At 43.5% G+C, this 144,179-nt stretch overlaps 4 protein-coding genes across 7 annotated transcripts in view; 1 reads left to right on the plus strand and 3 right to left on the minus strand.

The window, feature by feature from the left end:
- Nucleotides 1-20,273: 20,273 nt before the first annotated feature.
- On the minus strand, nucleotides 20,274-42,069 carry LOC132387287 (gastrula zinc finger protein XlCGF49.1-like). Of its 4 annotated transcripts, none has more exons than XR_009509846.1 (3): nucleotides 41,835-41,975; nucleotides 37,671-37,838; nucleotides 20,274-20,682 (listed from the first exon to the last, which is right to left on the minus strand). XR_009509846.1 is itself a non-coding variant. In XM_059959644.1 (3 exons), exon 3 carries the CDS (start codon nucleotides 31,504-31,506, stop codon nucleotides 30,871-30,873), a length of 636 nt encoding a protein of 211 aa, XP_059815627.1. In that variant the 5' UTR covers nucleotides 31,507-31,913; nucleotides 37,671-37,838; nucleotides 41,939-42,069; the 3' UTR covers nucleotides 30,404-30,870. The 4 variants fall into 4 exon arrangements, 3 of the variants coding, with proteins under 3 accessions (XP_059815627.1, XP_059815626.1, XP_059815631.1); XM_059959644.1 differs by lacking the exon at nucleotides 20,274-20,682 and adding an exon at nucleotides 30,404-31,913 and having other exon boundaries at nucleotides 41,939-42,069; XM_059959643.1 differs by lacking the exon at nucleotides 20,274-20,682 and adding an exon at nucleotides 30,404-31,913.
- Nucleotides 42,070-50,164: 8,095 nt separating this feature from the next.
- Nucleotides 50,165-57,439, minus strand: LOC132387286 (gastrula zinc finger protein XlCGF26.1-like). The gene is made up of 2 exons (XM_059959642.1): nucleotides 57,371-57,439; nucleotides 50,165-52,173 (listed from the first exon to the last, which is right to left on the minus strand). Exon 2 carries the CDS (start codon nucleotides 51,763-51,765, stop codon nucleotides 50,659-50,661), a length of 1,107 nt encoding a protein of 368 aa, XP_059815625.1. The 5' UTR covers nucleotides 51,766-52,173; nucleotides 57,371-57,439; the 3' UTR covers nucleotides 50,165-50,658.
- Nucleotides 57,440-68,395: 10,956 nt separating this feature from the next.
- LOC132387290 (zinc finger protein 271-like) lies at nucleotides 68,396-86,596 on the minus strand. The gene is made up of 2 exons (XM_059959651.1): nucleotides 86,534-86,596; nucleotides 68,396-70,986 (listed from the first exon to the last, which is right to left on the minus strand). The coding sequence occupies exon 2, from the start codon at nucleotides 70,579-70,581 to the stop codon at nucleotides 69,274-69,276; it is 1,308 nt and encodes a 435-aa protein (XP_059815634.1). The 5' UTR covers nucleotides 70,582-70,986; nucleotides 86,534-86,596; the 3' UTR covers nucleotides 68,396-69,273.
- Nucleotides 86,597-98,344: 11,748 nt separating this feature from the next.
- Nucleotides 98,345-144,179, plus strand: part of LOC132387289 (uncharacterized) — a 71,004-nt gene continuing 25,169 nt past the window's right edge. Inside the window, exons 1-8 of the mRNA XM_059959650.1 lie at nucleotides 98,345-99,735; nucleotides 101,343-101,511; nucleotides 110,764-110,856; nucleotides 111,876-111,959; nucleotides 122,572-122,664; nucleotides 123,684-123,767; nucleotides 134,380-134,472; nucleotides 135,492-135,575. Coding sequence (XP_059815633.1) covers nucleotides 110,796-110,856; nucleotides 111,876-111,959; nucleotides 122,572-122,664; nucleotides 123,684-123,767; nucleotides 134,380-134,472; nucleotides 135,492-135,575 — 499 coding nt within the window. The 5' untranslated portion in view covers nucleotides 98,345-99,735; nucleotides 101,343-101,511; nucleotides 110,764-110,795. The remainder of the gene's footprint in view (nucleotides 99,736-101,342; nucleotides 101,512-110,763; nucleotides 110,857-111,875; nucleotides 111,960-122,571; nucleotides 122,665-123,683; nucleotides 123,768-134,379; nucleotides 134,473-135,491; nucleotides 135,576-144,179) is intronic.

The raw sequence follows: 144,179 nt of genomic DNA on the forward strand, positions 1-144,179 counted from the left end.
TAGTTCAATATTAAATGGGCATTCATGGCTAAATGACATTTAGCTCCATTGGACCATTACGCAGCACCATTACAGATCGTGCTCTGCGCATTATACGGGTTGATCACAGAAGGAGTATTATAAAAGGAGCAGCGGGAGAGTCAGCAGCTTCCAGAAGCCACAGCAATATACGTGTGAGATACGTCTTTGTCCGTCAGAGACGGATTCTCACGTTAGGGTCCAAATACGGAAATTCAAATGTCTGAATTTGAAGGCAATCATCAAACAGTGATTGCACCCAGAAGCAGATACGAGTTCCGGATTGCTAAACTGATTTTACGCCAAACACACCCTGTCTAAAACATTTCGTTCAGAAAAGGCTAATGTGAAACAAAGTGGTGCAACCTTTGCAACAATTTCGGGACGGTTGTGATATTTATACAGATGGAAACTATTCGTTAATAAATTAATGTTTTAAAGTGCTGTAGCGATTCTGGATTGTACGGTACGATTCCAGACATCCTGATTTAGACCATTTGAATCGATATGTTCTCCATCAAGCAGCCAGCTCAATAGGACATGGGAGACTGATGTGTTCTCAAATTACAGCGATATTGGGCCGAAGCAAAAGCATATCTCATTCAGAGTGTGGGTTCCGATTTGTGCTGAAACTAGAGGGGTCTATTCAGACAGAAAAAAAGGCAGAAAAAAGTCTGCTAGTAAAATGCTGCCTATAGTAAGCAAACTGTAACATTAGGTAAAGGGAAATACCAAGCAATACAGAAAGGGATTGGATGTCGGGATTGGCAGCCACGGCCAGTCCATTCCAAAGGTTCAGCTAATGAACGCTTCGAGAATGGATCGATGCGTTTTCAACATTGGATACTCGGGTGAGATAACGTGCAAGGTAAAATACATTTTACAGAAGGACAGTAAACAAGCAACTGACAGTTATATAACACCCTGGTCAGACCCCACTTGGAGTTCTGTGCTCAGTTCTGTCCCCCTCACTACGGGATGAATGTGGAAACCATGGAAAGGGTGCAGAGATTTACAAGGATATTGCCTGGATTGGGGAGCATGCCTTATGAGAGTAGTTTGAGTGAACTCGGCCTTTTCTCCTGGGACCCGACAGAGGATGAGAGGTGTACAAGTTAATGGCAGGCATTGATAGTCATAGTCAGAGGCTTTTGCCCAGTGTAGAAATGGCTAACACAAAAGGACACAGGTATAAGGTGCTTGGAAGTAGGTACAGAAGAGATTCTAGTCGTAGTTTTTACGTGGTGGCCAGTGCGTGGAATGGGCTTTCGGCGACAGTGTTGGAGGTAGATACGACAGGGTCTTTTAAGAAACCCCGGCATGGCTATATGAAGCCTAGAAAAATTTAGGGCTTTTGGTATCCTGAGGTAATTTCTCAGTAAGTACATGTTCGGCACAGCATTGTGGGTCAAAGGGCTTGTATTGTGCTGTCGGTTTTCTATGTTTCTATGTAAATTATAGCAGGAAATGAGAGTATTTTACTGAAGAAAAGGGAAAGCTGAACTGTTGGGAGCAAAGGTATTGTTTGAGAACAGGAACGTTTTCAGAGAGCCCAATTTATTCATGGCTGATGTGGGTTTATTTTGCACGACACCTGCCGGTGACAATAAACCTGATTCTGATTCCGAAACGGGGAAGTTATCTGATGCTTTCTCCTGCGCGGTATCGACTTCCAAAAATCTTCAAAACTAAATTAGCGGGGGAGAGCAGAAGAGCTTTCATCTGCTCTCTGAATCTGGTCTGGGTCACTCCGTAGATAAATGTATTCGTGCAGCTGCTGAAATTCTGAATCACAGAACCCCAAAACTGTGCCTTAAAAAGCCGGACTGACGTTTCCAGGTCTGTGTAGAGGCATCGCATGAGAATGAAGGCCAGAGTGGTTGTCGCCCAACAGAGAAGGAAACTCACCGACAGGCTGAAGAGCAGAATGATGGATTGTCTCCGACTCTGCATCTCCGGATCTCGCTGTTTCCCGCAATTTCCCCGTCCCTTCAGTCCCCTGCGTACTCTGCTCGCCGCCAGTATCTGTCTGACGGTCAGAGCATTGAGGGTCAAAATGAGGAAGAAAGGAAGTAGCGGATTCAACAGACGGTCCACCCAATAAAATCCCTCAAACGATCCCGAAATAAGAAATACAATCCTATCGAAACAGACCCAGTTATCACTCGTCAACCATACTGTTCCTCCCATATATATGAAGTAAAATGGGATGTTTTTTAAACAGAAACCGATAGATATTGCGCCGATCACCAAACTCGCAATTTTGGAGATGCAGTATTTCGTTTTAAATTTAGCGGAGCAAATGGCCACAAAGCGATCGAAAGTGAAAGCGACAGTAAACCAAGCGGAACAGTCAACGGCCACGTGACACAGGGCGTAGTGGACAAGGCAGGACGGAGCGTTGTCCAGGATTCCGAAATGAAATCCGTATGCTCGACTCATCTGGTAAAACAGGACTTCGATAATCACCACCATTAGATCCGCCGCAGCCATCGCCACCAGGTACCGCGTGACGCATTTGGAGAGACCGCAGTTTCCTCGGCTGAGAATGATGATTGCAACAAGGTTAACTGCAGTGAAGCAAAGATGACCAACAATAAGAATAAACAAAATCAAACGTACTTTTTGGCAGAAACACAGCCGTCAATTGTTCTCTTGAAATTAAATCTCTGCTGGACATTATCAATGGAAGTAAAAAGATACTTTACTTGTTTGAACACGTGACCGCAGCATAAAGCGTTTTACAGTTGCGCATGCTCACATTAATCTCTTCACGTTCACCGATGCAGCAGCGATGAGCAAAGTCAAAGAATGATAGAACACAGAAACGGGTCCTTCGGCCCAATATCTCCATGCCGACCGACGTGGCCATCTGATACAGTTGTTCGTGATTGGATCTGATTCGTCAAACTGTCCACGTGCACTTTAAATATTGTTAACGACTCTGTTTCTCCCATTTCCTTTGTCAGGCTGTTCAATACACAGAGCAACTTCTATGTGAGGAAACGTCGCTGGGAATCCAGCTACATTTCTGCCCTCTGAAAAATCTACCGCCTTTTGTTCACGATTCCCCTACCCCACGGAGTTGAATGGTTTAATTCACCTCGTCCGCCAGTCACCTGCCTTTTGCAATAAAATGCCACTCGGCCGAACTTCTCCCTGCAACTCGATCCCAAGATTCCCTGCAGCAACTCTGTGAATACTGTCTGCACCATTTTTAGCGGACTTCTGCCTTTCCTATAACAGGGCGACCAAAACTGTTCACAGAACTCCAAGCGGGGTATCTCCAAGGAGAGGGGTAGTGCTATTGAAGTGCGCACCTACGCTTCTTTCCGAAAGTCTGAGTTTGATTCGATTGCAAGGTCAGATTCTGAAAACAAGATCTTGCACCGCAGCAACCTTCCCTCTCATTTATTTTACTGCTTCGGGGACAAACCATTGCTCTGAGCAGAACATCGTTACCCGGTCTTAAAAGTGCTCGGCACTTGTAATATTGTTTAAATCTGTAATATGCAATTCAATCGATGACAAAACATAACACACAAGACACGTAAACACTGTCAGACAGTCACAATTGACAGGGAGGATGCAACAGTGAAATGTTCTGACGGGACGGCGATGGTGGTTTCTGAACAGTGAGCGACCGACTTCCATTCTGTCTTCATGTTGACCATTTGTGACAGTGTTGTAACTTGAAACAATGACAATGCACGTTCGCTGAAGCTAAAATGTTTCACTGTAAATGTGGTACGTTTAGTGTTTAGCACATTTATGGATTATATTCATTAATACAGTTAAATTCATCGTTATATTACCAAAGTTTTCGAAAGATTTTCGCAAAATTTCAAAATGATGTTAGCATCGTGTAAAAGAAATTCCAGCTGCTTGTCCACAAATGCCATGTTCGCGGGGGAGTTTCAATTATGACGAGGCTGCGCACCCCCGCATTTTAGAGGGAACTGTGCTGACACCAAGGAACATAGCTCAGAATTTGGTGACGGGAAAAAAAAAAGGAATTGTCAAAGAATAGAAAACAGATTGGCCGTTAATTGAACAGTGCCCGGAGAAAGAGAAGGGGGAAATATGAGTTTACTTTTCAGAAGGAGGGAAGAGAATTTGTTTTTGGGGGGTGGGATTGGTGAAGCAGTCCAGTGACAAGTCTGCACGACCCAGGTTAAAACGACAACAGGGCAGGAGGTTGAGAAGAACGGAACAGCATTTTAGGGATTTTTAATAATCACCTATTAAATCACCGCCGAGAGCGGCGTGAGGTCTCTGCTTTCGTATAAATATTCGAAAGGTACTTACCCGGGATACCGACAATTACAGTGACTGTGTAACAAATAGCCCTCTCTAGAAACATTGTTGATCCAAGGCTGTTCCGTTTGGAATGTTCCCAATTTCTAATTGTCATAGAAATTGTAAATAGCCAGTAAATGAACTCAAACAGTTATAAAAAAGCCCGGAGAGCACATTTCCTTTGCGGCTACTGGGTAAAACTCTTCACGGATCACACGTTGTTGAGAGTCCACCGCGTCTGGATGTTTCCGTCCTCAATGTAGCTGAAGCACAAAATGACGTACTTATATAGAAAAATCGGTCACCAAAAATGAAAACAACTTGTACAGTGACTGGTGCTAATTAACGCTAGATAGCAAAAATATCTCTGCTCTAACGAACCGTAATGCCAGTGGGGAAATAACATGCCTTATTTCATTCAACTGAACTCAACACCTGTCATGAAGCCTCAAGAGACGGCCGATGCTGGGCTCGCAACACCAAATGTGATGTTGTCAAACTACTCCGTGTAATGACAGGACATTATCTGCGCATCGCTGGGGACGACAGTAGTCTGTAATCCTGTGGGTGAGTCCACCTCATCAGCGCTGATTCCACACTCACATTGCGAGTGGAGTCTTTGTCTCGTTAATTCCCCGTGATGACGCACCTTTCATGTGATTCACTGTCACTTTGCTTGCGGGGATTGAATTTTAATGGACATTAACATGAATGATTTCTGGCGCAAACCCTCACTGTTTGCACTGTTACCGGAGTCAGTCGCAAACACAGATGTTGGCGAGTATGCGGCGCGAAATGCAAACCAGTGAACCCAGCATTACAGACATTGTCCGCTGCTGTACCAGACAGAGTAAAACAGAAAATATTGTGTCAACACCGGTCTTAATGCAAACAAGTAGCACTGACGATATTAAATATGTTACAGAGTTACTAGATGATATTCGAAGTTGAATTTCAGAAAGAAATTGATTCAGGAAAAAAGTGTGTATTAAACTGCTAAACAGAGATGAACTGCGTAATGGGGCATAAATACAGAGACACAGTAAAGCATCGGGATAATTAAACACAGCTATTCCTGAAGCACGCTGTTCTCGTGTTTAGATAGAGAAACATGGAGAAGCAGTGGGCCGGGGGCTCTTTGGCATTTCATAAAACATGACATACAACGGGCCAATTGCGTCACTTCCGCTACAGCACATCAGGAACAGAGAGACGGTCAATGGAGAGACGCATTGGAAAGAACGCCGCATTAAGAACCAGCATCAGTAACTGAGCTTCCGGGCGTGCACTGGCTTCAGATTAGAGCCGTGCAAATATCTGAGTGCCGGGGAAAGCGGATTGATGGTAAATCAGGGAGGATCCTGGCACTAATTTTCGAACCCCTTTCTATGTGCATGAGAATAAAATGGTTAATTGTGCGCAGAGATCCCCTCCTCGGAGATCTGTATAGCATGGATTCTATGAAGAGTCAAGACAAAGTGTCTCGTCCCGAAAAGGCAACTGTCCTGCTTGTATTTACGCTATCTATACACTTCATAAATTGCAACATCTGTTAAAATCCTTCTCTCTTACCCCAACGCTTGGAGGAATAAAAAACCTATTCCTAACCTACTCAATCTTTCCCTCCAACTCCCCTCCTCATGTCCCGGCATCATCCTAATTTTTCTATCTACACCGTCAAGATTATTGATATCGTTCATGCAATGTGGTGACCAGAACACATACAATACCCGATATTAGGCATTACCAACGTCTTATATAGCTTTAGCATAGCATCACAGCCCCTGTACTCGTCGCTTCGATGTCTGAAGGCCGATGTACCTGTAGTTCTCTTTACAATCCTATCTGACTGCGACGCCACCTTCAAGGGATAATGGATCAGTCTTCCCAGGTCCCTCTGTTATACCGCAGTACTCAATGCCCTCCCTTTTACAGTGTAAATCGTGTCATGGCTAGTCCTCCCAAAGTGATACACCACACACTAACCTGTATTCAAGACCATCAGCCTCTCTCGCTGTTTACCACTCATCCAATATTGGTGTCATTCGCAAATCTGTTGAGTGAATTTATCAGACTGTCTGTCAGATTGTTGATCTATAAAACTCACAGCAATGAACCCAGAGCAGCACCTGCGTTACACTAGTAACTGCAGGCCTCCAGTTAGAGAGGCCAATACCTACTACCACCCACTGAATTCTGCCCCTAGGACAGGGTTTCCAATATGTTTATTGCATGGAGCCCTACGATTAACCGAGGGGTCCGTGGATACAAAGAGGGGAACCCCTGCCGTAAGCCAATGTTGCATCCAATTTACTACCGCATCCTCAGTGCCAGAAGACGGAACAGCCGGACCAACCTCTCAGGCCCGATATTGACAAAGGCTTTTCTAAAGTCCAGGCAGGCATGAGCCACTGCGATTCCTTCATCAGCTTTCCTGGTAACCTCCGCGAAAAACTTTTTTAAGATTGGTGAGGCACGACCGAACACGCACAGACCTAAGAAGGCCCAGTCTACCCAAATGTTTACATAGACGATCCCGTAGAATATCTGCTAATAATGTACCCACTTCTGACGTCGTGTTCAAGGAATTAGCCCCAGAATCTATCTTAAGTAACCGAATACATTTGCAACCATCCAGTTCTCAGGCAACTGATCCGTGACAGACCTCGGGAGACCCAAATGCGGTGGAACTAACACGCCAGCAGAATGTGAAAATGAAAGTATGTTGAAATTTGATTTTGAGTTTTACAATAATGAACCGTCAGACGAGGGAACGAGTTCAGATGTAGAGAGAGCGAACAGCTTTAAGCTTCTGGGTGTCAAGATCTCTGAGGATCTAACCTTGTCCCAGTATATTGATGTAGTCATTAAAAGGGCAAGACAGCGGCTGTACTTTATTAGGAGTTTGCAGCGATTTGGCATGTCAGCAAATACGCTCAAAAACTTCTATCGTTGAACCGTGGAGAGCATTCTGACAAGCTGCGTCACTGTCTGAGTGTGGAGGGGCTTCTGCACAGGTCCGTAAGAAGCTGCAGAAGGTTGTAAATCTAGTCAGCTCCATCTTGTGTACTAGCCTACAAAGTATCCAGGACATCTTTAGGGAGCGGTGTCTCATAAAAACAGCGTCCATTATTAAAGACCTCCAGCACCCAGGGCATGCCCATTTCTCACTGTTACCTTCGGGGAGGAGATACAGAAGCCTGAAGGCACACACTCAGCGATTCAGGAACAGCTTCTTCCCCTCTGCCATCAGGGAGGAGGTACAGGAGCCTGAAGACACACACTCAGCGATTCAGGAACAGCTTCTTCCCCTCCGCCATCAGGGAGGAGATACAGAAGCCTGAAGGCACACACTCAGCGATTCAGGAACAGCTTCTTCCGCTCCGCCATCCGATTCCTAAATGGACTTTGAAAGCTTTGGACACTACCTCACCTTTTAATATACAGCATTTCTGTTCTGTTTTTAACAAATTTTTGATGATCCTTTCACTTGTGTATTTATTATGTTTTAATTTATTTATTATTTTTATTATTAACTCTGCTAGATTATGTATTGCATTGAACTGCTGTTCTTAAGTTAACAGATTTCACGTCACATGCCGGTGGTAATAAACCTGATTCTGATTTTGGTTTGCTAATCTGGGCTCGGACTGCGCTATAAATCTCCGAACGGAGTGCAGTATTGATCCGGGTGCATGGCGGCCCGGTAAGGGAACACCAATGCCGCAGAACGGAAACACCTGCACAAGGTAGTGGATGCATCCCATCCCATCACAGGAAAAGTCCCACACACCCGACAGGTGAAAACACAGGAAAGTAGCGACACATCTACAACGTGTGACGTCACAAGGAAGCAGAAGGCACAAGCAAGAGCGACCACCTTCCAGTTGATTCTCTTTTATCCCGGCTGCCCTCGGAAAGAGACACAAGACCAGGTTCAGGAACAGTTCCTCACTCCTACCATCAGGCACCTGAAACAATGCGGATTACTGCACTCAGCGCAAAACTGAACAGATTCCCCAACCCTGGACACACTTTCAATGGCTCTGAAAGTCATGTTCTCGTAATATTGATGTGATGTATTCATCTATCAAGTTATCTACCTCCCTGTCTATCTGACTTCTATCTACCTATATTTATCTAACTATCTACCTATCTATCTATCTATCTATCTATCTATCTATCTATCTATCTATCTATCTATCTATCTATCTATCTATCTATCTATCTATCTATCTATCTATCTATCTATCTATCTATCTATCTATCTATCTCCGAATCTACCTATCTGTCTACGTATATATGTATGTATTTATTCATTCATTCATTCATTCATTCATTCATTCATTCATTCATTCATTCATTCATTTATTTATTTACTGTTTTGCATTATTATGACTCTCTCCATTGGCCAGTGTGGACCGTGGATGATGCGACCGAGTTGTCTCCTTGATACACAAGACAATATGAAAGCCGTTACAACAGAATACACAGAGCACGCTTTTGCCGTGGAGCTGTTGCTCCGGACTTTTCCTCGTAGTTTGCTACCGAGGCTTTCCCACGGACTGGATTTTGTCGTAGGTTTGAGAATAGAATTTTCCATCGCATGATGAGTGCCAACCCCGGCTGACAAGCCCCATCCGTCCGAAGCCATGGTGAGCCGCCTTTGCTCCTCATCCTGTCAATAGAAATGGTTCCGCCGGGCTTAGTAGTTAAACCTCATGTGAAGGTCAGGAGCTGGGCTTGTTCAGACAGTGTAGACAACTCACCATTGAGAGATATTTTGTGTTGTGGGAGTTAATCAGCATTACCAACCCCGTCTATCACACGCCTAATGAAGCTTTTCATTCTGATTACTATTTAAGTTTTTTTGTTCTCTCAGCTCAAGCTGGGGAGTTTTCGGAGCATTCCGGAGCTGTTTACTGTTGTGGCTCTCTGGAGGCTGACATAAACATTCCGGAGCTGTTTACTGTTGTGGCTCTCTGGAGGCTGACATAAACATTCCGGAGCTGTTTCCTGTTGTGGCTCTCTGGAGGCTGACATAAACATTCCGGAGCAGTTTACTGTTGTGGCTCTCTGGAGGCTGACATAAACATTCTGGAGCAGTTTATTGTTGCGGCTCTCTGGAGGCTGACATAAACATTCTGGAGCAGTTTATTATTGTGGCTCTCTGGAGGCTGACATAAACATTCTGGAGCAGTTTATTGTTGCGGCTCTCTGGAGGCTGACATAAACATTCTGGAGCAGTTTATTATTGTGGCTCTCTGGAGGCTGACATAAACATTCTGGAGCAGTTTATTGTTGCGGCTCTCTGGAGGCTGACATAAACATTCTGGAGCTGTTTATTGTTGTGGCTCTCTGGAGACTTACATAAATATTCTGGAGCAGTTTATTGTTGTGGCTCTCCGGAGGCTGACATAAACATTCTGGAGCAGTTTATTATTGTGGCTCTCTGGAGGCTGACATAAACATTGCTGTGAAGGCCTAACTGTTTAAAAATACTGTATAGTGTGTTTGGGATGAGACCAGTTGTGAATATTACTACTGTGACAATGTATGCTAGAGCTGTTCGGGAGGGTTTAAACTAATTTGGCGGGGGTGGGAACCGGAGTATTCCTGCTGACGATGAGGTACGAGGGGTGATTTACGGACGGGCGTTATACATTGGCCCTATATGTGATAATGGACCAGCCTTAATGTAATTGTAGGATTCCGAATCTAAACCTGGATCAGGATTCCATTGATAGCTACATTTTATGAGTTAGCATTTTAAAACAAGAACTTGGTGAATGACGCTTACCACCTGATTTCACCTGTATCAGTAATCAAACTGAGTTAATCTGCTGCAGGATCCTGTGCGCGTTCGATTGTTTCTGCTTTCTCATGACATTGTCGGCTTGAATTTGTTGTTCTTCTGTATTTTATATTGGTTCAGAGTTCACCACCTTGAGTTGCACCGTTCCTGGGAAAAGGACTCCAACTCTGAGCCAAACCTTCGACGTTTCCTTGTCGACATCGACTCTGTTCAGATCGTGGGGATGTTCTCCGTGGAAGGTCATGTTATTCCATCGGATAACTTTCTGGTCTGAAGTGACAATTTTATTATTTTTCCTATATTGTACTTTCATTTAAGGTATTTATCTTCCGCCTCTGTCCGAGGTACCTGCTCGCAAGTGCATGAAGAAAATTGCTCTCAAGTGCATGATCTCAAGTAGAACATTTTCTAAAATTTTCATTTCAGTTGTTATTTTTCTTTATCAGTTTTCCAGATAGGCTTTGACAAACAAATATAATGCATTTGCAGCAAACCTGTGTGTTGCCTTTGTAATATTTTCACTATTGAGCTCTTTCTGGTGCATTTTCTTGAGTCCTGAAGTGGTTTATTTCTATTTATCACGTCATGATCTAGTTTGCTTGCATTTTGATATCCCAGGTGTTTATCTGTTTCATTTCCATCCATCGGGAGTATCGGACCTTGCTGCTCTACTCGCTCTATTGCACCTTTCATTATCAGAATCAGAATCAGATTCAGAATCAGACTTTAATCGCCAAGTACCTGTACACATACAAGGAATTTACTTCCGGCAGATGTTGTCTCTCCGCTCATAACAGATGATAAATAGAAATGAAAATATAGATTATACAAACATGTTTAATGTTCTGCGGTTGTCCAGTCCAAATGACATGTTTCTCTAGTGTGGGGCAGAATTGAATGATTTTTGTAGTCAACATAACAACATGAAAGCTTTCACATATTCATTCGGGCTTGATTTAGAATTACAGAATCTATTATCAGTTATCTTTACATATTTTTACACCCTCACGGCATACTTTCTGCTCTTCTGTAATTATATTGTGATTATCTAAGTGAGTGTCGAATAGCTGTGGGATGCATGATGCTACAATTTTATATCCTGTTTTTAAACAGGTAAATTATTATCAATGGTATTATTTTTCCTTTTGCTCTCAGCTCCGGCTGCTAAACCCTGAGGCACGAGTAAACCTCACACACCTACTTCTCAATCCGTGTGAACTTTCCAGCCACTCTATTCGTGTAAACTATCATGGCGTTCTGGAGACTGACATCAGTATTGTGTAGGCCTCATTGTTTAATGCTGCTATGTCCTGACTTTCGGATGATGTCAGATGTATCTGTGACGATTGAGAGAATGTGTTACAAGGATTACCCATCAGCAATAATGATCAGTTAGGTACAGAAGGAGTTTGTATTTATTGATAAGTGCTTTTATTGTCTGTGCTAAATCAGCACGTGAACGTACACAACGACTACATTTCCATAAACCTGGGAAAAGTGTCAAATAATCGAAAAGATGGTTGCCGGTGAAGAGTGAGGTTCCACAGGGATCCATGTTGGAACCGATTCTTCTTACATTTTATGCCAATGATTTCAATGATGGAATCATCACCAGCAAATTGTATTTGCAATGTTTGCAGACGATATGAAGAGAGGTGGATGGGCAGGGAGCTTTGTGTAAGTAGAGAGGCTACAGAAGCATCTACATAGATTAGGAAAATGGGTAAGGAAATGGCAGATGGAAGGCAGTACCGTCTCTGGTCATGAACATTGGTAGGGGAAATGAAAGCATTGACTCTTTTCTAAACGGAGGGGAAATACAAACAGAAACTCAGGGGGAAAGGGACCTGGGAACTCCTGTGTGACAGTTCATAAAGGGGAAATTTGCAGGTTGAGTCTCCGGTGAAGAATGGGTGCAATGTCAGCGTGGATTTCCAGAGAACCAAAATATAAAAGCAAGAAGATAATGCGGACACTTTATAAAGAACTGGTGGGGCCTCACCTGGAGTGTTATGAGCAGTTCTCGGCCCCTTACCTTAAATGTGTTTGACTGGAGATGGTTCAAATTAGTTTCACGGAAGTGATTCCAGGATTGGATGGCGAGCCACCTGAAACATGTTTGACCACTTGGTGTCTGTATTCACTGGAATTCGGAAAAACTAAGAGTGGCCTCATTGAAAACTATCAAATAGTGAAAGGTCTTGATAGAGTGGGTGTGGAGAGGATTTTACGGAAGGCAATCCTTTTAAATCGGAACTGAGGAAGAATTCCTTCAGCCAGAGAGTGGTGAATCAGTGGAATTCTTTACCACAGTCATCTGCGGAGTCCAAGTGTTTCTGTATATTTAATGCACAGTGTGATAGATTCTTGATTGTTCAGGACATATGTAGGTGTGGGTGGAAGACAGAAGACTGGAGCTGAAAGGAAAATTGGATCAGCCATGATGAAATGGTGAAGCACACTCGATGTAACAAATGGTTTAATTCTGCTCCTACATATGCTGGTCTCATGGTCTTATGCCATTGAATATTAACTGGTTAAACAGCCTCATGAGCGGCACCTTCTCAAAGGCCTTCTGAAAATCCAAGTACACAACATCCAACGATTCTCCTGAATCTAACCTACGTGTAACTTCTTCTGGAAATTTTTGAAGATCTGCCCGGCAGGATTCTCCATTAAAAACCAGAAGACTGAATGAGTAAAGAAACTCTTGGGAGATCCACTGGTGCCGGCCGTCTCCCCTGATGATCAGGTCTAGTTGGAAAGTGGATATACTAGATATGTGATTCCTTTTATCAGTGACTTGTGTGGTTGGACGAATCGGAGAAACAAACAACAAGCGAAGTCAGAATTAGATCCTGGTTTTCACTGTTGAAAAATTATGATTTTTTATTATTATTATTTATTTTTTAATATATTTAAAGAAATAAAAAAATAAACCTAAACTAACATGGGCAGCAATAATAGTTTATATGTATATGATAGTGTCAAAAACTCCGGAACTCCATACCAGAACAAGAATAAAAAGAGTAAAGGTCTGGAAGAGGCCAAATTAATTCATATGAAAGTGTCGAATGAACGGTCCCCAAGTTTGTTCAAATTTAATTGATGAATCAAAAATAGTATTTCTAATTTTTTTCTAAACTTAAACAAGAAATAGTTTGAGAGAACCACTGAAATGTGGTAGGAGGATTTACTTCTTTCCAATTTTGTAATATAGATCTCCTGGCCATTAATGTTACAAAGGCAATCATTCGTCTAATTGAAAGGGAGAATCGACTATCATCTTCATATGGTATACCAAAAATTGCAGTGATAAAATGAGGTTGTAAATCAATATTCCAAATTGAGGAAATGGTAGCAAATATGTCCTTCCAATAATTATGTAAAGTAGGACATGACCAAATCATGTGGGTCAATGAAGCCACATCTAAATGACATCTGTCACATTGAGGATTAACATGAGAATAAAACCGAGCAAGCTTATCTTTAGACATATGAGCTCTATGTACAATCTTATATTGTATTAGAGCATGTTTAGCACATATAGAAGAAGAATTAACCATTTGTAAATTTTTTTCCCATTTTTCCGTTGAAATATTGAATTGAAGTTCTTTTTCCCATTCCTGTTTAATTCCACCCGATACCTCTGGTTGTATCTTCATAATCATATTATAAATAAGAGCCACTAATCCCTTCTGACAGGGATTTAAATTAAAAATCATATCTGAAAAATCTATCAAAGTTGAATTAGGAAAGGATGATAAAACTTTATACAAAAAAATTCTAATTTGTAAATATCTAAAAAAATTAGATTTAGGTAACTTAAATTTGTTAGAAAGTTGATCAAAAGACATCAAACTACCTTCAGAAAAAAAGATCGCGAAAACATATTATACCTTTCCTTTTCTATATGCTAAAAGCTTGATCTGTTAAAGAAGGTTTAAAGAAAAAATTAAGTAAGATAGGGCTATCAAGAACGAAGTTTTTTAGAGTAAAAAATTGACGAAATTGAAACCAAATTCGTAATGTATGTTTGACAATAGGGTTAGATATCTGTTTATTAAGTTTAACTAAATCAACAGGGAGAGAGGAACCAAGAACTGAAAATAAAGAATATCCTTGTGCATCATTACATTCTAAATTTACCCACTGTGGGCACAATGGTAAATCTAAATCTAGTTTCCAGTATATTAAAATTCGAATATTATTCGCCCAATAGTAAAATCTAAAATTAGGTAAAGCTAAACCACCATCTATTTTAGATTTCTGTAACTGTTTTTTACTTAATCTGGGGTTTTTATTTTGCCACACAAATGAGGAAATTTTTGAATCAATGCTATCAAAAAAAGACTTAGGAATAAAAATTGGTAAGGCTTGAAATAAATATAAAAATTTCGGTAAAATCATCATTTTAACAGCATTGATCCGACCAACCAATGATAAGGATAAAGGAGACCATCTAGTAGTAAGTTGTTGAATTTGATGAAGCATAGGTAAAAAATTCAATCTGAATAAATCTTTATATTTCTTGGTAATTTTTATACCTAAATAAATAAAATTGTCAGTAACAATTTTAAATGGTGTCCTGTCATTCAGTAAAGTGTGTGCAAATTATGATTGACACAACCGAGGTAATCCGGACGTGGAGCCCGTCCGAAGCTCGGGCTATGGGACAAATTTGTGAAAGATAGATGGAGGCGTTGATAGTGCTGAGGAAGCAATGTGATTGCAGAAGGACACAGGCAAATTTGAAGAATGAGCAAAAATGTGGCAGATGGAATACAATATTGGGAAATGTACGATAGTGCTTCTTAGCAAAAGGAACAATAGTGAACTATTATCTGATTGGGAAGAAGGTTAAAACAACAGAAGTACAGAAGGAAATATGAATCATGGCGCAAGCCTCGCAGAAGGTTAATCTACAGGACGAGCCTGTGTAAAGAAAGCAAATGCAATGCTGGCATTTATTTAGAGTAAAGTGGAAGATATAAGCAAGGAGATAATGCTGGTTGTTTATAATACCATATTAGGCCGCAATTAGAGCATTTGTAACCCATATCTCTGAAAACGTATGCTGACGTTGGAGAGAGTCCAGAGGATATTCAAGAAGATGATTCCGGGAATGAAGGGGTTAAGATATGAGGAGCGTTTGCCAGCCTTGGGCCTGTAATCCTGCACTGACCTAAGTTTAATGAATGCGGGTGGCGGGGTGGCAAATCTCACTGAAACCCAACGAATGTGCGAAAAGTCCAGAAAGGGTGGCTGAGGACTGGACTTTTCGTATGGTGGGGGTTGCGATAACAGAGGACACAGCCTCAACACTGAGGAGCGACCTTTCAGTTTCGTTAAAAAGAATCTTATTCAGTCAGAGAGCAGTGAATCTGTGGAATTCCCTGACACAGACGGCGGTGAGGAACACGTCTGTGGGTACATTTAAGGCAGAATCCAGAAGCTTGCTGATCAGTCAGGGCATTACAGGATATTCCGAGGAGACAGGTGCATGGGGTTGAGTGAGAACCGGGATCATCCATGATAGAACGGCAGAACAGACTTGACGGGCTGAATGACCTAATTCTGCTCCTATATCTTATAGTCTTATACAGTGAAGAATGACACAAAATACTTGTTACGTTCGGCCGCTATTTCTTTGCTCGATCGGCAGCGTCATCTTCCAGCAGTACAATATCAACTCGCCCTCTTTTACTATTTATATGTATGAACAGCACTTGATAACTGATATTATTGGCTCACTTACTTTAATTTTTCATCTTCTCCCTCCTGTGTGTCTTCTTTTCGTTGTCTCCTGTTGGTTATGTAAAAGCTTTCCAATCCTCTAACTTCCCACTGTTTTCTTGCTATATTACGTGATCCCGCTTTTGTTTTATCAAAAACAGGAGAAAATCTGTGGATGCTGGAAATCCAAGCAACACAAACACAAAATGCTGGAGGAACCTCGGAGGCCAGGCAGCGTATATGGGAAATGGTAAACAGTCGACGTTTCGGGCCGAGACCCTTCATCAGGACTGGGGGGGGGGGAATGAGACATCAGAGGAAGAAGTGTGGGGGTGAGAGGGATGGAAGAAGTGGTAGATGGCAGGTGAAACTGGGAGAATGGGAGTAATTAAGGAAGAATCTTCTCAGGATATAATTTCCTTAACGATTCTCAAAAGTTCATTACTAATACCGCCACATCTCCTGAGCCACCTCTTTCAGATCTCTGGAGTGTACACCAACCTGTCCAGGTGAACTATTTAACTTCAGACCTTTGCGTTTCCCAAAAACCTTCCCCTGAGTAACGTTACTTTACACATTCTGACCACTGACATCTGGGACTTCCGTGTTCCTGGCAGAGTAATGAGTGATGTACAATACTTATTCAGTTCATCTGCCATTCCCATGCACCCCCACCACATTACTACCTCTCCAGCATCATTTTTCAGTGGTCTGATATCCACTTCAGCCTCTCTTTAACACTATATATACATGAAGAAAAATATGGCATCCTCTTGAACATTACTGGCTAGCTCACCTATGTATTCCATCATTTCCTTCTGAATTATTTTAGTTGCATTCTGTTGGTTTTTAAAAGCTTCCCAATCATCTAACTTCCGAGTAATTTTTGCTCTATGCCCTCTCTTTGGTTTTCATGTTTTCTTTGATTTCTCTTATCAGCCACGGTTTTGTCACCTTACCTTTGGAATTCCACTTCCTCCTTCTGATGTATATATCCTGTGCCTTCCGAATTGCTTCCAGAAATTCCAGCCGTTGCTGCTCTGTTTTCACCCTGGAAGTGTTCTTTTCAAATCAATTTTGACCAATTTTTCTCTGATGCCGCTCCAATTCTCTATATTCCACATCTGACTTTAGCTTCTCCTTCTCTAATGTCGGGGTGAATTTGATCATATTAAGATCACTTGTCCAGAAGGGTTCCTTGAACTTAAGTGACCTAATTAATTCCGGTTTGTTACATCACCCAATCCAGAACAGCTGATCACCAAGTGGGCTCAACCACGAGCTGCTCTAAAAAAAAAGACATCTTGAAGGCATTCTAGGAATTCCTCCTCTTGAGCCAAACACCATCCTAATTTTCCTAATCACCTGCATGACAATCCTCCATGACCATTGTAACATTGCCCTTTTGGCACGCATTTTCTATCTCCCAATGTAATTTGTGGACCACATACTTACTGTTGTTTGGAGGTCTCTATACAATTCCCATCAGGGATTTTATTTACATTTGCTGCTCGGTAATTCTACCCAAGGAGCTTCTACACCTTCCAACCCCATGCAACCTCTTTCCAATGATTTTATTTAATATTTTACCAACAGAGCCACACAACCCAAATAGCAGCTTGTTCTTGGCTTATTCTTTCAAGAAATATATAAGTATCTGAGAAACAAGAGGACCTGCAAATGCTAGAGAACTACACACAAAGTGCTGGAGGAGCTCAGCATGTCAGGTAGCATCTATGGATGGGAATCAACATTTCGGGCCAAGACCCTTCATCAGGACTCTTGATTCCCACGTATCTGGAAAAACCTTTGACAAAATTTAGTTCAAGGCTTAAAAAAACCCTGTCAAACAGAGCTAAATAGTTAACAAATACAACAAATGCAATAAACACCTTCATCAATACCAACATTGATTTTTCTTTAATAAAAATATCTTGGTCCTATTTCAATTAGCAACTTTACAAAGATAAATAGCAACTTTAGAAAGGACTATTTACACTCAAACCCACTTAGACTTTGGACAGGAGGGAGGGAAATCATACACTTGAAAAAAAATCACAGAACAGTCAGATGAAACTTCTAAGTATTTTTTTTCAACAAACATGAACTGGATTCAGCACTTCATGTGTGGATATGCAATCGTAATAAGAAATACAGACCAGAAAACTTAAATGAGAGGCCAACTCAGAAAAATGAGTCTTCACTCTGGAAGAAAACATTAACCAGTTGAATGAGTATGACCATCCATGGGAGACATCCCAACGATCTGAGCAGACTAGACGGTGACAGGGAAGCATCGAGAACCTGACTGAGAGTTGGAGACCTCTTCCCAGAAACAGAGGGGTTCCTTGCATAAATACAGGACGAGGTGGTTAACAAAATGTAAAAAAAAATCAAAAATACATCAGATACAAACAAACAAGGCAGTAAGTGCACAAAATGCCAAGTGAAACCAGACACAATCCAACACAATCCAGGATCCTGCAGCAGTTTAACTCAATCGAATTACTTACAAAAGTACAATCAAGTGGCAAATATCGTTCACCAACATATTGCTTTAAAATACAAACTGATGAATGACCTCCATCACTTCAAAAAGCCACCATAAATTCAAGCGTGATCCAGTTTTAGAGTCAAAATCTTACAAATTACATGATAATCAATGCATTATTTCAGACAGGACAACTCATAATAACCATCCAGATATAACATTACAGGATAAACAAGCAGGAACAACTCCCCCCAATAGATAAAACCGTTCCCAACACACACGTTCCTCGACACGTGGAGCACCTCACCACAGGTATTGTTTGTGTCATCAGTCAACCAAATTATTTTCTCTGTCAATCAGCTTCCAAATCTTGCTACTCCGTCATTCGTTGCCACGCTCCGCTGCTGATTCCCTTCTCCTCATCATACGTTTTTACCCTGATCATCGCCGAGCCCCAAACTCTGCCCTGTGCCGATTTGCCTCTGGTTTCTGACCCTGCTCCGTTGAACATCCGACAGATGGTTCCCCATTCCGCTTTCAGTCTTTAGGGGACAGAGTGCTTTCATAACCCTTCAGAAGCAGGGAAAATGACCCATAATGTGGAAATGAGCCATGAATAAGGAGGTTAACTACCAATGTCATTCTTCCTCAGCCCAGAGATTTGAGGGGCGAAGAACATCTCAGGCAGGACTGCAGTCAGCTCGACTTCTTCAGTCTGCAGGAAATTCAAGGGACAACTCTTCACCCACAGGATAGTGACTGCTTGGAACCCATCACCACTGGCAGAGCGAGGTGAACAACAGGGGAGGATTTAAAAGGATTGACCTGGAACAGTATAACTGGCAGGGTCCAGCTGGCCTGAGTTGACCCTCTACTATACACTAGCAGTGTTATAAATTCAACAGATTCCGAAGACAGAGTTCAAAATAGAACTGATTTATTTGTCTCAGAGCCAGAATATTAAACTCCAGTCCCATTAAAGGTGAATATGCAGTAGAAGAAACTCCACCCATGCCTGGTGACCAGGGTGCAGAACTGGGTGTGGTGAGCAGCAGCAATAATTGCAGAGTTCAGCACCGACAGTCACTCTCGAAATTGCATTCAGCAATGGGGATGGACAAATATCCAGTATGCAGCTTACTGAAACTTTCTCCCTATTGTGAACCACAAGGTTAATTACTGAGAGAATCCCTTCCACACTCACAGCAGGTGAACAGTCACTCCCCAGTGTGAACTGAGTGATGCACATTTGGTGGAGATGACTGAGATAATCTCTTCCCAATGTCTGAGCAGGTGATCGGCCTCTAACCAGTGTGAAATTGCTGGTGTTTCAGTAGATGAGATGACGAAAATGCCTTCCCACATTCACAGCAAGTGAACGGCTTCTCCCCAGTGTGAACTCTCTGATGACTCTGTAGATTGGATGATTGAATGAATTCCTTCCCACAGTCTGAGCAGGTGAATGGCTTTTCCCCAGTGTGAACTCGCTGATGACTCTATAGTTTGGATGACTGAGTGAATCCCTTACCACAGTCTGAGCAGGTGAATGGTCTCTCTCCAGTGTGAACTCGGTGGTATGTCAGTAGATTAGATGATGAAGTGAATCCCTTTCCACAGCCTGACCAGGTAAACGGCTTCTTCCTGGTATGAACTCACTGGTGCTTCTGTAGATTGGATGACTCAGTGAATCTCTTCCCACATTCTTAGCAGGTGAACGGCTTCTCTCCAGTGTGAACTCTCTGATGTACCAGTAGGGTGGATGACTCAGTGAATCTCTTCCCACATTCTGAGCAGGTAAACGGCTTTTCCCCAGTGTGAACTCGCTGGTGTCTCCATAGGGTGGAAGAGTGAGTGAATCTCTTCTCACAGTCCGAGCAGGTGAACTGCCGGTCCCCACTTTGAACTTGCTGGTGAGCCATTACGTTAGATGACCGAATAAATCCTTCTCCACAAGTTCAGCAGATGACCAACCTCTGTCAGTGTAACTAACTGGTGTGTCCACAGGTGGGAAGACAGCCTGAATCCCTTCCCACACGCAGTACCGGTGAATGGCCTTGCCCAGTGTGAACTCGCTGATGTACCTTCAGATGAGATGACTGAGTGAATTCATTCCTGTTGTCTGAGCAGTTTAATGGCCTCTCCTCTATGTAAAATGATGTGTGTGCCAGTCAGTCAGATGACCCAGTGAATCTCTCCCCACAGTCTGACCAGGAAGGATGGTTGATTGGATCCCTTGCTCCACTTCTTAAATATCCAGACAGAGACAGCACAACTGGTTTGTTGTGTTTTAATTCCCACAGAAGAATTCCTTGTCAAATTTAACCTGTAAAAAGATATACAAAATCCATCAGTGGGTGAAGGACAACATTTCAGATGAGATCACTTGAGAGTCAGAGAAGATCTATCAAATGTATATTTCAATAAAAGTGCAAAGAAAGGAATATGCACTGTCAAAATCATGTAGAGTATAATATTGAGCTAATATAAAAAAGGAACCACAACTCCTCTTAACTACTCATAGAAAAAAAAGACTCAAAACTTCTATTATTGAGAAAGAAAAAATCACCACTTTCCAGTATTTCCTGCTTTCGGCAAAAATCTCAGGAGCAAAATCTTCCACTATACTAATTTCAGTTGAATTGTAGATTAGTTGTCCTCTTTTTCTAGCCTCTCGGAGTATAGCTTTTTTGCTTGTATAACAATGCAAGAAAAGGATGAGTGGTCGTGGACGTAATTCAGATAAATGCCAAAATCTCGGAATTCTATGTGCGCTGTCCAGTAAAGGGTTCGCTTCAAGGATCTCACTAAAAAGTGAATGTAGCATATCTCAGAAGAATTTTAACAGGTCACCAGTTTCAGTATTTTCAGGCAAACCCGAAAATTCCTCCGGCGTGCTCTGCTGTCTAAATCAATCATTTTTTTTTCTCGTTGTTCTTGATAATTCCAATGTGACATCATTAACTTTCTTTTCCATAGATGACATCTTCAATTCTTGTTCGTTAACTGTTTGCCTGAATAGTTACTGTGCCCTCTCAATTCGATGGGTAGTCTGTTTGAGCATCTGAAATTGAAAGTCCAAATTCTTCAGAGATTCTTGAACAGTCGAGATAGATTTGTCAAGCTTTCTGTTGGCATCCGTCATCTGTAAGCGAACCAAATTCAAGTTTCATATCATGTATTTTTGCGAAAGTAACAGATTTCTCCGATTTCTTTATTTGTTCCGTTTGTTCCATTTCAGGAAAGGTCTTGCCGCTTCTCAATTCAATACCAGATCGACTTCATGCCATCATGATTAAATCATAAATCCTTTAACAAAAATAATGAATCTCCATTTTCATTTTCAGAAACTTTTTATTGATGCATAATCTACAGCTATAAAATGATACAAAACTTCAACAAGTTGATATATATTGATATATACAATTAATAAAGCTGAAGAAAAAAAAGCTTATCAAAATATATGAAAATGAATATATATATATAAGGAAAAGAAGGGAAAAAGGAGAACCCCAACTAACTAAAAAGAAGAAACCCCACTACAAACCCTAACTACAAAAAAAGGGAAAAGAGAAAAAAAACATTAGGAATCAACTCTCAGAGCAATACATCTTACCATTATTTATCTCCCTCTCTCTCCCTCTCCCTCCCTCTCCCTCCCTCTATATATATATATATATATATATATATATATATATATATATATATATATATATATAAAGAAAAAGAATCATTAACTGCCAATTCATCCTTATATAAAATAAAATTGGAAGGAAACCATATAAAATAGTTCAAATTAAATAATTTGGCAAAACAGCCCCATGTTCTCTCAAAATCGAATCAAGGATCAAAAGTTCTACTTCCATTTTTCTTTTCCAAACCCAGATATAACATTACTTGAGAAAACCATTGAATTAATGTAAGGACAGAGGTATCCTTCCACTTTAATGAAATAGCCCTTCTTGCCAACAATGTAACAAATGCAATTATATGTTTCTGTGAAGATGCAATACCCTGAATATGATGTGGAACTATTCCAATTAAAACAGTCAATGTATTAGGTTGTAAATTAATTTTCAGAGCTTTAGAAATTGTAGAAAACAAAGATTTCCAAAAAGATTTTAATGAAGAACATGACCAGAATATATGTGACAAAGTGGCTATTTCAGTTTTACACCTATCACAGTTATTGTCTATGTTATGAAATATTTTGGATATCTTACCTTTGTTAAATAATAACGGTGAACAATTTTAAATTGAATTAAACCGTGATTGGCACATATCGAAGAAGAATTTACTATTTTCAGAACTCGCAACCAATCTTCATTAACAAAGGTCATATGAAGTTCTCTCTCACAATCTTTTTTAATCTTTAGTGAGAGGATACCTTTTTATAGTAAACATAAATTATAAATTCTACCAATGGAACCTCTTACTACGGGATTCAAATTCAAAATTGTATCCAACAAATCAGGTTCTTGCATATATAGAAACTTAGATAAGTATTCTTGTAAAAAAAATGTCTAACCTGAAAATATTGCAGTGTATATGAGAGAGAGAATATTTGCTAATTAACTCTTCAAAAGTCATCAATCAGCCATCACAAAATAAATCTGCAAAAGAACGGATCCCGTGATTTCTCCACAGGAGAAAAATGGGATCAGTTATTGAAGGTTTAAATAAAAAAATTCGATATAAAGAACCAGACAATTTAAGTTGTTTAAAATTTTAAAAATTGTGAAACTGAAACAAAATCCGTAAGGACTGTTTAATGACTGCGTAGAGATTTAAATTTGGAATTTTAGAGAGCAGTAAAGGTAGTGGAGCTCCTAATAATGAGATTAAATGAAATTGTTTGACAGCTTTTAATTCCAAATCAATCCAAGCTGGTTTTGGGCTCTTATCAAGCCAATATAGCCAAAATCATAATTGTCGAATATTAACAGCCCCATAATAGTCTTAAATTAGGAAGTGCATGACCACCATTTTTTTTAGATTATTGTAAATGATACTTATTAATTTTTGGTCCCTTATTGTTCCAAATAAAGGACGAGATAAGTGAGTCAGTTTGATCAAACTTTTTTTTTGAAAATATATAAAAATCTTTTTATGTAAAATAAAATTGGAAGGGAACCATTGAAAATAATTCAAATTAAGGAAATAGAAGATTCATGAAAAGAAAATTTTCTGAAAAATATATAAAAATCTAGGTAAAATCATCATTTTCATGGCATGGGTACGACCCATTAAAGAAAGAGTAAGTGAATACCATCCAGAAAATAGTTGTTTCATGGAGTCCATTGAAAGAACTACATTAGCTTTATAAAGATCTTTATATTTTTTAGTAATTATAATACCTAAATATTTAAAAGAATGAACAATTTTAAATGGAATATCATTATATATAAACACAGGGGCATTTAATTGAAACAATTCCCTTTTACTGAAGTTTATATCCTGAAAATTTACCAAAATCTTTGTGTTTCCAAAAGATTAGGAATTGATTCCACAGGGTTTGAAATAAAAACCAAAAGATCACCTGTGTAAAGAGAAATCTTATGTATGGTTCAATTTATAGAAATACCATGATTATTTTTAGCTTCACAGAGTTTTATGGCCAAAGGCTCCAGTACAAGATTAAATAATGAAGGGCATAATGGAAAACCCTGTCTTGTGCCCGTGAACGTGAAAAAAGGGGACCTGAAATTATTAGTAATAACTGTGGCAATAGGATTCTTATAAATCATTTGAATCCACCTATTGAAATTATTACCAAAGCCAATTTTTTTTCTAAAACTTTAAACAAATATGACCAATCAACTCTTTCAAATGCCTTTTCTGCATCGAAAGAGATAACACATTGGGGTTCCTTAGATAGAGATGAATATATAATGTTCATCAATCTCTGAACATTGGAGAAACAGTAACGGCCTTTAATAAAGCCTGTTTGATCCATCGAGGTAATCTTAGTTAAAATATTTTCCAAGTGGTTAGACATTATCTTAGAGAGAAATTTTGAATCCAAATTTAATAACGAAATAGGTCTATATGATGAACATTCAGTAGGATTTTTATCTTTCTTAAGGATTAAGGAAATAGAAGCTAAGGAAATAGAGAAGGTAAACTACCTTTCTCAAAGGATTCATGAAATATTTCCAAAAGGTATGGAGAAAGTAACCTTTCAATTTTTATGTAAAATCCTACCAAATACTCATCAAGTCCAGGAGCTTTACCTGACTGCATTAACAACATAGCTTTCTGAATTCCATGCTCAATAATTGGAGCATCAGGCATCTGTTGATCTTCAACAGTAATGTGAGTAAATTTAATCTTATGTAAAAATAAAGCCTTCATTTTGGAGGAATCTGCAGAAAGTTGAGATCTATAAAGATCAGAATAAAAATCCTGAAAAGTATTATTGATGTCTTCATCGTTACTTGATATATCTCCATTATTTTTACGAATCTTTAAACATTGTCTTTCAGCTCCAGCTGCCATTAATTGGGAAGCTAAGTGCTTATTATTTTTATCCCAAAAAATATAAAACGGACTTTTCAATTTAACTAAATATCCTTCCATAGGATATGTTAGTAATAAATTATACCGTGATTGTAATTCCACTCCTGTTTTAAACAAAGCAACACTTGGAGAGATAGCATTGATTTTATCTAATTCTTTAATTTGTTTTGAGATTTTATCTAATTCCATTCTGTTTCTTCAGTTTAGCTATATATGAAATAAACTGACCACCTAAAGTCTTTTAATGTATCCAAAATTACTAACTTTGAGACATTTCCTGTGTTATTAAAGAGAAAAAGAAATTTTTTATCTGAGTTTCAATAAACTCAACAAATTCAGAGCTTTGTTGACAAATGTTCTGGAAAACACCTAAGTGGTCTGGTAGAAGCAACATCTTTCAGTTCAAATATTAGGCTTAAAGGAGTATGATCACAGATAACAATTGCATCATATTCACATTTCTGAACATTAAATAGAAATTGAGGGTCGACTATAAAATAGTCAATTTTCGAATATTTATTATGAACATGTGAGAAAGAAAAGAGTATTCTCTATCACTAGGATGCATATCCCTCCAAATTTCAATTATGCCATAATCAATTAAAAAGGAATTAATAAGTGATGCAGAATGATTAGGGAGTTGATGTTCGGATGATAGAAACATAGAACATAGGTGCAGTAGTAGGCCATTCGGCCCTTCGAGCCCACACTACTATTCAGTATGATCATGGCTAATCATCCAACTCAGAACCCTGTACCTGCTTTCTCTCCGTACCCACGGTCCCTTTAGCCAGAATGGCCATATCTAACTCCTTCTTAAATATAGCCAATGAACTGGCCTCAACTGTTTCCTGTGGCAGAGAACTCCACAGATTCACCACTCTCTGTGCGAAGAAGTTTTTCCTCATCTCGGTCCCAAAATGCTTCCCCTTTATCTGTGACCCCTCTGTGACCCCTCATTCTGGACTTCTCCAACATCGGGAACAATCTTCCTGCATCTAGCCTGTCCAATCCCTTTAGAATTTTACACGTTTCAGTTAGATCCCCCCTCAATCTTCTAAATTCCAGCGAGTATAAGCCTAGTCTTTCCTCATATGAAAGTCCTGCCATCCCAGGAATCAATCTGATGAACCTTCTTTGTACTCCCTCTATGGCAAGAATGTCTTTCCTCAGATTAGGGGACCAAAACTGCACAAAATACTCCAGGTGTGTTCTCACGAAGGCCTTGTACAACTGCAGTAGAACCTCCCTGCTCCTGTACTTGAATCCTCGTGCTATGAATGCCAACATACCATTTGCCTTTTTCACCGCCTGCTGTACCTGCATGCCCACTTCCAATAACTGGTGTACAATGACACCCAGGTCTTGTTGCACCTCCCCTTTTGCTAATTGGCCACCATTCAGATAATAATCTGTTTTCCTGCTCTTGCCACCAAAGTGAAGAACCTCACATTTATCCACATTAAATTGCATCTGCCATGAATCTGCCCACTCAACTAACCTATCCAAGTCACCCAGCATCCTCCTCACAGCTAACACTGCCACTCAGCTTCATGTCATCTGCAAACTTGGAGATGCTGCATTTAATTCCCTTGTCTAAATCATTGATAAATATTATAAACAACTGGGGTCCCAGCACTGAGCCTTGCAGTAACCCACTAGTCACTGCCTGCCATTCTGAAATGGTCCCATTTATTCCCACTCTTTGCTTCCTGTCTGCCAATTTTCTATCCACTTCAATACCATACCCCCAACACCATGTGTTTTAAGTTTGCACACTAATCTCCTGTATGAGACCTTGTCAAAAGCCTTTTGAAAATCCAAATATACCACTTCCACTGCTTGTCCCCTATCCACTCTACTAGATACATCCTCAAAAAATTCTATAAGATTTGTCAGACATGATTTTCCTTTCACAAATCCATGCTGACTTTGTCCGATGATTTCACTGCTTTCCAAATGTGCTGTTAACACATCCTTGATAACTCACTAGCATTTTCCCCACCACCAATGTCAGGCTAACCAGTCTATAATTCCCCGGTTTCTCTCTCCCTCCTTTTTTAAAAAGTGGGGTGACATTAGCCACCCTTCAATCCTCAGGAATTAATCCAGAATCTAAAGAGTTTTGAAAAATTATTACTGATGCATCAACCTTTTCTTGGGCTACTTCCTTAAGCACTCTGGGATGCAGACCATCTGGCCCTGGGGAGCTAACTGCCTTTTATCCCTTCAATTTACCTAACACCACTTCCCTACTAACATGTATTTCCCTCAGTTCCTCCATCTCACTAGACCCTCGGTCCCTTAATATTTCCAGAAGATTATTTATGTCCTCCTTAGAGAAAACAGAACCCAAGTTGTTATACAATTGGTCTGCCATATTCCCCATGATCAATTCACCTGTTTCTGACTGTAAGGGACCTGCATTTGTCTTAACCAATCATTTTCTTTAAAAGGCTATAAAAGCTTTTACAGTCAGTTTTTATGTTCCCTGCCAGCTTTCTCTCATAATCTTTTTTCCCTTTCCTAATTAATCCCATTGTCCTCCTCTGCTGGACTCTGAATTTCTCCCAGTCCTCAGGTGTGCCACCTTTTCTGGCTAATTTGTATGATTCTTCTTTGGAATTGATACTATCCCTAATTTTCCTTGTTAGCCATGGGTGCACTACCTTCCCAGGTTTATTCTTTTGCCAACAGGGATGAACACTTGTTGTAGTTCATCCATGTGATCTTTAAATGCTTGCGATTGCATATCCACCATCAACCCTTTAATTATCATTTGCCAGTCTATCTTAGCAAATTCCTGTCTCATACCTTCAAAGTTACCCTTCTTTAAGTTCAGAACCTTTGTTTCTGAATTAACTATGTCACTCTCAATCTTAATGAAGAATTCCACCGGATTATGGTCACTTAACCAAGGGGCCTTGCACGACAAGATTGCTAACTAACCCTTCCTCATCGCTCAATAATACTCAGTCTAGAATGGCTTGCTCTCTAGCTGGTTCCTCGACATTTTGGTTCCGAAAACTATCTCACATACATTCCAAGAAATCCTCTTCCTCAGCACCCTTACCATTTTGGTTCACTCAATCTATATGTAGATTGAACTCACCCATTATAACTGCTATTCCTTTATGGCACGCATTTCTAATTTCCTGTTTAATGCCATCCCAAACCTCACTACTACTGTTAGGTGGCATGAACACAACTCCCACCAGAGTTTTCTACCCCTTAGTGTTACGCCGCTCTACCCATATTGATTCCACATCCTCCAGGCTAATGTCTTCTTTTCTATTGCATTAATCCCCTCTCTAACCAGCAACGCTACCCCACCTCCTTTTCTTCCCTGTCTATCCCTCCTGAATATTGAATATCCCTGGATGTTGAACTCCCATCCTGGGTTACCTGGGAGCCATGTCTCTTTGATCCCAACTATATCATATTCATTAATAACTATTTGCACATTCAATTCATTCACCTTGTTACAAATGCTTCATGCAGTGACACACAAAGCCTTCAGCCTTGTTTTTAAACACTCTTAGCCCTTATACAATTATGTTGAAAACTGGCCCTTTTTGATTTTTGCCCTGGATTTGCCTGCCTGCCACTTTTACTTTTCACCTTACTACTTTTTGCTTCTACTCTCAGAAGTGTGAGGTGGTACATTTTGGAAGGTGAAATCTCCAAGGCAGAGTACAAAGTAAATGGCAGGATACTTGGTGGTGTGGAAGAGCAGAGGGGTCTGGGGTACATGTCCACAGATCTCTGAAAGTTGCCTCACAGGTAGATAGGGTAGTTAAGAAAGCTTATGGGGTGTTAGCTTTCATATGTCGAGGGATAGAGTTTAAGAGTTGCAAGTTAATGATGCAGCTCTATAAAACTCTAGTTAGGCCACACTTGGAGTACAGTGTCCAGTTCTGGTCGCCTCACTATAGGAAGGATGTGGAAGCATTGGAAAGGGTACAGAGGAGATTTACCAGGATGCTGCCTGGTTTAGTCAGTATGCGTTATGATCAGAGATTAAGGGAGCTAGGACTTTACTCTCTGGAGTGGTGGAGGATGAAAGGAGACATGATAGAGGTATACAAGATATTAAGAGGCATAGATAGAGTGGACAGCCAGCACCTCTTCCCCAGGGCACCACTGCTCAATACAAGAGGACGTAGGTTTAAGGCAAGGGGTGGAAAGTTCAAGGGGGATATTAGAGGAAGGTTTTTTTTACTCAGAGAGTGGTTGGTGTGTGGAATGCACTGCCTGAGTCTGTGGTGGAAGCAGATATAGTGAAATTCAAAAGGCTACTAGACAGGAATATGGAGAAATTTAAGGTGTTGGGGGGATATATGGGATGCACGGTTTAAGGGTTGGCACAACATTGTGGGCCGATGGGCCTGTACTGTGCTGTACTATTCTGTGTTCTATAATCAGCTGCTTCATCAACTGCCAAAGCAGAATCGGCTTGCTAAGCGTTCCCCTGAATTGCACTTTGTAAGAGAATATGCCAACCCTCTCTTGGCCACTTTAAACTCTGAGCAAACTTCTCAAAATGCCAGAAGTATTTATCAACCTCTACCTCGTCAAATGGTGGTACCAATTTAACTTCTTGACTGGCCTCAACTTATCACTAGAGTCTAATGCTAGACCCCTTTGCTGCAATCTCTCTATCTTTTCCAGCTCAAACAGCCCGTCTTACTGCTTCCTCCCTCTGTTTTTCTGCCTGTCTAGTTTCAAGCTGCCTCTGCCTTTCCGCAGCTTCCATCTTTAATTTTTTCTCGCTTGTCCTGGAGCTCAAGCTCACGATGTTTACTTTCAGGAAACACCTCCAACTCCTCCACTTTATACACACCCTCAGATACATAATGTTCAGCTATTACCCTCTGCATCTGATCCCTCCACATTGTCGGTTTCCCCTTAGCAAGTTTGAACCTTCTAGCAGTATTCAACAACTCAATCCTTCTGGTAACTTCTAATGCCTCAGATGTTGGTGCTTCCAGACATCTATCAACATCCGTTGCTGCAGATTTTCCACACACAAATAAATCAAAAGCAAATTTCCCCAATGAAATCGATAACTAATCAATACACCCCCAAATCTGTTCATATTCTGGTTGCAGGCCCCAATTTTATTCTGAATTGTTACGCTTTAGAAATGAACCAGCAGCAATGGACTACACCTGGAGTCTGTTTTTGATGTTAAAACAATCTTTAATACAATCCACTTATAATATAGTAACTTAAGAAAGATAAACAAAAGTTAAGTGTCATGTGTATATATGTGTGTAAATATAACTCCCAAACTATTCTCGGGGGAAACAAGGCTTGGAGTCTTGAGATGGTAAAGTATGAAAGTTCAGTTCAACCATGGAATAGGTGATGAGAGAGATATTTGTAATTCAGGGTAAATGTCGAGAGAAGGCAATTATGTTGAATTCCACAGGTTCCATGGTGGTAAAATGAGAGAACAGTCGCTGTAGATTTTATCTGTCATCGTTCCAAATCCACATACGAACTAGCACCGAAAGTGACTTGGCACAAGAGGTATCGTCAAGTGAATTACCACACCACATCTAGGCAAGGGTTAACACATCAGTGGTCTTCACAGAATACCCCAAAACAGATCCACTCCTATGGATCAAACAAGGTAACAACCACACATTCGACGTTTCCTGAATCGATAAGTAACCCACCCTTGTGGGCATAGGAAAATTCCAAACAGAGACCCTTGCCCACTGGTTCCCTGGTTTCGATCCTTCCATTTTTCCTCCTTCATCCCCATCTGACTCTGAGTGTCTGTGTCCTTGGTTAAAACTAAACAAGCTGCGAGCGATGTAAAAAGGCTGCAAGTCAAACTGATTCACCTTCTTCATTTCTCTCTCTCTCACTCTCTTAAAGTGATAGTCCACAGCAAACAAAACCTAGAGATTCATAACAAAGGCCACTCCCCATTGTGAACTGACTGGTGTGCCAGTAGTTGGGGACTGAATCCCTTCCCACATTCTCAGCAGATGAATGGCCTCTCCCCAGTGTGAACTTGCCGATGTCTCTGTAAGCTGGAACAGTGAGTGAATCTCTTCCCACAGACTGAGCAGGTGAATGGCCTCTCTCCAGTGTGAACTCGCTGATGACTCTGTAGGGTGGATGACTGAGTGAATCTCTTCCCACAGACTGAGCAGGTGAATGGTTTCTCTCCAGTGTGAACTCGCTGATGACTCTGTAGGGTGGATGACTGAGTGAATCTCTTCCCACATTCTGAGCAGGTGAATGGCTTCTCCCCAGTGTGAACTCCCTGATGTCTCAGTAGAGTGGATGACTGAGTGAATCTCCTCCCACATTCTGAGCAGGTGAATGGCTTCTCCCCAGTGTGAACTCGCTGATGTCTCTGTAGGCTGGATAACTCAGTGAATCCTTTCCCACATTCTGAGCAGGTGAATGGCCTCTCCCCCGTGTGAACTCGCTGATGACTCTGTAGGTGGGTTAACTGAGTGAATCTCTTCCCGCAGTCCGAGCAGGTGAACGGCTTCTCTCCAGTGTGAACTCGCTGATGTACCAGTAGGGTGGATGACTGAATGAATCTCTTCCCACAGTCCGAGCAGGTGAAAGGCCTCTCCCCGTAGTGAACTAGCTGGTGAGCCATTAGATCAGATGACCGAGTGAATCCTTCTCCACAAATTCTTCAGATGACCAGCCTCTGCCCAGTGTGAACTGACTGGTGTGTCCACAGATGGGAAGACAGACTGAACCCCTTCTCACACACAGAACAGGTAAATGGCCTTGCCCAGTGTGAACTTGCGGATGTACCTTCAATTGTGATAACCAAGTGAATCCATTCCCACTATCTGAGCAGGTGAATGGCCTTTCTCCTGTGTAAAATGACGGGCGTGCCAGTTGGTCAGATGACCGAATAAATCCCTCCCCACAGTCTGAGCAGGAAGGATGGTCGATTGAATCCCTTGCTCCACTTCTTAAATATCTGGACAGAGACAGCAAAACTGGTGTGCCAAGTTTGAGATTCCTGGAGACAAATTCCTTCTCATTTTTAACCTGTAAAAAGATTTTCAAAATCCATCAATGTGTGTAGGACAACATTTCAGATGAGATCACTTGAGTTGCCAAGGTTTGATTTGGTATCACACGGTTACAGTGAGGTTCAAAACAAGCTGGACAGAGAAATCATCTCCTGACTGGGCAGAGTGCTGGTATCTGGAATGACCAGCAACTCCCCGATGCTCTTCCTGTCTCTATAAGAATGGGGTATTTCTGCCGTCTCCAATCTGTGCCTTGGCTCAGTTTGACTCTCTCCATTGGTATTATTCCCTCTTCCTCCTGAGCTGCATGGGTCCTGGCCCCACAGGAACTGGAACAGTCTCATGCAAATAGTCATCCTTGATGTGCAGCTGGGATTTTCTTTTATGTATTATTAACATAAAGTGCCACAGTTTTAACGCCATATAAAAAATTCGTGCTGAGGTGAATGGTTGGTCCGCACAGCTGTTAAAAGGGCTTAGAGTGAATTGTTGTAATATTTCAGGTTCTTCTAGAAATGTACAACACAGAAACAGACTAAAATAATAGACAGGGATGGGGGTAAGGGCGTGGGGCAGGAGTTTCAATGGAGGGCAGAGAATTGGATGTTCATGCCGGCAGGTAGGAGGCTACCTAGGCGGGAGATAAGGTATTGCTCCATCGACCTGCGTTTGGCCTCATCTTGACGGTAGAGGAGGCCATGGACAGACATGTTGGAGTGGGAGTGGTCTGTGGAATTGAAGTGTGTGGCCACAGGGAGATCCCGCCACTGCTGGAGGACAGAGCGCCTGTGTTCGGCGAAACGGTCTCCCAGTCTGCGGTGGGTCTCCCCAATGTATAAATGGCCACATCAGGAACACCGGATACAGTATATCATCCCAGTTGACTTGCAAGTGAAGTGGTGCCTCACCTGAAAGGACTGTCTGGGGCCTGGGACTTCATTAACTTCGCCTCCAACTTTCACCCCACCCTCAAATTCACCTGGTCTATTTCCGACACCTTCCTCCCCTTTCTATATCTTTCTGTTTCGATCTCTGGAGACACCCTGTCCACCAAAGTCTACTACAAAGCAAATAACTCCCACAGCTACCTAGACAATTCCTCCTCCCACCCTGTCTCCTGCAAAAATGCTATCCCTTTATCTCAATTCCTCCGCCTCCGCCGCATCTGCTCTCAGGATGAAGCCTTTCATTCCAGGACAAAGGAGATGTCTTCCTTTTTTAAAGAAAGGGGCTTCCCTTCGTCCACTACCAACTCTGCCCTCCATCGCGTCTCCCGTATTTCACGCACCTCTGCCCTCACCCCATCCCCCCGCCAGCCCACCAGGGATAGAGTCCCCGGTCCTCACCTATCACCCTACCAGCCTACAGATCCAACGAATAATCCTCCACAACTTCCGCCACCTCCTACGTGATCCCACCACCAACCACATCTTCACCTTCCCCCCTCTCTCGGCTTTCCGCAGGGATCGCTCCCTACGCGACTCCCTTGTCCATTCATCTCCCCCATCCCTTCCCATGGACCTCCCTCCGGGCACTCATCCCTGCAAACGGAAGAAGTGCTACACCTGCCCCCACACTTCTTCCCTCACCACCATCCCAGGCCCCAGACTGTTTGAGGAGTCAGGGTATTTATAAAGCTTTGCAATTTGCATAACCTGTCCTAACGATGACTGTGAACAAGCCATTGTCCTAACAAGCTAATTCAGGTCTGAGACCTTGGTAAAATTTAACTGAGATCTCAAATCTCTTGGGGTGCCCAAACTTTTCCATGGTGCTCCTTTCCTTTTTTTTTCCCACTCTAAAATTGTACAAAAACAGAAATAATGCACTAAACTCCTGATGAAGGGTTTCAGTCTGAAACGTTGTCACTACCTCCTCCCATAGATGCTGTCAGGCCTGCTGAGTTCTGCCAGCATTTTTTGTTTTTAATAATACACTAATCTTGCTTAAAATGTTGAAAAGAATGTTTTGTCTTTAATTTTATGACTTTTGGAGACCAGTTCACCCTCTACTCACTTAACTATTCACAGTAACAGGAAGTTTGACCACTGGTGCCCAGCCATTTGCATACCACTATATGGGATGGGGTGGAGAGTGCGGGGTGTGACGGGAGAAAGGGGGAGGAGAAGGAGGACTGACAGGGAGCGAAGAGGGAGAACGCGTGGGGTGAGTGGTAGATTTAGAGGGTGAGAAAGAGGGGAAGACAGTGTGGGATACGGGAGCCAGCAGGGAGAGTGTTTGAGAGAGGGGGGAGGGTGGGATGTAGGGAGAGAGATAGAGAGGTTGAGAGCCGGTAATGGAGGCGGTTACAGAGTGGCGGAGGTGAGTGAGTGAGAGACAAGTTTGATTGAGGTGCGTGAGAGAGGAGGAGATGGAGAGGGGAAGACAGAGGGTGACTGATATTGAGAGTGGGCTGGCGGGTGATAGGGGTAGGGACGGATTGTGGAATGGGAGAGAGAATGGAAGAGTAAGAGAAAGATGGAGAGATGCAGAGGGAGAGAGTGAGAGAGAAATGAAAAGAGGCATGACAGAGTGAGGAGATGAAGAGAAACAAGAGCGAGGAGTACGATTTATTACTAGAGGGGTAGAGAGAGTGGCAAAAAAGGAGAGCGCAAGGAAAGGGGTGAAAGAGAGTGGGAGACTGGTCAAGTAGCAGTGTAACTGAGAGGGATAGGGAAGAGGGATGATTGAGAGGGGCGATGATAAGGAAGGGGTGAGGGAGAGTTGAGACAGTGAGGGAGAGAGGGAGCAAGAAGGGAGGGTTGGAGTAGAGGGCCCTATGAGGAAGAGGAACTGTGAGGAGGGTGTGGTGAGGGAAATGGGGTAAGTAGCTAGGGGTGAGGGAGAAAGGCGAGGAGACTGTGTGTCTGATTACAATTATTAGACTATTTATGCAGTCCCCAGTTGCAGGGACATTAATCACGTCTGTTCACAACTCACCGAACAAATCCACCGTGGGATTACGGTTCCATGCTGGGAATTATGAGTGTGAGGGCAGCTTGCTGTTCTCGGTGTCGGATGTGGGAGGTCCCGGAGTCTCCTAGCTTCCCGGACGTGCACATCTGCACCAGGTGCGCTGAGCTGCAGTTCCTAAGGGACTGTGCCAGGGAACTGGAGCTGCAGCTCGATGACCTTCGTCTGGTCAGGGAGAGTGAGGAGGTGATAGAGAGGAGTTACAGGCAGGTGGTCACACCGGGGCCACGGGAGGCAGACAGGTGGGTCATAGTTAGGATGGGGAAGGGGAAGAGTCAGGTACTAGAGAGTATCCCTGTGGCTGTACCCCTTGACAATAAGTACTCCTGTTTGAGTACTGTTGGTTGGGGGGGTGGGTGGAAACAGCCTACCTGGGGGAAGCAACAGCGGCCGTGGCTCCGGCACAGAGTCCGGCCCTGTAACTCAGAAGGGTAGGGAAAGGAAGAGGAAGACAGTAGCAATAGGGGACTCAATAGTTTGTGGGTCAGATAGGCGATTCTGTGTAAGCAGTCAGGAGACCCGGATGGTAGTTTGCCTCCCTGGTGCCAGGGTCTGGGATGTTTCTGATCACATCCAACATATCCTGAAGTGGGAGGGTGAGGAGCCAGAGGTCGTGGTACATATAGGTACCAATGACATAGGTAGGAAAAGGGAAGAGGTCCTGAAAGGAGAATATAGGGAGCTAGGAAGGGAGTTGAGAAGAAGGTCTGCAAAGGTAGAAATGTCGGGATTACTGCCTGTGCCACGTGACAGTGACAGTAGTAATGGAATGAGGTGGAGGATAAATGCGTGGCTGAGGGATTGGAACAGGGGGCAGGGATTCAAGATTCTGGATCATTGGGACCTCTTTTGGGGCAGGAGTGACCTGTACAAAAAGGACGGATTGCAATTGAAACCTAGGGGTCCAATATCCTGGTGGGGAGATCTGTGAAGGCTACTGGGGAGACTTTAAACTAGAATGGTTGGGTGGTGGGAATCAAATTGAAGAGTCTAGGAGAGAGGAGGTTAGTTCACAAATAGAGAAAGCTTGTAGACAGTGTGAGGAAATCTAGGACTAATGGTGCATATTTCCCTGAAGGAGGAAGCTCATGTGGTGGTGAAGAAAGCTTTTGGTATGCTGACCTTTATAAATCAGAGCACTGAGTATAGGAGTTGGGATGTAATGTTAAAATTGTACAAAGCATTGGTGAGGCCAGATTTGGAGCACTATATACAGTTCTGGTCACCAAATTATACGTAAGATGTCAAGAGAGAACAGAGATTTACTAGAATGTTACCTGGGTTTCAGCACCTAAGTTACAGAGAAAGGTTGAACAAGTTAGGTCTTTATTCTTTGGAGCATAGAAGGTCGAGGGGGGACTTGATAGAAGTATTTAAAATTATGCGGGGATTGATAGAGTTGATGTGGATAGGCTTTTTCCAGTGAGTGTAGGGGAGATTCAAACAAGAGGACATGAGTTGAGAGTTAAGGGGCAAAAGGTTAGGGGTAACATGAGGGGTAACTTCTTTACTCAGAGAGTGGTAACTGTGTGGAACGAGCCTCTAGTGGAAGTGGTAGAGGTAGGTTCGATTTTTTCATTAAAAAAAAATTTGTATAGGTATATGGACAGGAAAGGAATGGAGGATTATGGGCTGAGTGCAGGTCAGTGGGACTAGGTGAGAGTAAGCGTTCGGCACGCACTAGGAATGCCGAGATGGCCTTTTTCCGTGCTGTAATTGTTATGTGGTTTTACCGCGTACGATTCTGGTCTCCATATCCGACAGCGGGGAGCTTTAACTCATATGGGGACCAACTGCAGCTCAACCCCAGCTGATGCGGGTGTTTCTCCTGTTCAGGTGGCGGTGAGGAAGGGGTTAATCTCGGGTTTGTGTAAATCGAGGGCTGATTGCTGTGGGAAAGGGGTGGGACCGAGCCGGACAGCTGGAGGCTCCGGGCTCTCCAGTCTTGCATCCCTGGTTTTAGTTTTGCACCGTGTCGGGATCGCGGGATCAGTTTGTTGTGGTTCCCCAAGCTGGGAGGGTGGACGTGGGTGAAGGGGGCCTGTCTATGTGTCGGTGTGGGGTGAATGGTCAGAAGGGTGTGGGGCCACTGGCGGAACGGAGGGTGGTTGGGGTACTGTGGGTTATCGGAAGTAACATGACCTGGGTGGATGGGCAAGGGGTAAATTACGTTGTCATCGAGGGTGGAACTGGTCCAGTGAATCAGACAGCTCAGCTCGCGTGTCCTTTCAGGAGGCCACAATTCTCTCATCATCTTAATCACTGATTAATCTTCCTGTTAACATTGAGTTTGTTACAGAGCCCCAGAGTCTGGGAATGGCTGGGTGGTAGGAGGCAGAGGGTGATGGTGAGAGGCTGTTTCTTGGACTCGAGTTCCATGCTTAGTGACGTTCCCTGGGGTGACACCCATTGCTACTTGTCATCTATGTCAATAATTTGGTTGAGAAAGTACTGGGTATGGGTAGTGAGTTTGCAGCAAGTTCAAACAAATACTGTTTTTGAAAGACAGTCAGTAAAAACACTCCCCTCTCTTTCCCTCTCCCCACTCAGATCTGACCAAAAGCGACTTCAGAGGATGCAAGATCTTTTACTGAGTAACCACTGTGAGGGAATGGGAGTGGTTTCAAAGGGCTGGGCTGCTGGAAGCACATTACCAGACCTGGAGAGATTGCAACTGGGTCTGACAGAGGCATAACTGGTTCTGCTGGGCACATTCAGTCTCACTCCCAACTATTTCCTCCCTTCCTTTGTACAGGTATGTAATGTCTAAAGGACCAGTGTTTGAGTAAATGAGACTCACCAAACTTTCTCCTGACTGAATCACCGGAATCTCCGAGTCAGATGGGTTCTCTCCAGTCGGTGCTCTCAGTCCTCGGGCTGGTTCATTTGTTGCTGTTCCCACGTCTTCAGTCGTGGTTTGCCTCCAGTTGGGGTTTTTCTTCAAATAAATCTCTCACCACAGGTCGAACTTTAAACAGAGAGACAATGAAGCACATTAATAATGAAAAGGAGAACCGAACATTTCTGTGTAATGTTACTAAGAACAAAACTCACTGAAATTTAAACACTGAAGGCAGATGTAATGATCTCAGTGAAGAATCTTTTATTGTCCCTCACATGTCACAGACGATATGGGATAAGAAGGAGCCATCATTCAGTCATGGTAAGACATAAGACACAGGAACAGAATTAGGTGATTCGATACATCTGGTCTGCTCCACCATTCAACCAGGGCTGATTTTCATTCCAACACCACATTCCTGCCTTCCTCCTGTAACCCTGAGCTGCTCAGCAATCATCAATATGTTAATCTCTGTCATATGTACACCCAAATGGCAGCTTCAACCAACCTCTGTGGCAACAAATTCCACAGATCAGACATCTTCTGGCCATAAAATGTTTCTCATCTGAGTTTTAAGGGGAAGCATCTTTATTCTGAGACTGCACTGTCAGATCACAGTCTAATGGAAACATCCTCTCCATGTCCATTGTATCCAGGCTTTTCAGCATTCGGTAGGTTTATTAACCATACATCCCCCACCACCCCCACCGTCCTGATGAACTCCATCGAGCACAGGTCCAGAACCATCAAATGCTCCTCATTCATAACACCGATCGTTCCTGAGATTATTCATGTAAACCTTGTTAGGAACACTGTACTGAACACATTTCCAGGAAAAACAGAAAAATCGGTTCCAGGATAATTGACAGGGAAAAGTTGTGCTTTCTTTACTGTTCTACTATCACATGTGCTGGCGCGTGGCCAAGTGGTTAAGGCGTTGGTCTAGTGATCTGAAGGTTGCTAGTTCGAGCCTTGGCAGAGGCTGCCTGTGTGTCCTTGAGCGACGACACCGGTGCCAAGCTGTGTGTGTCCTAATGCCCTTCCCTTGCACAACATCGTTGGCGTGGAGAGGGGAGACCTGCAGAGACTCTAACGGAGGCCTACAAACTATCACAGCCATTTTCATTTCCAGGTTAAAACAGGTCCATTTCATGAAATATAAACCAAGAAATAAAAAGAAACTGGAATTACCAGAAAGACTCTGCAGGTAAGGAACAGCTTACAATACAATTCAATTAATAACATTTCATTAGATTGAGTTCAAACATTTTCAGTTATTAGTGCAGATCTCCAGCACAGCTGCCTGATTTCCACTGTCTGACAGTGGGGGGGGGGGGGGGGGGGGGAAGATTTCCAAACACAGTTTGAACACCAGACTCAGGGTCTATTTCTACTGTTGTAAACACGGAACAGCCCAGTTACTCACAGCCTCTCCCTGTGAGGATGGAATGGGAACTCATCCTCTCCTCAGACTGGCAGTCATTGCTTCCAAAGGAACTCCAGAAACAAACATCTGATCCCAGGCCAGAAATACTCGATCAACACCTCACAAGCCCAAACAGCTCGATCCCGGGGTCCACTTTAGCTGGATCAAAAACTATGATATCCCAGGACCCAACCTCACAGACTCACACAGCTTAATCTGCCACTCACCAACCCTGAGAGTCTCACACATCGTCCCCACATCTCACACTGGGTCGTGCAATCCGGGATTTCCCCACAACCAATGTCCAGCTGCTCGAAATTTCTGCTTCATTGCAGGACGAGCGTCCGGCCCCATCTGTAGAAGCTCAAACCAAAGTCAAAGCCAAAACACCAATAGTTCCATTTGCCTGGAAAGCCGATCACAGGATTAGAGCCCAAGCACCAACTCTCCCAGTACTCTTTGCTGCCAGCAAAATGCTGCAGTGTGTCAGCCCGTCACTGTTCATAAACTAGCACCTCCACACCAATGCACAACAGAACTGGGACCTGATGACCCTCCGGCATTCCAGCTAACAATAACCGATTCTGGAAATGACTCAGCGAGGCCAAAGGTACAAAAGAACACTTCACAATGAAGACAGAGGTTGGAAGAAAGTTTGCTGATATATAACATTGAGGAGGTGGGATACAGGGTGGACCGAAGATGACCCAGATGGGAGATGTAAATCACTGAAGCAGGAAGATGGGTTTAGGAGACTGCACAGAGGTTGAACAAGATGAGCAGAGATAAGCAGATGGAACCAGGTGGGAGAAGGGATCATACATTCAGAGGTGCAGTGCTACCAGAGCTCACCGGACAACTGCTCCGATACCTCTGTAAAAAAGTCAAAATAAACAAGCGGGTAATTTAACAGCAGCCACATATTAAATAGAGGGAATTCTACGGAAGCAGGGGGTTGGGAAGTGGGGGTGTTGGCTGGTGGGGAAAAGTACCAGTAATAACATTAGGATATTTGATCGTTTTTGGTTTAATCCTGGAGCTGTGACTGTTTTTTATTTAGGTATTTGTGAAATTCCTTCTCGCTCGACCCATTGTCCAAGGAAGCTGGGAAATACCTGCACAGAAGTGCAAGCATTTTCCTGCTCTTTCCAACGGGTACCATTGGTTTCCAGGAAGGAGCTATATTAAGCAAGGAATGAACATAGAAACCCAAGTTTAGAAGTTTAAAACAATGAAAGAAAAATTCACTGCTCGCTCATCTTCTTCCTGATTTTGATCAAATACACAAGCTAATCATCCAAAATCCTCTTCTATACCTGGATAAATTTAGTTTTGTTTTACAAGCTAAATGGAAAAAAAAACATTTCTGGGCTATAAGGTAGTTTTATGTCATTTCAACTACCATTAATAGCGGATCAACCCCTTGGCCTCGCTCCACCAACTGTAGCTGATGGGAAAGAGGCTCTTTTTCTCTTTGTGTTGATAGGAAAAAGAGTAATTTAGTGAGGCAATGAATGAGATGAAATGCATTTCCAAAACTCCCAAATGGTTGCTGTCCTCCCGTTAACATTTGTCACTTCCAAACAACGATATTTTCTATTTGTATAAATGCGATAATAATTTATGTAAAGATTCAAACTTCTTTAACTTTTTATATATTTAAAGACTAAACAGGATCTGTAAAGGTCGAACTATGTAACACCCGACGTGTGAGGAGATTGTATCGACACTCACAGATACACTTCCCGTCCAACCATTTCTGCGAGAGAAATGGTACGAGGCAGATTTGCCAACCTACCACTTTTGAGAATAACATTCAGCAATATTTGTGGCTTTTGCAATAGTTCATCAGAGTTTATTTTTTCATACTTGATTACTTGGTTCCAATTTAGGTGGCTAAAATCGTAAAAAATGAATTGCTTTATTTCTGTTATTTTTATACCTCTGAGGAACACTGCTAAGCGCTGCGGGCCCTGCCGTCTGCTCTGACTCAGTCGTATTAGTAAGGCTACATCTATGGTGGTCCGTGGATTACTCGCAAATCCTAAAGTAAATTTTTCTCAGTAACAACCCTTTGGCTTCTAAGCAAACAAAGTTATTTTACTTGCTTGATAATTATATTTTATGATAATCGGTTAAGTGCAACAATGCAATATTTTGTCATATTATTAAATTAAGTATTATATGTTTAATTTTACCAGTTATACACTGAAATGTAATGATAGGCTGTCATCTTGTTAATGTCTTAGCTGTGGAGCTCTGGAATTCATATATTTATTTCACCTTGGTTTACTGCTTGCCATTATAGGAAGCCCTATATATGTCACATCCAATTTGTGCACCTGCTCATTGCACGTATGGGGCAAGGCAGTTGCCCAGTAAATGAAATGAGCATGTACACAAATTGGATATCACAAACTGGAAGTGATTGATAAGTTCATGGCCTAAGGTGGAAGGAGTCAATTTTACAAAACCGATCAATTTTACAAAACCTAGCCATTTTCAATTATGTCAAACAGAAATACCACAAAAGTTATTAACTTCAAACTTTCTGCATAATCACTCAAAGAGTTGAACGACACGTGCAGGCACCGAGCGCTGTATAACTTCAGGCCTTCCAACTTAGGCCACGAACTTATCAATCAAACCACCACCCACCGCCCCCCCCCCCACAGCTCCGGCAGCTAAAAAATTACCACTTCAGCCCTGCTCCTCAGCCGTCCGGCAGAGCTCGGGCCCGGCCCTTTCCCAATGCAACCGGCCCCCGAGTTACACAACACCGGGATCATTCCCGACTCACCCCTGCTCGAATCGGAGAACCGCCAACAACAGCGGCACTCGGCACCGCGCATGCGTTCAGCAGGCGTTTCTCCGCAGCGCCACCGATGGCCGGAGGTCTGCACATCGTCGCCGAAGGCCGGAGATCTGCACAGCGCCACCAGTGGCTGGAGATCTATACAGCGCCACCCGTGGTCGGGGGCCGGAAGGACAACGGAGAGTTAAATCACAAACACGACAAAGTCTGCAGATTCTGGAAATCCAAAGCAACACAAACAAAACGCTGGCCGAACACAGCAGGCCGGGTAGCAGCAGGAATGGAAATCAGAATGAAAATGTTTGGACACCGGGAACTCCCGCACGGAGCGGATAGTTCAAAGGTTAGTTTATTATTAGAGCAGCTATCCATAAATAACACTGAGTTTCTGTTTCTCCATAGAACCACGAAACAAAGAAAGAGCATGAAAGTCGCTCAGGGAGAAAAATCAAACTCCCACCCCACCCCCCGGATCAAGAAGAACGGGATCCCAATCATCAAACCCCAAAACCCACCCCTCCGCACAAAAGGGAACAATAACATCGAGCCCCCCACAAAAAAAATCACCCCTACCCCGCACAACTGCGGTGGAGCCGGTGTCACCAGTGTAGAGGCGGCCGCATCGGGAGCAGCGGACACAACGGGCGACCCCGGAAGATTCACAGGTGAAGTGTCGCCTCACCTGGAAGGATGTTTGGACAACGGAGAGAGTTCGGCCATCCGGCCCTTTCATTGTGACACCCCGAACTCCACGTCAAATCCGTCCAAACGAATCTGGGTGAATTTTAATGACCAATATATATCGATCAGCTGTTTGAATGATTCCCTGACTCTGAGAGGAAGGGGTATCTATGGTCCACACTGTCAGGGTGTTGAGTTTACCAGGAGACAAAGACTGCAGGGACGAAAGGTTTTCTGTTGACTAATACACTGTGTGTGGACCCCGCTGGCAATTCTGGTGTTGTGACCCGAATCGAGACAAACACCACGCTGCCCACTCCACCAACAACACGGCACAGCCGGACACATAACAAGGGACTTTACATCCCACAACCCTGGATTCAGTGATGAAACCCGTGATTAATGTTGTTGTCCCACTGCTTTTAAATGCCTGCGCTCTCCCACAGGTGACGTCACACAGCTCCTACCCCCCACGCGCCTGACGTCACACATGGGCTCCCCACACCGGGATCTGCCCTCACGTGCGCGGTGTCTTACGTCACCCACGAGCTTCATCGGTACAACGGCTGGGCTAATAATCACGTGACCAGCCCATTCCCCCATCGCTGTCAACAGAGGAGTCAGGAGCTACGTTATTCCCATTGGTGCGAAGCGATGTCAATCACTGGTTACAACCAGTCACGGAGGCGGACAAGCCGAGTGGGCGTTACCCCGCTGAGTACGTCTCCCGCTCAAGCGCCAACCGCCTCCTCAGAGCGGAGAAAACCTCAAAGTAAATGTCCGCTTTCTGATTTATTTCCATTTCCCTCCGAGGGAAGTTGGGGCGTTTGTGAAGCGTCTCCCGCGGCCGGAGTCTGATGTATCGCTGAGAGGTAGGAGGAGACCGCTCGGCCCGTCGGTTTGATGCCGGTTCCCCGGGGAGGGAGGGATTGTATTGAAAGGATGAAGATGCTGAGAGAGGGGGCGGACAGGATGTTTGTCCCGGTGGGGACAGGAGGGGCTCATCTGTGGAAATGTCTGAGCCCACGGTGGTGTCGAGCAGAGGGATTCACCACATTGGGGGCAAACACCGGCAGACTGTTGCCCTGCAAGCGGGGCCAATGGTCCGGGTAAAGTGATAATTATCTGTGCTTTGTTGAGATTGAACCTGGAATATGATGTAAAATCCCGCTCCCCATACTAACACGGGTTGAACAGACCAAAGAACAAACTGCTGGAGGTACTCAGTGGGTCGGGCAGCATCTGTGGAGGGAAATGGACCGTCAACATTTCGGGCCGAGACCCTCCGTCTGGACTGAGAGTGGACGGGAAATAGTCAGAGAAAGGAGGTGAGGGGTGGGGATGGGGCAAGAGCCGGGGAGTGAGAGGTGGATCCAGGTGAGGGGGGAGGTGGGAAGGTGGAAATAGTGACGGGTGGGAGGTGAGTGATCGGGGCAACACGGGGCTGCAGAAGATGGTAATTAATTCTATAGAGGATTAACAAAGAGGTTAGAGAGTATTTGTTAGAGAGAGTGCAATGAAGATACACCAGACTGATCCCTGGGGTGGTGGGGTCATCATATGGAGAAAGATCAAATGTGATAACCCTTTCTTTTAGAGAATCGATGACTGAGAGGTGAACACACTGAAATGCACAACATCATTACCGGTTGAACCAGGGATCTCAGTCTCTGAAACAGGGATAGACTGTGCGGGACTGAAATGAGGGGAAATGTCTCCATTCCGAGGGTGGTGAATGTTTATAAATCCCCACCACAGAGTGCGGTGAAGACTCAGTGATTGTCCGCACGTAAAACAGATGTGTGGAGACCGAAGGGATCGAGGAAATGAGGATCGGGCAGAAACACATGGCTGAGATGGGTGAGCAGCCGCCATCTTGCTGATGGTTAGAGGGGCTGAATTGCCTCCTGCTGTTTCTCACTTGATGTTTCAGTGTTCCTGTCCAGCAAGGCTCTGGAGGAATGTGAATAGAAATTAGTGTTTAGAAACACAAAACTGATTTAAATGAAACGTGAACATTTCCTTTTTGCGTCTGAATTATGTTTTGGACCTGGATGGGAATTGAGCCGGTGACTCTGTGACCTGGACGTGGAGGGAAAAGGATCGGGGAAGATATGGTGTGGAAAAATAATCATGTATCTGGGGTAAATATGGAATAATGTGGGGAATGCGGTGGATGGGTCGGGCAGCATGTGAGGGGCGAGGAGCAGAGTCAACAGTTCAGGAGGGAGACCCTCCACCCGTCACCTGATCCCGGTTCCTGTTCACATATTTCTGCAGATCTGCAGCATCTGCGGGTCACTGTTCTATGTGTCCGTGTAGCTTCATCTTTCCCCGTTCAGACAAGGCAGTGAGATCCGGATCTGTCACGTCCTCTCGTTGTGGGTGGACAATGTCTTTTTTCTCTGCAATAGTTTCTGCATGTTTCATTCACTGTTTTGAGGTGCTGAAGTGCTGCCGATGTTTCTGGGTGTCTGACCCGTTTATGTGAGAATTTAGCCATTTGTATTTCTCTGAGCTTCTCATAAATGTGTAAAGTTTAGTTCAGCTTCACTTCAGAATTTCCAAAGCAACACCCAGTCAGTCAAATTGCTCCACACAATTAAAATAGCTTATTACTTTTTTCTCTATTTTTGTACTATATATATGTATATTCTTATTTTAAATCACAATTTTTCAAAACTATTGTTATCAATTAGGTTCTGCTGCTACCGCAGGGACAACAAATTTCATGACACATGCCGGTGCTATTAAACCTGATTCTGATATTGATATGGGAGACCAACCACCGGTTACCTGATCCCAGTTACCGCAGATCGTAATGTGAGATTGAAGTATTTTCCATATATTTGCTTTCCACAGAAATGACAACAGTTCAGTTTCCTTCTGTGGTTCCAGAGCAGAAGCTCAGTCTGTCTAATATTTCCACACAATTAAAATGGGAAATTTGTTTATTATCATCATGTACTGAGCTACAGTGAAAATCTTGCCTGATGTACCATCCAGACAGATGGATACATTTCAACAGTACATTGAGCTGATATACATCAAAAAAATCACTGTAACAAAGCATTATGGCTGCAGAGAAAGTGCGGTGCAGATAGACATATGGTGCAGGGTCACGTCCAGTTACATTGTGAGGTTGAGTCCATTTTATCATTCATTTGGCTTATAACTGCAGACAGGAAGCCGTCCTTCAGCCTGGTGTTACGCACTTTAAGGCTTTTGTATCTCTTCCCAATGGGATAGCAGGTTTGCAGCAAGAATGTCTGTGGTTGTGAGGATCTTTGAGTCCGTGGCCTGTTTTTCCGAGGCAGGGGAAGTATAGGAAGAGTCCATGGAGGGGAGGCTTGTTTCTCTGATGTTCTCTGCAGTTCCTTGCAGTCATGGGCAGAGCAGTAGCTAGACAAAGGCGTGAAGTGTCGACAAGGAGCTCAGAGACCTCGGCCTTCACCCTGCCTTGTGTAGCTGGATCCTGGACTTCCTGTCAGATTACCGGCAGGTGGTAAGAGTAGGCTCCATCTCCTCTGTCTCTCTGACCCTCAGCACACATACCCCACAGGGCTGTCTCTTTGGCGCCCTCCTTTACTCTCTGTGCACCCATGACTTGTGTTGCCACCCACAGCTCCAATCTGATAATTAAATTTGCTGACAGCACTACATTGATTGGCCTAATCTGAAATACTGATAACAATCAATCAAATGCCTTCTGACAAGGGTCGGTCCAAACAAACTTTTCACCCTTCTTCAGGAGATTGGTCAGAGGAAGAGCGATAGCAGCAGAGTTCTTACGATAATATTCATCCATTCCCAGAAACCTTCTAACAGCCTTCTTAGCAGTCAGAATAGGAACTTGAGAAATTGCCTGGACTTTTGCCCGAACAGGAGCCAACTTCCTTTGACCTACAACATAGCCAAGACAGGTCACACTGGCATGGCCAAATTCACTCTTAGCCAAGTTAACTGTAAGGTTGTCCTGGGAAAGCCTGTCAAACAGCTTTTCTACTGCAGAGATATGCTCTTCCCAAGTGCCACTCCCTGTAACTAAGTCATCAATATAGGTATCTGTGTGTTCTCACCCTCGAATTACAAAATCAATCATTCTCTGGGATGCTCCTGGAGCATTTTTCCTTCCAAAAGGCAAAACATTGTATTCATACAACCCAGATGCTGTCACAAACACAGAAATGTCTCTACCTCTGTCCGTCAATGGAACACACCAATACCCTTTCAACAGATCAATCTTTGTAAGATATTAGCCATTCCAACCTTATCGATGCAATCATCCACCCTAGGGATAGGATAGGCATCAGTTTTTGTTACTGCATTTACCTTTCTACAATCAGTGCAAAATCTAACACTACCATCATGTTTGGGCACAATAATGCAGAGTGACTCCAATCTCATTTTGAAGGCCTAATAATACCATTCTCCAGCATATACTCAATTCCCTGGTCAGCCAATTTACACTTTTCGACGTTCATGCGAAGTGGGTGTTGTTTAATCGGTTTGGCTTGACCAACATCTACATCATGTACTGCGACCGTGGTTTGCTTGGGAACATCGGGAAATAAATCTTTGTACTTCAGAATTAATTCCTTCAGCTGTTGTTGTTGCTTTGGCTGCAGATGAGCCAACTCGTTATCAATGTTTTCTAGAACAACCGAGTTCATTAGCCTAACTGGGACCATGTTTGGCTTGTGAAAAGTCTCAGACGAGTCAATTGTTTCATTCTCAGGGTTACCAGATTCATTTGTTTTGACAACAATACTCACAGATGGTGCCTGCTTGTCAAAAAAGGCTTTATCATATTTATGTGCACCACCTGTGTTAGTTTACGTCAGTCGGGTGTTTTAATAACAGAATTCACATTATTAATTTGAGAGACTATCTCATACGGTCTATTGAATTTCGCCTGAAGTGGATTCGTCAACATAAGGCAAGCACCTTATCTCCCACCTGGTATTTTCTTTCGCGAGCCCTGTTATCAAACCAACACTTCATTTTGTTTTGAGAAATCTTTAAGTTTTGTCTCGCTAGACTACAGGCTTGGTGTAGTTTATTTTTGAACTTCAAAACATAGTCTAACGAGTTAACATGTACATCCCCATCAATCCACGGTTCCTTTTAACAAGGTCAAAGGTCACTCTGCGACCAAATACAAGTTCAAATGGAGTAAAGCCCAGTGATTCCTGTACTGACTCTCTTTCTGTGGACAAAATCAAATGTATTCCTTCATCTGGACAAAAGCAAAAGTATCCCTTCATCCCAGTCTTTTCCATTTTCAACACAATATGTCTTAATCATTGTTTTGAGGGTAGAATGAAATCTTTCTAAAGCCCCTTCTGGTTCCGGATGGTATGCAAATGATGCAATCTGTTTTGCTCCCAATTCATAAACTACCTGCTTGAATAATGCAGATATACAAATACATCCTTGATCAGACTGTATTTCTTTAGACAAATCGAATAAAGTGAAAATCTTGGTAAGAGCCTTCACCACAGTTTTAGCTTTAATATTTCTGAGAGGCATTGCCTCTGGGAATCTGGATGTAGTACACATAATAGTTAGCAGATACTGATGGCCAGCTTTAGACTTTGGCAATGGGCCAACACAATCCACTATAACTTTGGAAAAGGGTTCACCGAATGCAGGTACAGGCCACTGGGGTGAGCTCATTAGGTTTACCCACAACTTGACAAGTGCCTTTTGGAAACTCTTATTCAGGGTAAACATAACTTCATGAATTAAAGCAAACTGATCTGCTAATCCAGCAGATTCCTGCGGAGTGGCAGCATCATTTCCATCTAAATACGTCTTTATGTCATCAGGGACGCACCTTTGGAATTCTTCAATTAAAACCAAATCTCTCAAGCTGTTAAAATCATCATTTACATGTTCAGATGTGCACCAGTGGTCAATAGACACAAATTTCTCATAAGCAAATTCCGTATATCTGGTTCACAGATTTCTTCAAATTTCTAAACTTTTGCCTGTCTGCTTCTGGGACCAACTCGTAAGCTTTGAGCACAGCCTGTTTCACTACGTCATAATATGTGGTCATAATGCGTGGCCATGTGGTTAAGGTGTTGAACTAGCGATCTGAAGGTCATGAGTTCGAGCCTCAGCCGAGGCAGCTTGTGTGTCCTTGAGCAAAACACTGAACCACACACAGCTCCTGCACATTTATAGCCCAGTGGCGATGATTGGGGCAGCATAAATAAGTAAATAATAAGCTGCTTCAGCAACTGTCAAAGCAGAATAGGGTTGCTAAGCCTTCCCCTTAAGTACACTTTGTAAGAGAATTTTCTGTCTGCTTTTCTGCCTCTTTAGCCTGAAACTGCATCTGCCTTTCCGGAGCCTCCATCTTTAATATTTCTAACTTCTATTGGAGCTCAAGCTCACGAGGTTTACATTCAGGAAACACCTCCAACTCCTTCACTTTAAACACATCCTCAGATTCATAATGCTCAGCTATTATCTTCTGCATCTGTGCCCTCCTCATTGTCAATTTCACCTTAGCAAGTATTAACGTTCTAGCAATACTCAACAACTCAATCTTTCTGGTGTCCTCTAATGCCTGAGAGGTTCACACTTCCAGATATCTATCAACATCCATTGCTGCTGGTTTTCCACACACAAGTAAATCAAAAGGGATTTCTCCAATGAAATTGATAATTAATCAATCCTTAAATTTGTCATATCCCAGACACAGCCCCATTTTGTTACAAACCATAATGCTTTAGAAATGAACCAACAGCAAAAGACTACTCCCAGTGGCCACACATTTTAATTCCACATCCCATTCCCATGCTGATATGTCTATCCATGGCCTCCTCTATTGTCAAAATGAATCCAAACTCAGGTTGGAGGAACAACACCTTATATACCGGCCGAGTAGCCTCCAACATGATGGCATGAACACTGACTTCTCTAACTTCTGTTAATGCCCGTCCTCCCCTTCTTACCCCATCCCTGACATATTTAGTTGTTTACCTGTTCTCCCCCTCACTCTGGTACTTACACCCCCACCCTTTTCTTTCTCCCAAGGCCTCCCTTCCCATGATCCTTTCCCTTCACCAGCTCTGTATCACTTTCGCCAATCACCTTTCCAGCTCTCAGCTTCACCCCCACCCCCTCAGGTCTTCTCCTATCATTTGCATTTCACCCTCCCCTCATTACTTTCAAATCTCTTACTATATTTCAGTTAGTACTGTCGAAGGGTCTCGGCCCACAACGTCGACAGTGCTTCTCCCTTCTCCCTGCCTGGCCTGCTGTGTTCTATCAGCATTTTTTTTGTGTTTGTATTTCCAGCATCTGCAGATTTCCTCATGAGTGTTATGTGTATGTATGTGTGTAAATATAACTCCCAAACTTCTGAGCTCAGGGGAAACAAGGCTTGGAGTCTGGAGATGTTAAAGTATTAAAGTTCAATTCATTCACAGAATAGGTGATGTGAGAGAGATATTTTTGTAATCCAGGGTAAATGTTGAGAGAAGGCAATTATGTTGTATTCCACAGCTTCCATGGTGGTAAAAAGAGAGAACAGTCGCTCTAGATTTTATCCATCATCTTTACAAATGTACATACGAATTATCACCTAAAGTGAATTGTCATAAGTGGTATCATCAAATGAATGACCACGCCACAGCCAGGCAAGGCTTAACACATAAGTCGTCTCCACAGGATATCGCAAATCAGATCCACTCCTGTGGATCAAATGAGGTGACAACCACACATTCGATGTACGGTGAATCGATAATTAGCCCACCCTTGTGAGTGAAGGAAAGTTCCAAACAGTGATCCTTGGCTACTAGTTCCCTGGTTTTGATCCTTCCATTTTTCCTCCTTTGTCTCCGTCTGACTCTGAGTGTCTGTGTCCTCAGTTAAAACTAAACAAGCTGCGAGCGATGTAAACAAGCTGCAAGTCAGACTGATTCACTTTCTTAATTTCTCTCTCTCTCTCTCTTAAAATGACAGTCTACAGCAAACAAAACCAAAGGATTCATAACAATGGCCTCTCCTTACTGTGAACTGACTGGTGTGCCAAGAGGTGGGATGACTGAGTGAATCCTTTCCCACATTCTGAGCCTCTCTCTAGTGTGAACTCGCTGATGACTCTGTAGGGTGGATGACTGAGTGAATCTCTTCCGACAGAATAAGCAGGTGAACGGCTTCTCCCCAGTGTGAAGTCGCTGGTGTCTCTGCAGGGTGGAAGAGTCAGTGAATCCTTTCCCACACACTGAGCAGGTGAACGGCATCTCCCCACTGTGAACTCGCTGGTGTCTCTGTAGGTCGGATGACCGAGTGAATCGCTTCCCACATTCTGAGCAGGTGAACGGCTTCTCCCCAGTGTGAACTCGCTGGTGTCTCCGTAGGGTGGAAGAGTCAGTGAATCTCTTCCCACAGTCTGAGCAGGTGAACAGCTTCTCCCCAGTGTGAATTCGCTGATGTACCAGTAGGATGGATGACACAGTGAATCCTTTTCCACAGACTGAGCAGGTGAATGGCTTCTCCCCAGTGTGAACTCGCTGGTGTCTCTGTAGGTTGGATGACTGAGTGAATCCTTTCCCACAGACTGAGCAGGTGAATGGCTTCACCTCAGTGTGAACTCGCTGGTGTCTCTGTAGGTTGGATGACAGAGTGAATCCTTTCCCACAGACTGAGCAGGTGAAAGGCTTCTCCCCAGTGTGAACTCGCTGGTGACTCTGTAGGGTGGATGACAGAGTGAATCCTTTCCCACAGACTGAGCAGGTGAATGGCTTCACCTCAGTGTGAACTCGCTGGTGTCTCTGTAGGGTGGATGACAGAGTGAATCCTTTCCCACAGACTGAGCAGGTGAATGGCTTCTCCCCAGTGTGAACTCGCTGGTGACTCTGTAGGTTGGATAACTGAGTAAATCTCTTCTCACAGACTGAGCAGGTGAACGGCTTCTCCTCAGTGTGAATTTGCTGATGTACCAGTAGGCGGGATGACAGTGTGAATCCCTTTCCACAGTCTGAGCAGGTGAACAGCTTCTCCCCAGTGTGAATTCGCTGATGTACCAGTAGGGTGGATGACAGAGTGAATCCTTTCCCACAGACTGAGCAGGTGAACGGCCGCTCCCCAGTGTGAACTCGCTGGTGAGCCATTAGTTCAGATGACAGAGTGAATCCTTACCCAGAAGTTCAGCAGAAGACCAGCCTCTGCCCGGTGTGAACTGATTGGTGTGTCCACAGGTGGGATGACCGACTGAACCCCTTCTCACACACAGAACAGGTGAATGGCCTTGTCCAGTGTGAACTTGCTGATGTACCTTTAGTTGAGATAACCGAGTGAATCCATTCCCACTGTCTGGGCAGGTGAATGTCCTTTTTCCTGTGTAAAATGATGGGCGTGCCAGTTGGTCAAAATCACCGAGTGAATTCCTCCCCACAGTCTGAGCAGGAAGGGTGGACAATTGGATCCCTTGCTCCAGTTCTTAAGTATCTAGGCAGAGACAACAAAACTGGCGTGTCGTGTTTGAGCTTCCTGGAGATGAATTCCTTCTCATTTTTAACCTGTAAAAAAATTTACAAAATCCATCAATGGGTTTAGGACAACATTTCAGATGAGATTACTTGAGTTGCCAAGGTTTGATCTGGTATCACACGGTTACAGTGAGGTTCACCCTAAGTTGGACAGAGAAATCATCTCCTGACTGGGTAGAGTGCTGGAACCTGGAATGACCATCAATTCCCTGATACTCTTCCTGTCTCAATAACAATGGAGCATTTCTGTCGTCTCCAATCTGTGACCTGGCTCATTTTGACTCCCTCCATTGGTATTATTCCTGGCTCCTGCTGAGCGGCACGTGTTCCTTGTCCCACAGTGACTGAAACACTCTCATGCAAATTGTCTTTCTTGACATGCAGCTGGGATCTTCTCTTGTGTATTATTAACAAAATGCCACAATTTTAACGCCATTTAAAAAATTCCTGCTGAAATGACTGGTTGGCCGCACATCTGTTAAAAGGACTTAGAGTGAATTTTTGTATTATTTCAGGTTCTTGTCGCAATCATAGAAAATTTCAACACAGAAACAGGCCCTTTGGGCCATCTAGTTTGTGCTGAACTATTTAAACAGCCCACTCCCACACCCCTACCATCCAGGTATCTACACAAACCTCTTAAACGTTAAAATCGAGCTCGCATGCACCACTTGTGCTGGCTGCTCATTCCACAGCCGGATGACCCTCTATGTGAAGAAGTTCCTCTCATGCTCCCCTTAACATTTCACCTTTCACCCATAACCCATGGCCTCTGGTTGTAGTCCCACCCAATCTCAGTGGAGAAAGCCAGCTTGCATTAACACTATGTGTGCCTCTCTATCACAATCAAATCTCCCCTCAATCTTCTACATTCCCAAGAATAATGCCCTGATTTGTTCAATCTTTCCTTATAATCCAAGTCCTCCAGACATGGCAACATCCTTGTGTATTTTCTCTGAAATCTCTGAACTTCTTTTACATCTTTCCTGTAGGTAGGTGACCAAAACTGCACATAATACTCCAAATAAGGCCTCACCAATGTCTTCTACAAGTCAACATAACATCCATCTATTGTTGTCACTACTGTGGTTCATGAAGGGCAATGGGCTAAAATATTTCCTTCCATCCCTATCTAACTGTGATACCACTTTCAGTGAATTAAGGACTTGTATTCCCAGGTCCCTTTCTTCTACAACACTCCTCCGTGCCCGACCAGTCACTGTGAAAGACCTCCCTTGGTAGGTCAGACCAAAGTGCCACGACTCACACTGGTCTGCATTAAATTCCATTTTCCATTTCTCAAACCATTTTCCCACCTGGCCCAGATCACACTGCAAGCCATGAAAGTCTTCTTGCAGCTGCTAAACCCCCAGTCTTGTTGTCATCCACAAATTTTCTGATTCAGTTAACCACACTATCATCCAGATTACAGATATAGATGACAAACAACAACAGATCCAGCACTGATCCCTTTGGCACACAACTAATCACAGGATTACAGTTATAGAGGCAACCATCTGCTACTACACTGTGGCTTCTCCCAAAGACAGTGTCTCATCCAATCTACTGTCTCATCTAGAATGCTGAGTGACTGAACCTTCTTGACCAACCTCCCATATGAGACTTTATCAAGTGCCTTGCTAAAGTCCTTGTAGACAACATCTACTGCCTTGCCTTCATCCACTTCCCTGATAACTTCCTCGAGAGACTCTGAAAGATTGGCTAGAGCCATACTGTCTATCCTTTATCAGTCCACATCTATCCAAATACTTACAGTATATACTTGGTTCCTGCACCCACATTCCAATAACTTTCCCAGTTCTGATGTCAAGCTCACCAATGGATAACTTCCTAGTTTATTTTACAGCCTTTCTTGAACAGCAGAACAACATTGTCTGTCCTCCAATCCTCCAGTACCTCACCTGTCACTAAGGATGATTTAAATATCTGTGCTTGGACCCCAATAATTTCTGCACTTGTCTTCCGCAGGGTCCAAGTGAACAACTTGTCAGGCCCTGGGGATTGATCCACACTAATTTGCCTCAAGACAGCAAACCCCTCCACCTCTGTAATCTGTACAGCGTCCATGAAGTTAATGCGGCTTTGCCTCACTTCTCTAGACTCTGTGTCCATCTCTTGAGTAAATACGGATGCAAAAAAAATCTCCCCAAGTCTAGGCTATCCTTCATGTGGATTACCATTTTGATCTTCCAGAGGATTAATTTTTTTTCCCTTGCAATCTTTTTTGCTCTTAACATATCTGCAGAATCCCTGAGGATTCTCCTTCACCTTGTCTGCTGGGGCAACCTCATGCCTTCTTTTATTTCTTTCATAAGTGTTCACTTGAATTTCCTGTATTTCATAAGTACCCCATTTGCTCCTATCTGCCTGTACCTGGTATGCACCTCCTTTTTATTGATCTGGGAGAGGAAAGCCAAAGAGGTGATAGATCTGCATGGAGGGAGGTGGGGGTAAGGAGTGTTAAACTAAAGTTGCAGGGGGAATGGGAGCCTGAATAACAGAACAGATGGTGGTGGGGTTGTGGAGAAAGATGTTGTTCAGGCCTCAGACAAATTTCAGGAATGAAAAAGTTGAGCATGGTGCAGTGAATATGCTGAGCCCTGTATATTTCAATACAGGGAGCAGTGCAGGAAAGGTGGATGAGTTCAGTGCATGGATCAACACCTAGAATCAACACTAGGACCTGGCAACTGTGGATTGGGACAGGCTGCTTTATGGCAAAGGTGTGCTTGGTAAATGGGAGGCTTCAAAGCAAAATTTTGAAAGTAGTAAGCGGGTATGTCAGAATAAAAGGTAAAGATAGAAACTGTAGGGAAACTTGGATTGCACGAGATATTGAGACCCTGGTAAAGCACAAAATGGAATTGCATAACAGGGATAGGCAGTCAGTTTCTTATGGAGTATAAGAAATGCAAGAGAACACATAAGAAATCAATCAGGATGGCTAAAAGATGGCATGAGGTTGCTGACACAGAAAAGGTGAAGGATAATCCTCAGGGATTCTAGTGATAGATTAAGAGCAAAAGGATTGCAAGGCACAAAGTTGGTCCTCTGGAAGACCGGAATGGCAATCCACGTGTGGAACCAAAGCAGATGGGGGAGATCTTAAATATTTTTCCATCTCTCTTAACTCAGGAGATGGACAAAGGGTCTTTGGAGTGTGGAAACTCGGCATTAACCATTTCAACCCTGGGGGAAAAAACACTCCTCTGGCCACTCACATGCTCAATACCCCTCATCATTTTATACACCAAAAAATGTCTCTAAATATAAACAAGGAAATTATACATTGCACAATCTACTTTCCACGATTCAGTACATTTACACAGACAGGTGTGTAAAAAGGGCCCAACGAATATCAGCAACAAAAAGGCCCAATTCACCAGAACCACAAACTGTTCCTGCTGCTATCATCCAGGACACGGTACCACAGCAAAAGGGCCAACAGGCTTCGGGACATCATCTTCTACCAGGCCATCAGACTGATTAATTCATGCTGATACAATTGCATTTCGATGTTATATTGACTGTCCTATGTACAAACTATCTATTATAAATTACTATAAATTACACATTGCACATTTAGATGATGTAAGGTAAATATTTCTACTCCTCATGTTTATGAAATATGTATCTAATAAAGTCAATTCAATTCACCCTCTCCACTATCTGTTCTGTCATTCTGGCTCCCATTCCCCCTACAACTTATTTTAACCACATCACCCCCTCCCCTGCTCACTACCACTAGCAAGTCTTACCACTAGGATATTCGTCCCCTCTTGTTCTGTTCCTCTAACTAACGAATCCCCTATCAGTCTTTTGACTTTCCTCTGCCAGGTAATTCCCCCCACAGCTTCTGAAGTGGTCCACCTGTTGTTGGGTGAAATGGCCACAAGAGTACTCTGCGATGCCTATTTAACCTCATTCCCCTTCCTGACTCTCACCCAGTTTCCTGTGTCCTGCACCTTGGGAGTAGCTCACCTCCCTTCATGTCATATCTATCACCCCCTCCAACTGCTGGATGATATGGAATTCACCCATTTCAAGCAGCTCATTGAAGTGCAGGGTTACAAGTTGCAGCTGGATGCACATCTTGTAGGGGAGGGCATCAGGGACACTGCAGGTCTCCCCTCCTTCCCTCGAATACCCCTCTACTTTGTAATAACCAGTGTGCAGATAAATCTTGTACTGTGTATTTTTTATCCAGTGACAAGATGTGCACAGTGAATTTTATATAGAGAGGTATTCATTTTCACGGCTAGCAAATCACTGTCAATAGGAACTTTGATCTCCTCTGGGTTTGATCGAGTTCATCTGCACTCTCACACAACCTATGTAGCAGGCCTGTAACAGGAAATGCAGGAGTTTCTCACCAAAGCTTTTACACATTGTCCATATGTGGTTTGCTTGCTAAATTACACTTTAAGAAGTCAGATTTCCAAATATCACTCCACTTCTTCCCACTTGCAAATTCTCCAGCAACTTTTGCATCACCAAAATGCAAACAGGCATCACTAGTTTCTGTGTTCTACATAAATATTCCCCCTGAACCCGTCCCCAATGACTGACGGTGGTGAACTCAGTGAATGAAATCCCAATGAATACGAAGGGAAGGGCAGTAGTCTTTCTGTCTCACTGGAGTCTGGCACATTTGTGAAGTGAAAGCTACTTGTTGTCCAGGGCAAAGGTGTTTGATATCATAATGTACCCAGAGAGAATGGGACAAAACATGTTCTCACCGGTAGAAAAGTGCAGAACTAGAGGAGGTAGAGGAAGCAACACACACAAAATACTGGAGGAACTCAGCAGGCCAGGCAGCATCTACGGAAAAGAGTACTAATGCTGAGTTCCTCCGGCATTTTGTGTGTGTTGCTTGGAATTCCAGCATCTGCAGATTTTCTCTTGTTTGTGTTGGAGGGAGAACAAAGGTGATTTTCTCAACTGCTGATGTAAAAGATTTTGCTCCCTTTCTCCGAGTTCCTAATCCTTGGATTTAGATAGCTGGAGCTCAGCTCTGTCTGAGAGATCCATCGGTTCCCATTCCCTCATCAGCCGGAAGCTCCCCGGGGCCCGTGTACGGATCGTGGAGCTGAGAGAGAGGGAAGAGGGCAGGACTGTCCCGGGATTGCTGCCCACGGTGTCCGAAATTCAGAGGAATTATCCTGAAGTCGGTATTTAAGATAAAAACACAATTAATCGCTCTTACCTGCAACCGACATTTTCAAAGCCTTCTGTGCACTGCGCGCATGCGTGAAACTCAGGGACGTCCTCAGCCTGACGCCTGCGCATTTCATCGGCGCTTCAGCGAATTGCCCTATGGGTAATCACGGTGCCATTAAACATTTCTGCAAGCACCGGTTCAATGTCCATACCTCATTTTTTTTATCTTGGGTATAGAAAAAATCTGCAGCTGTTTTAATGCAGAAAGCGGCTCCCATAAGCAATATACTCAATATCAACGTGTATCTAATGCCAAAGTAAAATGCAGATATAAAACATAGGAGATTCTGCAGTTGCTGGAAATACTGAGAAAACATTTTCTAAGTATTCCTCTCCAAAATTTCTGCCTTATCTGTTGATTTCCACCTGTGTTTTGCAGAAATTAACCACCTTTTTTTTTCGATCAACCAGTTTCCAAATGCTTCTAATCTTTCACTTTTAACCACATCGTGCTGGTCTTATTCGTCCTCCTCCTCTGGACACCATCTCTCTCTGGAGCCCCTGAATCAAGCTGGCAACTCTTTTGTGTTGATCTGATCATCGACACGCAGTGCAGAACGGATGTGTGACTGTCACTTCGTATCATCCATATGTGTGGATTTGCTGGAGTATCCTGTGGTATCACTTTTGTTGGCCCTTACCTGGAATCGGGGTGTTCTGTGGTAATCACTTGAAGACGATATTCCTGTGACTGTCACCTGGTGATATTTCTAAGTGGATTTCGGAGCTAATCGACGGATAAGATCTTCGGCGACTGTTATTTCGTTTACCCAGCGTGGAATGTGTGTGGAATTCTTCGTAATTGCCTTCTCTCTACATTCCCTTTATTAGTAACTACGCTATACAACAATATAAATGCAGATATATCAAACAGGTTAGCAATGATTGTGTGTGTGTGTGTGTGTGTGTGTGTGTGTGTGTGTGTGTGTGTGTGTAAATAGGAAAGCCAAGCTTCTTCACGCCTCGGGGTGAATGGATACCGTCTTCCGGTGATGAGTGAAGTTCGGTTCAGTTCGTGGGATTGAGTCGGGGAGTGATGGAGAGAGAGAGAGGGAGAGTTTTGAGTCTTCAGGTAAGCTGACGCCGTCGATAGTCCCTTCGTCCTCCGAAATCCTTTGGAAGTCACCGACTGTGACCACTATAAATGGGACCGTTCTTCAGTGGTGGAGTTATTAACCCAGGCGAGGGATGGACACACGAATAACTCCCCACCGGTCACAGCCTTTTCACACTGCGAGAGCCACTGATTGATGCTCCGGATCGATCTTCCAAAGCCCAACTTTTTCTGTGGACACAACAAAGCTCATTCAGTGTCCAAAACCATGTGTCTGGAGGTCTATCAGCGGACCTCCTACTTATCTCATCGTGCTGAGCCCCAGCTGTCCATCAAACAGTTCCTCCCTTCTCTCTCTGTAAGAACACAGAAGCTGACAGTGTCCTTGTAAAAGTGTCAACAAGCTTGCAGAGAAACCATAACATCGTCTCCGAGCAGTCTTCCTCTCTAACTCTCTCTCTCTCTCTCTCTCTCACTCTCTGTCCACCTTCCCTCCCTCCCTCTCTCTGTGTCCGGTGTTGAACATCTCCCTCTCTCTTTTCAAAAATACAGTTCATAAGGGTAATTCAGGACCCCGTCACTATAATAATGAAGAGAGTGGTTTTAACATCGAAACCAGACTCCGTTAGTGATCTATTGCTGCTGGCACGTAACAATTGCAACAACCCAGCTGTCTGAGGCACAATCCTTTAAAATTGGTGAAAATGACCCAAAACGTTGAAAAGAGCGGGTAAGAAGGAGTTTAACCAACTTCGTCCGGAGCCCTGAACAACGTCACAACCACAGTGAGCTCATCGTCTTGTTCAGCCCGGAGACAATCATGCAGGAAATTCATGCAGGTGTATAAGATGATGAGAGGCATTGGTCGTGTGGATAGTCAGAGGCTTTTTCCCAGGGCAGAAACGGCTAACACGAGGGTGAATAGGTTTAAGCTGCTTGGAAGTAGGTATAGAGGACATGTCAGAGCTAAGTTTTTTAAACAAAGAGTGGCGTGTGTGTGGAATGCACCGCCAGCGACGGTAGTAGAGCCGGATACAAAAAGGTCTGTTAAGATAGGTACATGGAGCTTAGGAAAATAGATGGCTATGCGGTAGGGTAATTCTAAGCAATTTCTAGAGTAAGTTACATGGTCGGTACAACATTGTGGGACAAAGTATCGATAATATGTTGTAGATTTCTGTGATTCTATGACATTCAAGGGAAATCTCCTATCCCACGGAGTGGTGACTAGATGCAACCTGTCATCTCAGGGAGAGTGAGAGGGAAACGGCGGGGGTAGATTTTCATATACTGATATGGAACAGAAACATGGGCAGGGACCAGCTGGGCTGAGTGGCCTCTCAAGCGAGACACGGGATTTGATACAGGATTTATCTTTCACGGGATTTATCTTTCACAGATCCACAATATTAAACACCAGTCTAGTTTAAGTCTAACATCAGCAGAACAGACTCCTCCAATGCTCAGTGACCAGGGTTCAGTCCTGGGTGCGATGAGCAGCCGCAAGAACTGCAGAATCTGACAGTAACAGTCCCTCATGAACCTGCAGCTGCCTTCAGTCACCGTGATGGTTAAACATTTAACACGGAGCTGATTTGAACTTCCTCCCTGATGTGAAGTTTCTGGTGTTGCAGCAGCTGGGATGATTGAGTAAAACTCTTTGCTCACTCCAGACAGAAATGTGGCCTCTATTTATTGCGAACTCACCGGAGCATCACAAGGTGGGTTAACTGAATGTGTCTCTTCACATACACGGAGCAGGTGAACGGCCGCTTCCCAGTGCGAAGCTGTTTGTGTATCTGCGATGGCCGACTGAATCCCTTCCAAAATGAGAGCCAGTGAATGACGTCACAGTGCTATAACGTCATGGCGATGTATCCAATCAGATCACGGACATGGACACGTGATCGGGCTCTCCTTGTAGCGAGTGGGGCGCTGTCTTCTCCAACATCTCCGCCTCCACATTCAAGGACCGGAGGCATTCAAGCGATGGTGACCTGACAGATACAGCAGTCTAACGTGTTTGTGAGTCCCATAGACAATTCCTTTGCCTTTTCTACACTGTTAAAAGCTTGGAGGGTGAAGGACAACATTTCAACTCAGATAATTTTACTCTCCATGGTGCCTTCTGAAAAAAACTGTCACAGCTCAGAACAAGTTGGAGGAACAAGACTTCATCTTCTAACAGGCTACAGTTCCGGCATCAGGAACAATATCAAACTCTCCGCTTCCCTCGCTGTATCAAAATGGATCATTCCTCCCCTTCATCACTCTGTGACTTGGCTCAGTTTGTCTGTCTCCTTCGCATTCTGAGCATGCGCCACACACCCACTGAGATCACATTTTACTTACACGGCTGTGACTAGAGACTTTCTGATTATTATGTCCCTCCTGGTATTTGACGGTTGTAAACTCCGAGTCAGCAATGGTATTGACCCTCAGGAGTAGGTGATTAGGCTTTTTCGTTGGAGATCGATAAACTGCCGGTAGTGTGTGTCTGGATGAGTGGGTCGTTTTCAGACTGGAAGGAGGTAGCGTTTGGAGTACCCCAGAGAGCAGTCCCTGACCACAGTTGTTCACAATTTAATGTCCTGGCGGAGGCAGCGAGATGTGAGATGCCCCAGTCTGCTGGTGACGCAGAAAGAGTGGAGTTGAGGGAGGGGAGGCTATTCACATGCAATTTCGTAGCTTTGCAATCAGTACATAGTGCACTGTGGGGCTGCAGTGGCGGGTTCCAATCTGCTAATTAGATTTGCTGACCACGGTACATTGATCCGCCGGATCCCAAATAATAACGAGGCAGCGTATAGAGAAGAAGTCATCACCCCGACACAGTCATGTCAAGAAAACGACCTCTCCCTCATTGTAACGAAAACAAAGGAGCTGGTTGTGGATTACAGGAGGAATGGAGACAGGGAACAAATTCAACATTTCCAAGTCTGTTATTGACACACATGCACATTTTAGTATTGATCATGACACAATGTATTTTAAATATTGTTAATGACATAAAACATATTTACAGATTGTTACTGACAGAGAACCGTATAACTTCTGTTCCGCGTATTATCTGAATGTACTTGCCTGTGATGCTGCCACAAGTCAGTGTTTCTCTGTTCCTGTACCTTCCCGTACTTGAGCACTTGGCAATAAATTCAACAGGACCTGAGAAATCTCAGTGAGATTTGATTAGTGATGATCATCTTGGCAGCTCGGTAGGTCGAATGTATGAGACAGTACACTGTTAAATGCAAAACCCTGAGCATTGTCGATGATCAGAGGGATCTTAGACTCCAAGTTCATCGCTCCCTGAAAGAGACTGCACAGATTGATCCGGTGGTTAAGAAGGCAAATGACATGGTTGTCCTTATTAGTTGAAGCATTGAGTTCAAAAGTCGGGAAGTTGTGTTGCGGCTGTTACGAGCCTGCGGTCGTACTGTGACTGTTTCTTTAAGAGCGCCGGCGTGAGGAGGCGGGACTATGACGTCAGTCACAGGCTGACAGCGCTGACTGTGGACTGAACCGTAAGAGAGAGAGAGAGCGATCTGCAGACAGGCAGTCGGCCAGTCTAAAAAAGAGAGAGAGAGAGAGAGAGTGAGAGAGAAAGAGAAAAAAGCTGATCGCTTCAGTTAGTCGCAGCTGAGGCTTGGAACTCTCCTATGCCCACAAGAGTGGGTTGATCATCGGTACACGGAAACACAACGAACGTCTGTGGCTGTCACTTCGTATAATCCATAGGAGTGGGTTTTGGAATATCTTGTGTTAACCCTTACCTGGGTATGTTGTGTGGTAACCCCTGGAAGACGGTAACTCGTCTGTGGACGGATTCAGCGGATAAGAACTTCGACGGCGGTTGGTTGAAGTAACGGCCGTTTCTCTACGTTTCACCCTGGATTACAAATATCTCTCTCCCATCATTTATTCCGTGGATTACTGAACTTTCCTACTTTACCATCTCAGGACTCTAAGCTTTGTTCCCTCAGGCTCGATAATCTGTGGGTTATATTTACACACATATACACATAACACTGTTAATTTCCCTTCATTTCGTTAAGTTACTATATTATAAGTCGATACTACTAAAGATAATGGTTTTAACATCAAAACCAGACTCCACTGTGAACTCTAGTGCTGCTGGTTCGTTTCTAAAACGCCACAGTTTGGAACACAGTTTTATAGAACTAGTTAGACCACATCTGGATTGTTTCATACTGTTCTGGTCGCCCCGATTCTCGGAAGGATGTCGGGTCTTTGGAGAGGGCACAGAAGAGGTTTACCAGGACACTGCCTGGATTAGAGGACATGAGCTATAACGAGAGTTTGGACAAACTTGTGTTGTTTTCTCCAGAGCGGCGTAGGCTGGGGTGAGACTGGATGGACGTTTATAAGATTACGAGAGGAATAGATAGAGTGGATAGACGATATATTTTTCCTGGGGGTTGAAATGTCTAATACATTTAAGGTGAGTGGAGATGTGAGCGGCGTTTGCTTCTTTCCACAGAGTAGTGGGTAAACGGACATCTGTCTGGGGGTGAGAGACCAAAGCGGCCACGTGATCCCGTTTCCTGTTCACGTTTCTCTGCAGATCTGCAGCATCTGCGGGTCACTGCTCTACCTATACGTGGAGCTTTATCTTTCCCCGTTCAGACAAGGCAGTGAGATCCGGATCTGTCACGTCCTCTCGTTGTGGTGGACAGTATGCTTTTTTCTGCAATATTTTCAGCATGTTTCATTCCACTGTTTTTACCTGCTGAAGTGCTGCCGATGTTTCTGGGTGTCTGACCCACTTATGTGAGAATTTAGCTTTTTATAATTATCTGAGCTTCTCATAAATGTGTGCAGTTCAGTTAAGCTTCACTCCACTACTTCCAAAGCAACAACCCAGTCAGTCAAATAGTTCCACACAATTAAAATAGTTTATTACATCTTTTTTTCATTTTGTACTATTTATATAATTTAACAATGTGATAGTTATATTCTTATATTAAATCACAATTGTTAAAATCTATGGTCAAAAATTAGGTTCTACTTCTGAACGAATTTCATGACATATGCCGGTGCTTTTAAACTTGATTCTGATATTGATATGGGAGACCCACCACCAGTCACCTGATCCCACTTACCGCAGATCGTAATGAGAGATTAAAGCCTTTTCTATTTATTTGCGTTCCTCAGAAAGACAACAGTTCAGTTTCCTTCTGTGGTTCCAGAGCAGAAGCTCAGTCTGTCTAATATTTGCACACAATTAAAATGGGGAATTTGTTTATTATCATCATGTACTGAACGACAGTGAAAATCTTCCCTGACGTACCATCCACACAGATCGATACATTACAACGGTACATCGAGCTGATATACGATAAAACAATAACTGTAACAAACATTATGGCTGCAGAGAAAGTGCAGTGCAGATAGACATATGGTGCAGGGTCACTTCCAGTTACATTGTGAGGTCGAGTCCATTTTATCATTCATTTGGCTTATAACTGCAGACAGGAAGCCGTCCTTGAGCCGGGTGGTTCGCTTTAAGGCTTTTGTATCTCTTCCCCGATGGGGGAGCGGGTTTGCAGGAAGAATGTCCAGGTTATGAGGTTCTTTGTGTACAAGGCCTGCTTTTCTGAGGGAGAGGAAGTGTACGGAGAGTCCATGGAGGGGAAGCTTGTTTCTCTGATGTTCTCTGCTCTCCAAAGTTCTCTGCAGTTCCTTGCAGTCATGGGCAGAGCAGTAGCCATACAAAGGCGTGAAGTATCGACAAGAAGCTCAGAGACCTAGGCCTTCACCCTGCCTTGTGTAGCTGGATCGTGGACTTCCTGTCAGATCGCCGGCAGGTGGTAAGAGTGGGCTCCATCTCCTGTCTCTCTGACCCTCAGGACACATAACCCACAGGGCTGTCTCTTTGGCGCCCTCCTTTACTCTCTGTGCACCCATGACTTGTGTTGCCACCCACACCTTCAACCTGCTAATGAAATTGGCTGACAGCACTACATTGATTGGCCTAACCTCAAATAATAACTTTCAATCGATCAAATGCCTCCCGACAAGGTTCGGTCCAAACATACTTTTCACGCTTCTTCAGGAGATTGGTCAGAGAAAGAGCGATAGCAGCAAAGTTCTTACGAAAATATCCATCCATTCCCAGAAACCTTCTAAGAGCCTTCTTATCAGTCAGAATAGGAACTTGAGAAATTGCCTGGACTTTTGCCCGAACAGGAGCCAACTTGCTTTGACCAACAACATAGCCAAGACAGGTCACAGTGGCATGGCCAAATTCACTCTTAGCTAACTGTAAGGTCGTCCTGAGAAAGCCTGTCAAACGGCTTCTCTGCTGCAGAGATATGCTCTTCCCAAGTGTCACTCCCTGTGGCTAAGTCATCAATAAAGGCATCTGTGTGTTCTAACCCTGGAATTACAGAATCAATCATTCTCTGGAATGATCCTGGACCATTTTTTCTTCCAAAAGAGAAAACATTGTGTTCATACAACCCAGAAGGTGTCACAAATGCAGAAATTTCTCTACCTCTGTCCGTCAATGGATCACACCAATACCCTTTCAACAGATCAATCTTTGTAAGAAATTTAGCTTTTCCAGACTTATTGATGCAATCATCCTCCCTAGGGATAAGAGAGGATTCTGTTTTTGTTACTGCATTTACCTTCCCATAATCAGTGCAAAATCTAACACCACCATCAGGTTAAGGCACAATAACGCAGGGTGAGCTCCAATCTGATGCCAAAGGACTAATAATACCATTTTCATCATATATTCAATTCCTTGCTCAGCCAATTTACACTTTTCGACGTTCATGCAATATGGGTGTTGTTTAATCGGTTTGGCTTGACCAATATCTACATCATGTACTGCGACTGTGGTTTGCTTGGGAACATCGTGAAATAAATCTTTAAACATCAGGATTACTTCCTTCAACTGTTGTTGTTGCTTTGGCTGCAGATGAGCCAACTTGTTATCAATGTTTTCTGGAACAACCGAGTTCATTAGCCTAACTGGGACCATGTTTGGCTTGTGAAAATTCTCAGACGAGTCGATTGTTTCATTCTCAATATGTTTTGACAACAACACTCACAGACGGTGCCTGCTTGTCAAAATACGGCTTTATTATATTTATGTGTACCACCTGTGTTAGTTTACGTTGGTCGGGTGTTTTAATAGCATTATTCAGATCATTAATTTGAGAGACTATTTCAAGCACCTTATCTCCCACCTGGTATTTTCTTTCTCAAGCCCACTTATCAAACCAACACTTCATTTTGTTTTGAGAGATCTTTAAGTTTTGTCTCACTAGACTACAGACTTGGTGTAGTTTATTCTTGAACTTCTAAACAGAGTCTAACAAGTTAACATGTACATCCCCATCAATCCACTGTTCCTTTAACAAGGACAAAGTTCCCCTCACTATAAATTTTAAAAAGGGTTCACCGAATGCAGTTATAGGGCAGAGTGGGGCCACTGGGGTGACCTGATTCGGTTTACCCACAACTTGACAAGTGTGACAGCTTCTGCAAAAGGTCACAACATCTTTCCTCAAATTAGGCCAGTAGAATTATTACATAACTGTTTACAGTTTTATTCACTCCAAAATGTCGACCTAATGGCATACTGTGGGCCAAAGTTAAAATTTCAGCCATATAACTTTAGGAACTACAACTTGGTGAACAATTTCCCATTCCTCACTCGCTGGTATAGCAGGTGGCCTCCACTTCCTCATTGACACTTCATCATGAGATAATACCCTACTGGCACATTCTTAATCTCATCATCTGAGAGGGCTGTTTCTTTTAAAGCTTCAATCTCAGGGTCTCGGTTCTGTTCTGCTATAAACTCCTTCCTAGACAGGGATAAATCTTTCTCATCAGACTTACGACTGAATCCTGTTGAAACAATGAAGGCAGAAATTCCCTGACAAGTCATCATAACCTGAATCCCGATTTTGGCTATCATGGGTATCAGAATCATGCTGCACAGATTCGTCTGCGTCGGCATACTTTTAGCCATACTTTGAGTTCCTGCGCAGGAAGGATAAATGTTAAAATCCATCTGTGGGTCGTCAGCGGTTGTCTTAGTTGTCAACAGCGCTGCAGGAACAATTTTAGGTCATTCCCTAACAGCAAACTAACATCTTCCAATGGTAAAATGGAGTATAATCCAATTTTAACAGGTCCCAAAAGCAACCCTGACAGTAAATTTACCTTGTACAATGGCACAGAAAACATGCTACCCCCAAAGCCTTTAATAAGATTTACTTCATCAGTGTTCGTCTCATCACCAAACTTTAGAATGCTGTCTAATATAAGTGACTGAGAATCCCCAGTAACTCGAAGAATTTTTGGTAGTTGGGTTGACCCTTCCTTTACTAATACAAACCCATTTGACATAAAATGATCAAAAGCCTTCTTAATTCAGTCAGAGTTCTCAGTCCATAACTGAGCCTCAACAGAATGTTCAGAACCCTGTGGGTTTATAGGTGCGTCAACAAACTGAACACCGGCATTTGGGACTGGCTTCTTTTCATTTTTCTTATTCAGGATAGAACAATTAGCCATCACATGACCAGCTTTCTTACAATAGTAACGAGCAAGACCAGAATATTTCTCTTTCAACTGCTTCCCTTCATCCTTACTCTTGTCACTAGTCCCAGCTGTAATTTCTGGTTTACCCTGGTGATCTCTGGCACTCTTTTGGAAGCTCTTATTTGGGATAATCTTAACCTTATGAGTAAAAGCAAACTCATCTGCTATTCTATCAGACTCCTGCAAATTGGCAGTATCCTTTTCATCTAAATATGTCTTTATGTCGTCAGGAGCACACCTTTTGAATTCTTCAATTAAAACTAACTCTTTCAAGCTATTAAAATCATCATATATGTGCACCAGCGATCAAAACACACAGACTTCTCATAAGCAAATTACATATGTCCGGTTCACAGATTTCCACAAATTTCAAAACTTTTGCCTGTATGATTCTGGGACCAACTCGTAAGCTTTGAGCACAGCCTGTTTCACTATGTCACAATCAGCTGCTTCATCAACTGTCAAAGCAGAATAGGCTTGCTGAGCCTCCCCCTTTGTAAGAGAACCAACCCTCTTTTGGCCACTTTCAATTCTAAGCAACCTTCTCAAAATGCTGTAAGTATTTATCAACCTCTTTCTGATCAAATGGAGGTACCAATTTAATTTCCTGACTAGCCTCAAACTTATCACCAGTCTAAAGCTAGACCCCTTTGCTGAAACCACTGTATCTTTTCCAGCTCGAATAGCCTCTGTCTTTCTGCTTCCTCCTTCTGTTTTTCTGCCTCCTCTCTGATTTTCTGCCTCTATAGCCTCAAACTGTCTCTGCCTTTCTGCAGCCTCCATCTTTAATTTTTCTGACTCGTACTGGAGCTCAAGTTCACGAGGTTTACTTTCAGGAAACACCTCCAAGTCCTCCACTTTAAACACACCCTCAGATACATAATGTTCAGCTGTCACCCTCTGCATCTGTGCCCTCCTCATTGTCAATTTCAACATAGCAAGTTTTAACCTTCTAGCAAGACTCAACAACTCAATCCGTCTGGCATCCTCTAATGCCTCAGAGGTTCCCGCTTCCAAACAATAATCAGCATCCGCTGCTGATTTTCCACACACAAATAAATCAGAAGGGACTTCCCCAATGAAATCGATAATTAATGACTACGCCCTCATAGCTGTTCATATCCCAGATGCAGGCCCCAATTTTGTTATGAATCGTAAAGCTTTAGAAACGAATCAGCACCAATAGACTACACCTGGAACAACACACATAAAATACTGGTGGAACACAGCAGGCCAGGCAGCATCTATAAGGAGAAGCACAGTCGACGTTTCAGGCCGAGACCATTCATCAGGACTGCCTGAGACTGCCTGACGAAGGTTCGCGGCCTGAAACGTTGACAGTGCTTCTCCTTATAGATGCTGCCTGGCCTGCTGTGCTCCACCAGCATTTTGTATGTGTTTGAATTTCCAGCATCTGCAGATTTCCTCGTGGAGACTACACCAGGAGTCTGTTTTTGATCTTAAAACTATCTTTATTAGAATCTACTTATAATATAGTAACTTAAGCAAGATAAACAAAAGTTAACAGTGTTATGTGTATATATGTGTGTAAATATAAATCCAAAACTATTGAGCTAGGGGGAAACAAGGCTTGGAGTCTTCAGATGGTAAATTATGAAAGTTCAGTTCAACCACGGAATAACTGATGAGAGAGATATTTGTAATCCAGGGTAAATGTCGATAGAAGGCAATTATGTCGAATTCCGCAGGTTCCATGGTGGTAAAACAAGAGAACAGTCACTGTAGATTTTATCTGTCATCCTTCCAAATCCACATACTAATTATCACCCAAAGTGACTTGTCACAAGGCATATTGTCTTCAAGTGAATTACCACACCACACCCAGGCAAGGGGTAACACATCAGTGGTCTTCACAGGATACCCCAAATCAGATCCACTCCTATGGATCAAACGAGGTGACAACCACACATTCGATGTATGATGAATCGATAATTAACCCACACTTGTGGGCATAGGAAAATTCCAAACAGTGACCCTTGGCACCTATTTCCCTTGTATCGATCTTTCCATTTTTCCTCCTTCATCTCCGTCTGACTCTGAGTGTCTGTGTCCTCAGTTAAAACTGAACAAGCTGTGAGTGATGTAAACAAGCTGCAAGTCAAACTGATTCACCTTCCTAATCTCTCTCTCTTAAAATGACAGTCCACAGCAAACAAAACCTAGGGATTCATAACAACTGACTGGTGTGCCAGTAGTTGGGATGACTGAGTGAATCCTTTCCCACATTCTCAGCAGGTAAATGGCTCCTCTCCAGTGTGAACTCGCTGATGTCTCTGTAGTGTGGAAGAGCGAGTGAATCTCTTCCCACATTTTGAGCAGGTGAATGGCCTCTCTCCAGTGTGAGCTCGCTGATGTTCCAGCAATCTGGATGACTCAGTGAATCTCTTCCCACAGACTAAACAGATGAACGGCTTCTCCCCAGTGTGAACTCGCTGATGTACCAGTAGGGTGGATGAGTGACTGAATCTCTTCCCACATTCTGAGCAGGGGAATGGCTTCTCTCCAGTGTGAACTCGCTGATGATTCTGCAGGTCGGATGAGCGAGTGAATCTCTTCCCACATTCTGAGCAGAGGAACGGCTTCTCCCCAGTGTGAACTCGCTGGTGTTTCAGAAGGTTGGATGACAGAGTGAACCGTTTCCCACATTCTGTGCAATTGAACGGCTTTTCACCGGTGTGAGCTCTCTCATGTCTCAGTAGGTAGGATGACTGAGTGAATCCCTTCCCACATTCTGAGCAGGTGAATGGCCTCTCCCCAGTGTGAGCTCGCTGGTGTCTCTGTAGTTGGGATGATTGAGTGAATCTCTTCCCACATTCTGAGCAGATGAACGGCTTCTCCCCAGTGTGAGCTCGCTGGTGACTCTGTAGGGTGGATAACTCAGTGAATCTCTTCCCACATTCTGAGCAGGTGAATGGCCTCTCCCCAGTGTGAGCTCGCTGGTGACTCTGTAGGTGGGATGACTGAGTGAATCCCTTCCCACAGACTGAGCAGGTGAACGGCTTCTCCCCAGTGTGAATTCGCTGATGTACCAGTAGGGTGGATAACTCACTGAATCCTTTCCCACATTCTGAGCATGTGAATGGCTTCTCCCCAGTGTGAACTCGCTGATGTCTCAGTTGGCTGGATAAAGCACTGAATCCTTTCCCACATTCTGAGCAGGTGAATGGCTTCTCCCCAGTGTGAACTCGCTGATGTACCAGTAGGTTGGATAAATCACTGAATCCTTTCCCACATTCTGAGCAGGTGAATGGCTTCTCCCCAGTGTGAACTCGCTGATGTACCAGTAGGTTGGATGACCGAGTGAATCTCTTCCCACAGACTGAGCAGGTGAAGCGCCTCTCTCCAGTGTGAACTCGCTGGGGACTCCGTAGGTTGGATGACTGAGTGAATCTCTTCTCACATTCTGAACAGGTGAACGGCCTCTCCCCAGTGTGAACTCGCTGGGGACTCCGTAGGTTGGATGACTGAGTGAATCCCTTCCCACAGACTGAACAGGTGAATGGCTTCTCCCCAGTGTGAACTCGCTGGTGAGCCATAAGGTCAAATGACTGAGTGAATCCTTTCCCAGAAATTCAGCAGATCACCAGCCTCTACCAGGTGTGGTGTGAACTGACTGGTGTGTCCACAGGTCCAACTGAATCCTTTCTCACACACAGAACAGATGAATGGCCTTGCCCAGTGTGAACTTGCTGATGTACCTTCAATTGTGATAACTGAGTGAATCTATTCCCACTGTCTGAGCGGGTGAACAGCCTTTCTCCTGTGTAAGATGACTGGCTTGCTATTTGGTCAAATGATCAATTGAATCCCTCTCCACAGTCTGAGCAGGAAGGATAGTCGATTGAATCCCTTGCTCCACTTCTTAAATATCCAGACAGAGACAGCAAAACTGGCGTTTTCTGTTTGAGATCCCCGGCGACAAATTCCTTCTCGTTTTTAACCTGTGAAAAGATTTACAAAATCCATCAATGGGTTTAGGACAACATTTCAGATGAGATTACTTGAGTTGCCATGGTTTGACTTGGTATCACACTGTTACAGTGAGGTTCAACCCAAGTTGGACAGAGAAATCATCTTCTGACTGGGCAGAGTGCTGGTATCTGGAATGACCATCAATTCCCTGAAGCTCCTCCTGTCTCTATAAGAATGGGGCATTTCTGCCGTCTCCAATCTGTGACCTGGCTCAGTCTGACTCTCTCCGTTGGTATTATTCCCTGTTCCTGCTGAGCTGCATGGGTGCCTGGCCCCACAGTAACTGAAACAGTCTCACGCAAATTGTCTTTGTGGATGTGCATCTGGGAATTCTTTTATGTATTATTAACTTAAAGTGCTACAGCTTTAACACCATATAAAAAAATTCCTGCTGAGATGACTGGTTGGTCCGCACAGCTGGTAAAAGGGGTTAGAGTGAATTTTTGTAATATTTCAAGTTCTTGTAGAAAAGTACAACACAGAAACAGGTCCTTTGGGCCATCTAGTCTTGTGCTGAACTATTTAAATTGCCTCTCCCACACTCCTACAATCCAGGTACCTACACGAACTTCCTAAATGTTGAAATCGAGCTCGCGTGCACCACTTGTGCTGGCTGCTCATTCCAAACCTAGATGACAATCTGTCTGCAGAAGTTTCCCCTCATGTTCCCCTCAACATTTCACCTTTCACCCTTAACCCCTGGCCACTGGTTGAAGTCCTACCCAATCTCAGTGGAGAAAGCCAGCTTGCATTTACACTATCTATGCCCCTCTACCACAATCAAATTTCACCTCAATCTTCTACATTCCAAAGAATAAAGTCCTGACCTGTTCAATCTTTCCTTATAACCCAAGTCCTCCAAACTTGACAACAGCCTTGTGAATTTTCTCTGAAATCTTTGAATCTCTTTTAAATCTTTCCTGTCAGTAGGTGACCAAAACATCACACAATACTCCAAATTAGGCCTCTTTTACAAGTCAACATAATATCCATCTATTGTCAGGATTTGTTTCACGAAAGCCAATGGGCTAAAATCTTTCTTTCCGTCACTATCTAACTGTGATACCACTTTCAGTGAATTAAGGACTTGTATTCCCAGGTCCCTTTCTTCTACAACACTCCTCCGTGCCCGACCAGTCACTGTGAAAGACCTCCCTTGGTAGGTCATACCAAAGTGCAACAGCTCACACTGGTCTGAATTAAATTCCATTTTCCATTTCTCAAACCATTTTCCCAGGGGGTCCAGATTGCACTGCAAGCCATGATAGTCTTCCTCGCTGTCCACTACACCACCAGTCTTGGTGGTCATAAATCTGCTAATCCAGTTGACCACACTATCATCCAGATTACTGATCTAGATGACAAACCACAACAGATCTAGCACTGATCCCTGTGGCAACCACTAGTCACAGGCCTCCAGTCAGAGAGGCAACCATCTGCTACCACACTCTGGCTTCTGCCAAAGACAGTGTCTCATCCAATTTACTATCTCACCTAGAATGCTGAGTGACTGAACCTTCTTGACCAACCTCCCATATGAGACTGTGTCAAGTGCCTTGCTAACGTCCATGTAGACAACATCCACTGCCTTGTCTTCAGCCACTTTTCTGATAACTTCCTCAAGAGACTCTGTAAGACTGGTTAGACATGACCTACCATGCAAAAAGCCATGCTGTCTATCCTTAATCAGTCCACATCTAGCCAAATACTTATATTTCCGGTTCTTGCACATACGTTCCAGTAACTTTCCCACTATTCACTACTAGTCACCACTCCGTGGGTTTGGAGATTTCCCTTGAATTTCATAGAATCATGGAAATCTATAGCACATTACAGACCCTTTGGCCCACAGTGTTGTGCCGACTATGTAACTTACTCTAGAAACTGACTGGGGTTTCCCTAGCACATAGTACTCTATTTTTCTGAGCTCCATGTAACTATCTAAGAGAGTGTTAAAAGTCCCTGTTGTATCCGCCTCGACAACCGCTGCTGGCAGTGCATTCGACACATCCAACACTCTCTGTGTAAAAAACCTACCCCTGACATCCCCTCCGCATATATTTCCAAGCACCTTAAAACTATGCCCCATCCTGTTAGCCATCTTAATGCTGGGGAAAAATCCTCTGGCTATCCACACACTCAATGCCCCTCATCATCTTATACACCTAAAAAAGGCTCCAAACATAAACAAGGAAATTATACATTGCTCTGAGGATTTGTCAGAAGTAAACACAATTATGAGGGTATAGATAGGGTAAATGCAAGCATCTTTTTCCACTGAGGTTGGGTGGGACGAAAACCAGAGGTCATGGGTAAGTGGGGAAGGTGAAATTTAATGGGAACATGTGGAAAAGCTCTTTGCTGAAATGGTCGTGAGAGTGTGGAATGAGATGTCAGCACTAGTGGAGAATATGAGCTCGATTTCACCATTAAGAGAAGTTTGACAGGTACCTGGATGGTAGGAGTATGGAGGGTGATGATCCCGGTGCAGGTAGTTGCATTAAAGAGATTAAATGTTTTTGGCATTGACTAGATGGGCCAAATAGCCTGTTTCTCCACTGAACTTCTCCATGTTTCTGCGACAGAGAAGCTGGCCAAACTTGTTTGGAAGAGAAAAGGTAGGAGTGACAACAGAGCAACAATGGCTGGAGTTTCTGGGAGCAATTCGAGAGCTGAGTGATCGATACATCCCGAAGACGTGGAAGCATTGGAATGGCAGCAGGGCACAACGTGGGTTAAATGAGAATCCAAAACCAACATAAAATCAGAGGAGAGGGCAAACAAAAGAGCAAAGGACCATTAGGAAGCTTTTAGAATCCAACAGAAGACAACTAAAGGAAAGTCAGATGAGTTCGGGAGTGGAATTATGAAATGGTTGTCATTAATGAGTTTTGGTTGCACCCAACAGTCCACAGCATTTAGAGGAACGAGATATCCAGGGCCTCATTATCTCTTGAAAACCAAGATTCCCTGCACTAGTTACCATTCAACTTTTATTTTGTCAGACACATACAAACTCTACACCCTTAAAATTTCTTTCTGAAGAACTCCCACTTACCAAGTTCTCCTTTGCTAAAAAACATCCTGTCCCAATCCACACTTGTCAAATCCTTGCAAATATCATAAAAATTGGCCTTTCTCCAATTTAGAATCTCAAGAGAGGTCCAGGCCTCTGCTTTTCTGTATTTACTTGGAATCTCATGATCAGTAGATACAAAGTGTTCCCATACACTAATTTCTGTCACTCGCCCTAGATCACTTCCCAATAGCTTATTGCACACTTCTACATCGGGAATTTTACATACTGATTAAGGTAGATTTGATAAGCTCTACCCCATCTAGTCCTTTTACAGTCTAGGATTCCAGTCAATAAACGGAAAGTTAAAATCACTCACTTTATCAACCTTTGTTTCTTGGCATAGTCTGCAATCTCTCTACAGATTTGTTCCTTGAAATCCCTCAGACTGTTGGGCGCAAGCAAGTCCAAGTAATGGCTACAATATCGTAATTTCATGTCCTGAGGTCTGAATGACATCTGTTTGGTGTCAAAAAAAGAACCTTGCCCTCAATGTCACTGAAACAAAGGAGCTGGCTGCAGACTACAGGAGAAATGGAGACAGGCTGACCCAGGATCTGGGGTTGAGAGGGTGAACAGCTTTAAGTTCCCTGGCACACACAACACCGAGGATCTCACCGGGTCTGTACATACTGGCTGTGTGGTGAAAAAGGCACAACAGCACCACTTTCACCGCAGGCGGTTCAGGAAGTGTGGGACGGGGCCCCAAATACTAACAACTTTCCACAGGGGCACAATTGAGAGCATCCTGACTGGCTGCATCACTGCCTGGTATGGGTGCTGTACTTCACTCAGTTGCAGGACTCTGCAGAGAGTGGTGCGGACAGCCCAGCGCATATGTAGATGTGAACTTCTCACTATTTAGGACATTGGCAAAAACAGGTGTGTAAAAAGGGCCACTGTGTAAAAAGGATCATTGGGGACCAGAGTCACCCCAACCACAAACTGTTCCAGCTGCTACCATCTGGGAAACGGTACCACAGCCTGAAAGCCCGGATCAACAGGCCCAGGGACAGCTTCTTCCACCAGGCCCTCTGATTGATTAATTCATGCTGATACAATTGTACATTTATTTATCCTGACTGTCCTGTTGTACATACTATTTATTATAAATGTACAATGTCCTGGGTATGTTACTCAAAATGGCCTCTTTGGTTTGTTACAAGTAGGAATGTTTCTTTGTCGGATAAGTGTTTCTCTAGCCGTTGTTTCACTTTAGAATGGCTGATATGGTAATTGTATTCATTTGTTAATCAATGGGGAATGTCATTGTGTCTTGTGATGCTGGGAACTTGGGGGAGGGGTTTTCGCGGGTTTTTTGGGGGAGGCCGAGGAAGACATGGAAGAAGGTGGACGTGTGCTGGACTGCTCGTAAGACCACCGGGGTGGTCCCAGGTGCGACGGCCGGATGGGTCGATTGGTTCGTTGATTGAGCTCCAACGAGTGCACTAAACAGACTGAACTTTGATAAGTGGCGCCTTTTGTTTTTTTTCCTTGTGTATATATATTGTATTGCTTACTACTCTTTTTAATTTTAGTAAACTCTTTAAAGTGTATTTCATAACGGTATTTGTTGTGGATTTGATACTGTTGGCGGGCTCGAGGCGTAAACTTGATTCTCACAGCACCTGCGTGTACGGGAGGTGGGTTGGAGAGTGGCTGGATCCTTTTTTTCCCCTAGACATATACCAGCCTGTGGGTAAGTGTTACATTTGTGGGGTGCTCGTCCCGGATTGGATTGTCAGGGGCTGTGGAGTCGCGCAGGCAGCAGAGGAAGATGGACAGAGATAAGTTTGTTTGTTGGTGCCAGTTTGAAGATGTACCGGTACAGTACGCATGCGTAGTGAGCGGAGTGGATGTTCGAGTTTCGGGAGACGCGATAGAGAGGGGTTTAAGTTCGGTGAAGGGTATTGGGCAGGTAGAATTGGTAGCTAGACGGTGTGGTAAAGAGGTAGAGTCTAGCTGGGTGTTGGTTCGTACGAGTGCTGAAGTCAGGACGGTGGAACTGCCGGCGACGGTCAGTGTACCGGGGGAGGCGGGCCCGTGGGGGCTCCACTCCTACCAGGATGAGGCTGAGGAGACATCGGGGGAAGAGTTAGAGCTAGAGGTGGACCCCAGAGAGGTGCCCGGCACTAGTAAAGGGAGGTGGGAGGAGGGAGTCGTGACTAAGCCCCGCTCCCCAGGTAGGGTGGAAGTCTCGGAGCTGGCAGCTGCACTTAACTCCCTGGTGGGGGTGGCCGAGAGGCCACGGCTGAAGCTGGGGGTGTTCTCCGGAGCCAAGCCTACTCCGGATGGGGAGGTGGACTATGAGACCTGGATCGAGCATACGTCTTTGATGTTAGAGGAGTGGCCAGGCTCAGAGGAGGAGAAGAGGCAGCGATTGGTGGGAAGTTTGAGGGGTTTAGCAGCCACAACCATCCGGGAGTTGAAAGCTGAGAAGCCTGGGGCCTCAGTGGAGGACTGCCTACAAGTTTTGGAGGGAGCGTTTGGGTTGTCAGGGGAACCCTGGCTGCTTTTAGCAGAGTTTCAACGCCTGGAGCAATGGAGAGGGGAAAAGCTCTCCGAGTACATATTTAGGATGGAGGGGATGCTCTCGGGGCTGCGGCGCCGAGGGGTAGTGAAGGCGACTGACGTGGCTAGCGTGAGGATGAGTCAGATATTCAGTGGCTCTCTGGAGGAGGACAAGGTGGCGTGGACTATCCGGCAGGCTTATAGGAAAGGTCCCCCTCCATCCTTCGGGCAACTGATTAGAGAGGTGCGAGAGGAAGAGAGAGCATTGGGGCGGAAAAGGGGCACGGGCCTACGGGAGCGATCCTCAGCGATACAGGAAGTGGTGGCTGAGTGGAGGAATGACAAACCCCCGGGGAGTAGGGAACCCCCTTTGGAGGGGAGGGACAGGGGAGGTACCTACTCTCAGGGGCGATCAGTGCAGTGGATTGGGAGCAGGAGCCGTCCTGGGAGAGGAGGGGCAGCCGGCAGTGTGTGCGTTAACTGTGGGAAAGAGGGGCATTTCAGGCGGGACTGTGGAAGGCCAAGGGTGTGCTATAGCTGTGGAGAGGAGGGTCACTTTAGGTGGGATTGTGAGAGACAAGGAGTCCCGCAGAGGACAAGCCCCCCTGCGACTAAGAAGGGAGAGGTGTCGGGGAAACTTAGGAGAGGCTCAGTGAGGGAATGGACTGGAGCCTCTGGAGGAACACGTTCCCAGAGATCAGCCGGAAGACCACCGGGTGCCCACGCCTCTGTTCCGGATGGGCTGGTAGGACCCCGTGCCAGTGTGGGTCTACGGATAGAGGGAGTTTACGCAAAAGCCGTTCTTGATACTGGATCGCAGGTGACCTTATTGTACCGGTCTTTCTACAATCAACATCTAAAGCATTTGCCCGTAACACCATTTGACGCCCTGCAGATTTGGGGTGTGAGCGAGGGTGACTACCCGTACGATGGGTACCTATCGGTGAGATTGGAGTTCTCGGAGGGCGATGTGGGAGTGTCGGAAGCTATTGAGACGTTGGTGTTGGTGTGTCCTGACCCGGTGGAAACCGGTGGTGCTGCCCTCCTGGTGGGGACTAACTCCCCAGTTGTGCGACGGCTCCTGGGAGCTTGTAAGGAGAAAGGGGGGGAAGACTTTCTGGAGACCCTCTCGGTGCATCCAGTGTTTCGAGCAGTGTTCGAAGAAGGGGTTGCCTCCCAAGGGCTGGACCCGGAGTGTAAACGAGGGACGGTGTGGTGTACGCAGGCGAGGCCCAAGGTGATCCAACCAGGGGAGGTAGCACTAGTGATGGGGACCCCCAGATTCCCAGGAGTGCCGACAGGAGAAGCCCTGTTAGTAGATGCCCCAGACGATCTTGAAGGGGAGACACGATTTCCGGCGGGGGCGCTGGTGAGGCCCGAAGTGCAGAGACCAGGGGTGGTACATGCGAGGCGTATAGCTATAAGTGTCAGGAACACCACGGCAAGAGAAATCACCTTTAAGAGGGGAATGCCGCTGGCACATCTGTTCCCGGTGACGGTAATGTCCAGCGCACCAGTGCGGACCCCTAACGGGGAGGGATCGGAGCATCGAAGGGAGCTGACCGCTGAAGCCTTTAACTTCGGGGATTCCCCAGTGTCGCCGGAGTGGAAACGCAGGCTAGTGGAGAAGATGCTGAAGATGGAAGCTGTTTTTTCTCGGGGCGAGTTTGATGTTGGCTGCTCCAAAAGCACTCGCCACACCATCCGGGTGACGGAGGACACCCCGTTCCGAGAGAGATCCCGGCGGCTGGCTCCGGCAGATGTTGAGGACGTGCGACAGCACTTGTGCAAGTTGAAGGAGGCCGGAATCATAGCTGAGTCTCGAAGTCCTTATGCGTCCCCAATAGTGGTGGCACGGAAGAAGAATGGGCGAGTGCGCATGTGTGTTGACTACAGGACGTTGAATCGGCGAACTGTCCCTGATCAATATACTGTCCCAAGAGTCGAGGATGCGTTGGCCTGCCTGAGCGGTGCAAAGTGGTTCAGTGTGCTGGATTTAAGAAGTGGGTATTACCAGATCCCGATGAGTGCGGCCGATAAAGAGAAGACCGCTTTTATCTGCCCACTGGGGTTCTTTCAGTTCGAACGAATGCCCCAAGGCATATCCGGAGCCCCAGCCACCTTCCAGAGGCTCATGGAGAGAACTGTGGGGGATATGAATCTGTTGGAGGTGCTGGTGTACCTGGACGATTTGATAGTGTTTGGATCGACTTTGGAGGAACATGAGGAGAGACTGTTGAAGGTGTTGGGCCGGCTTAATGAAGAAGGGTTGAAGCTTTCCCTGGACAAATGCCAGTTCTGCAAGTCGTCGGTTAACTACATTGGCCATATCATTTCGCGAGAGGGAGTGGCTACTGATCCAACCAAGATAGAGGCTGTGACCACCTGGCCGAGACCCCAGAAAGTGGGTGCTCTGCGCTCATTTTTGGGGTTCTGTGGGTATTACCGGCGATTTGTGAAAGGATACGCAAAAGTGTGTCATCCGTTAACTCAGCTGTTGTGTGGCTATCCCCCGGTGGGGAAGAAGAGGACGGGGAACCAGAGGCAGGATGCTGGAGGATACTGGAACCCGGCGGAACCTTTTGGCTCAAGATGGGATGATCGATGTGAAGAGGCGTTCCGATCTTTGAAAAGGGCACTGACCCAGGCCCCGGTGTTGGCTTTTGCCGATCCCCAGAAGCCATATGTGCTGCACACGGATGCCAGCCGAGAGGGTCTCGGGGCTGTTCTGTACCAGGAGCATGGCAAAGCATTGAGGCCGGTAGCCTTTGTCAGCCGAAGCTTGTCGCCATCGGAGAGAAACTATCCCACTCACAAGTTGGAGTTCCTGGCGCTGAAGTGGGCGGTGGTGGACAAGCTGGGCGATTACCTGTACGGAGCCAAGTTTGAGGTGAGAACGGATAACAATCCTCTCACTTATATTTTGACTTCGGCGAAGCTGGATGCCACAGGACATCGGTGGCTGGCGGCATTGTCGGTATATGATTTCAGCCTGAGGTACCGCCCCGGAAGCAAGAATATCGATGCGGATGCATTGTCTCGTCGGGAGCCGGGGGAGGAGGAGAAGGACGAGGAGTGGGAGAGTGTCCCTGCCCCTGGAGTGAAGGCGATGTGTCAGTTTGTTATCACCGTGAAGGCCGAGGGAAGAGGGAGGCTGGAACGAGCCGTGGACCATTTGGGGGTTTTTGACGACGCCATACCCCTAGTTTACTGTGACCTGACCGCTCTGGGGACTAAACAGTTGCCGGAACTGAGTCCGGGGGAAGTGGCAACTGCTCAGCAAAATGACCCGGGCATTGGCACAGTGTGGAGAGCGGTCGAGAAGGGGGATGGGGCGTTGGCTGAGAAGGCGAAACACCCATACGTGCCTCTGTTGTTGAAGGAGTGGTCTCGGTTGAAGTTAAAGAACAAAATCTTGTACCGGGTAACGGCGCCTCCGGACCAACCCCGCTGTTGGCAACTGGTCCTGCCAGAGGAGTATCACCAGACTGTACTCCAGGCCTTACATGATGATTCTGGACATTTGGGGGTGGAAAAGACATATGGATTACTCAAAGACCGGTTCTACTGGCCCCGGATGAGGGGGGACGTCGAAGAATACTGTAGGGGATGCCGTCGTTGCATCCAGAGGAAGACCCTGCCAGCGTTGGCGGCTCCACTGTCGCACTTGCAGAGTGCGGGACCTCTGGACCTGGTATGTATGGATTTCCTGTCGATTGAGCCTGACACCAGCAACACCGCGAATGTATTAGTCATCACCGATCATTACACTCGCTATGCTCAGGCATTTCCCACCAAGGATCAGAAGGCGACGACAGTGGCGAAGGTGCTATGGGAGAAGTACTTTGTGCATTACGGCCTTCCCAGGCGAATCCATAGTGATCAGGGGCGGGACTTTGAGAGCCGCCTTATCCAGGAATTACTGACTATGCTTGGGGTTGAGAAATCCAGGACTACCCCTTACCACCCACAGGGAGATCCTCAGCCAGAGAGATTCAACAGGACCCTGTTGGATATGCTTGGGACGCTGGAGATTGGGCAGAAAAGCAGGTGGAGTCGTCATATTGGACAATTGGTTCACTGTTACAATTGTACTCGCAATGAGGCTACAGGGTATTCACCCTATTATCTGATGTTTGGGCGGGAAGCGAGGTTGCCCATTGACGTGTGTTTTGGAGGTGGAGTGGGTGAATTTCCCGGGAAGTCCCATCTAAAGTACGTGTCCGACATGAAGAGGGAGTTACAGCGGGCGTACGAGTTGGCCGAGGCGGCGGCTACCAAACAAAATCGGCGGAATAAGATGCGGTATGATCGAAAGGTGAAGTTTGTACAATTATTACCGGGCGACCGGGTCCTTTTACGGAATTTGGGACTCCCTGGTAAGCACAAGTTGGCAGATCGATGGGCGGCCAGCCCCTATGTAATAGAGAGCCAGATGCCGAACCTGCCAGTTTACCGGGTGAAACCCGAGGATGGAAAAGGGCCTATCAAGGTACTCCATAGGAATCACCTGCTGCCACTGGGTCAAGCGGTGCAGGTGGATAAGGAGCCCGAGTGGGAGGTTACGCCCAGTACAAGGACTCTGCGAGGGAGCGGAGAACGGGAAGAGCCCGCTGCTGAAGAGCGGGGACGGGTCCCTCACTCGGGAATGGCTACCGATTCAGAGGAGGACGACTCAGATGAGTGGGTCCTGTTCCCATTCGCTAGTGCTCCAGTACCAGGAGAGGAGGCTCCTGGCCCTTCCCATACTGAATTGGGTGAGAGGAGGGAAGGTCTTGAGGGTCAGATGGAGAGGCAGCCTACATTGGTGGGAGAGAGGGTGGAATCTGAGCGTGAGCCGGAGAGATCTCGGGTGAGGGAGGACCCCTGTGAGGAAGGGGGTGCGGGTCTGTCAGGTAGACCTGGGGTGTCCGAGACAGTGGGTTCGCAGGTGACGAGGGAGCCCAGTGGGGCAGAAGGGGTATGGAGATCTCAGAGGATTAGGCGCCCCCCGGAGCGGTTGACATATGTGGTACCGGGAGAACCGAGTGTGATTTCTACTGCTCTGGGTAGTTATGTCATTGCCTTCTGCACCTGGGTTGGGTTTTGTGTGTTGCAAGAAGCTTTGGGGACCTCTAGTAATGTCATGAGGGCATGACATTTGCTGGTGGGGAGAGAATGTACAATGTCCTGGGTATGTTACTCAAAATGGCCTCTTTGGTTTGTTACAAGTAGGAATGTTTCTTTGTCGGATAAGTGTTTCTCTAGCCGTTGTTTCACTTTAGAATGGCTGATATGGTAATTGTATTCATTTGTTAATCAATGGGGAATGTCATTGTGTCTTGTGATGCTGGGAACTTGGGGGAGGGGTTTTCGCGGGTTTTTTGGGGGAGGCCGAGGAAGACATGGAAGAAGGTGGACGTGTGCTGGACTGCTCGTAAGACCACCGGGGTGGTCCCAGGTGCGACGGCCGGATGGGTCGATTGGTTCGTTGATTGAGCTCCAACGAGTGCACTAAACAGACTGAACTTTGATAAGTGGCGCCTTTTGTTTTTTTTCCTTGTGTATATATATTGTATTGCTTACTACTCTTTTTAATTTTAGTAAACTCTTTAAAGTGTATTTCATAACGGTATTTGTTGTGGATTTGATACTGTTGGCGGGCTCGAGGCGTAAACTTGATTCTCACAGCACCTGCGTGTACGGGAGGTGGGTTGGAGAGTGGCTGGATCCTTTTTTTCCCCTAGACATATACCAGCCTGTGGGTAAGTGTTACATAAACTATTATAAATTTCACATTGCACATTTAGACAGAGACGTAACATAAAGATTTCTACAACTCATGTATGAAGAATGTAAGTAATAAAGTCAATTCGATTCAATTCACCCTCTCCACTATCTGCTCTGTCATTCTGGCTCCAATCCTCCCTGCAACTTTAGTTTAACCACCCACCCCACAGGGGAGCACCAGCAAGCCTTGCCACTAGGATACTCATCCCTTTCAAGTTCTGTTCCACTAACTAACAAATCCCCTATCACCCCTTTGACTTTCCTCTGCCAGGTAATTCCCCCCAACAGTTTCTAAAGCATCCACCTGTTGTTGTGTGGGATGGCCACAAGAGTACTCTGCGTTGCCTATTTAACCTCATTCCCCTTCCTGACTCTCACCCAGTTTCCTGTGTCCTGCACCTTGGGTGCAACTCACCTCTCTGCACATCATACCTATCACACCCTCTGACGCTTGGATGATGTGGAATTCATCCATTTCCAGCTCCAACTCCTTAAAGTGCAGCTGGATATACACCTTCTACATGAGGGCGTCAGGGACACTGGAGGTCTCCCCGCCTTCCCACCAATGTCCCCTCTAATTTGTAATGACCAGTGTGTGCAAAAACCTTGTACTGTACAATTTTTACCCAGTGACAACAACATGTGCAAACTGAATTTTATATAGAGAGGTATTCATTTCAACAGCGAGCAAGTCACTGTCAGTAAGAACTTTAATCTCCTCTGGTTGAGTCTTGATTGAGTTCATCTGCACTCTCACACAACCTATGTAACAGGTTAATGAAGGATTTACTCGCCACAGCTTCTGCAAACCACCTATTTGTGATTTTCTTGCTAAATGATGCTTTCAATTTCAGATTTCCAAATATCACTCCACTTCTTCCCACTTGAAAATTCTCCAGCAACAATACAGACGGTATTGTACATAAGTATTTCCCATGAAGTCTCACCCAGGTGACTGACAGTGGTGAACTCAGTGATGGTAATGCCAAGGAATACTGCCTTTAAGGACAGTAGTCCGTCTCCCTGGAGTCTGGCACATTTCTGATGTGAAAGCTACTTGTTGCCCAGGGCAAAGGTGTTTGATATCATTATGTAGCCAGACAGAATTGGTGGAAGCATGTTCTCACTGGTAGAAAAATGCAGACCGAGAGGAGGTAGAACAAGCAACAGACACAAAATGCTGGAGGAACTCAGCAGGCCAGGCATTATCTATGGAAAAGAGTACTAATGCTGAATTCCTCCAGCAATTTGTGTGTGTAGCTTGGATTTCCAGCATCTGCAGATTTCCTCTTTGTGATTGGAGGTAGAACAAAGATGATTTTCTCAACTGGTGATGTAAAAGATTTTAGAGCCATAGAATAGAACACTACAGCACAGTACAGGCCCTTCAGCCCTCCATGTTGTGCCAACCCATATAAACCTTAAAAAAAGAACTAAACCCACACTACCCCGTAACCCTCCATTTTTCTTTCATCCATGTGCCTGTCCAAGAGGCTGTTAAATACCCCTCATGTTTTAGCCTCCACCACCACCCCTGGCAAGTCATTCCAGGCACTCACAACTCTCTGTGTAAAAAAAAAACTTACCCCTGAAGTCTCCCCTAAACTTCCCTCCCTTAATTTTATACATATGCCCTCTGGTGTTTGCTGTTGGTGCCCTGGGAAACGGGTACTGACTATCCACCCTGTCTATGCCTCTCGTAATCTTTTAGCCCTCTATCAAGTTCTAGACCTTTCATATTATTTCACATTTCATAAAGATTGAAACAGAATAGGCTGAAACACACTGTTCAAAAGTGCTGGCGTTCAATCCACTTGGTGCATTGACTCATTACATTTTTTGGGTGTATGTTTGTCAGAATCACATCCAACAGATTTCCCATCAGAAGTGCAGGAAAATTCTGGACCTGATTTCAAATGAACCACTGAGCACTCTGAAAAAAAGGTGCGGCAGAGGCCGATTTCTCCCTTGTGCTTTTATTTTCAGTGTGAACTATGTAACATTGATGGTGATTAATGATCATTACTTTCAGGCGACAGCCCTCCAAACATGTGACGAACCACAGTAAAACTTAGTGAACCTGCCATGGTTGGGTCTTGGGTGTCGGACCAGCAGATTTTCTGTATTATTAGATGTTCTCTTATTAATACATCATACCTCACTTCCAAATCACTGTTTTTAGACATCACATTCTAGAATGATGTGCAAATAAGGTCAAAGTAAGTTTCAAAGTCATCTGGGAAACAGAAACGTGCAAGTTTAAAGGGAGCAGAGATACCTGACTGACCTGCATGAGGTGTTGAGCTGCCTAAAATGCATTCTTGAACGTATACTGCAGATTTAAAGCATTAATTGGATTTAATTTATTTTATTAAATTAACATTATCTTGCATCTCTTAATCCTAATTCACAAGTTTAACATAGAATTAACCTTTCTGCATTTGGATATCTACAATTTTTGTTCTTTTCTTTCGAAAAATGCAGTCACATCATAATACTATTCAAACTTCTGACCAAAAGTCTTATTTTTCCCCCTTTTATTTTTTCCCAGGAAAAAAATACTATAAACTTTTTGCTATTTAAAATTGGTAACATTTATCAATTCATGCTTTTGTTTAAAATTAAATTGCTTAACTCCCTGAAGCAAACTTGTAAGTTCACTAGCTAATAAAGAATTGAACAAAGAGGATTGTATATTTAACGCACAAAGCAGCATAATATCAATGCTCCTACATCATAAATTGGGAGACAAATGTACACATCCCAACCTTATTAGGTATTTGTACTCAATTTTTCCCACAGATGGTGAACTGCTAATCTTGGCTGGTTCATCAGGCACAGCATGGAGAAGGTCTGAAGGGAGGTGGAGTGGTTTGTGTATTTGCAGCAGTGCTGGGAGGAAAAATCAGCATGAATGATGAATGTCTTTAATGTCCCTTTCTATAAAATGCTCGACAGTTGTTTCACACTTATTTGACCTTGAGCTTTTTTTTTAAAACCATATTACACTTTAGTCAGGATTACTTAGAATTTCAACATCTCTTTTCCAGTGAAAATAATAAGTGGGAAGGGGTATAATTTAAAGATCCTATATATTCAGTTTAATCCACCCCGTTCTAATGAAATGTTTATTCAGTTATTCATGCTATTGACAAGGCTCCGAATAAAGCAAATGAGGACCAATAGGTGTGGTCCATTCTTACAACCAGTTCAATGGCATAATTTTAAACTCACTTCCCCAAGTTTTCACATTTAGGAGCAGAATCACAAGAAGAGCTGGCAAATGACCAGGGAAAGCTTCACACAGAATCACAGAACAATTTTATAAAATTATTGTTGGCATGAAAGGAGATCATCAACCAGAACTATCCTTTCAACTCCAATCCTTTTCTCTTGCCCTGCATCACTGCAAAAATTCACTCTCATTTCCTTTCCAATTCTATTTGGAAGTACTGTCTTAGTCTTCGACAGTACTGTCCTGTGGATATCCACTAACTGTGCTCTGGAAGTCCAATCCAAAGTAGAATCTTTGCTAATCTACAATGCTAGCACTGCACCTCACCATACTTTATGTCCAGTAATTTAACCAAGATTCCGATTTTCTAATCACAGAAAAGACTAAGTACTAATTTAAAACAAAGGCTAAGGTTTAAACTTTCATCTTATGCTGATGATCATCTAATGTTATACTGCTTTTCCATATATAAGATAGATAGATAGATAAATAAATAAATAAATAAGGAATGACAGATAAGGTTGTGGTCTAAGGAAGAAGGAGTCAATTTTAGAAAATCCAGCACATCTATTTTTCAGCATAGTCCACTCCTACATTTACACACTTAGTCCAGCGGTCGTGTAACATACGAATCTTAGACCTCCAGAGAGTGTCCACAGATGGGTGATGTAAAAGATTTTGTTCCCTTTCTCCGAGTTCCTAATCCTTGCATTTAGATAGCTGGAGCTCAGCTCTGTCTGAGAGATCCATCGGTTCCCATTCCCTCATCAGCCGGAAGCTCCCCGGGGCCCGTGTACGGATCGTGGGGCTGAGAGAGAGGGAAGAGAACAGGACTGTCCCGGGATTGCTGGTCACGGTGTCCGAAATTCAGAGGAATTATCCCGAAGTCGGTGTTTACGAAAAAAACACGGAGAATCGCTCTTACCTGCAACCGACATTTTCAAGGCCTCGTGTGCTGCGCGCATGCGTGATACTCGGGGACGTCGTCAGCCTGACGCCTGCGCAGTTCATCAGAGCTTCAGTGCCTGATAAGAATTATTCTGGCAGGCCCTTTTGGGTAATACCGGTGCCATTAAACAGTTCTTGAAGCACCGATTCAATGTCCATATCTCATTTTTTTTCGGGTATATAGAAAAAATCTGAAGCTTTTTTAACGCAGGAAGCGGCTCACATAAACAATGTATTCAATATCCACGTGTATCTAATGCCAATGTAAAATGCAAGTATAAAACACAGGAGATTCTGCAGTGGCTGGACATACAGAGACGCACACACACAAAATGCTGGGGGAGCTCTGCAGTTCAGGTAGTAACTAAGCAGTGGAGTCCACAGTCTAGGCATGCTGAAGAGGCTCGGTCTAAAAGTTGTTTATTTATTCCTCTCCACAATTGCTGCCTAATCTTTTGATTTCCACCAGTATTTTGCAGAAACTAACAATCTTTTTTCCAAATTTTTCTGATTTTCCTTTTGTAGCCATATCCTGTTGGTCTGTTTCTTCTCTCTCCTCCTCCTCGTAAACTCCAGACCCATTCTCTCTCTGGAGCCGCAAAGCCTGACTCAGGCTGGCAACTCTTTGGTTTCTGATTCTGCACCATCGAAGTTTCACTCGCTAGTCTGCTGTCAGACTTTAGAGGTGCATTGTGTTACGAGACCGCAGATTCGTTTACTGTGAGTGTCGCTTTAAGTGCCTGAGTGAGGCGGGTCTGTGACGTCACACAGGCGCTGCAGCAGAGACAGAGAGACAGAGGGGGGAGGAGAGGGAGGGGAGAGAGAGAGATAGAGGGAGAGGAAGAGCGGAAGAGTGAGAGAGACTTCAGCTTGTCACTGCTATGCCCAAAAGATTGGGTTGATCATCGGCACGCAGTGCACAACGGATGTGTGACTGTCACTTCGTATAATCCATATGTGTGGATTTCCCTTACCCGGAATCGGGGTGTTCTGTGGTAACCACTTGAAGACGATATTCCTGTGACTGTCACCTGGTGATATTTCTAAGTGTATTTCGGAACTAATCAACGGATAAGATCTTCGGCGACTGTTATTTCGTTCACCCAGCGTGGAATGTGTGTGGAATTCTTCGTAATTGCCTTCTCTCTACATCTTCGTGTGGATTTACAAATCTCTCCTCTCACTCGCTTGTTCCGTAGATTACTGAACTTTTCCACTTTACCATCTTAAGACTTTAAGCATTGTTTCCCAATAGTTTGGAATACGTACAACACCGTTAATTGCTGTTTATTTCATTCAATCTTTTAGATTTGGAGTAGATACTAATGAAGAGAGTGGTTTTAACATCGAAACCAGACTCCGTTAGTGATCTATTGCTGCTGGTACGTAAAAATTGCAACAACCCAGCTGTCTGAGGCACAGTCCTTTAAAATAGGTGAAAATGACACAAAACATTGAAAAGAGCGGGGAAGAAGGAGTTTAACCAACTTCGTCCGGAGCCCTGAACAACGTCACAACCACAGTGAGCTCATCGTCTTGTTCAGCCCGGAGAAAATCATGCAGGAAATTCATGCAGGTGTATAAGATGATGAGAGGCATTGGTCGTGTGGATAGCCAGGGGCTTTTTTCCCGGGGCAGAAACGGCTAACACGAGGGGGAATAGGTTTAAGCTGCTTGGAAGTAGGTACAGAGGAGATGTCAGAGCTAAGGTTTTAAAGCAAAGAGTGGTGTTTGTGTGGAATGCATTGCCAGCGATGGTGGCAGAAGCGAATACAATAGAGTATTTTAAGAGTCTCTTAGATAGGTACACGGAGCTTAGGAAAATAGGTGGCTATGCGGTAGGGTAATTTTAAAGCAGTTTCTAGTGTAAGTTACATGGTCGGCGCAACATTGTGGGCCAAAGCGTCTGTAATGTGTTGTAGATTTCTATGATTCTCTGAAATTCAAGAGAAATCTCCTATTTCACGGAGCGGTGACTAGTTGTAACCTGTCATCACAGGGAGAGTGAGAGGGGGAACGGCAGGGGTAGATTTCAATATACTGATATGGAACAGAAACATGGGCAGGGACCAGATGGACAGAGTGGCCACTCTAGTGTACATTGTGAGTGTGTAAGAACCTGAGACACGGGATTTGATACAGAGCTGATTTATCTTTCACAGCTCCACAATATTAAACACCAGTCTAGTTTAAGTCTAACATCAGCAGAACAGACTCCTCCAATGCTCAGTGACCAGGGTTCAGTCCTGGGTGCGATGAGCAGCCGCAAGAACTGCAGAATCTGACAGTAACAGTCGCTCATGAACCTGCAGCTGCCTTCAGTCACCGTGATGGTTAAACATTTAACACGGAGCTGATTTGAACTTCCTCCCTGATGTGAAGTTGCTGGTGTTGCCGCAGCTGGGATGATTGAGTAAAACTCTTTGCTCACTCCGGACAGAAATGTGGCCTCTATTTATTGTGAACTCACCGGAGCATCACAAGGTGGGTTCACTGAATGAGTCTCTTCGCACACACGGAGCAGGTGAACGGCCGCTTCCCAGCGCGAAGCTGTTGGTGAATCTGCGATGGCCGACTGAATCCCTTCCAAAATGAGATCCAGGGAATGATATCTCACTGCTCTGAACGTCATGGCGATGTATCCAATCAGATCACGGACATGGACACGTGCTCGGGCTCTCCTTATCGCGAGTGGGGCGCTGTCTTCTCCAGCATCTCCGCCTCCACATTCAAGGATCGGCGGCATTCAAGCGCTGGTGAACTGACAGATACAGCGGAACTAACGAGCTGTTGTGTTTGTGAGTCCCAGCATGAAAGTCGTTCAGAGAGAAAAATCAAACTCCCACCCCAACCCCAGCTTAAAAAAAGAATGGCATCCCGATCATCAATCTACAAACCCCACCCCTCTGGACAAAAGGGAACAATAACATCGACCCCCCCCCCCCAAAGGAAACAACCCTACCCCGCACAACAGCGGAGGAGCCGGTGTCACCAGGGTAGCTGAAATCTGGAACTCACTGCCCGAGGTGGTGGTGGAGGCAGGTCCCTTCACAACATTTACGAAGAGGATGAGCATTGAAACTGCCGAGATACAGTCGGCTGTGAACCAAGTGCTGATAAATGGGACCAGTGTAGACAGTGAGTGGATGGTCAGAACAGGTATGGCCGGCCAAAGGCCTGTTTCCGTGCTGTGTGATCCACCGCTCCGGACATGGGAATTTAACGATGGTGGCACCGCAAGGCATTGATTTCAAAACTCCACACCCCTCTCCAGCCTGAAATAAACCAGACTGCACCCCTTTGTCACCACTGGGAATATCTGTTTCTGTCAAAGTAGCATAGAGATTGGTCACTTCTGCTAAACAACTGGCAACTGATGAAGTTCCTGTGTCTTCTTGCATTAATGTTGCTGCCTTACAGCAAAACTAACCCTCTCACTGTGTCAGAATCAGTGATTAAATCAGACCCCAAACACTGTGCTTTCATCCCTGCACGTTATAACTGGAACCATCTCACTGAGGGTCTGATGGAGACATGGGATCACATCTCCTCTGCTTCTGACGTTTCAAATACTCTCAGAATGGTTTTCTGATTCAGTCTGAAGGTTATGGTACATTCAGCTCATCGTCAGACCTGACAAACCATGTCTTCCCACAGCTGGTTCCACCTGTTGGTGTGTCCTCTTTCCTCCACCTCCAGGGAAGCTGCATCTCCACACAAGCTCCTCACTTGAGACGACTGTCTATACCCGTGACAAAGGAAATAACATCTCTGTCACTCTATTCCAGTTGCTACCACCATAAAAGCATAAAAGCCAGGACCAACAGGCTCTGGGACAGCTTCTTTCACCAGGCCATCAGACTGATGAACTGACGCTGACTTGAATGTACTCTATATTACATTGTCTGTTTTAATTATTATAAACTCTTATAAATTACTATGATTGCACTTTGCACATTTAGATGGAGACATACTCCTCATGAATGTATGAAATAAAGTCAATTCAATTCAATTCCTGATTCTGTGCCTGACCTGGGTGAATTTTAATGACCAATATATATCGATCAGCTGTCTGAATGATCCCCTGACTCTGAGAGGAAGGGGTATCTTTGGTCCACACTGTCAGGGTGTTGAGTTTACCAGGAGACAAAGACTGCAGGGACGAAAGGTTTTCTGTTGACTAATACACTGTGTGTGGACCCCACTGGCAATTCTGGTGTTGTGACCCGAATCGAGACAAACACCACGCTGCCCACTCCACCAACAACACGGCACAGCCGGACACATAACAGGGGACTTTACATCCCACAACACTGGATTCAGTGATGAAACCCGTCATTAATGTTGTTGTCCCACTGAAAAGTCCATTAAGGTGCTTTTAAATGCCAGCGCTCTCCCACAGGTGACGTCAGACACAGTTCACACGCGCCTGACGTCACACATGGGCTCCCCACACCGGGATCTCACGTGCGCGGTGTCTTACGCCACCCACGCGCTGCTGTGCTCGAGCTTTATCGGTTGAACGGCTGGGCTAATAATCACTTGACCAGCCTCTCCCCCACCGCTGTCAACAGAGGATTCAGGAGCTGCGCTATTCCTATTGGTGCGAAGCGATGTCAATCACTGGTTACAACCAGTGGCGGAGGCGGACAAGCCGAGTGGGCGTTACCCCGCTGAGTTCGTCTCCAGCTCAAGCGCCGACCGCCTCCTCAGAGCGGAGAAAACTTCAAAGTAAATGTCCGCTTTCTGATTTATTTCCATTTCCCTCCGAGGGAAGTTGGGGCGTTTGTGAAGCGTCTCCTGTGTCCGGAGTCTGATGTATCGCTGAGAGGTAGGAGGAGTCGGCCAGTCGGTTCGATGCCGGTTCCCCGGGGAGGGATTTTATTGAAAGGATGAAGATGCTGAGAGAGGGGGCGGACAGGATGTTTGTCCCGGTGGGGACAGGAGGGGCTCATCTGTGGAAATGTCTGAGCCCACGGTGGTGTCGAGCAGAGGGATTCACCACATTGGGGGCAAACACTGTTGCCCTGCAAGCGGGGCCAATGGTCCGGGCAAAGTGACAATTATTTGTGCTTTGTTGAGACTGTACCTGGAATATGGTTTAAAATCCCGCTCCCCATACTAACACGGGTTATACAGACCGAAGAACAAACTGCCGGAGGAACTCAGTGGGTCGGGCAGCATCTGTGGAGGGAAATGGACCGTCAACATTTCGGGCCGAGACCCTCCGTCTGGACTGAGAGTGGACGGGAAATAGTCAGAGAAAAGAGGTGAGGGGTGGGGATGGGGCAAGAGCTGGGGAGTGAGAGGTGGATCCAGGTGAGGGGGAGGTGGGAAGGTGGAAATAGTGACGGGTGGGAGGTGAGTGGTTGGGGCAACATGGGGCTGCAGAGGATGGAAATTAATTCCATCGAGGATGAACAAAGAGGTTAGAGAGTATTTGTTATAGAGAGTGCAATGAAGATTCACCAGACTGATCCCTGGAGTGGTGGGGTCATCATATGAAGAAAGATCAAATGTGATAACCCTTTCATTTAGAAAAACGAGGACTGAGAGGTGAACACTGAAATGCACAACATCATTACCGGTTGAATCACGGATCCCAGTCTCTGAAACAGGGGTGGACTACCCGGGACTGAGATGAGGGGAAATGTCTCCATTCCGAGGGTGGTGAATGTTTATAAATCCCCACCACAGAGGGCGGTGAAGACTCAGTGATCGTCCGCACGTAAAGCAGATGTATGGAGACCGAAGGGATCGAGGATATGAGGATCGGGCAGAAACACGTGACTGAGATGGGTGAGCAGCCGCCATCTTGCTGATGGTTAGAGGGGCTGAATTGCCTCCTGCTGTTTCTCACTTGATGTTTCAGTGTTCCTGTCCAGCAAGGCTCTGGAGGAATGTGAATAGAAATCAGTGTTTATAAACACAGAACTGATTTAAATGAAACGTGAACATTTCCTTTTTGTGTCTGAGTTATGTTTTGGACCTGGATGGGAATTGAGCCGGTGACTCTGTGACCTGGAGGTGGAGGGAAAAGTATCGGGGAAGATATGGTGTGGAAAAATAATCATGTATCTGGGGTAAATATGGAATAATGTGGGGAATGCGGTGGATGGGTCGGGCAGCATGTGAGGGGCGAGGAGCAGAGTCACCAGTTCAGGAGGGAGACCCTCCACCCGTCACCTGACCCCGTTTCCTGTTCACGTTTTTCTGCAGATCGGCAGCATCTGCGGGTCACTGCTCTACGTGTCCGTGTAGCTTCATCTTTCACCCGTCCAGACAAGGCAGTGAGATCCGGATCTGTCACGTCCTCTCGTTGTGGCTGGACAATGCTTTTTTTCTCTGCAATAGTTTCTGCATGTTTCATTCACTATTTTGAGATGCTGAAGTGCAGCCGATCTTTCTGGGTGTCTGACCCGTTCATGTGAGAATTTAGCCATTTGCATTTCTCTGAGTTTCTCAAAAATGTGTAAAGTTTAGTTCAGCTTCACTTCAGAATTTCTAAAGCAACACCCAGTCAGTCAAGTTGCTCCACACAATTAAAATAGCTTATTACATTTTTTTTTCTATTTTTGTACTATATATATAAGTATATTCTTATTTTAAATTACAATTGTTAAAATCTATTGTTATGAATTAGGTTCTACTGCTGCCGCAGGGACAACAAATTTCATGTCATATGCCGGTGCTATTAAATCTGATTCTGATATTGATATGGGAGACCCATCACCGGTCACCAGTTCCCAGTTACCGCGGATCGTAATGTGAGATTGAATCCTTTTCCATATATTTGCTTTCCTCAGAAATGACAACAGTTCAGTTTCCTACTTTGGTTCCAGATCAGAAGCTCAGTCTGTCTAATATTTCCACACAAATGGGGAATTTGTTTATCATCATCATGTACTGATCTACAGTGAAAATCTTACCTGATGTACCATCCACACAGATCGATACATTACGACGGTACATTGAGCTGATATACAACAAAATAATCACTGTAACAAAGCATTGTGGCTGCAGGGAAAGTGCAGTGCAGATAGACATATGGTGCAGGGTCACGTCGAGTTACATTGTGAGGTCGAGACCATTTTATCATTCATTTGGATTATGACCACAGACAGGAAGCCGTCCTTGAGCCGGGTGGTTCGCGCTTTAAGGCTTTTGTATCTCTTCCCCGATGGGGGAGCGGGTTTGCAGCGAGAATGACCAGGTTATGAGGGTCTTTGAGTACATGGCCTGCTTTTCCGAGGGAGGGCAAGTGTAGGAAGAGTCCATGGAGGGGAGGCTTGTTTCTCTGATGTTCTCTGCCCTCCAAAGTTCTCTGCAGTTCCTTGCAGTCATGGGCAGAGCAGTAGCCAGACAAAGGCGTGAAGTATCGACAAGAAGCTCAGAGACCTTCACACTGCCTTGTGTAGCTGGATCCTGGACTTCCTGTCAGATCGCCGGCAGGTGGTAAGAGTGGGCTCCATCTCCTCTGTCTCTCTGACCCTCAGCACACATACCCCACAGGGTTGTCTCTTTGGCCCTCTCCTTTACTCTCTGTGCACCCATGACTTGTGTTGCCACCCACAGCTCCAATCTGCTAATTAAATTTGCTGTCAGCACTACATTGATTGGCCTAATCTCAAATACTGATAACAATCGATCAAATGCATCTCTGTCCAAACAAACATTTCACCCTTCTTCAGGAGATTGGTCAGAGGAAGAGCAAAGCAGCAAAGTTCTTCCAGAAACTTCTCAGCGTCAGAATAGGAACTGAAGAAATTGCCTGGACTTTTGCCCGAACAGGAGCCAACTTGCTTTGACCTACAACATAGCCAAGACAGGTCACAGTGGCATGGCGGTCACTCTTAGCCAAGTTAACTGTAAGGCTGGACTGGGAAAGCCTGTCAATTAGCTTTTCTACTGCAGAGATATGCTCTTCCCAAGTGGCACTCCTGTGACTAAGTCATCAATATAGGCATCTGTATGTTCTAATCCTCGAATTACAGAATCAAACATTCTCTGGAATGTTCCTGGATTATTTTTCCTTCCAAAAGGTAAAACATTGTATTCACACAAACCAGATGGTGTCACAAATGCAGAAATTTCTCTACCTCTGTCCATCAATGGAACACATCAATATCCTTTCAAAAGATCAATCTTTGTAAGAAATTTAGCTTTTCCAACCTTATCGATGCAATCATCCACCCTAGGGATAGGATAGGCATCTGTTTTTGTTACTGCATTTACCTTCCTATAATCAGTGCAAAATCTAACACTACCATCAGGTTTGGGCACAATAACACAGGGTGAGCAATCTGCTGCTAAAGGACTAATAATACCATTTTCCAGTATATATTCAATTCCATGCTCAGGCAATTTACACTTTTCTGCATTCATGCAATATGGGTGTTGTTTAATTGGTTTGGCTTGACCATTATCTACATCATGTACTGCAACCGTGGTTTGCTTGGGAACAACGGGGAATACATCTTTAAACTCCAGAATTAATTCCTTCAGCTGTTGTTGTTGCTTTGGCTGCAACAATGCTTATCAATGTTTTCCAGAACAACCGAGTTCATTAGCCTAACTGGGACCACGTTTGGCTTGTGAAAATTCTCAGATGAGTCAATTGTTTCATTCTCAGGGTTACCAGATTCATATGTTTTGACAACAACACTCACAGATGGTGCCTGCTTGTCAAAATAAGGCTTTATCATATTTATGTGTACCACCTGTGTTAGTTTACATTGGTCGGGTGTTTTAATAACACAATTCAGATCATTAATTTGAGAGACTATTTTATACGGTCCATTGAGATTCGCCTGAGGTGGATTTGTCAACATTCTTCAACATAAGGTAAGCACCTTATCCCCACCTGGTATTTTCTTTCGCAAGCCCTCCTATCAAACCAACACTTCATTTTGTTTTGAGAAATCTTTAAGTTTTGTCTCGCTAGACCTCAGGTGTGGAGTAGTTTATCTTTGATCTTCAAAACATAGTCTAACAAGTTAACATGTACATCCCCATTAATCCACTGTTCCTTTAACAAGGTCAAAGTTCCCCTCACTCTACAACCAAATACAAGCTCAAATGGAGTAAATCCTAGTGTTTCCTGTACTGACTCTCTTACTGCGAACAAAAGCAAATGTATTCCTTCATTCCAGTCTTTTCCATTTTCAACACAATATGTCTCAATCATGGCTTTGAGGGCAGAAAGAAATCTTTCTAAAGCCCCTTGTGATTCTGGATGGTATGCAGATGATGTAATTTGTTTAGTTCCCCGTTCATAAACTACCTGCTGGAATAATCCAGATGTAAAATTACTTCCTTTATCAGACTGGATTTTTTTAGGCAAACCAAATAAAGTAAAAAAACTTGGTAAGACCCTTCACCACAGTTTTAGCTTTAATATTTCTGAGAGGTATTGCCTCTGGGAATCTGGATGCAGTACACATAATAGTTAGCAGATACGGATGGCCAGCTTTAGTCTTTGGCAAAGGGCCAACACAATCCACTTTAAATTTTGAAGAGGACATACCCTCTGGACTGAGAGTGGACGGGAAATAGTCAGAGAAAAGAGGTGAGGGGTCGGGATGGGGCAAGAGCTGGGGATTGAGAGGTGGATCCAGGCGAGGGGGGAGGTGGGAAGGTGGAAATAGTGACGGGGTGGGAGGTGAGTGTTTGGGGCAACACGGGGCTGCAGAAGATGGAAATTAATTACAAAGAGGTTAGAGAGTATTTGTTATAGAGAGTGCAATAAAGATTCACCAGACTGATCCCTGAGGTGGTGGGGTCATCATATGGAGAAATATCAAATGATATAACCCTTTCATTTAGAGAATCGAGGACTGAGAGGTGAACACTGAAATGCACAACATCATTACCGGTTGAAGCAGGGATCCCAGTCTCTGAAAAAGGGGATGGACGGTCCGGGACTGAAATGAGGGGAAATGTCTCCACTCCGAGGGTGGTAAATGTCTGTAAATCCCCACCACAGAGGGCGGTGGAGACTCAGCGATCATCCTCACATAAATCAAAGGCCGGCAGTTGTGTGGAGAGCGAAGGGATCGCGGAAATGAGGATTGGACAGAAACATGTGGCTGAGATGGGACAGCAGCCGCCATCTTGTTGCTGGTTAGAATGGCCACATCCTGCTGTTTCTCACTTGATGCTTCAGTGTTCCTGTCCAGTGAGGCCTGAGGAATGTGAATAGATATTAGTGTTTATAAACATAGATTTATTTAAATGAAACCAGAACAATTCTGTTTTGGAGCAAACATGAGGAAGTCTGCAGATGCTGGAAATGTGAACAACAACACACACAAAATGCTGGTGGAACACAGCAGGCCAGGCAGCATCTATAGGGAGAAGCCCTGTGGACCATTCGTTCCTGACGTTCCTGCTGTGTTCCTCCTGCATTTTGTGTGGGCAATTCTGTTTTGCGTCTGAACTGTGTGTTGGACCGGGATGGGAATCGAACCCGTAACCGCGACCCGGGGAGGTGGAGGATCGGACGGGGAGATATATAAGAAAAATGCAAAACGTATCTGGTGTAAATATGAAATAATGTGGGAAATGCAGCTGTGGGTCGGGCAGCGTGTGAGGGGCGATGAGCGGAGTCACCGGGACACGTGGGAGACCCTCCACCGTCACGTGATCCCGTTTTCCCTCGTAGCAGGGTAGTTCCTTTCAGAGGCCCCGCCCACCGCTGTGATGACGCCCTGATGACACTGCGCATGCTCAGTGCTGCAGGGGCGGTGTTTCTCGTTCTTTGTTGAAGTGGGTCGGTGGTCGGATTATTCTCTGCGGAGCGACACCAACGACTTTCCATTGGTGAGTGTTGATGCCGGTCCCGAGCTTTAACTTTCCCTTTATCTTAAAAGTCCATTTAAACTTCAGAGTCCCGTTCGCTTTCCCGAACTCAAACAAGAGAAAATCTGAAGTTGCTGGAAATGCGAGCAACGCGCACAAAATGCCGGAGGAACTCAGCAGGCCGGGCAGAATCCAGGAAAAGAGGACAGTCGACATTACCGGCCGAAACCCTTCGGCAGGACTGGAGAATAAAAGGTGGGGGTGGGGAGGGAGAGAGAAACACAAGGTGATCGGTGAAGCCTGAAGGGGGAGGGGATGAACTTTCCCGAACTGACGGCCTCGCCTCGCTTCCTTCACAGAATCTGCCGGGGTCGGTCCGGGTTGTGTGTGTTTCATACTGTTCTGGTCACCCCCATTCTCGGAAGGATGTCGGGGCTTTGGACAGGGCGCAGATGAGGTTTACCAGGACACTGCCTGGATTAGAGGGCATGAGCTATAACGAGAGGCTGGACAAACTTGTGTTGTTTTCTCCAGAGCGGCGCAGGCTGGGGTGAGACTGGATGGACGTTTAAAGATTACGAGCGGAATACGTAGAATATGCAGACGATATCTTTTTCCCCAGAGTTCAAATGTCAAAGATAAGGCAGGTTGCAGAAGATGTGAGGGGCAAGTTTGTTTTCCTCACGGAGTCTGCTGGGTCGGTCAGTGGAATTTGCACCCTCCGCAATAATCACCCTGCGCGCTCACACAACCCCGGGTGGGGGGTGGTTTATTTTCATCCCGTTCGTTGTTGAAGCGGATCGTCTGCGGGGGAGGGGTGGTAGAGGGAGGGAACGGGTCCTCGCCTCCTCGGGCTGGAATTCAGATTCCCATCGGTGAGTACTGAGGCCAGTGTCAAGTCTGGTTGTCTGATGTTGGGCAGTGAGTCCCGGTAACTTCCCGAGCTGTCGGCCATTTACTCAGTTACTGTGTAACACAGCATTTTGTGTGCGGAGGAATTTCTTTAGCCAGAGTGCAGTGAATTTGTGAAATCAGCAGAGCGAGCTGTGGAGGCCATGTTGGGGGGTATTTAAGAGGGAGATTTTGTAGGTTACGATAAGAAGGCCGTGGAGTGGGGCTGTGAGGAGGGGAAGAAAAAGATCAGCCGTGATTGAACGCCGGAGCAGATTCGATGGGCCAAGCGGCCTAATTCTGCTCCTGTGTCTTATGGACCCGGTTTATTGTCGGGGAGACGCACCGACCGGTCACGGTATCCTGCTTTCCGCTCTGATTTCGCCGCAGATCTGCAGCCTGCAGCTTTTTTCCCCGAGGCCCCCCACCCCTTCCGGCTGTGATGTGAAAATCACATCGCGCATGCTGAGAGTCCGCGGAATGGCAGTGATTTTTGGCCGACAGAGTACAGTCACCATTTTGTGCTGCGCAGCACAAGCATCTTTTCCTTTGTTGAGGAAATCTGATATTGCCAATGAGTCCCGTTAACTTCCCAAACTGTCGACTTCACCTCGCTTCCTGGAACTTCTCAAAAACTTTTTCAGTTCAGATAAGCCGGTTTTAAGCCTGGTGATATGTGCTTCGGGGCTGTTCTACCTTCTCCCTAATTGGGGTGGGTGAGAAAGGAGAATGTCCCAGGTTGTGGGGATCTTTCATTTTACCGAGAGAGTGGGAAGTCCAGAAAGAGTTCATGTAGAGGAAACTGTTTTCTGTGATGAGCTGATCTGTGTCCGTAACTCTGCAGTTCCTTGCAGTCACCATACCAAGCCATGAAGTATCCGGATGGAAAATATGCTGTATTGATAACATTTGGTGATGGGCAAAGCATACCAAAGTTCTTGTGGTTTGTTCTAGGTTTGTTCCTTTGGGATCTTTTATACAGTAGTATTGTGGTGAACATTTGTTCCATAATGACAGACGAGGTAGCTCATTAAACTCAGCAGTTTTATTGTGATAAACTTAAAATAGACCAGCCAGCAGGACCCGGAGAGTGAACCTAACCAGTGTCATACAGACAAGGGAGGTAATCTTCACACACCCCACTTACAGTTAGGGTGGCCCAGAAATAGACAAGCAAAAACTGTACAATCCAAGCTAAAAGGTAACAATAAATGAACTGGAACATACCATCATAACCCCACAAAAGCATTTTCACACAAGAACAATAAACAGAGCTGTTTGGATTTGGGTATTTGATCCTCCACAATATTCCACGTGCGATTTTAAAATGGATGTGGCAGTGTTTTTTTAAAAGGTCGAGTTGCAAGATCGACAGCAACCTGGCATGGATGGAGTGCACACTTGGGAGTGGTCCGTCACTGGATCGAGCTCAGACCCTCCGTTCGCGAGCCGGGAGCTGATACTGCACCATCAGCCGACTCCACAAATGTAGGTGTGGGCTGTCGACCAGACCCTCCTCTCCTCCCCCCATCCCCCTCCTCTGAGAGTGTCACAGTATGTATCATTAATTCCGTATCTGTGTATTGCTAGAGGACCATCAGTGATCGTCCTTGATCCCTTCTCCCACCTGGTTCCATCTGCTCATTCCTCACTCATCTCGTTCAACCGTTGTCTAGCCTGTATCCAGCCACCTCAGTGATGTATATCAACCATCTTGTTCAACCTCTGTCCAGTCTGTATCCCACCCCCTCAATGATATATATCAACCATCTTGTTCAACCTCTGTCCAGTCTGTATCCCACCACCTCAATGATATGTATCAACCATCTTGTTCAACCTATATCCCACCACATCATTCAGTCTTTCTTTTAACCTTTGTCTTCATCAATTCTGTTGCACTTTTAGCCTCGGAGTTAATACAGAATCGGTCATTATTACATGGATCTGTGAGAGGATCATCAGGTTCCAGTTCTGTCGGTGTGGTAGTATGAGTTTTTGAACTGTGAATGGCTGAGACACTGCAGCACATTACTGGCAGCAAAGAGTAATGGGAGAGTAATAAGCCTGGGGTGGAGACTCCCAACAGTGTGGAACTGGCTTCAGCCCAGTTCCGTATTTCTGCAGATGGGGCTGAATGGTCCTCCTTCCCCAATGAATCAGAAGTGGTGACTGGGTGTCTGGAAATTTGTTGCAGGAAAATTCCTGATTAGACTACTCCATGTGAGACGTGGGGGGAGTGTGTGAGGATTCCAGGGTAGGTAAGTAGCAGGTACAGCTCTGTGACCCTGTGATGGTTGGCCTGGAATGTCACCCAGTAATGAACCCGCAGGTGACATTACCTGTATTTATGAGCGGTTGAGTAGGTGTTTCTGATCTGGGTTCCGATGTCTGGTGATCGAGTTCATTTGGAAACAATCACTGCTAATCTGAGGAGAGAATGAGTTCCCATTCCATCCGTCATAGGATGAAGCTGTGATTAAATGGGCTGTTCCATCTTTGCACCAGGAAAAATGGTTCAGATGGTGTTTGGAAATCCACCCTCAGTCTCAAGTCTCTGTCAGATAGTGAAAATCAAACAGAAGCTTCAGATGCTGCAGATCTGCACCAAAACCTGAAAATATTTGAAGACTTTGTAACGAAAGTTGTGAACGTGAATCATCAAATTTGTTCCTTTCCCCACAGCTGTTCCTTACCTGTTGAGTGTTTCTGGTAATTCCAGTTTCTCTTTATTACATTCACCCTGGAATAGCTTAAATTTCCAGAAAAGATTGCTAATCACCTTCAGGGTTACAGGAGGAAGGCAGGAACATGCTGTTGGAATAAAATCAGCCATGGTTGAATAGTGGAGTAGACTTGATGGACTGAATCACCTAATTCTATTCCTGCGTCTTCAGTCTTACCATAACTGAACGATGACTCCTTCCTATCCCATGTAAGGGTTTGTGACATGTGACGGACAATTATAGATTTCTTCACTCAGATCATTATATTTGTCTTTAATAATTAAATTTCAGTGAGCTTATGTTTTTTGGTACATTGAGCAGAAATGTTCCCCTTTGCATTGTTAATGTGTTTCATTGTCTTTCTGTTTAAAGTTAGACCTGTGTTGAGAGATTTATTGGAAGAAAAGCCCACATCTGGAAGCAAACCACGACTGTAGACGAGGGAACAGCAGCAAGTGAACCTGCCCAAGGACTGAGAGCATCAACTGGACAGAACCCATCTGACTCAGAGTTAACATTCATTCAGTCAGGAGAAAGTTTGGTGAGTCTCATTTACTCAGACATTGGTCCTGTCCCCATTACATACCTGCACAAAGATAGGAAATAGTTGGAGTGAGACAGAATGTGCCCAGAAGTATCAGTTGCCTCTGACAGATCCAGTTGCAATCACTCCAGATTTGGTAATGTGTTGTCAGCAGTCCAGCTCTACAAAGTCATTCACATTACCTCAGTGTTTGATCATTTGCAGATCTTGCATCTTCTGAAGTAGCTGCAGTGGGGGTTAGTTCTGAATGGGGAGAGGGAGACGGGAGTATTTATACTTAAGATCTTAAAAAAATGTAATTGTTTAAAATTATTTGCTGCAAACTCATTACCCATAACCTATACATTCTCAACCAAATTATTGACATAGATGACAAGTTGCAATAGGTGTAACCATGGAAAACATCACTAGGCACTGGGCTCAAGTGCAATAAACAGCCTCTCATCATCACACTTTGCTTCGTACAATCCAGCTGTTCCCAGACTCTGGGGTTGTGTAACAAACACAATGTTCGCAACAAGATTAGACAGTAATTAATATAAAGAGATTCTTAGGGCACATGAACTGTCTGATCCAATGGACCAGATCCTTCCTTGTTTACAACTTAATTTGCCCCCGGACCCATCCTCCCAGGTCGCGCCCCAAACACCCTCCACCCCGGCAATCCCACCACAACACTCCCACGATTTATCCCACACCTGTACACGTAGACAGATTCCCTTCACCCATGTCCACACTTCCAGCTTCGGGAACCACAACTAATTGATCCCACAATCCTGGCTCGGGAGCAAAACTGAAACCAGGGCTGCAGCACTGGAGAGCCCAGACTGTGCAGGTGTCGGGCTCAGACCCGACCCTTTCCCATTGCAACCAGTCATGTATTTACACGAACCTGAGATCAGCGCCTTCCTCTCCGCTGCTCGCTGACATCAGCTGGGGTTGGCATTGTGCTGCCATTTGCAGGAGGTCCCTGCGTAACTACCTATGGCCGGACGTCGGAGGGAAACTGTAGAGTGTTTGTCCTTTCATGGTGACACCTCTGAACTCTACATTAACTCCATTCAAATGACTCTGGGTGAAAATTAATGACCAACAAACATGATTCCTCTCGGCGATCAGCTGTCTGAATGGTTCACTCAGTTTTAGATTAAGCGGTATCTGTGGTCCACATTGTCAGATTGATTAGTTTCCGAGGAGACAAAGAATGCAGAGATTTTGTTCACTGACACAAATCTGTGTTTACCCTGCTGGCAATTCTGGTTTACACTAGCAAACACGTTGTTTATGAAATTAGTGAACAACAGGACACCGCACTGATTGAACCACCTCAGATCAAATCACCCTGAAGATCCTCCCAGGAAACATTTGGGGTTTTGTGACCCAACTCGAGAAAAAGGCCATGCAGCCCAGCCATCAACAACATGGCAAAGCCGGACACATATCAGGGGACTTTACGTCACACAGCACTGGATTCAGTGATAAAGCCCGTTAAGTTTCCTCCTTTGTACCCTGAAATCATTAAAAACACCCATTAAACAGCTTTTGAAAACAAGATCTCACCCACACATAACGTCACTCTGCGCCTGATGTCAGGTCTGGGTTCCTCACACCGGGATCTGATGCAGTGATGCGTGCAGTTCCTTGTGTCACATTCACACTGAGACATTTGATCTTTAATGCATAAGGTAAAAATCACCTGACCCACCACCACGGTTAACAGAGGGTTTATGAGCTGAGCTATTCCCATTGGTGCGAAACAATGTCAATCACTGGTTACACCCAATCGCGGAAGCAGAGTAGCCGAGAGATTGTTGCCACTGCTGAACCCATTTCCTGCTTCTGCTGAACTCCCCGTCAGAGCGTAACAAACCTCAAAGTAAATGTCCCACTTCTTGATTTATTTCCATTTCCCTCCGAGGTAATTTGGGGCATTTATAAACCCGGGAGTGAGTGATCCGGCAGAAGGATGAGGGTGAGGGATTTTACTGAGAGAGTAAAGATGGTGTGAGGGGGGAGGACAGCATGGAGCCTCAGAGGATGTTTGTCCCAGTGGGGGATCAAGGAGCAGGATGGGGGAAGGAGCCAATTAATAGTGAGGGAAGGGACAAGCTCACCATTGGAAATGTCTGAGCACACGGTGGTGGTAAGCAGACATATCCACCACTTTGGGGGGCAAACCCTGACAGACTGTTGATCTGGATTGGAGTGGTGTTGGGGTGCAAGGATGGACTGGTCTTGGGTCATTGAATGACTGGATGGGCTGAGAGGCCTGTTCCTGTTGTCTGTGCGTCTATTGAGAAAGAATAACCAGACCCTTTTTGGGTCTGCAGGATTTCCCATTGGCTGTCGTAGGGTCCGGTGCTTGGAGCCCATTTGACCATAAGACAAAGAAGCAGAAGTCAGCTATTCAGATAGTCAGCCATTGAGTCTGCGCCGCCGTTTCAACATGAGCTGATCCAATCTCCCCTTTAGTCTCTTTCGCCCGACTTCTCACCATAACCTTTGATGCCCTGACTGCTCAGATACCTATCAATCTCTGCATTAAATACACCCAATGACCTGGCCTCCACTGCCACCCGTGGCAACAAATTCCACAGATTCACCACCCTCTGGCTGAAAAAATGTTTTCACATCTCCATTCTGAATGGGCGCCCTGCAATCCTCAAGTCATGTCCTCTCGTACTGGACTCCCCCACCATGGGAAACAACTTTGCCACATCCACTCTGTCCATGCCTTCCAACATTCGAAATGTTTCTATGAGGTCCCCCCTCATTCTTCTAAACTCCAAGGAGTACAGTCCAAGAGCAGTCAAACATTCCTCATATGTTAACCCTCTTATTCCCAGAATCCTTCTAGTGAATCTTCTCTGAACCTTCTCCAATGTCAATACATCCTTTCTTAAATAAGGAGTCCAAAACTGCACACAGTATTCCAAGTGAAGTCTTACCAGTTCCTTATAGAGCCTCAACATCACATCCCTGCGCCCATACTCTATACCTCTAGAAATGAATGCCAACATTGCATTCGCCTTCTTCACCACCGACTCAACTTGGAGGTTAACCTTAAGGTTATCCTGCACGAGAACTCCCAAGTCCTGTTGCCTCTCAGAACTTTGAATTCTCTCCCCACTTAAATAATAGTCTGGCCATTTATTTCTTCTTCCAAAGAGCTTGACCGTACACTTTCCGACATTCTAATTCATTTGCCATTTCTTTGCCCATTCCCTCAATCTATTCAAGTCTCTCTGCAGACTCTGTTTCCTCAGCACTACGGGCCACTCCACCTATCTTTGTATCATCAGCAAAATTAGCCTCAAAGCCATCAATTCCATAATCCAGATCGTTGATATACAACGTAAAAAGAAGCGGCCCCAACACGGACCCCTGTGGACCCCTGGTAACTGGCAGCCAACCAGAATGGAATCCCTTTATTCCCACTCTCTGTTTCCTGCCAATCAACCAATGCTCAATCCACGTATGCAACTCTCCTGTGATTCTATGGGCTCTTATCTTGTTTAGCAGCCTCATGTGTGGCCCCTTGTCAAGGGCCTTCTGAAAATCCAATACACAACATCCACCACATCTCCCTTGTCTAGCCTGCTTGTAATTTCCTCCAAAATTTGCACGAGGTTTGTCAGACAGGATTTTCCTTTAAGGAAACCATGCTGAGTTCGGCCTATCTTGTCATATGTCTCCAGGTACTCCGTAATCTCATCCTTGACAATCGACTCCAACAACTTCCCAACCACTGATGTCAAGATTTCCTTTTTGCTTCCTTGCCCCCTTCTTAAATAGCCGAGTGACATTTGCAATCTTCCTGTCCTCCGGAACCAGACCAGAATCTGTTGACTTTTGAAAGATGATTGCAAATGCCTCCGCAATCTCCACTGCTTCTTCCTTCAGAACATGAGGGTACATTCCATCTGGTCCAGAAGACGTATCTACCCTTAGACTATACTGCTTCCTGAGTACTTTCTCTGTCGTGATTGTGACTGTGCATATTGCTCTTCCCTGACACCCTTGAATGTCCGGTATATTGCAGAAGCTTTCCTCAGTGAAGACTGATGCAAAATACACATTCAGTTTCTAACCATCTCCTTTTCTCCCAGTACAATTTCTCCAGCATCATTTTCTATTGGTCCTATATCTACTCTCACCTGACTTTTACTCTTTATGTACTTTAAAATCTTTCATTATCCTCTTTGATATTATTTGCTACCTCCCTTTCATGGTTCAATTTTTCACTCTTAATGACCTTCTTAGTTTCCTTTTGTAAGCTTTTAAAAACTTCCCAATCCACTTTCTTCCCACTAAGTTTTGTTTCCTTGTATGCCCTCTGCTTTGCTTTTACTTTGGATTTGTCTGCGCTTGTCAGCCATGGTTGCATCCTTTTTCCATTTGAAAATTTCTTTTTCTTTGGAATATATCTTCCTCACTTCTCACATGAACTCCAGCTACTGCTGCTCTGCCGTCCTTCCTGCTAGTGTCCCTTTCCAGTCAACCTTGGCCAGTTCCTCTCTCATGCCACTGTAATTTCCTTTACTCCACTGAAATACTGACACATCGGATTTCGGCTTCTCTTTCTCAAATTTCACAGGAACTCAGTCATGTTGTGATCACTGCCTCCTAAGGGTTCCTTCACTTCCATCTCTCTAATCAACTCTGATTCATTACACAACACCCAATCCAGTACAGATGATCCCCTAGTGGGCTCAACAATAAGCTGTTCTAAAAAGCCATCTCATTTTACCGTAGTTCTGCAGCATCTGTGGGTTTCATTTCAAGGCCTGCCCCCTCATGCTTGCTTCAACAATCACAGCACATGCTCGCTCCTCCTGGACGGACAGCAGTTTCCTTTCCATTTTGTGTTGGGATAGTCTGCGGGGTCGGAATTGGGAGAGGACCCTCGCCCCCACGGGGCAGTGTGCCTGGGGAAGCATCACCAGCACAGGTTGAATTAAATGCAGCACAAGGCAGGGTAAAAGGGTAAATTACAACTTTAATTTCATTATTACAGAAATTAAACTCACAGCATGTGATACAGAGCTTTTTCAGTTTATTTTGGTCAGTAACAGCTCACAAAGGAGTGTTGCATTATTTTTCATTCTCTGATCAATGCCCTTCAGTGAATAGACAACTGACCTCAGGAGCGTGAGGTGGGGTGATTGGGGGGGGGGGGGGAGGGAAAGGATGTTGTGAACATTGGCTGTAAGGAATGTATTAGACTGAAGAGAAAACTAATGAATATGGGCTTTGCATTTCTGCAAAATCTGTTCAGGATGTTACAAGCATCTTGAAAATGGTGTTTGTGCATTATTCAAAATAAAAAAGAAATTACTGGATATTCGGGGAGACCTCCAGCTTTCCAGGTAACCACATCTACACCAGTACACCAAGCTGCAACTCCTGAGAGAAGTGTTAAGGAACTGGAGCTGCAAATGCTTGATGTCATTTGCCTCATAAGGGATGCTGAGTAAGTTTAAAATAAAATTTACTGGGTTATCTTTAAAATCATCGTCCACTCAAAGCTTCTCATTAAACTTCTAGACCTGACCTCAATAGATCCTTGTGCAATTGGATCCTGGATTTCCTCACTTGCAGACCCCACTCAGTTCAGATTGGCAAAAACATCTCCTCCACAATCTCCATCATCACAGGAGTACCACAGAGATGTGTACTCAGCCCCCAGTCTATTCGCTTTACACCTGTGACTGTGTGGCTAAGTACCATATATAAGTACGTTGTTGACACCACTGTTGTGGGCTGTATCAAAAGGGGTGGTGAACAAGATACTGCACTGACTGAAGCACCCCGAACCAGATCACACTGGAAAGTCCTCCCCAGGAACACTGGGGGTTTTGTAACCCAACACAAGATAAAGGCTCCACTGCCCACTCCATAACGCCAGGCATGTAGCAGGGGACTTCCCCTCACACAACACTGCATTCAGTGATGAAACCTGTTAAGTTTCCTTTGTTGTTCCACTAAAATCATTTGAAACCTCCATTGAACAGCTTTTGAAAACAAGCTCTCACCCACACGTGACGCCATTGCGTTCCCACACTGGGATATAACTTCAGTCTGTGCCCTCATGTGTCTGATGTCACGTGGGTTCCCCACACCAGGATCACATGCCTGGTGCCACATGTGGGATCCCCACCACTGGATCTAACATCAGTCTGCGCCCCCACCTGCCTGGTGTCACGTGTGGGTACCCCACACTGGGATATGATGTCATGTGTGCAATTCCTTACATAACACTGACACTGAGACGGTTGAACTTTACTGGCTGAGGTAACAATTCCCTGACCCACCCACCCCACCTACCATCAACAGAGGAGTTGCACTCTTCCCATTGGTGCAAAGCAATGTCAATCACTGGTTGCACCCAATAGTGGAGATGGGCCAGCCGAGGGGTTGTTAACCCTGCTGATCACATCTCACACTCCCGCTCTGAACTCCCCGTCAAAGCGGAACAAATCTCAAAGTAAATGTCCTGCTTTTTGAATTATTTACATTTTTCTCCGAGGTAAGTTGGGGGTGTTTGTGAAGTATCTCCTGCGGCAGGTTTCTGATGTATCGCTGACAGTTAGGAGAAGACTTCTCAGCCCTTCAGTTGATGCTGGTTCCCCAGGGAAGGAGGGATCCCAGCAGCAGTAAGAGGGAGAGGGAATTAACTGAGAGGATAAATATGGTGTGAGAAGTTGGATAGGATGGAGTCTGAGGTTGTTTGTCCCTTTCTTGAACAAAAGAACAATGCAAACTTCCAATCCTTTGGTACTTCTCCCATCCCTATTGATGATGCAAAGATCATTGCCAGAGGCTCAGCAATCTCCTCCCTCACTTCCCACAGTAGCCTGGGTTATATCTCATCCAGTCCCGGCGGCTTATCAAACTTTCAAAAGGTCCAGCACATCCTCTTTCTTAAATTCTGTGCACTCAAGTGTTTCAGTCCGCTGTAAGTCATCCCCACAACTTCCAAGGTCTCTTTCACTTGTGAATAATGAAGCAAAGTATTCATTATGTACATCAGAATGTTTTAAATGATCGGCTGATTGAGAAACATCTGTTGAAAATGTAGCGGTGAACTCTAACCAAACCAAGTTGCCGTTATTAGCGACCCCACGGATTTGTTATCTTTGCATGGTGTCCCCTCAGCTCCCGTGATGATTGTTACAAATGTCGGTGATATGTATTCGATCCGTTATTAGCAATCAGCAAATGTACAATCTTGAAGCGATGAATCTGAAGTGTAGCCAAGTGTAGGTTCAGCATATTTGAGAGGATAATAACAAAATATATGATATCCATCAGTCCCCAGCTGTGTACTGCATGGAACAAAGCACAAACATGTAACTGATTCCCTTCGCATTTACCACACCCCGAATGATGCGAACAGTTACCATAAAAAAAATCATAAATACACAATACAGATAGGGAACAGATGCACAGGCTCAGCACTGATACCAGGTCTTCCACCTGAAATATTCACATACTGTCTGTCTTGTTGAATAATTCCAGCATTTTGTTTTATTTATCTCAAAAGCTTCTTTTCCCAGCTTGCTGTTTTCGATGTATGGCAGGTCTACATTGTGCTTAACAAGGTGCCATGTAACTATCTGATATTAGCCAGGTGATAAGTTCAAAGAAACCTTGACTGAGTTTAGGTGATAAAAATGGTCTTAAAGTCCTGCAGGAGAAAATGTCGTGGTTCAGGACAAGATGTCATGATGTTATTTGTGACATTGCATTGTTCGAGATGTCAGTGATTCTATGTAGACTCAAAGCATATATTGCCAGAAGCGTCAATCCCAGATGATGTTAAACTGAAAAGAGAAGAATAGATGTTCCACACTGCGGTAACACTTGTCCATTACTCACCACAACACCACCAGTGGTAGGAGGACAAAGTCCATACACTCCATAGTTTTAGTCTGCTGTAAGTCATCCCCACAATTGTCAAGGTCATTCTGTCGAGAATGTAGCGGTGGGATTCAACCAAGCAAATCTGCCATTGCTGGCGCCATCCGCGGATTTGTCATACTTGCAAGACGTGCCCTCAGCTCCAATAATGATTGTTACAAAAGTAGGGCCTATGTGTTGGGTACTTTATTAGTAATCAGCAAACATACAATCTCGAAGCGATGAAACTGCACTGTACCCAAGTGTAAGTTCAGTGTATCTGAGTGGATAATAACAACATATATTACATTCATCAGTCCCCAGCTGTGTACTACAGTGAACAAAGCACAAATATGTAACTGATTCCCTTTGCATTTACTACAACCCCAGTGATGCAACATTACCATAAAAAGTATCATAAATACACAATGCAGGATGCAATGCTGATAGAGAACAGATACATGGCTCCTACACTCAGGCTCAGCTCTGAAACAGGGTCTTCCATTTGAAATATTAACATGCTCACTGTCTTGTTGAATAATTCCATCATTTTGTTTCATTTATTTTGATGATTAATCCCAACTGGCAGTTTTGGACGTGTGACTTGTCAACATTGTGTTTAACAAGGTGTCATATAACTAACTATCTGATAATAGCCAGGTGATATGCTCAAAGAAATATTAATCAAGTTTTGGTGCTAATAATGGTCTTGAAATCCTGCAGAAAGAACGATAGTTGTTCAGGGCAAAATGTCACGATGCTATGTGTGACATTGCGTTGTTCAGGTTGTCAGTGTGTTATTCTTTCGATACAAATCATATATTGACATTGGTGTCAATGCCAGGTGATGTTAAAATGAAAGGAGACGGTGAGAATCAGGTGTGACTGAGAAATCTGTATAATCCAGTGACGAGAGGAATAGAAGCCTGATCGTCAGCAGAAATGATTCAGCCCACACTGCTGGAACAGTTGTCCATTACTCACCACAGCGCCACCAGTGGTAGGAGGACCAAGGCAATGGGTGCTGTCTGTTCAACCTGGCTTGCCATTCCGGAGACTCATCACTCCCGGTCCAGGACACAAGATTGGTTCCTAAAAGGGAATTGCCTGTAATATAGTGAGTAGATAACCCTGGAGAATCCTATCCCAATCTATGTTCCATGGAGAGATTGGAAATGGACATTGTGTGACTGTGGGTGGACGGGCACAGGTGGATCCGGCCATGTCAAGGTTTCAGTGGACAGACCCAAGATGTTTGGAATTCCTTGCCTCAGTTTAAAACCAAAACAGTGTTCTCTTTTAAACCCCAGTGATTGTTTGATCCTCCTGTTATTTTTTTTGTTACAGAGCAGCAAAAACTGATCACATCTGTCCTCAAAATGAGTCAAGGTTCGAGCAGTGGAGGAGCTCCAGTGACATCAACATCGGGAAAGGACACAGGTATTTTGGTGAATTATTTTAATTTATAAATTACTGATTCTGGGTTTAATTCAACGTCGGCAATTCACAAAATGTTTGTGAAAAACTGAGCAGAGAGATGAGAGAGAGTTAACATCTCTGGGGAAACGGTCACTTGTGGAAGGAAACAGTCACTTGTGTCTGCTCTTGCTCCTCTAACAGATTATGATGCACATTAAAGTAGCGAGATTCTACATAACACAAGATATTCTGCAGATGCTGATCAGTTTGAGCAACACACACAAAATATTGGCGGAACTCAGCAGGTCAGGCAGCAACCATGGAGAGGAATAGACATTTGACGTTTTGGATCAGGACCACAAGGAATAGAAAGTAGTGTGACAGTATCTGGAATTACAGTTCCTTCATTTCCAGTCCGATGAAGGGCCTTGGCCCGAAACGTTTATTGTTTATTCTCCTCCATAGATGCTGCCTGACCTGCTGAGCTCCCCAGCATTTTGTGAGTTATTCCAGAGATTGTCTGAGGAAGGGGTTGACCGGGCAGGCAGACAGTAACCCAGAGCAAAGCGGTGGTGATGGACAGTATCAGGAGAGTGATAGTGATGGGTTACTATATTCACCCAGGAATAAGCAGAGTCCTTTGAAAACAGAGAGTATATTAACAGAGACAAGAAAGAGCAGCCTTCAACAGATGGAACACCCCAGCCCGAGTCCGTTTCAGACCGGGATCTGACACCACACTGCGCCCCCTCCTGCCTGCTGTCACATGACACATCATTCCCAGCCCAGGACACAAGAATGGTTCCTTAAAGGGAATTGCGTGTAATATAGTGAGTAGATACCCTGGAGAATTCAGGCACAGTGTACAATCCATGGATAGTGTGGAAATGGACATTGTGTGACTGTGGGAGGACCAGGCAATGTCACGGCTTCAGTGGACAAGCCCAATATGTTTGGAAGTGTTTGCCTCCGTTTAAAAACAAAACGGTGTTCTCCTTAAACCCCAGTGAATGTTTGACCCTCGTTTTTGTTTGTTTCAGAACTGATCACACCTGTCCTCAAAATGGGTCAAGGTGCCAGCAGTGGAGGAGTTCCAGTGATGTCAACATCGGGAAATGATACAGGTATGCTGGCGAGTTATTTTAATTTATAAATACTCTGCTCATTCTGTGTCTGGGTTTAATTCAATATTGGCAATTCAGAAAACATTGGTGAAAACTGAACAGAGATGAGAAAGAGAGTCAACATCTCTGGGGAAAACACAGTCACACGTGGAAGGAGTACAGTTACCGTCTGCTCCTGCTCCTCTGACAGATTGTGATGCACATTCAAATAGCGAGTTACTCCAGAAGACAAGACATTCTGCAGATGCTGAAAGTTTTGGGCAACACAAAGACACACAAAAGATTTGCAGAACTCAGCAGGTCAGGCAGCATCCATGGACAGGAATAAAAATGTGACATTTTGGATCAGGACCACGAGGAATAGAAATTAGTGTGACAATATCTCAAATTTCTGTCCCCTAATTTCCAGTCCGATGAAGGTCCTTGGCCCGAAACGTTGATTGTTTTTTCTCCTCCATAGATGCTGCCTGAGCTGCAGAGTACCTCCAGCATTTTGTGAGATATTCCAGAGATTTGCTGAGGAAGGGATTGACCAGGCAGGCTGACAGTAACCCTGAGCAAGGTGGTGGTGATGGGCAGTACCAGGACAGTCATGGTGATGTGTTACTATATTCCCAGGGATAAGCAGAGACTTTTGCAAAGAGAGATATATTCAAGGGGACAAGAAAAAGCAGCCCTCAACAGATGGAACACCCCAACCCAAGCCCGGCCCACACTGCTGTCACGTGTGCGTTCCCCACACCAGGATATGACATCACGTGTGCACTTCATTACATCAAACTGGCGCTGAGACTGTTGAGCTTTACCGCCAAAGGTAACAATTACCTGAACCACCCAACCCACCACACAGTCAACAGAGGAGTTACACTCTTCCCATTGGTGACATCATTTTCCCGCCAGTAGAGGTCATATGACAGTTTTTTTTTACAGGGTATAAAAGGAGGACCCCTCCCTGTGAGGAGGGGCAGTTCGTGGCTGGATTTGCCATTTTGACTCCATGCCACTGCGTGGTCCAATATTATGATGCAGTTTGGTTGAAAGGTGGGGTTTTATTTAAAGCCTAAAGTTTAAAAGTTCATTGCTGGCAGTTTCGTTACAATGCTGCCAGGTAAAAATTAGTGGAGAGTGAAGATCAGATTTCAGGAGTTAAAAGATCGAGGGAAGTCAGTTTCAATGGTGAAACAGGTTCGACCTTGTTTGATCCTCATTCGGAAGGAATCCATTGGCTGTGCCCGTGTTAACCCCTGCACATATTAGCAGAAAGGGTTGGGTACAGTTTTGTAAAGGAAAGGTCAGTGCCTCTAAGCCATTTCATTTTCACCTTCGTAAATTCTCCAGGAAAAATATAGTTCGACTGGAAACCTCAGCAACACGACGTGAAAGAGAATTTAAATTGTCTAAAACGTCTCTCCTTTAATGGACTGCAAGCACTTTGAACTTCTGCAGTACTACTTTGAAGAACTGTTTTTGCAACATTGCTTTAAGAACTGTTTTCGCTTTATTCCTTTAAGAACTGTTTAAACCGCAGCACAGCAGCTGATTTCCAGTTACGTTAGATGTTTGTTGCTTTTGGGGGTTTGTTTTTCAGTGTTTAATACATTTTTTATTTGTTATTTTTAAAAAAAACCCTGCCTCACATTATATCTATTGCTGCTGAATCCGTAACATATATATGGGGGTATATCCGGGATTAACCATTTTTGTGTTTACATGTTTGTTCTATTTTGAATCGGTGTTTTGGAAAAGGGGAATACTGGATTCTTTTGTCTGATTGGCTTGTGAGTGGAATTCGGCAGCAATGAATATTGTTGAGTTTCTGGCTTTGCCAGAGTTGTTAGCGAAGGTGAAAAAAACTGAGGTGTCTGAGATAGCTAGTAGATTGGAACTTAAAGGTATTTCAAGGTCTACATCAAAGGCTCTAATACAGAGAAAAATCACATCAGACTATGTGGATTCGGGTGATTTTGATGAACCCACTTTAGAGCTGTTTCCAATAAGTAATCTAGAGATGCAGTTGCAACTCGAACAAATGAAGTTGGAACAAAGTAAAGCAGAATTGGAGCGTTATAGGTCAAAAGCTGAAAATAAAAAGAGGGAATTTGAATATGCGATGGCGGAATTAAGGTCTGAGAATCAGTCTTCTGGTTCTAGAAAACCGTTTGTTGTTAGTCAAGAAATTAAATTGGTCCCTCCACTTAGTGAAACAGAAATAGAAAACAGATTTCAGAGTAGCCGAAAGATAAATGGTCAGTGTTGTTGCAGAGTGTACTTAAAGGCAAAGCACAACAAGTTTATATAGCTTTAACTGCTGCGCAAGCACTTGATTATGATATTGTGAAACAGCAGATTTTGAAAGCATACAAATTGGTCCCAGAAGCATATAGAGAAAGATTCAGAAGTTTGAAGAAGTCTGTGGAAAAAACTTGTGGAATTTGCCTATGATAAAGCTGTGCGTTTTGAGAGATGGCTTTCCTCTTTGTAAATGGGGACTGTAATAAATTGAAAGAACTGATTTTAATGGAGGAAGTTAAACAAAGCATCCCTGTTGAAGTAAATACCTACTTAAATGAGAGGGATATTGATACCTTGCAGGACTCTGGTAGATTAGCTGATGAGTATGTTTTAATCCATAAGAATAAATTTCCTTGGGGCAGAATTTATAAGAGGAAAAATAACACGGAGATTCAAGGTAAACCAGAAATTAAATTACTAGGTAATGAGAAAGGTAAAGAGGAAGGAAATCCTGTGAAGGAAAGACAGTTTGGTCCTATTTGTAACTATTGTAAGAAACCTGGCCATGTAATAGCAAACTGTTTCCGATTGAAAAAGAAAGAGAAAGAAGCAGTCCAAGATGCTTGCATGCAACATACTGAAACACCTGTAAATTACAGGTTTTGACAAACACAAATGAAGTTTTGTTAGTCTGACCAAATTAAAGGTGGATATGATCATTTTATAACTGAAGGGTTTGTATCCTTGAAAGAAGGGTCTACTCCAGTGCCAATAAAAGTCTCAATCACTGATGTTAGACAGTGTATTGAAGTTTAATGATGAGGTAAATTATATATGAGGTGTTGGGAGTGCCTTTATGCCTGTACATTTGCATAAAGTAAGGGTTAGTTACAGGACTTGTTAAAGTAGGATTACAGCCTAGCTTACCTGTGAAGGATATTTCTTTATTGTTAGGTAATGACTTGGCAGTTGGACAATTTTTTCCTGAAGTGCATTTGACAATGGAGTCAGAGGAACCAGAGATGAATTCTAACACAGATTCTTCCTGTGTTGTGACTAGAGCTGTGGCTAAAAAGATTGATGTGCAGAATGAGGTTGTTACTCATGACTGTTCATCTCAGGATTCGAGTTTTGAGGATGTGTCAGAGACTTCCTTACCTTCATTGTTTGAACAAGATTCTTGCAGTAAGTCTGACTATGAAGATTTATCTCTGTCTCGCAAGGGGATGATAGCAGAGCAGAGTAGAGACCCTGAGATTATAAGATTAAGAGAACAAGCTCTACCAGATGTTGAAATTGAGAAGGTGCCAGTAGGATATTGCTTTGAAAAAGGAGTGTTGATGAGGAAGTGGAGACCACCTACAGTTCCTGCAAGTGATGAATGGAATATTGTTTACCAGGTAGTTGTCCTGAAGGTTTATCGAAATGAGATATTTACTTTAGCTCATAGTGTGCCCTTAGGTGGACATCAAGGGGTAAGGAAAACTGTGGACAAGATTTTAAAACATTTTTACTGGCCTGGTCTAAGAAAAGATTAGGCGATGTTTTGTAAAACATGCAATACTTGTCAGATTGTGGGTAAACCAAATCTAGTTACACCAGTGGCTCCATTACAACCTATTCCAACATTTGGTGAACCGTTTTTTAACGTTATTATAGATTGTGTCGGTCCATTACCAAAAACAAAAACTGGTTATCAGTATTTGTTGACTATCATGTGTACTTCGTCTAGGTTTCCAGAGGCAGTACCACTTAGGAATATAGCAGCTAAAACTGTGATAAAGGCGCTTATAAAATTCTTTACTTATTTTGGATTACCTAAGGAAATACAATCTGATGAAGGCAGTAATTTTATGTCCGGGTTGTTTCAACAGATAGTTTATAAATTGGGAGCTAAGCAAATTACTTCATCTGCATACCATCCAGAGTGGCAAGGTGCCTTGGAGAGGTTTCATTCTACCCTCAAGAATATGATTAGGACATTTTGTGTGGAAAATGAAAGTGACTGGGATGAGGGTATAAACTTACTTTTATTTGCAGTAAGGGAATCGGTACAGGAATCATTAGGTTTCAGTCCATTTGAACTTGTACTTGGGCATAGAGTTAGAGGACCTTTAGCTTTATTAAAAGAACAGTGGATTAGTAAGGAAGTACACACTAATTTGTTGGACTATGTTTTGAAATTTAAGGACAGGTTACATAAAGCTTGTAGCTTAGCCAAGGAAAATTTAAAATTGGCAAGGAGAAAATGAAAACTTGTTACGATAAAGAAGCTAAGATGCGGATATTTAAACCTGCAAATAAGGTGCTGGTTCTTTTCCCAGTGCAAACAAATCCTTTACCAGCTTGATTTCATGGTCTTTATGAAATTGTGTCTAAAATCAATGATGTGGATTACGTGATTAAAAACTCCAGATCGTAGAAGCCCAACACAACTGTGCCATATAAATATGATAAAACCATATTATGAGAAACATTCTGCTACTGTGACTGTTGTGGTTAATGATAATGAGTCTGATCTAACTAGGAACATGATAGATGATTCATCTGAATTTCATTCTAAATCCAACATTGTTTCTGTCAGGTTACCAAGCTCAACCATTCTGGAAAATATTGATGATAAATTAGCACATTTACAGCCAGAGCAGAAACAGCAGATGAAGAAATTAATTTTTAAATATAAGGATTTGTTTCCAGACGTTCCGAGAAGGACTACTATAGCTTCACATTATGTAGATGTTGGAGATACCAAACCCATTAAACAACACCATTATAGGATGAACATAGAAAAATGTGAACTTGCTGAGAAAGAAATTAAATATATGTTGGGGAATAATATTATTAGGCCTTCTAACTCGAATTGGAGTTCACCCTGTGTTGTGGTGTCAAAACCAGACGATAGTATTAGGTTTTGTACGGACTATAGGAAGGTGAATGCGGTAATGAAAACAGATGCATATCCAATTCCTAGAGTAGATGATTGTGTAGATAAAGTTGGAAATGCAAAGTTCCTTACAAAGATTGATTTATTGAAAGGGTATTGGTGTGTACAACTAACGGACAGAGGTAGAGAGATTTCTGCATTTGTAACTCCACCTGGGCTATATGAATATAATATACTTCCATTTGGGATGAAGAATGCCCCAGGTACTTTCCAGAGGATGATTAACTCTGTGATTCAGTGATTGAAAGATACAGATGCTTATATTGATGATTTAGTGACAGGAAATGATACTTGGGAAACACACATTACTGCGGTGGAGAAATTGTTTGAAAGGCTTTCAAAAGCTAACTTAACTATTAATTTAGCTAAGGGTGAATTTGGACATGCCACTGTGACTTACCTTGGTTATGTTGTGGGTCATGGTAAGGTAGCTTCTGTTCAGGCAAAAGTTCAGGCAATTTCAGAGATTCCCTCTCCAACGGGAAAAAAAAACTCTCAGGAGATTCTTGGGAATGGTAGGATAATATCGAAATTGTTTAAAGAATTTTGCAAATGTTGCCCTTCCATTAACTAACCTTTTGAAGAAGATTGAGAAGTTTGTGTGGACAGTGCCTTTTCAAGAAGCATTTGAGAAATTGAAAACTATGACATGTCAACAACCTGTGCTCAAGGCACCTGACTTTGAAAAACCTTTTTCATTAACTGTAGATGCTAGTGATGAGGCTGCAGAAGCAGTTTTAATGGAAAGGAATGAGGGTGATGAGGTTGATCATCCAGTAGCTTACTTTTCTAAGAAGTTTAATAAGCATCAAAGAAACTATTCGACAATAGAGAAGGAATTGTTATCTCTTGTTTTAGCTTTAGAACATTTTGATGTATATGTTAGTACAACTCAAAAAACACTTATTGTTTACACTGATCATAATCCGTTAGTGTTTCTGTGTAAGATGAAAAACAAAAACAGAAGGTTATTAAATTGGAATTTGATGTTACAAGAGTACAATATTGTGATAACTCATATTAAAGGTAAGGATAAAGTGGTTGCTGATTGTCTATCTAGATGTTGATTGTACAATGTAATTTTTTTATGGAGTGATTTTTTTAAACAATTGTAACACCTACTGTATTGGAAGTTGTAAGATGCTATATCATAATACTCTGTGTACTGTGTATATTATAAAATTTATATATATTTTTGTAAATAATTGTTAAAATTTTGTTCTTATCAGAATAATATTTTTTTTGGAGGGAGGTGTACAAGATACGTGGCTATCTTGTACTTGTCACGTGACAGTGGTGTTGAAGATATGCTGGACTTAAGATAATGGTCTTGTGATGGTGGAGTGACATCACTTTCCTGACAGTAGAGGTCATGTGACAGGTGTTTTTTTTACATGGTATAAAAGGAGGACCCCTCCCTGTGAGGAGGGGCAGTTCGTGGTTGGATTTGCAATTTTGACTCCATGCGTAGTCCAATAGTATGATGCAGTTTGGTTGAAAGGTGGAGTTTTATTTAATGCCTAAAGTTTAAAATGTCATTGCCGGCAGTTTCATTACAATGCCGCCAGTTAAAAATCAGTGGAGAGTGAAGATCGGAGTTTGGGAGTTAAAAGATCGAGGGAAGTCGATTTCGACGGTGAAACAGTTTCGAGCTGGTTTGATCCTCATTCAGAAGGAATCCGTTGGCTGTCCCCGTGTTAACCCCTGCACATATTAGCAGAAAGGGTTGGGTACAGTTTTGTAAAGGAAAGGTCAGTGCCTTTAAGCCGTTTCATTTTCATCTTCATAAATTCTCCGGGAAAAATATAGTTCGACTGGGAACTGCAGCAACACGACGTGAAACAGAATTTAAATCATCTAAAAAGTCTCTCCTTTAATGGACTGTAAGCATTTTGAACTTTTGCAGTACTGCTTTGAAGAACTGTTTTTGCAACATCGCTTTAGGAACTGTTTTTGCTTTATTCCTTTCAGAACTGTTCAAGCTGCCGCATAGCAGCTGATTTCCGGTTACGTTAGTTGTTTGTTTACTTTTGGCAGTTTGTTTTTCAGTGTTTAATAATGTTTTATTTGTTATAAAAAAAAACCCTGCCTCACTTATATTTATTGTTGATGAATCCGTAACACCATCTAAGTCCTTAAAATACCGCATTGGATTCACCTCTACAACCATCACTGCCAATGCATTCCATGCACCCACCCCTCTCTGTGTGAAAACGTACCCCTGACATCCATCTTGTACCTACTTCCAAGCACCTTAATGCTCCCTATTGTGAGGCAAAAGCCTCTGGCTATCGGCATAAGCAAAGCATCTCATCTCATCCACCTCTGTCAGGTCACCCTCTCATCCTGCATTGCTTCAAGGAGAAAATCCCAAGTTCACTCAACCTATTCTCATCAGGCATGTTCTCCAATCCAGGCAACATCCCAGTAAATCTCCTCTGCGCTCTCTCTATAGCCTCCTTATCGTTTCCTATAGTGAGGTGAGCAGAAGTGAACACAGTAATCCCAAGTAGAGTCCAATCAAGGTCTTAGAACAGATCCCAACGGAACAGTCATCCATGCAGAATATGAACCATCAACAACCGAACTATGCATTCTGTGGGCATTCCAATTCTGGATCCACAAAGCAAGGTCTCCTTGGATCCCATCCCTTGTTATTTTCTGAATGAGCTCCCAATGGGGAACCTTAGCTAACCTCTTACTGATATCCATATAAAGTACTTCCACTGCTCTACTTTCATCAATGTGCTTTGCTACATCCTCAAAGAATTCAGTCAGGTTCCAAGGCATGACCTGCCCTTGGCAAAGCCGTGCTGACTATCCTGAAGCAGATTATGTCCCTCCAAGTGCTCATAAAACTTGCGTCTCCGGATCTTCTCCAAAGCTTGCCCACCACTGAAGTAAGAATAACTGGACTGTCTCGACTCCCTTTCTTGAACAAGAGAGCAACCTTTACAACCTTCTCCCCACATAATTGATGATGCAAAGATCATCTTCAGAGGCTTAGTAATCTCCTCACTTGATTTATACAGTAGCATGGAGTATATCTCGTTCAGTCCTGGTGACTTATCGAACTTAATACCTCTCAAAAGATCCAGCACATCCTCTTTCTTAAATTCTGTGCACTCAAGTGTTTCAGTCCGCTGTAAGTCATCCCCACAACTTCCAAGGTCTCTTTCACTTGTGAATAATGAAGCAAAGTATTCATTATGTACATCAGAATGTTTTAAATGATCGGCTGATTGAGAAACATCTGTTGAAAATGTAGCGGTGAACTCTAACCAAACCAAGTTGCCGTTATTAGCGACCCCACGGATTTGTTATCTTTGCATGGTGTCCCCTCAGCTCCCGTGATGATTGTTACAAATGTCGGTGATATGTATTCGATCCGTTATTAGCAATCAGCAAATGTACAATCTTGAAGCGATGAATCTGAAGTGTAGCCAAGTGTAGGTTCAGCATATTTGAGAGGATAATAACAAAATATATGATATCCATCAGTCCCCAGCTGTGTACTGCATGGAACAAAGCACAAACATGTAACTGATTCCCTTCGCATTTACCACACCCCGAATGATGCGAACAGTTACCATAAAAAAAATCATAAATACACAATACAGATAGGGAACAGATGCACAGGCTCAGCACTGATACCAGGTCTTCCACCTGAAATATTCACATACTGTCTGTCTTGTTGAATAATTCCAGCATTTTGTTTTATTTATCTCAAAAGCTTCTTTTCCCAGCTTGCTGTTTTCGATGTATGGCAGGTCTACATTGTGCTTAACAAGGTGCCATGTAACTATCTGATATTAGCCAGGTGATAAGTTCAAAGAAACCTTGACTGAGTTTAGGTGATAAAAATGGTCTTAAAGTCCTGCAGGAGAAAATGTCGTGGTTCAGGACAAGATGTCATGATGTTATTTGTGACATTGCATTGTTCGAGATGTCAGTGATTCTATGTAGACTCAAAGCATATATTGCCAGAAGCGTCAATCCCAGATGATGTTAAACTGAAAAGAGAAGAATAGATGTTCCACACTGCGGTAACACTTGTCCATTACTCACCACAACACCACCAGTGGTAGGAGGACAAAGTCCATACACTCCATAGTTTTAGTCTGCTGTAAGTCATCCCCACAATTGTCAAGGTCATTCTGTCGAGAATGTAGCGGTGGGATTCAACCAAGCAAATCTGCCATTGTTGGCGCCATCTGCGGATTTGTCATACTTGCAAGACGTGCCCTCAGCTCCAATAATGATTGTTACAAAAGTAGGGCCTATGTATTGGGTACTTTATTAGTAATCAGCAAACATACAATCTCGAAGCGATGAAACTGCACTGTACCCAAGTGTAAGTTCAGTGTATCTGAGTGGATAATAACAACATATATTACATTCATCAGTCCCCAGCTGTGTACTACAGTGAACAAAGCACAAATATGTAACTGATTCCCTTTGCATTTACTACAACCCCAGTGATGCAACATTACCATAAAAAGTATCATAAATACACAATGCAGGATGCAATGCTGATAGAGAACAGATACATGGCTCCTACACTCAGGCTCAGCTCTGAAACAGGGTCTTCCATTTGAAATATTAACATGCTCACTGTCTTGTTGAATAATTCCATCATTTTGTTTCATTTATTTTGATGATTAATCCCAACTGGCAGTTTTGGACGTGTGACTTGTCAACATTGTGTTTAACAAGGTGTCATATAACTAACTATCTGATAATAGCCAGGTGATATGCTCAAAGAAATATTAATCAAGTTTTGGTGCTAATAATGGTCTTGAAATCCTGCAGAAAGAACGATAGTTGTTCAGGGCAAAATGTCACGATGCTATGTGTGACATTGCGTTGTTCAGGTTGTCAGTGTGTTATTCTTTCGATACAAATCATATATTGACATTGGTGTCAATGCCAGGTGATGTTAAAATGAAAGGAGACGGTGAGAATCAGGTGTGACTGAGAAATCTGTATAATCCAGTGACGAGAGGAATAGAAGCCTGATCGTCAGCAGAAATGATTCAGCCCACACTGCTGGAACAGTTGTCCATTACTCACCACAGCGCCACCAGTGGTAGGAGGACCAAGGCAATGGGTGCTGTCTGTTCAACCTGGCTTGCCATTCCGGAGACTCATCACTCCCGGTCCAGGACACAAGATTGGTTCCTAAAAGGGAATTGCCTGTAATATAGTGAGTAGATAACCCTGGAGAATCCTATCCCAATCTATGTTCCATGGAGAGATTGGAAATGGACATTGTGTGACTGTGGGTGGACGGGCACAGGTGGATCCGGCCATGTCAAGGTTTCAGTGGACAGACCCAAGATGTTTGGAATTCCTTGCCTCAGTTTAAAACCAAAACAGTGTTCTCTTTTAAACCCCAGTGATTGTTTGATCCTCCTGTTATTTTTTTTGTTACAGAGCAGCAAAAACTGATCACATCTGTCCTCAAAATGAGTCAAGGTTCGAGCAGTGGAGGAGCTCCAGTGACATCAACATCGGGAAAGGACACAGGTATTTTGGTGAATTATTTTAATTTATAAATTACTGATTCTGGGTTTAATTCAACGTCGGCAATTCACAAAATGTTTGTGAAAAACTGAGCAGAGAGATGAGAGAGAGTTAACATCTCTGGGGAAACGGTCACTTGTGGAAGGAAACAGTCACTTGTGTCTGCTCTTGCTCCTCTAACAGATTATGATGCACATTAAAGTAGCGAGATTCTACATAACACAAGATATTCTGCAGATGCTGATCAGTTTGAGCAACACACACAAAATATTGGCGGAACTCAGCAGGTCAGGCAGCAACCATGGAGAGGAATAGACATTTGACGTTTTGGATCAGGACCACAAGGAATAGAAAGTAGTGTGACAGTATCTGGAATTACAGTTCCTTCATTTCCAGTCCGATGAAGGGCCTTGGCCCGAAACGTTTATTGTTTATTCTCCTCCATAGATGCTGCCTGACCTGCTGAGCTCCCCAGCATTTTGTGAGTTATTCCAGAGATTGTCTGAGGAAGGGGTTGACCGGGCAGGCAGACAGTAACCCAGAGCAAAGCGGTGGTGATGGACAGTATCAGGAGAGTGATAGTGATGGGTTACTATATTCACCCAGGAATAAGCAGAGTCCTTTGAAAACAGAGAGTATATTAACAGAGACAAGAAAGAGCAGCCTTCAACAGATGGAACACCCCAGCCCGAGTCCGTTTCAGACCGGGATCTGACACCACACTGCGCCCCCTCCTGCCTGCTGTCACATGACACATCATTCCCAGCCCAGGACACAAGAATGGTTCCTTAAAGGGAATTGCGTGTAATATAGTGAGTAGATACCCTGGAGAATTCAGGCACAGTGTACAATCCATGGATAGTGTGGAAATGGACATTGTGTGACTGTGGGAGGACCAGGCAATGTCACGGCTTCAGTGGACAAGCCCAATATGTTTGGAAGTGTTTGCCTCCGTTTAAAAACAAAACGGTGTTCTCCTTAAACCCCAGTGAATGTTTGACCCTCGTTTTTGTTTGTTTCAGAACTGATCACACCTGTCCTCAAAATGGGTCAAGGTGCCAGCAGTGGAGGAGTTCCAGTGATGTCAACATCGGGAAATGATACAGGTATGCTGGCGAGTTATTTTAATTTATAAATACTCTGCTCATTCTGTGTCTGGGTTTAATTCAATATTGGCAATTCAGAAAACATTGGTGAAAACTGAACAGAGATGAGAAAGAGAGTCAACATCTCTGGGGAAAACACAGTCACACGTGGAAGGAGTACAGTTACCGTCTGCTCCTGCTCCTCTGACAGATTGTGATGCACATTCAAATAGCGAGTTACTCCAGAAGACAAGACATTCTGCAGATGCTGAAAGTTTTGGGCAACACAAAGACACACAAAAGATTTGCAGAACTCAGCAGGTCAGGCAGCATCCATGGACAGGAATAAAAATGTGACATTTTGGATCAGGACCACGAGGAATAGAAATTAGTGTGACAATATCTCAAATTTCTGTCCCCTAATTTCCAGTCCGATGAAGGTCCTTGGCCCGAAACGTTGATTGTTTTTTCTCCTCCATAGATGCTGCCTGAGCTGCAGAGTACCTCCAGCATTTTGTGAGATATTCCAGAGATTTGCTGAGGAAGGGATTGACCAGGCAGGCTGACAGTAACCCTGAGCAAGGTGGTGGTGATGGGCAGTACCAGGACAGTCATGGTGATGTGTTACTATATTCCCAGGGATAAGCAGAGACTTTTGCAAAGAGAGATATATTCAAGGGGACAAGAAAAAGCAGCCCTCAACAGATGGAACACCCCAACCCAAGCCCGGCCCACACTGCTGTCACGTGTGCGTTCCCCACACCAGGATATGACATCACGTGTGCACTTCATTACATCAAACTGGCGCTGAGACTGTTGAGCTTTACCGCCAAAGGTAACAATTACCTGAACCACCCAACCCACCACACAGTCAACAGAGGAGTTACACTCTTCCCATTGGTGACATCATTTTCCCGCCAGTAGAGGTCATATGACAGTTTTTTTTTACAGGGTATAAAAGGAGGACCCCTCCCTGTGAGGAGGGGCAGTTTGTGGCTGGATTTGCCATTTTGACTCCATGCCACTGCGTGGTCCAATATTATGATGCAGTTTGGTTGAAAGGTGGGGTTTTATTTAAAGCCTAAAGTTTAAAAGTTCATTGCTGGCAGTTTCGTTACAATGCTGCCAGGTAAAAATTAGTGGAGAGTGAAGATCAGATTTCAGGAGTTAAAAGATCGAGGGAAGTCAGTTTCAATGGTGAAACAGGTTCGACCTTGTTTGATCCTCATTCGGAAGGAATCCATTGGCTGTGCCCGTGTTAACCCCTGCACATATTAGCAGAAAGGGTTGGGTACAGTTTTGTAAAGGAAAGGTCAGTGCCTCTAAGCCATTTCATTTTCACCTTCGTAAATTCTCCAGGAAAAATATAGTTCGACTGGAAACCTCAGCAACACGACGTGAAAGAGAATTTAAATTGTCTAAAACGTCTCTCCTTTAATGGACTGCAAGCACTTTGAACTTCTGCAGTACTACTTTGAAGAACTGTTTTTGCAACATTGCTTTAAGAACTGTTTTCGCTTTATTCCTTTAAGAACTGTTTAAACCGCAGCACAGCAGCTGATTTCCAGTTACGTTAGATGTTTGTTGCTTTTGGGGGTTTGTTTTTCAGTGTTTAATACATTTTTTATTTGTTATTTTTAAAAAAAACCCTGCCTCACATTATATCTATTGCTGCTGAATCCGTAACATATATATGGGGGTATATCCGGGATTAACCATTTTTGTGTTTACATGTTTGTTCTATTTTGAATCGGTGTTTTGGAAAAGGGGAATACTGGATTCTTTTGTCTGATTGGCTTGTGAGTGGAATTCGGCAGCAATGAATATTGTTGAGTTTCTGGCTTTGCCAGAGTTGTTAGCGAAGGTGAAAAAAACTGAGGTGTCTGAGATAGCTAGTAGATTGGAACTTAAAGGTATTTCAAGGTCTACATCAAAGGCTCTAATACAGAGAAAAATCACATCAGACTATGTGGATTCGGGTGATTTTGATGAACCCACTTTAGAGCTGTTTCCAATAAGTAATCTAGAGATGCAGTTGCAACTCGAACAAATGAAGTTGGAACAAAGTAAAGCAGAATTGGAGCGTTATAGGTCAAAAGCTGAAAATAAAAAGAGGGAATTTGAATATGCGATGGCGGAATTAAGGTCTGAGAATCAGTCTTCTGGTTCTAGAAAACCGTTTGTTGTTAGTCAAGAAATTAAATTGGTCCCTCCACTTAGTGAAACAGAAATAGAAAACAGATTTCAGAGTAGCCGAAAGATAAATGGTCAGTGTTGTTGCAGAGTGTACTTAAAGGCAAAGCACAACAAGTTTATATAGCTTTAACTGCTGCGCAAGCACTTGATTATGATATTGTGAAACAGCAGATTTTGAAAGCATACAAATTGGTCCCAGAAGCATATAGAGAAAGATTCAGAAGTTTGAAGAAGTCTGTGGAAAAAACTTGTGGAATTTGCCTATGATAAAGCTGTGCGTTTTGAGAGATGGCTTTCCTCTTTGTAAATGGGGACTGTAATAAATTGAAAGAACTGATTTTAATGGAGGAAGTTAAACAAAGCATCCCTGTTGAAGTAAATACCTACTTAAATGAGAGGGATATTGATACATTGCAGGACTCTGGTAGATTAGCTGATGAGTATGTTTTAATCCATAAGAATAAATTTCCTTGGGGCAGAATTTATAAGAGGAAAAATAACACGGAGATTCAAGGTAAACCAGAAATTAAATTACTAGGTAATGAGAAAGGTAAAGAGGAAGGAAATCCTGTGAAGGAAAGACAGTTTGGTCCTATTTGTAACTATTGTAAGAAACCTGGCCATGTAATAGCAAACTGTTTCCGATTGAAAAAGAAAGAGAAAGAAGCAGTCCAAGATGCTTGCATGCAACATACTGAAACACCTGTAAATTACAGGTTTTGACAAACACAAATGAAGTTTTGTTAGTCTGACCAAATTAAAGGTGGATATGATCATTTTATAACTGAAGGGTTTGTATCCTTGAAAGAAGGGTCTACTCCAGTGCCAATAAAAGTCTCAATCACTGATGTTAGACAGTGTATTGAAGTTTAATGATGAGGTAAATTATATATGAGGTGTTGGGAGTGCCTTTATGCCTGTACATTTGCATAAAGTAAGGGTTAGTTACAGGACTTGTTAAAGTAGGATTACAGCCTAGCTTACCTGTGAAGGATATTTCTTTATTGTTAGGTAATGACTTGGCAGTTGGACAATTTTTTCCTGAAGTGCATTTGACAATGGAGTCAGAGGAACCAGAGATGAATTCTAACACAGATTCTTCCTGTGTTGTGACTAGAGCTGTGGCTAAAAAGATTGATGTGCAGAATGAGGTTGTTACTCATGACTGTTCATCTCAGGATTCGAGTTTTGAGGATGTGTCAGAGACTTCCTTACCTTCATTGTTTGAACAAGATTCTTGCAGTAAGTCTGACTATGAAGATTTATCTCTGTCTCGCAAGGGGATGATAGCAGAGCAGAGTAGAGACCCTGAGATTATAAGATTAAGAGAACAAGCTCTACCAGATGTTGAAATTGAGAAGGTGCCAGTAGGATATTGCTTTGAAAAAGGAGTGTTGATGAGGAAGTGGAGACCACCTACAGTTCCTGCAAGTGATGAATGGAATATTGTTTACCAGGTAGTTGTCCTGAAGGTTTATCGAAATGAGATATTTACTTTAGCTCATAGTGTGCCCTTAGGTGGACATCAAGGGGTAAGGAAAACTGTGGACAAGATTTTAAAACATTTTTACTGGCCTGGTCTAAGAAAAGATTAGGCGATGTTTTGTAAAACATGCAATACTTGTCAGATTGTGGGTAAACCAAATCTAGTTACACCAGTGGCTCCATTACAACCTATTCCAACATTTGGTGAACCGTTTTTTAACGTTATTATAGATTGTGTCGGTCCATTACCAAAAACAAAAACTGGTTATCAGTATTTGTTGACTATCATGTGTACTTCGTCTAGGTTTCCAGAGGCAGTACCACTTAGGAATATAGCAGCTAAAACTGTGATAAAGGCGCTTATAAAATTCTTTACTTATTTTGGATTACCTAAGGAAATACAATCTGATGAAGGCAGTAATTTTATGTCCGGATTGTTTCAACAGATAGTTTATAAATTGGGAGCTAAGCAAATTACTTCATCTGCATACCATCCAGAGTGGCAAGGTGCCTTGGAGAGGTTTCATTCTACCCTCAAGAATATGATTAGGACATTTTGTGTGGAAAATGAAAGTGACTGGGATGAGGGTATAAACTTACTTTTATTTGCAGTAAGGGAATCGGTACAGGAATCATTAGGTTTCAGTCCATTTGAACTTGTACTTGGGCATAGAGTTAGAGGACCTTTAGCTTTATTAAAAGAACAGTGGATTAGTAAGGAAGTACACACTAATTTGTTGGACTATGTTTTGAAATTTAAGGACAGGTTACATAAAGCTTGTAGCTTAGCCAAGGAAAATTTAAAATTGGCAAGGAGAAAATGAAAACTTGTTACGATAAAGAAGCTAAGATGCGGATATTTAAACCTGCAAATAAGGTGCTGGTTCTTTTCCCAGTGCAAACAAATCCTTTACCAGCTTGATTTCATGGTCTTTATGAAATTGTGTCTAAAATCAATGATGTGGATTACGTGATTAAAAACTCCAGATCGTAGAAGCCCAACACAACTGTGCCATATAAATATGATAAAACCATATTATGAGAAACATTCTGCTACTGTGACTGTTGTGGTTAATGATAATGAGTCTGATCTAACTAGGAACATGATAGATGATTCATCTGAATTTCATTCTAAATCCAACATTGTTTCTGTCAGGTTACCAAGCTCAACCATTCTGGAAAATATTGATGATAAATTAGCACATTTACAGCCAGAGCAGAAACAGCAGATGAAGAAATTAATTTTTAAATATAAGGATTTGTTTCCAGACGTTCCGAGAAGGACTACTATAGCTTCACATTATGTAGATGTTGGAGATACCAAACCCATTAAACAACACCATTATAGGATGAACATAGAAAAATGTGAACTTGCTGAGAAAGAAATTAAATATATGTTGGGGAATAATATTATTAGGCCTTCTAACTCGAATTGGAGTTCACCCTGTGTTGTGGTGTCAAAACCAGACGATAGTATTAGGTTTTGTACGGACTATAGGAAGGTGAATGCGGTAATGAAAACAGATGCATATCCAATTCCTAGAGTAGATGATTGTGTAGATAAAGTTGGAAATGCAAAGTTCCTTACAAAGATTGATTTATTGAAAGGGTATTGGTGTGTACAACTAACGGACAGAGGTAGAGAGATTTCTGCATTTGTAACTCCACCTGGGCTATATGAATATAATATACTTCCATTTGGGATGAAGAATGCCCCAGGTACTTTCCAGAGGATGATTAACTCTGTGATTCAGTGATTGAAAGATACAGATGCTTATATTGATGATTTAGTGACAGGAAATGATACTTGGGAAACACACATTACTGCGGTGGAGAAATTGTTTGAAAGGCTTTCAAAAGCTAACTTAACTATTAATTTAGCTAAGGGTGAATTTGGACATGCCACTGTGACTTACCTTGGTTATGTTGTGGGTCATGGTAAGGTAGCTTCTGTTCAGGCAAAAGTTCAGGCAATTTCAGAGATTCCCACTCCAACGGGAAAAAAAAACTCTCAGGAGATTCTTGGGAATGGTAGGATAATATCGAAATTGTTTAAAGAATTTTGCAAATGTTGCCCTTCCATTAACTAACCTTTTGAAGAAGATTGAGAAGTTTGTGTGGACAGTGCCTTTTCAAGAAGCATTTGAGAAATTGAAAACTATGACATGTCAACAACCTGTGCTCAAGGCACCTGACTTTGAAAAACCTTTTTCATTAACTGTAGATGCTAGTGATGAGGCTGCAGAAGCAGTTTTAATGGAAAGGAATGAGGGTGATGAGGTTGATCATCCAGTAGCTTACTTTTCTAAGAAGTTTAATAAGCATCAAAGAAACTATTCGACAATAGAGAAGGAATTGTTATCTCTTGTTTTAGCTTTAGAACATTTTGATGTATATGTTAGTACAACTCAAAAAACACTTATTGTTTACACTGATCATAATCCGTTAGTGTTTCTGTGTAAGATGAAAAACAAAAACAGAAGGTTATTAAATTGGAATTTGATGTTACAAGAGTACAATATTGTGATAACTCATATTAAAGGTAAGGATAAAGTGGTTGCTGATTGTCTATCTAGATGTTGATTGTACAATGTAATTTTTTTATGGAGTGATTTTTTTAAACAATTGTAACACCTACTGTATTGGAAGTTGTAAGATGCTATATCATAATACTCTGTGTACTGTGTATATTATAAAATTTATATATATTTTTGTAAATAATTGTTAAAATTTTGTTCTTATCAGAATAATATTTTTTTTGGAGGGAGGTGTACAAGATACGTGGCTATCTTGTACTTGTCACGTGACAGTGGTGTTGAAGATATGCTGGACTTAAGATAATGGTCTTGTGATGGTGGAGTGACATCACTTTCCTGACAGTAGAGGTCATGTGACAGGTGTTTTTTTTACATGGTATAAAAGGAGGACCCCTCCCTGTGAGGAGGGGCAGTTCGTGGTTGGATTTGCAATTTTGACTCCATGCGTAGTCCAATAGTATGATGCAGTTTGGTTGAAAGGTGGAGTTTTATTTAATGCCTAAAGTTTAAAATGTCATTGCCGGCAGTTTCATTACAATGCCGCCAGTTAAAAATCAGTGGAGAGTGAAGATCGGAGTTTGGGAGTTAAAAGATCGAGGGAAGTCGATTTCGACGGTGAAACAGTTTCGAGCTGGTTTGATCCTCATTCAGCAGGAATCCGTTGGCTGTCCCCGTGTTAACCCCTGCACATATTAGCAGAAAGGGTTGGGAACAGTTTTGTAAAGGAAAGGTCAGTGCCTTTAAGCCGTTTCATTTTCATCTTCATAAATTCTCCGGGAAAAATATAGTTCGACTGGGAACTGCAGCAACACGACGTGAAACAGAATTTAAATCATCTAAAAAGTCTCTCCTTTAATGGACTGTAAGCATTTTGAACTTTTGCAGTACTGCTTTGAAGAACTGTTTTTGCAACATCGCTTTAGGAACTGTTTTCGCTTTATTCCTTTCAGAACTGTTCAAGCTGCCGCATAGCAGCTGATTTCCGGTTACGTTAGTTGTTTGTTTACTTTTGGCAGTTTGTTTTTCAGTGTTTAATAATGTTTTATTTGTTATAAAAAAAAACCCTGCCTCACTTATATTTATTGTTGATGAATCCGTAACACCATCTAAGTCCTTAAAATACCGCATTGGATTCACCTCTACAACCATCACTGCCAATGCATTCCATGCACCCACCCCTCTCTGTGTGAAAACGTACCCCTGACATCCATCTTGTACCTACTTCCAAGCACCTTAATGCTCCCTATTGTGAGGCAAAAGCCTCTGGCTATCGGCATAAGCAAAGCATCTCATCTCATCCACCTCTGTCAGGTCACCCTCTCATCCTGCATTGCTTCAAGGAGAAAATCCCAAGTTCACTCAACCTATTCTCATCAGGCATGTTCTCCAATCCAGGCAACATCCCAGTAAATCTCCTCTGCGCTCTCTCTATAGCCTCCTTATCGTTTCCTATAGTGAGGTGAGCAGAAGTGAACACAGTAATCCCAAGTAGAGTCCAATCAAGGTCTTAGAACAGATCCCAACGGAACAGTCATCCATGCAGAATATGAACCATCAACAACCGAACTATGCATTCTGTGGGCATTCCAATTCTGGATCCACAAAGCAAGGTCTCCTTGGATCCCATCCCTCATTATTTTCTGAATGAGCTCTCCATGGGGAACCTTAGCTAACCTCTTACTGATATCCATATACAGTACTTCCACTGCTCTACTTTCATCAATGTGCTTTGCTACATCCTCAAAGAATTCAGTCAGGTTCCAAGGCATGACCTGCCCTTGGCAAAGCCGTGCTGACTATCCTGAAGCAGATTATGTCCCTCCAAGTGCTCATAAAACTTGCGTCTCCGGATCTTCTCCAAAGCTTGCCCACCACTGAAGTAAGAATAACTGGACTGTCTCGACTCCCTTTCTTGAACAAGAGAGCAACCTTTACAACCTTCTCCCCACATAATTGATGATGCAAAGATCATCTTCAGAGGCTTAGTAATCTCCTCACTTGATTTATACAGTAGCATGGAGTATATCTCGTTCAGTCCTGGTGACTTATCGAACTTAATACCTCTCAAAAGATCCAGCACATCCTCTTTCTTAAATTCTGTGCACTCAAGTGTTTCAGTCCGCTGTAAGTCATCCCCACAACTTCCAAGGTCTCTTTCACTTGTGAATAATGAAGCAAAGTATTCATTATGTACATCAGAATGTTTTAAATGATCGGCTGATTGAGAAACATCTGTTGAAAATGTAGCGGTGAACTCTAACCAAACCAAGTTGCCGTTATTAGCGACCCCACGGATTTGTTATCTTTGCATGGTGTCCCCTCAGCTCCCGTGATGATTGTTACAAATGTCGGTGATATGTATTCGATCCGTTATTAGCAATCAGCAAATGTACAATCTTGAAGCGATGAATCTGAAGTGTAGCCAAGTGTAGGTTCAGCATATTTGAGAGGATAATAACAAAATATATGATATCCATCAGTCCCCAGCTGTGTACTGCATGGAACAAAGCACAAACATGTAACTGATTCCCTTCGCATTTACCACACCCCGAATGATGCGAACAGTTACCATAAAAAAAATCATAAATACACAATACAGATAGGGAACAGATGCACAGGCTCAGCACTGATACCAGGTCTTCCACCTGAAATATTCACATACTGTCTGTCTTGTTGAATAATTCCAGCATTTTGTTTTATTTATCTCAAAAGCTTCTTTTCCCAGCTTGCTGTTTTCGATGTATGGCAGGTCTACATTGTGCTTAACAAGGTGCCATGTAACTATCTGATATTAGCCAGGTGATAAGTTCAAAGAAACCTTGACTGAGTTTAGGTGATAAAAATGGTCTTAAAGTCCTGCAGGAGAAAATGTCGTGGTTCAGGACAAGATGTCATGATGTTATTTGTGACATTGCATTGTTCGAGATGTCAGTGATTCTATGTAGACTCAAAGCATATATTGCCAGAAGCGTCAATCCCAGATGATGTTAAACTGAAAAGAGAAGAATAGATGTTCCACACTGCGGTAACACTTGTCCATTACTCACCACAACACCACCAGTGGTAGGAGGACAAAGTCCATACACTCCATAGTTTTAGTCTGCTGTAAGTCATCCCCACAATTGTCAAGGTCATTCTGTCGAGAATGTAGCGGTGGGATTCAACCAAGCAAATCTGCCATTGCTGGCGCCATCCGCGGATTTGTCATACTTGCAAGACGTGCCCTCAGCTCCAATAATGATTGTTACAAAAGTAGGGCCTATGTGTTGGGTACTTTATTAGTAATCAGCAAACATACAATCTCGAAGCGATGAAACTGCACTGTACCCAAGTGTAAGTTCAGTGTATCTGAGTGGATAATAACAACATATATTACATTCATCAGTCCCCAGCTGTGTACTACAGTGAACAAAGCACAAATATGTAACTGATTCCCTTTGCATTTACTACAACCCCAGTGATGCAACATTACCATAAAAAGTATCATAAATACACAATGCAGGATGCAATGCTGATAGAGAACAGATACATGGCTCCTACACTCAGGCTCAGCTCTGAAACAGGGTCTTCCATTTGAAATATTAACATGCTCACTGTCTTGTTGAATAATTCCATCATTTTGTTTCATTTATTTTGATGATTAATCCCAACTGGCAGTTTTGGACGTGTGACTTGTCAACATTGTGTTTAACAAGGTGTCATATAACTAACTATCTGATAATAGCCAGGTGATATGCTCAAAGAAATATTAATCAAGTTTTGGTGCTAATAATGGTCTTGAAATCCTGCAGAAAGAACGATAGTTGTTCAGGGCAAAATGTCACGATGCTATGTGTGACATTGTGTTGTTCAGGTTGTCAGTGTGTTATTCTTTCGATACAAATCATATATTGACATTGGTGTCAATGCCAGGTGATGTTAAAATGAAAGGAGACGGTGAGAATCAGGTGTGACTGAGAAATCTGTATAATCCAGTGACGAGAGGAATAGAAGCCTGATCGTCAGCAGAAATGATTCAGCCCACACTGCTGGAACAGTTGTCCATTACTCACCACAGCGCCACCAGTGGTAGGAGGACCAAAGCAGTGGGTGCTGTCTGTTCAACCTGGCTTGCCATTCCGGAGACTCATCACTCCCGGTCCAGGACACAAGATTGGTTCCTAAAAGGGAATTGCCTGTAATATAGTGAGTAGATAACCCTGGAGAATCCTATCCCAATCTATGTTCCATGGAGAGATTGGAAATGGACATTGTGTGACTGTGGGTGGACGGGCACAGGTGGATCCGGCCATGTCAAGGTTTCAGTGGACAGACCCAAGATGTTTGGAATTCCTTGCCTCAGTTTAAAACCAAAACAGTGTTCTCTTTTAAACCCCAGTGATTGTTTGATCCTCCTGTTATTTTTTTTGTTACAGAGCAGCAAAAACTGATCACATCTCTCCTCAAAATGAGTCAAGGTTCGAGCAGTGGAGGAGCTCCAGTGACATCAACATCGGGAAAGGACACAGGTATTTTGGTGAATTATTTTAATTTATAAATTACTGATTCTGGGTTTAATTCAACGTCGGCAATTCACAAAATGTTTGTGAAAAACTGAGCAGAGAGATGAGAGAGAGTTAACATCTCTGGGGAAACGGTCACTTGTGGAAGGAAACAGTCACTTGTGTCTGCTCTTGCTCCTCTAACAGATTATGATGCACATTAAAGTAGCGAGATTCTACATAACACAAGATATTCTGCAGATGCTGATCAGTTTGAGCAACACACACAAAATATTGGCGGAACTCAGCAGGTCAGGCAGCAACCATGGAGAGGAATAGACATTTGACGTTTTGGATCAGGACCACAAGGAATAGAAAGTAGTGTGACAGTATCTGGAATTACAGTTCCTTCATTTCCAGTCCGATGAAGGGCCTTGGCCCGAAACGTTTATTGTTTATTCTCCTCCATAGATGCTGCCTGACCTGCTGAGCTCCCCAGCATTTTGTGAGTTATTCCAGAGATTGTCTGAGGAAGGGGTTGACCGGGCAGGCAGACAGTAACCCAGAGCAAAGCGGTGGTGATGGACAGTATCAGGAGAGTGATAGTGATGGGTTACTATATTCACCCAGGAATAAGCAGAGTCCTTTGAAAACAGAGAGTATATTAACAGAGACAAGAAAGAGCAGCCTTCAACAGATGGAACACCCCAGCCCGAGTCCGTTTCAGACCGGGATCTGACACCACACTGCGCCCCCTCCTGCCTGCTGTCACATGACACATCATTCCCAGCCCAGGACACAAGAATGGTTCCTTAAAGGGAATTGCGTGTAATATAGTGAGTAGATACCCTGGAGAATTCAGGCACAGTGTACAATCCATGGATAGTGTGGAAATGGACATTGTGTGACTGTGGGAGGACCAGGCAATGTCACGGCTTCAGTGGACAAGCCCAATATGTTTGGAAGTGTTTGCCTCCGTTTAAAAACAAAACGGTGTTCTCCTTAAACCCCAGTGAATGTTTGACCCTCGTTTTTGTTTGTTTCAGAACTGATCACACCTGTCCTCAAAATGGGTCAAGGTGCCAGCAGTGGAGGAGTTCCAGTGATGTCAACATCGGGAAATGATACAGGTATGCTGGCGAGTTATTTTAATTTATAAATACTCTGCTCATTCTGTGTCTGGGTTTAATTCAATATTGGCAATTCAGAAAACATTGGTGAAAACTGAACAGAGATGAGAAAGAGAGTCAACATCTCTGGGGAAAACACAGTCACACGTGGAAGGAGTACAGTTACCGTCTGCTCCTGCTCCTCTGACAGATTGTGATGCACATTCAAATAGCGAGTTACTCCAGAAGACAAGACATTCTGCAGATGCTGAAAGTTTTGGGCAACACAAAGACACACAAAAGATTTGCAGAACTCAGCAGGTCAGGCAGCATCCATGGACAGGAATAAAAATGTGACATTTTGGATCAGGACCACGAGGAATAGAAATTAGTGTGACAATATCTCAAATTTCTGTCCCCTAATTTCCAGTCCGATGAAGGTCCTTGGCCCGAAACGTTGATTGTTTTTTCTCCTCCATAGATGCTGCCTGAGCTGCAGAGTACCTCCAGCATTTTGTGAGATATTCCAGAGATTTGCTGAGGAAGGGATTGACCAGGCAGGCTGACAGTAACCCTGAGCAAGGTGGTGGTGATGGGCAGTACCAGGACAGTCATGGTGATGTGTTACTATATTCCCAGGGATAAGCAGAGACTTTTGCAAAGAGAGATATATTCAAGGGGACAAGAAAAAGCAGCCCTCAACAGATGGAACACCCCAACCCAAGCCCGGCCCACACTGCTGTCACGTGTGCGTTCCCCACACCAGGATATGACATCACGTGTGCACTTCATTACATCAAACTGGCGCTGAGACTGTTGAGCTTTACCGCCAAAGGTAACAATTACCTGAACCACCCAACCCACCACACAGTCAACAGAGGAGTTACACTCTTCCCATTGGTGACATCATTTTCCCGCCAGTAGAGGTCATATGACAGTTTTTTTTTACAGGGTATAAAAGGAGGACCCCTCCCTGTGAGGAGGGGCAGTTCGTGGCTGGATTTGCCATTTTGACTCCATGCCACTGCGTGGTCCAATATTATGATGCAGTTTGGTTGAAAGGTGGGGTTTTATTTAAAGCCTAAAGTTTAAAAGTTCATTGCTGGCAGTTTCGTTACAATGCTGCCAGGTAAAAATTAGTGGAGAGTGAAGATCAGATTTCAGGAGTTAAAAGATCGAGGGAAGTCAGTTTCAATGGTGAAACAGGTTCGACCTTGTTTGATCCTCATTCGGAAGGAATCCATTGGCTGTGCCCGTGTTAACCCCTGCACATATTAGCAGAAAGGGTTGGGTACAGTTTTGTAAAGGAAAGGTCAGTGCCTCTAAGCCATTTCATTTTCACCTTCGTAAATTCTCCAGGAAAAATATAGTTCGACTGGAAACCTCAGCAACACGACGTGAAAGAGAATTTAAATTGTCTAAAACGTCTCTCCTTTAATGGACTGCAAGCACTTTGAACTTCTGCAGTACTACTTTGAAGAACTGTTTTTGCAACATTGCTTTAAGAACTGTTTTCGCTTTATTCCTTTAAGAACTGTTTAAACCGCAGCACAGCAGCTGATTTCCAGTTACGTTAGATGTTTGTTGCTTTTGGGGGTTTGTTTTTCAGTGTTTAATACATTTTTTATTTGTTATTTTTAAAAAAAACCCTGCCTCACATTATATCTATTGCTGCTGAATCCGTAACATATATATGGGGGTATATCCGGGATTAACCATTTTTGTGTTTACATGTTTGTTCTATTTTGAATCGGTGTTTTGGAAAAGGGGAATACTGGATTCTTTTGTCTGATTGGCTTGTGAGTGGAATTCGGCAGCAATGAATATTGTTGAGTTTCTGGCTTTGCCAGAGTTGTTAGCGAAGGTGAAAAAAACTGAGGTGTCTGAGATAGCTAGTAGATTGGAACTTAAAGGTATTTCAAGGTCTACATCAAAGGCTCTAATACAGAGAAAAATCACATCAGACTATGTGGATTCGGGTGATTTTGATGAACCCACTTTAGAGCTGTTTCCAATAAGTAATCTAGAGATGCAGTTGCAACTCGAACAAATGAAGTTGGAACAAAGTAAAGCAGAATTGGAGCGTTATAGGTCAAAAGCTGAAAATAAAAAGAGGGAATTTGAATATGCGATGGCGGAATTAAGGTCTGAGAATCAGTCTTCTGGTTCTAGAAAACCGTTTGTTGTTAGTCAAGAAATTAAATTGGTCCCTCCACTTAGTGAAACAGAAATAGAAAACAGATTTCAGAGTAGCCGAAAGATAAATGGTCAGTGTTGTTGCAGAGTGTACTTAAAGGCAAAGCACAACAAGTTTATATAGCTTTAACTGCTGCGCAAGCACTTGATTATGATATTGTGAAACAGCAGATTTTGAAAGCATACAAATTGGTCCCAGAAGCATATAGAGAAAGATTCAGAAGTTTGAAGAAGTCTGTGGAAAAAACTTGTGGAATTTGCCTATGATAAAGCTGTGCGTTTTGAGAGATGGCTTTCCTCTTTGTAAATGGGGACTGTAATAAATTGAAAGAACTGATTTTAATGGAGGAAGTTAAACAAAGCATCCCTGTTGAAGTAAATACCTACTTAAATGAGAGGGATATTGATACATTGCAGGACTCTGGTAGATTAGCTGATGAGTATGTTTTAATCCATAAGAATAAATTTCCTTGGGGCAGAATTTATAAGAGGAAAAATAACACGGAGATTCAAGGTAAACCAGAAATTAAATTACTAGGTAATGAGAAAGGTAAAGAGGAAGGAAATCCTGTGAAGGAAAGACAGTTTGGTCCTATTTGTAACTATTGTAAGAAACCTGGCCATGTAATAGCAAACTGTTTCCGATTGAAAAAGAAAGAGAAAGAAGCAGTCCAAGATGCTTGCATGCAACATACTGAAACACCTGTAAATTACAGGTTTTGACAAACACAAATGAAGTTTTGTTAGTCTGACCAAATTAAAGGTGGATATGATCATTTTATAACTGAAGGGTTTGTATCCTTGAAAGAAGGGTCTACTCCAGTGCCAATAAAAGTCTCAATCACTGATGTTAGACAGTGTATTGAAGTTTAATGATGAGGTAAATTATATATGAGGTGTTGGGAGTGCCTTTATGCCTGTACATTTGCATAAAGTAAGGGTTAGTTACAGGACTTGTTAAAGTAGGATTACAGCCTAGCTTACCTGTGAAGGATATTTCTTTATTGTTAGGTAATGACTTGGCAGTTGGACAATTTTTTCCTGAAGTGCATTTGACAATGGAGTCAGAGGAACCAGAGATGAATTCTAACACAGATTCTTCCTGTGTTGTGACTAGAGCTGTGGCTAAAAAGATTGATGTGCAGAATGAGGTTGTTACTCATGACTGTTCATCTCAGGATTCGAGTTTTGAGGATGTGTCAGAGACTTCCTTACCTTCATTGTTTGAACAAGATTCTTGCAGTAAGTCTGACTATGAAGATTTATCTCTGTCTCGCAAGGGGATGATAGCAGAGCAGAGTAGAGACCCTGAGATTATAAGATTAAGAGAACAAGCTCTACCAGATGTTGAAATTGAGAAGGTGCCAGTAGGATATTGCTTTGAAAAAGGAGTGTTGATGAGGAAGTGGAGACCACCTACAGTTCCTGCAAGTGATGAATGGAATATTGTTTACCAGGTAGTTGTCCTGAAGGTTTATCGAAATGAGATATTTACTTTAGCTCATAGTGTGCCCTTAGGTGGACATCAAGGGGTAAGGAAAACTGTGGACAAGATTTTAAAACATTTTTACTGGCCTGGTCTAAGAAAAGATTAGGCGATGTTTTGTAAAACATGCAATACTTGTCAGATTGTGGGTAAACCAAATCTAGTTACACCAGTGGCTCCATTACAACCTATTCCAACATTTGGTGAACCGTTTTTTAACGTTATTATAGATTGTGTCGGTCCATTACCAAAAACAAAAACTGGTTATCAGTATTTGTTGACTATCATGTGTACTTCGTCTAGGTTTCCAGAGGCAGTACCACTTAGGAATATAGCAGCTAAAACTGTGATAAAGGCGCTTATAAAATTCTTTACTTATTTTGGATTACCTAAGGAAATACAATCTGATGAAGGCAGTAATTTTATGTCCGGATTGTTTCAACAGATAGTTTATAAATTGGGAGCTAAGCAAATTACTTCATCTGCATACCATCCAGAGTGGCAAGGTGCCTTGGAGAGGTTTCATTCTACCCTCAAGAATATGATTAGGACATTTTGTGTGGAAAATGAAAGTGACTGGGATGAGGGTATAAACTTACTTTTATTTGCAGTAAGGGAATCGGTACAGGAATCATTAGGTTTCAGTCCATTTGAACTTGTACTTGGGCATAGAGTTAGAGGACCTTTAGCTTTATTAAAAGAACAGTGGATTAGTAAGGAAGTACACACTAATTTGTTGGACTATGTTTTGAAATTTAAGGACAGGTTACATAAAGCTTGTAGCTTAGCCAAGGAAAATTTAAAATTGGCAAGGAGAAAATGAAAACTTGTTACGATAAAGAAGCTAAGATGCGGATATTTAAACCTGCAAATAAGGTGCTGGTTCTTTTCCCAGTGCAAACAAATCCTTTACCAGCTTGATTTCATGGTCTTTATGAAATTGTGTCTAAAATCAATGATGTGGATTACGTGATTAAAAACTCCAGATCGTAGAAGCCCAACACAACTGTGCCATATAAATATGATAAAACCATATTATGAGAAACATTCTGCTACTGTGACTGTTGTGGTTAATGATAATGAGTCTGATCTAACTAGGAACATGATAGATGATTCATCTGAATTTCATTCTAAATCCAACATTGTTTCTGTCAGGCTACCAAGCTCAACCATTCTGGAAAATATTGATGATAAATTAGCACATTTACAGCCAGAGCAGAAACAGCAGATGAAGAAATTAATTTTTAAATATAAGGATTTGTTTCCAGACGTTCCGAGAAGGACTACTATAGCTTCACATTATGTAGATGTTGGAGATACCAAACCCATTAAACAACACCATTATAGGATGAACATAGAAAAATGTGAACTTGCTGAGAAAGAAATTAAATATATGTTGGGGAATAATATTATTAGGCCTTCTAACTCGAATTGGAGTTCACCCTGTGTTGTGGTGTCAAAACCAGACGATAGTATTAGGTTTTGTACGGACTATAGGAAGGTGAATGCGGTAATGAAAACAGATGCATATCCAATTCCTAGAGTAGATGATTGTGTAGATAAAGTTGGAAATGCAAAGTTCCTTACAAAGATTGATTTATTGAAAGGGTATTGGTGTGTACAACTAACGGACAGAGGTAGAGAGATTTCTGCATTTGTAACTCCACCTGGGCTATATGAATATAATATACTTCCATTTGGGATGAAGAATGCCCCAGGTACTTTCCAGAGGATGATTAACTCTGTGATTCAGTGATTGAAAGATACAGATGCTTATATTGATGATTTAGTGACAGGAAATGATACTTGGGAAACACACATTACTGCGGTGGAGAAATTGTTTGAAAGGCTTTCAAAAGCTAACTTAACTATTAATTTAGCTAAGGGTGAATTTGGACATGCCACTGTGACTTACCTTGGTTATGTTGTGGGTCATGGTAAGGTAGCTTCTGTTCAGGCAAAAGTTCAGGCAATTTCAGAGATTCCCACTCCAACGGGAAAAAAAAACTCTCAGGAGATTCTTGGGAATGGTAGGATATTATCGAAATTGTTTAAAGAATTTTGCAAATGTTGCCCTTCCATTAACTAACCTTTTGAAGAAGATTGAGAAGTTTGTGTGGACAGTGCCTTTTCAAGAAGCATTTGAGAAATTGAAAACTATGACATGTCAACAACCTGTGCTCAAGGCACCTGACTTTGAAAAACCTTTTTCATTAACTGTAGATGCTAGTGATGAGGCTGCAGAAGCAGTTTTAATGGAAAGGAATGAGGGTGATGAGGTTGATCATCCAGTAGCTTACTTTTCTAAGAAGTTTAATAAGCATCAAAGAAACTATTCGACAATAGAGAAGGAATTGTTATCTCTTGTTTTAGCTTTAGAACATTTTGATGTATATGTTAGTACAACTCAAAAAACACTTATTGTTTACACTGATCATAATCCGTTAGTGTTTCTGTGTAAGATGAAAAACAAAAACAGAAGGTTATTAAATTGGAATTTGATGTTACAAGAGTACAATATTGTGATAACTCATATTAAAGGTAAGGATAAAGTGGTTGCTGATTGTCTATCTAGATGTTGATTGTACAATGTAATTTTTTTATGGAGTGATTTTTTTAAACAATTGTAACACCTACTGTATTGGAAGTTGTAAGATGCTATATCATAATACTCTGTGTACTGTGTATATTATAAAATTTATATATATTTTTGTAAATAATTGTTAAAATTTTGTTCTTATCAGAATAATATTTTTTTTGGAGGGAGGTGTACAAGATACGTGGCTATCTTGTACTTGTCACGTGACAGTGGTGTTGAAGATATGCTGGACTTAAGATAATGGTCTTGTGATGGTGGAGTGACATCACTTTCCTGACAGTAGAGGTCATGTGACAGGTGTTTTTTTTACATGGTATAAAAGGAGGACCCCTCCCTGTGAGGAGGGGCAGTTCGTGGTTGGATTTGCAATTTTGACTCCATGCGTAGTCCAATAGTATGATGCAGTTTGGTTGAAAGGTGGAGTTTTATTTAATGCCTAAAGTTTAAAATGTCATTGCCGGCAGTTTCATTACAATGCCGCCAGTTAAAAATCAGTGGAGAGTGAAGATCGGAGTTTGGGAGTTAAAAGATCGAGGGAAGTCGATTTCGACGGTGAAACAGTTTCGAGCTGGTTTGATCCTCATTCAGAAGGAATCCGTTGGCTGTCCCCGTGTTAACCCCTGCACATATTAGCAGAAAGGGTTGGGTACAGTTTTGTAAAGGAAAGGTCAGTGCCTTTAAGCCGTTTCATTTTCATCTTCATAAATTCTCCGGGAAAAATATAGTTCGACTGGGAACTGCAGCAACACGACGTGAAACAGAATTTAAATCATCTAAAAAGTCTCTCCTTTAATGGACTGTAAGCATTTTGAACTTTTGCAGTACTGCTTTGAAGAACTGTTTTTGCAACATCGCTTTAGGAACTGTTTTTGCTTTATTCCTTTCAGAACTGTTCAAGCTGCCGCATAGCAGCTGATTTCCGGTTACGTTAGTTGTTTGTTTACTTTTGGCAGTTTGTTTTTCAGTGTTTAATAATGTTTTATTTGTTATAAAAAAAAACCCTGCCTCACTTATATTTATTGTTGATGAATCCGTAACACCATCTAAGTCCTTAAAATACCGCATTGGATTCACCTCTACAACCATCACTGCCAATGCATTCCATGCACCCACCCCTCTCTGTGTGAAAACGTACCCCTGACATCCACCTTGTACCTACTTCCAAGCACCTTAATGCTCCCTATTGTGAGGCAAAAGCCTCTGGCTATCGACATAAGCAAAGCATCTCATCTCATCCACCTCTGTCAGGTCACCCTCTCATCCTGCATTGCTTCAAGGAGAAAATCCCAAGTTCACTCAACCTATTCTCATCAGGCATGTTCTCCAATCCAGGCAACATCCCAGTAAATCTCCTCTGCGCTCTCTCTATAGCATCCTTATCGTTTCCTATAGTGAGGTGAGCAGAAGTGAACACAGTAATCCCAAGTAGAGTCCAATCAAGGTCTTAGAACAGATCCCAACGGAACAGTCATCCATGCAGAATATGAACCATCAACAACCGAACTATGCATTCTGTGGGCATTCCAATTCTGGATCCACAAAGCAAGGTCTCCTTGGATCCCATCCCTCATTATTTTCTGAATGAGCTCTCCATGGGGAACCTTAGCTAACCTCTTACTGATATCCATATACAGTACTTCCACTGCTCTACTTTCATCAATGTGCTTTGCTACATCCTCAAAGAATTCAGTCAGGTTCCAAGGCATGACCTGCCCTTGGCAAAGCCGTGCTGACTATCCTGAAGCAGATTATGTCCCTCCAAGTGCTCATAAAACTTGCGTCTCCGGATCTTCTCCAAAGCTTGCCCACCACTGAAGTAAGAATAACTGGACTGTCTCGACTCCCTTTCTTGAACAAGAGAGCAACCTTTACAACCTTCTCCCCACATAATTGATGATGCAAAGATCATCTTCAGAGGCTTAGTAATCTCCTCACTTGATTTATACAGTAGCATGGAGTATATCTCGTTCAGTCCTGGTGACTTATCGAACTTAATACCTCTCAAAAGATCCAGCACATCCTCTTTCTTAAATTCTGTGCACTCAAGTGTTTCAGTCCGCTGTAAGTCATCCCCACAACTTCCAAGGTCTCTTTCACTTGTGAATAATGAAGCAAAGTATTCATTATGTGCATCAGAATGTTTTAAATGATCGGCTGATTGAGAAACATCTGTTGAAAATGTAGCGGTGAACTCTAACCAAACCAAGTTGCCGTTATTAGCGACCCCACGGATTTGTTATCTTTGCATGGTGTCCCCTCAGCTCCCGTGATGATTGTTACAAATGTCGGTGATATGTATTCGATCCGTTATTAGCAATCAGCAAATGTACAATCTTGAAGCGAT

Source organism: Hypanus sabinus, unplaced genomic scaffold, assembly GCF_030144855.1.
Source record: "Hypanus sabinus isolate sHypSab1 unplaced genomic scaffold, sHypSab1.hap1 scaffold_170, whole genome shotgun sequence".
Classification (NCBI taxonomy): Eukaryota; Metazoa; Chordata; class Chondrichthyes; order Myliobatiformes; family Dasyatidae; genus Hypanus; species Hypanus sabinus.

Excerpts from the sequence above, each read along its gene's own strand:
- LOC132387287 (XM_059959644.1), bottom strand. The coding sequence starts at position 31,506 with ATGGCTCACCAGCTAGTTCACTACGGGGAGAGGCCTTTCACCTGCTCG.
- LOC132387290 (XM_059959651.1), bottom strand. The coding sequence starts at position 70,581 with ATGGCTCACCAGCGAGTTCACACTGGGGAGAAGCCATTCACCTGTTCA.
- LOC132387286 (XM_059959642.1), bottom strand. The coding sequence starts at position 51,765 with ATGGCTCACCAGCGAGTTCACACTGGGGAGCGGCCGTTCACCTGCTCA.